Source organism: Mustela erminea, chromosome 4 (assembly GCF_009829155.1).
Source record: "Mustela erminea isolate mMusErm1 chromosome 4, mMusErm1.Pri, whole genome shotgun sequence".
Taxonomy (NCBI): Eukaryota; Metazoa; Chordata; class Mammalia; order Carnivora; family Mustelidae; genus Mustela; species Mustela erminea.
Window position 1 is genome coordinate 119,192,815 of NC_045617.1, and position 116,525 is coordinate 119,309,339.

At 47.7% G+C, this 116,525-nt stretch overlaps 5 protein-coding genes and 1 pseudogene across 36 annotated transcripts; 2 read left to right on the top strand and 4 right to left on the bottom strand.

Annotated features, from left to right (window-relative positions):
- Window positions 1-21,014: 21,014 nt before the first annotated feature.
- On the bottom strand, window positions 21,015-24,001 carry ZBTB9 (zinc finger and BTB domain containing 9). The gene is made up of 2 exons (XM_032340668.1): window positions 23,699-24,001; window positions 21,015-23,517 (listed from the first exon to the last, which is right to left on the bottom strand). Exon 2 carries the CDS (start codon window positions 23,430-23,432, stop codon window positions 22,014-22,016), a length of 1,419 nt encoding a protein of 472 aa, XP_032196559.1. The 5' UTR covers window positions 23,433-23,517; window positions 23,699-24,001; the 3' UTR covers window positions 21,015-22,013.
- Window positions 24,002-24,867: 866 nt separating this feature from the next.
- On the bottom strand, window positions 24,868-56,968 carry SYNGAP1 (synaptic Ras GTPase activating protein 1). Of its 21 annotated transcripts, none has more exons than XM_032340630.1 (19): window positions 56,797-56,968; window positions 52,891-53,012; window positions 50,668-50,773; window positions 44,414-44,505; window positions 43,858-43,979; window positions 41,901-42,054; window positions 41,584-41,682; window positions 39,492-40,118; window positions 39,198-39,342; window positions 38,824-38,968; window positions 37,079-37,315; window positions 36,739-36,940; window positions 36,354-36,532; window positions 35,639-35,680; window positions 34,168-35,242; window positions 33,599-33,772; window positions 31,749-31,960; window positions 30,520-30,613; window positions 24,868-26,728 (listed from the first exon to the last, which is right to left on the bottom strand). In XM_032340630.1, exons 2-19 carry the CDS (start codon window positions 52,993-52,995, stop codon window positions 26,582-26,584), a joined length of 3,957 nt encoding a protein of 1,318 aa, XP_032196521.1. In that variant the 5' UTR covers window positions 52,996-53,012; window positions 56,797-56,968; the 3' UTR covers window positions 24,868-26,581. The 21 variants fall into 21 exon arrangements, 20 of the variants coding, with proteins under 20 accessions (XP_032196521.1, XP_032196516.1, XP_032196517.1 ...); XM_032340625.1 differs by lacking the exon at window positions 56,797-56,968 and adding an exon at window positions 56,287-56,419; XM_032340626.1 differs by lacking the exon at window positions 56,797-56,968 and adding an exon at window positions 56,287-56,418 and having other exon boundaries at window positions 30,523-30,613.
- Window positions 56,969-58,626: 1,658 nt separating this feature from the next.
- CUTA (cutA divalent cation tolerance homolog) lies at window positions 58,627-60,124 on the top strand. The gene is given in 8 exon segments (XM_032340672.1): window positions 58,627-58,755; window positions 59,017-59,052; window positions 59,054-59,098; window positions 59,100-59,227; window positions 59,392-59,451; window positions 59,563-59,608; window positions 59,737-59,786; window positions 59,897-60,124. Coding segments are annotated over 8 exon segments (534 nt in total). The 5' UTR covers window positions 58,627-58,713; the 3' UTR covers window positions 60,024-60,124.
- A 101-nt stretch (window positions 60,125-60,225) lies between these two features.
- PHF1 (PHD finger protein 1) lies at window positions 60,226-65,724 on the bottom strand. 12 transcript variants are annotated; one of them, XM_032340658.1, is made up of 15 exons: window positions 65,134-65,716; window positions 64,227-64,402; window positions 64,053-64,134; window positions 63,847-63,942; window positions 63,353-63,453; window positions 63,098-63,246; window positions 62,803-62,898; window positions 62,585-62,653; window positions 62,326-62,449; window positions 62,144-62,211; window positions 61,878-61,982; window positions 61,565-61,754; window positions 61,381-61,475; window positions 61,032-61,109; window positions 60,226-60,874 (listed from the first exon to the last, which is right to left on the bottom strand). In XM_032340658.1, exons 2-15 carry the CDS (start codon window positions 64,383-64,385, stop codon window positions 60,586-60,588), a joined length of 1,701 nt encoding a protein of 566 aa, XP_032196549.1. In that variant the 5' UTR covers window positions 64,386-64,402; window positions 65,134-65,716; the 3' UTR covers window positions 60,226-60,585. The 12 variants fall into 12 exon arrangements, with proteins under 12 accessions (XP_032196549.1, XP_032196548.1, XP_032196553.1 ...); XM_032340657.1 differs by having other exon boundaries at window positions 61,032-61,112; window positions 65,134-65,712; XM_032340663.1 differs by having other exon boundaries at window positions 60,834-60,917; window positions 61,032-61,112; window positions 65,134-65,719.
- Window positions 65,725-69,209: 3,485 nt separating this feature from the next.
- Window positions 69,210-79,755, bottom strand: KIFC1 (kinesin family member C1). The gene is made up of 10 exons (XM_032340678.1): window positions 79,653-79,755; window positions 74,718-74,858; window positions 74,531-74,630; window positions 73,510-73,563; window positions 73,345-73,395; window positions 72,741-73,138; window positions 71,300-72,079; window positions 70,358-70,648; window positions 70,183-70,256; window positions 69,210-70,055 (listed from the first exon to the last, which is right to left on the bottom strand). Exons 1-10 carry the CDS (start codon window positions 79,662-79,664, stop codon window positions 69,929-69,931), a joined length of 2,028 nt encoding a protein of 675 aa, XP_032196569.1. The 5' UTR covers window positions 79,665-79,755; the 3' UTR covers window positions 69,210-69,928.
- Window positions 79,756-88,523: 8,768 nt separating this feature from the next.
- LOC116588919 lies at window positions 88,524-89,649 on the top strand (annotated as a pseudogene).
- The last annotated feature ends 26,876 nt before the right edge of the window (window positions 89,650-116,525 follow it).

Below are 116,525 nucleotides of genomic sequence, written 5' to 3' on the forward strand. Positions count from 1 at the left end.
ATCCATGAATAATTTATTTTTATTTTAAAGATTTTATTTATTTATTTGACAGAGAGATCACAAGTATGCAGAGAGGGAGGCAGCGGGGGCAGGGGGAGAGCAGGCTCCCAGCTGAGCAGAGAGCCTGATGCAGGTCTCAGTCCCAAGACCCTGAGACCGTGACCTGAGCCGAAGGCAGAGGCTTAACCCACTGAATCACTCAGGCGTCCCTAATTTCTATTCTCCCAAAGTGGAATCAGTATTTCCCCAGTTGGGCCATGATGAAAAATGATCCAAATTATTGGCCTAGAGACCATGGGAGGTTGGGGGCAAATCTTGAGGATAGCAGCTATCATCTTATAAGGCAACTGCCTCCACATATTTCAAGTTTTTAGTAGTGGAAGTTGTTATCCTCCACAAAAGGGAAATGAGACATTTCCTAAGGTCTAGCAAGTTCAGGGGAATCTGGGACTCAATATCTCCATTTCAGGTACAAGTGTGTCTTTCTCTTCTTATCAGGGCATTGATTCTGATGTAAGAGTTTCCTTTCCTTTTCTTTTCTTTTTTATCTTCCTTTCTTTCTTTCTTTCTTTTGTTTTCTTTTTTTTTTTTTTTTTTTTTAGAGAGAAAGCACATGTAAGCGAGAGGGGACAGCAGGACAGGGAGAGAGAGAAGAATCTCAAGCATGCTACCCACCCAGTGTAGAGACCGAGACAGGGTTTGATGCAGGGCTTGATCTCACAACTTAAGATCATGACCTCAGTTGAAATCAAGAGTTGAACTCTTAACCGACTGAGCCACCCAGGTGTCCCTGATGTAGAAGTTTTAACAGGGCTGTGCGTTAAGTCTTCTATGTAATTCTGCTCTTGTTGCAATCAAGTCCTGTGCTTGGTTCTCAGCTTAATCCTCCCTCTAGTTGCAGGATATGTATGTCTTTCATGATACTGTCATAGGGACATTCTGGCTCTCACACCCTTTGAGTGTGTGGTTAGTTAACATGACCCTGTCATTTTCTACATTCAGCACATCAGTGGCACTTACAAGAACCCAAAAATGAGGGTCTAAAAAAACTTTCAGTAGACATGATAGTCAATAGTGAAATATTGAAAGTTTTCCCTGTAGGATCAGATCTGAAACTAGAATGCTCACTACCACCACATCAATGTAACATTGTATTAGAGGTTCTAACCTTTATAATAAGGCAAGAAAAAAATAAAGATTTGGAAAGAAGAAAACCCTGTTATTATTCACAAATGACATAGGAAATCCAAAAGAATCCAGATAGAAACTATTAGAATTAATAAGTAAATTTAGTGTGATCCCTAAGTATTTAAAAATAATCTGCACTTTTTATAAAAGTAACACTCAGAAAATGAGATATATTTTTTACAGATTTATTTATTTATTATCTTAGAAAAAAAGAGAGAGAGAAAAAGCATGAGCAGGGGGAGGGTCAGAGGGAGAAGAAGAGAATCTCTAGCAGACTCCTTCCTGTGCCCAGAGCCGGACCTGGGGGCTTGATTTCAGGATCCTGAGATCATGATGTGAGCCAAAACCAAACAACCCAAGCACCCCCAAAAACAATTTTAAAAACTCATTTATAAGTACATAAAATAGCCAGAAAAATATATAACAAAAGATGTATAAGATCTCTACAATTAAATGTTCCAAACATCAATAAGAGTGATACAAGTAAAAATGGAGTGGGAACAGGGCAAGCTCTGCTCAGAAACATTAAAAAAAACCTGATCAGAATCAACCTTATAGAACTCTGGAAGGTAGTGAAAAGCTTACAGCAACCAACTGAGTGCTTAACTAGGAGAAAGTCCCCTGTAACAAGGCAAGAGAGCTTTGAGATGTTTTCACTTAGTCTTGCCTACTCCCTGGCATGCTGGCAGTCTCAAAGATGGCATACTGTATTCCCAGTATGTGTACCTCGTACCAGAGGAAACAAAATGCACTTCATCCCCAAGGAATTATGTTTGTCTATTTTGACCTGACTAGAGTTTTTCTGAAGGACTGATGTAAGGGTCCTACCTTTGTTTCCCTATTTCTAAATTCTAGTGTATGTGCTGCCGAAGCGAGCACCCTATTTCTAAATTCTACTAGGGCAGAACAGCTTATGCAGAGAACATTCTTTGAGAATACTGAAAGACAAATGAACAAACCGCTGCCCCCTGGAGCAAATATAGCTGTTGCAGCAAACAGCAGACACCATAAAAAGCTGGGAGGAAAAGCCAGGGAGATTTGGGAAACAGGGGTCTTGAAAAGCTCTCCTGTAAACTGGAGAACCTCAAAATCCACACATTCTGGCTGGTCCTCAGGCTCAGCGCAAGTAGGAAGGGAAGACAAAGAAGGAATTGTTAATGACTTACCCAAGCACTGAAGGAGTTATTGCAAACCAGAGCTAATCTGGAAAGACCTGAAGAGTTATTTTCCTTTCCTTTCTTTAAAAAAAAAAAAAAAAATTCAAGATGTCCAGTTTTCAACAAAAAATTATGAAGCATGCAAGGAAAGAAGAAAGTATGGCCCATTCACAGAGGGAGAAAAGGAAGACGTCAATAAAGAGACAGAAATGATAAAAAGGAACCAAATAGGAATTCCAGAGCTGGAACGTAAAACAACTGAAATGAAAAATCCACTAGAGGTTTCAATAGCTGATTTGAGCAGACAGAGAAAAGAATCAAGAATAGGTCAAATGACATTCTCCAGTCTGAGGGTAGAAAGGAAAAAAATATGAAGAAAAATGAACAGAGCCTAAGAGACCTGTGAGACACCATCAAGCACACTAACATAAGCCCAATGGGAGTCCCAAGAAGTAGAGGAGAGAAAGGGGCAGAAAGAATATTTGAAGAATTAATAGCTGACCCCTCAAATGTGAAAAAAGACAGGACACTACACATCCAAGAAGCTCAAAAATCTTCAAGTAGATAAACTCAAAGAGATCCACATTGAGACACACAATCAAACTGTTGAAAGCCAAAGATAAAGAAAGCAGCAAGAGAGAAGTGGATCATAACGTGCAAGGGATAATCAATAACTATTAATAGCTGACTTTAAATCAGAAACCATGGAGCCAGAGGCAGTGGGATGATGTAATTAAAGAGCTCGAAGGAAAAAAAAAAAAAAACCTGCCACCCACAAATTTTACATCCAGCAAAATGAATCCTTCAAGAATATGGAAGAAATTACGACATTCCCAGATAAAAGTTGATGGAGATCTTTGCTAGTAGATCTGCTCTATAAGAAATGCTAACGGGACCTCTTCAGGCTGAAATGAAAGGACATTAGACAATCTACATGTAAAGTACTGAATCTGGAACCTGAGCCCACACAGTACACAAACATTAACTCAAAACGGACAAAAGACCTAAAACTATAAAACTCTTAAAAAACTTAGGGAGAAGTTTCATTTAGTGATGGTTTCTGAAAAATGATACTGAAGGCACAAGCAACAAAAGACAAAAAATAGAAAAATTGGACCTCATCAAAATTTAAAACTTTTGTGCATCAAAGGACACTATCAAGAGAGTGAAAGGACAACCCATAGAATGGGAGAAAATACTTGCCAAAAAAATATATATCAGGGGCATCTGGGTGGCTCAGTCAGTTAAGTGTCTGCCTTCAGCTCATGTCATGATCCCAAGGTCCTGGGATTAAGTCCTGCATTGGGCTCCCTGCTCCACAGGGAGCCTGCTTCTCCCCATGCCTCTGCCTCTCTCTCTCTCTGTCTCTCATGAATAAATAAATAAAATCTTTAATATATATATATCGTAGAATGGGAGAAAATATTTGCCAAATAAATATGTAAAGGCTCTCCTATCCAAAATATGTAAAGAACTCTTACAACTCAACAACCAAAGACAAACAACCCAACTTAAAAATGGGCAAAGTCTACTGGGTATTTACCACCAAAGATACAGATGTAGTGAAAAGAAGGGCCATCTGTACCCAATGTTCATAGCAGCAATGGCCACAGTCACCAAACTGTGGAAAGAGCCAAGATGCCCTTCAAGAGACGAATGGATAAGGAAGATGTGGTCCATATATACTATGGTGTATTATACCTCCGTCAGAAAGGATGAATACTCAACTTTTGTATCAACATGACAGGACTGGAAGAGATTATGCTGAAGTGAAATAAATCAAGCAGAGAGAGTCAATTATCGTATGGTTTTACTTACATGTGGAGCATAAGGAATAACACGGTGGACACTGGGAGATGGAGAGGAGAAGGGAGTTGGGGGAAATTGGAGGGGGAGTTGAACCATGAGAGACTGTGGACTTGAGGAACTAACTGAGGGTTTTGGAGGGGAGGAGGTGGGATGGGTGAGCCTTGTGGCAGATACTATGGAAGGCACGTATTGCATGGAGCACTGGGTGTGGTGCATAAACAATGAATTCTGGAGCAGTGAAAAGAAATTTTAAAAATAGGGGTGCCTGGGTGGCTCAGTGGGTTAAAGCCTCTGCCTTCGGCTCAGGTCATGATCCCGGGGTCCTGGGATCAGGCCCCGCATCAGGCTCTCTGCTCAGTGGGGAGCCTGCTTCCCCCTCTCTCTGCCTGCCTCTCTGCCTACTTATGATCTCTGTCTGTCAAATAAATAAATAAAATTTAAAAAAAAAAGAAATTTAAAAAATAAATAAAAATTTAAAAAAATAAAAAAGATAAAAATGGGCAAAGTGCTGATGGAAATGTAAAATGGTGCAGTTGTTGTGGAAACAGAAGAGTAGTTCTTCAAGAAGTTAAACATGGAATTACCACAGGATCCAGCAATTCCACTTCTGGGTATACAGTCAAAAGAACTGAAAACAAGGATTGAAACAGATCTTTGTTCACCAGAGTTCCTAGTAAGATTATTCGCAATAGCCAAAAGGCGGAAGCCACCCAAATGTTTATCAATGGATGAATGGATATACAAAATATAACCTATTCATATGATGAAATATTATTCTGACATAAAAATGTCTGAAATGCCAATACATTCTAAAACACGGATGACCCTTGGAAACATCCCAAGTGAGAGAAGCCAGACACAAAAGGCTATATGTTGTACGATTCCATTTATATGAAATATTTAGACCAGGCAAATTCATAGAAAGCAGATTGCAGGAAATGTGTGGACGAGAGAATGGAGAGTAACTGCTTAATGGGTATAAGGTTTTTGCTTGGGGTGATGAAAAAGTTCTGGAACTAAATGGGAAGAAATCAGAGAGGGAGACAAACCATGAGAGACTCAACTCTAGGAAACAAATTGAGGGTTACTGGAGGGGAGGTGGGTGGGGGTGTGGGGTAACTGGGGGATGGGCATTAAGGAGGGCACGCTCTTGATGGAATGAGCACTGGCTGTTTGTTATACACAACTGATGAGTTACTGAACTCTACATCCGAAACTAATGATATACTATATGTTGACTAATTGAATTCAAATTAAAAAAATTTTTTTTAAGATTTTATTTATTTATTTGACAGAGAGAGAGAGAGATCACAAGTAGGCAGAGAGGCAGGCAAAGAGAAAGGAAGGGTAGCAGGCTCCCTGCTGAGCAGAGAGCCCGATTCGGGGCTCGATCCCAGGACCCTGGGATCATGACCTGAGCCGAAGGCAGAGGCTTTAACCCACTGAGCCACCCAGGTGCCCCTCAAATAAAAAATTTTTAAAAAACAATTTAAAAAAAAGTTCTGAAACTAGATAATGGAGATGGTTCCCCAGCATCTTAGATGTACTTCAACACAACATTGCTTTTAAATACTTAAAATGTGAAGTATTATATTATGGGTAATTTTTTCAATTTTGTTTATTTAATAGGTAGTAATAGCCTCAAAAATCTTTTATCAGATGTTTGATCACCTTATAAAACTTTTGGTCTTTGAGCTTGAATGCGGAGCTTTACTCCATCAATGATACAATTTTCTTATAGTGCATTCTGAAGTTCTTCTGAAGAAAATAGAATCCAATCCATACTCCTGTGAAATCCCGTCTGTTTGTCAAATCCATGCCTCTGTGAAATCCAGTGCACTTTTGTACATGGGCAAACTATGCAAAATGCTCTCTCCGCTAACTCGAGGCTAGGGACTTTTCCTGACAAAAGCCACAGGGGGCGAGTCCTTGTCTGCAGCATCCGTAACGCCCCTCGCTGCCAAAGCTACCATCTTTATTGTGTGTATTTTACAACAGTGAAAATTATTGTAGAAACTATTAAAGACTTAATAAATGTAGATTATATAATATTCACACAGTGGAAGTTTCGATATTGTAAAGATATCAGTTCTTCCTAAATTGATCAATAGATTCAATGTAATCGCAGGCAAAACCCCAGCAGGTTTATTTCGTGGAAAATGTCAAATTGATTCTGAAATGTATCTGGAATTGCAAAGGGCAAAGCATAGCAAATACAATCTTGAAGTAAAATAACAAAGTCGGAGATCCTACACCAATAGATATCAAGATGGTGTGACGATACAATAATCTGGAAGACAGGGTGTTGGGGCAAGGATGCACAGTCTAATGTTATGCATTTTCTGTATCCATTTCCCACATTAGAAAATTGAAAGTGACTCTGGGGCACCTGTGTGGCTCAGTGGGTTAAGCCTCTGCCTTCGGCTCAGGTCATGATCTCAGGGTCCTGGGATCGAGCTCCACGTTGGGCTCTCTGCTGGGCAGGAAGCCTGCTTATCCCCGCCCCTTTGCCTGCCTCTGCCTACTTGTGATCTCTGCCTGTCAAATAAATAAATAAAATCTTAAAAAAAAAAAAAAAGAAAATGAAAGTGACTCAAGTGGAAAAACTGTGAAGAAAGCAGGTGAACTTGAGACACTAGAGAGGGGCACCTGGCTGGCTCAGTCAGGGGATCGTGGGACTCTTGATCTCAGGGTTGTGAGTTTGAGCCCCATGTTGGATGTAGAAATTGCTTAAAAAATAAAATCCTCAAAAAATTAAATTTAAGAAAAAGGGACTAGAGAAACATGTATATTGGAAATGATAAAGTGTGTTAAGAGATGAAAGCATAAAAAGATATATGCATGTATGCACGTGCTTCCATTTCCTATGAATACCCTATTTCTCCTGTGAGAGAAAATACAGACAAATGATTTAAATGTTGTTCATTCTGGAGAGCTTTACCATGCTCCTTCCAAAGAATACACTGCACTGGAGGGAATAATGCTAGAAGGAACTAAGTTGGAGGACAAGCAGTGTTAAGGACTGAAGTGAGCCCGCCCCACAACTTCTTAAGTTGACGCCCTTGCATAAAGAAAGACCATGTGAGGAAACCAGTGAGAATGGTGGCAGACTGCCAGCCGAGGAGAGAGGCCTCAGGAAAAACCAAACCTCCCGGCATTTTGATCTTGAATTTCAAGTCTCCAGAACTGTGAGAAAAGAAATACCTATCATTTAAGCCATACAGCCTGTGGTATTTTGAAATGCCAGCCCTAGCAGACTAATATTCGACAACGAATCATTAAAGGAAATTTTACTTATTTGTTTTTTGAAGTTTTAATTTATTTAAGTAATTTATTAAGTAATTCCTACACCCAGCATGGCGCTTGAACTCACAACCCCAAGGTCAAGAGTCATATGTTCTTGCAGCTGAGCTGGGCAGGCACCACTAAAGGAAATTTTAGATCATGGAAACAGAATGATCACTGTTGCTTATAAGAGATCATGATCACAACAAGAGTAGAAAAATCGCCTTCAAAAGTGCAATTTCTGGGGCGCCTGGGTGGCTCAGTGGGTTAAGCCGCTGCCTTCGGCTCAGGTCATGATCTCAGGGTCCTGGGATCGAGTCCCGCATCGGGTTCTCTGCTCCGCGGGGAGCCTGCTTCCTCCTCTCTCTCTCTCTGCCTGCCTCTCTGCCTACTTGTGATCTCTCTGTGTCAAATGAATAAATAAAATCTTTTAAAAAAAAAAAAGTGCAATTTCTGGGGCACCTGAGTGACTCCATCACTTAAGCAGCCAACTCTTGATTTTGGCTAGGGTCATGATCTCAGCATTGTGAGATCCAGCCCCACATCAGGCTCCGCTCTCAGGGTGGGGTTGGTTGATATTCTCTCTCAGGTCTGGTTGGTATTCTCGCTCTCCTTCTCCCTCTGCCCCTCCCCCTCACCTCCCTTTTTCCCCTCTAAAAGAAATAAATATATATTTTTTAAAAATACAATATCCAGCACAGCCTAGGGTGGTCAAACCCAAAGCACAAACACAAGCAAATGGAATGTAACACTTGTCCATTTTTAGTTTCTTGTCATGCTTTGTCAATACTTTCTGAAGACAATTCACAACCATTCACTTCTGAGACTTGTTGCCAAAGAAAGCTGATTACCCACCAGCTTCTTGGATCCGGACGTGGATGAAACTTAGACATTTACTGTTCCACTCCTTCTCAAGCTCATTCTTGTTCACCTTCATCCACCACTAAATGGCATCAGGGACTACAACCTCCATATCTCCCTTCTCACTCATCTCCAGCCTCACTCAGGAGACACTGCAATTTCAGGAACCACATTTTAAAACCTGTCTTATTTATTTCACTATTGCTGAGTGTTATTTGCCTCCATTATGCGTCTTTAACGTATCATTTCACTGTTCATTTACATTACAGTACGCAATTGCTGAAGTTAAGAGGAAAACACTCCTATCTGATGTTACTGCACAAATAAACTCATTAATGAGTTAATTAAGTGTTCAACAATTAAGTAACTGGTTTTAAAGGCTTTACATTAAGCAGAAAAACCTGGTTAATTGTTATATATTTTTTCTAGACTGTTTCAAGCACTGAGGGAAATTGATTGGGGTTTTTAGACATGCTGGAAATACATTATTATTTGTTTTCATTTAAAATAATGACATAAGGAGAGGGAAAAATAAAACAAGATGAAATCAGAGAGGGAAACTTTTTTTTTTAAGATTTTATTTATTTATTTGACACAGAGAGAGAGATCATAAGTAGGCAGAGAGGCAGGCAGAGAGAGGGGGAAGCAGGCTCCCTGCTAAGCAGAGAGCCCAATGCGGGGCCGATCCCAGGACCCCAGGATCATGACCTGAGCCGAAGGCAGAGGCCCAGCCCACTGAGCCACCCAGGTGCCCCTAGAGAGGGAGACTCTTAACCATAGGAAACCAACCAACAGTTGCTGGAGGGAAGGGGAGAGGGGAGTGGGTAACCAGGTGATGGGCATTAAGGAGGGCACGGGATGTAATGAGCACTGGGTATTATTACAATTGATGAATCACTGAACTCTACTTCTGAAACTAATAATACACTATATGTTAATTAATTGAATTTAATAAAATAAAATAATGACATACAAAAATAGAATAACGACTTATAGACTCCTACTACCTAAAAATTCACTTTCTAACATGTTTTTAAGAATGGATTCCTAAAAGTCCTGAGGGATGCCTGAACTAGGATAAAAGGTACTAGGAAGAATAAAATCATACAGTTTATCATATTGTTGTATAGTTAATGCTGCATCCCATTAGAAGACACCTATGATTAACCATGAGTGATGCTGAGATTGAACCCCTAGATTAGGGTGGCGACATGATCCCCTGATTTACAGTTAATGCTTTCCCTCTTGAAACTAGAAAGTAATCTGCATGGTGTTCCTTTGACTCTATATGCATGTTTAGAGTAACCAATCATCTATTGTTGGTTCTTTTTTTCATCTATTGGTTTTAACACCAATTGATAATCCTTACCTGAGTCACTAGTTTTGTTGGAGCTTGTGAAATTATGCTTTTTCTAATTCTTTTATTTCTTTTACATTACTTAGCATTTTGTGAAGGTTTTGTTCATTATCTCGAACTATTCAGTTATCCTAAAATAAATTTTTACTGAAAGAGCAAAATAAATGCTTTCTATTTTCCCTCTAATTATGCCAATTTTCAAAGTAAGTAGTTGTTTTAATAGTTGCCTTAAATGGTAAAAGTGAGACTTCTGGACTATTCTCATTTTGGGTATCATTACAAAACAATGAATTTTCATCGATTCAGTGTGTTCAATACAATTACTCTTTTAGTTGCTCAGAGTGTTGTAACTTTGTTCAGCGGGAACACCTTCATATGGGCTCCTGGGTTCTTTTGATATGACATTTTCTTCTACAGCTTGGTTTCTCCTTCCTTCCTTCCTTCCTTCCTCCTTCCTCCCTCCCTCCCTTTCTTCTCTCTTTCTTTCTTTCTTTCTCTTTCTTTCTTTCTTTCTTTCTTTCTTTCTTTCTTTCTTTCTTTCTTTCTTTCTTTCTTTTGTTCATTCTTTCATCTCTAGCAGGCTCTATGCCCAGCATGAAGCCCAACATGGGACTTGAACTCACGACCCTGATATCAAGACCTGAGCTGAGATCGAGTTGGACACTTGGCCAACTGAGCCACCCAGACACCCCACTTGTATAGCTTTCTTGTTTTTAACATAAAAACATGTCCCAGGCGCACCTTGAAACATGCCTGCTTTAGACCTGGAACCAACAGTTTCTTAAAGAAACCATAATTTGCTTTGGTTTTTTGTTCATTTCTTTCGTTTTCCATTGTTACTCTTTAGAAATTTTTTAAATGGAAGAATAGTTACATATACTATAGTATTCGTTTTAAGTGTACAACAAAGCGATTCAATATTTATATACATTAAGAAATGGTCACCATAATAAGTCCATTACCATCTGTCACCAAAGTTGCTACAATATTATTTATTATATTCCCTGTGCTGTGCAGGCCATTCTTTGTTTTAATGGGGAATGGTATTAGAGATCACAACAAAGGCACTAGGGTTGCTCATTGATTCTAACCCATTTCCATGGACAGAACTAGAAAAACACATATTTGAAAACTCATGAATTCATATTGATTTTTCATTTTTCACATTATTATGTTTTTACTTAGTTTCTTTGGTGACATAGTATGTATTCTCTTATACTAAAAGTTTATTATTTACATTATTATATAATTAATATAATTACTTATACTTTAACCTATTTATAAGAAAAAACTATATTTTCAAAATTCCATTACTAATAATACCACAAACAAAAGAACTTCTGAAAGAAGTTTAAAATTTAAGAGAATTTAATATTTAAGGATTTAAAGTTTAAACTGTAGAGAGTGGCGCCTGGTGGGCTCAGTTGGTAGAGCATGTGACTCTTAATCTCAGCGTTGTAGGTTCAAGCCCCATGTTGGGCACAGAGCCTACTTTAAAAAAAAAAACAAAACATTAAAATATTTAAAAATAAATAAAAGTTTAAAATTATAGCTGGAGGTTTTTTGTTTTTGTTTTTGTTTTTGGTCCCTTTAAGGTCGTAGTCTTCAGAATTCTTTCTGTGATGATGCTGCCAAGGTGATATGGTTCAATTTATTTATTCTCAAATTAAAAGAATTTTTAAAATTTTTTTCTTTTCTTTGTCAGAGAGAGAGAGCACAAGCAGGGGGTGGGGGAATGGCAGGCAGAGGAAGAAGCAGGCTCCCTGCTGAGCAAGGAACCCAAGGCTGAACTCAATCCCAGCACCCTGGGATCATCACCTGAGTTGAAAGCAGATGCTCAACCAATTGAGCCACCCAGGTGTCCCAAAAATTTCTTTTATTTTTTTGATTAGGTAGTGGAATTACACAATTCAAAGTACACACAGAGGAATCTTAAAGTACATGTAGTCTTCTTTCTGTCCTTCCCTCAACTTCTTTCCCATTTTTATTGTTTTCTTGTTTATTCTAGTAGTGCTTCTTTTTGCAAATATAAGCAAATGCACTTTTCTTATTTGCTCCCCACCCTCACTGTCTCTCATATAAAACATAGCATATTACGTGTAACTGTTCTGCACTTTGCTTTTTTTTCCCACTTAACAAAATATACTTTCTACATCAATGCATAGAGCAACCAGTGATTTTAAGAGTCAAGCAGAATGTTTTATTAACTTGGACCAGCACACAAACCAGAATGTATTTATAATATAAAATTTCTGGGGGCGCCGAGGTGGCTCAGTCAGTTGGGTGTCCGACTCTTGGTTTTGGCTCAGGTCATGATCTCAGGGTGGTGGGATCAAGTCCCACATGGGACTCCAAGCTCAACACGGAGTCTGTTTGAGATTCTTTCCATTCCACCCTCTCGCTCCCCCTCTGCTCCTTACCCTGCTCATGCTCTCTCTCTCAAATAAATTAATAAATAAAATTTTTTTAAAAGTCTTTATAAAATTTCTGATCAGATACCCTTAAAGTGTATAGCTATTCCCAAACTTATTTCTCAATCTTTAAAAAAAAAAAACTGGCAATATATACACAAATTATAATTTAATTTATACAATTATCTAGAGCTCATATATGTGTATATTTAATGTTTTTATTCAATCCATAACTATAGATAAATTTATCTACCCATAAATCACTGATGCCATCAAAACACAAGGGCCCTTTTTTTTAACCTTAACCACAATACCCTTATCACAACCAAAAACTTTAAGAGTGACTCCTAATATCATCAAATGTCCAGTCAGTTGTTGAGTCCCCACTTGTCTCCTAGGGGCCATAATTGTTTTTTAAACCTTTTTAAAAAACTATGATCCAGATAAGGTCTGGGCACTGTGGTTAATATGTGTTTTATTTATTTATTTGTTGGTTGGTTGGTTGGTTGGTTTATTTGAGAGAAAGAGCCTGAGTGGGGTGAGGAGGGTTAGAGAGAGGGGGAGAGAAGGAACACAAGCAGACTCGCTGCTGAGTGTGGAGCAGATGCGGGCCTCCATCTCACGTCCCTGAGATCACGACCCAAGCGAAAATCAAGAGTTGGCTCTTGATCTTGTGGCTGCGAGTTCAAGCCCCCTGTTGGGTGTCGAGATTACTAAAAAAAATAGATAAATAAACTTTAAAAAAAGATCTTTCAAACTACAGGTTTCCCTCTTTCCCCTTTGTCCCTTTACAATTATTTTGGTGAAGAAAGTGGGGTGTGTTTGTTCCTCAGAATTTCTTGCAGTCTCAATTTTGCTGATCACTTCACTGTTATGTGGTTTAACATGTTTCCCTGCCCTCTGCATTTTCTGTGAATTGGTAGTTATATTTTGAGGTCTGATCACATTCAAGTTTAATATTTGGGGCCAGACTGATTCGTAGGTGGTGGTGGTATTTTCCATAAGAAGCACATATGGTTCAGTTGTTTCTTTTTTGTGGTGTTTGCAGCCACTGATGCCCAATGCCTACATCCATTAGTTTATTCATAGCTCATTTATTTGTTTGTTCGTTTTATTGTGGTAAAATATATGTAACATAAAGTTTGCCATTTAAACCATTTTCAATTGTACAGCTCAGAAGGGATAAGTATGTTCACACTGTTGCACAACCATCATCACCATCCATCTGCAGAACCTTTATCATCTTCCCAAATTGAAACTCGGTACCCATGAAATAATAACTTTCCATTTCCCCTCTCCTCTCAGCCCCGGCCACCGCCATTCTACTTCCTGTCTCTATGTACGTGGCTGTTCTAAATCCCTCATGTAAATGGAAATAAACAATATTTTTCCTTTTGTGACTGGCTTATTTCACTTAGCATAATGTCTTCAAGATTCACCCATGTTTTGTAATGCATCAGGATCTCTCAACTTTTTTTTTTAATTTATTTTTTTTAATAAACATATAATGTATTTTTATCCCCAGGGGTACAGGTCTGTGAATTGCCAGGTTTACACATTTCACAGCACTCATCATAGCACATACCCTCCCCAATGTCCATATCCCCACCACCCTCTCCCATCCCCCCTCCTCCCAGCAACCCTCAGTCTGTTTTTTGAGATTGAGTCTTTTATGGTTTGTCTCCCACCCAATCCCACCTTCTCTCATTTTTTCTTTTCCCACCCCTCAACCCCCCCACATTGCATCACCACTTCATATCAGGGGATCTCCCAACTTTTTAAGGCTAACTAAAATTCCAATGTATGTAAATATCATGTTTTGTTTATTCATTCATCCATGGGTGGACACTTGCTGCAGACATGGTGATGTTTCCTAATGAATTCAATCTAAAATTACAAGGCAGGGGCGCCTGGGTGGCTCAGCATTAAGTGTCTGCCTTTGGCTCAGGTCATGATACCAGGGTCCTGGGATCGAGCCCTGCATCGTGCTTCCTGCTCAGTGGTAAGCCTGCTTCTCCCTCTCCCACTCCCCTTGCTTGTGTTCCCTCTCTCACTGTGTCTCTCTGTGTCAAACAAACAAAATCTTTAAAATAAAATAAAATTACAAGCAAAGCAGTGCCAATATACGAAACATATACTGCAGCAAAATCATCAAAGTTGTTGAATCGCAGGCAATGTCAAGCTGCTGTATATACTTCTTGTGCTATCAAAAGTTAAAACAAAAAGCAAGATCCCCATTCCCACATGGATTTGCAGCACACATATTTTCTGAGCTCGAACTACAGTTCCAGCAGTGTTTTTCAAACCTCGGTACAAGTGCAAAGAAAATTTCTGTATTTCATTTAATTGTGCAATTGAGGAGTTTCCACTTAACCTTCATTTGGATGTGATTAATCTACAAAGTAATGACATGATAAAAGGCAAATCTCAAGGGAAGAATATAAAAGAATTCTATAAATGCCTTTCAGGTGATGAATACGCTCAATTAAAATTACATGGTATTGGATTAATAACAGTATTTGGCAGTACTATCTGTATGAAGACATTTTCAAAGACAAAATACAAGAAGTCCCATCACAGATCAGCATTAACAAATAAACATTTGCAATTGATTTCGATGACAGGGAACACTAACTTTGTACCTCAATTAAGCAGATGTATATTATAAAAAAATTGTACTCAATCATTATACTTTGAGTTTTGTCAATAAAGAATTGTGGAAATTTGTTTTAATTTTTATACACTTATATAATATCTTTGATTTTGCTTCCTGACATGCAAAGCCTAAAATTACTATCTGATTTTTATAGCATAAGTTTGCTAACCCTTGGTGTAGAAAAACACTGGACAAGTACAGCCAGCTGCTTCTAGCCATTCAAATAAAATCCTTGATCCACTCCTAAGTTCTACTCCTGTCTTCCACTCAGTAAATGGCCTCTTATTCAGTTACTCAAGCCAAAACTCTAGCGGTCTTGCTTGATTTTTTACTTTCCCACAATCCCTGTATTAATTTGTTAGAATGTCCTCTGTCAGTCTTACCTCCAAATATAATAGCTTTAATCCATCTACTTCTCTCCATATCTGCTGCTTTTATCCACCTCTTGGTTGCCCTACTGATGTAGTCTAATTGGTCTCCCCATTTCCACTCTTGCCCCCTAATGACCCATATTCCCTCTGTAGCTAGAGGAATCTCTTTGAAATGTTAAAAGATCATTGCTCCCCTACTTTAAACTCTTACTGCCTTCCCATTGCATTTTGAAAGAAATCCAAATGCTTTAACAGGATCTGAAAGGCTCTATATAATCCAGCCCCAGCCCACCTCTCCAATCACATCTGTAATGGACTGAAAGTTTGTGTTCCCCCAAAATTCATACATTTGAAATCCTAACCCTGACTGTGAAAGTATTAGGAGGGGTGGCTTTGGGGAGGTGATTAAGTCATGAAGGTAGAGCCCCATGAATAGGATTAGTGCCCTTCTAGAGACCCAAAGAGCTTCCCTTCTCTTTCTACCATGTGAGGACACGGTAAGAAGATGACCATCTAGGAACCAGGAAGCAGATCCTCATGACACTCAATCTGTCGGCGCTTATTCTTGGACCTCCCAGTCTCCAGAACCGTGAGAAATAAATTTTTGTTGTTTATAAGCCACCTAGGCTATGGTATGGTTATAGCAGCCCCAATAGACAAAGACATTATCTCATTCCCAAGTCTGCTGGCTTTCTTGTCACACATACCAGTCTTAATTTCTTTCTTGGCCTTTGCATCTACTAAACACTGTACCAGAATCATCTCTGCTTCCCTACTTTGCATGTCTGGGTCTTCTCCTTTGGACACTAAATCGATGTGTACAGTGTGCCTTCCTTTTCTGTTATGCTCCACATTATGATCTGGTTTATTTTCTTTACAGGACTGGAATGTAATCTTACAAAGGCAAGCCTTGTCCAGCATGCCTAAACAGCACCCACATGTGATGGGTTATAGGGGATAGCTGGCACATACGTATGGGAATGCCAAGGAAGTTTCATGATGCAGTGAAGTAAAAGCTACTCGGACTACTAGGGCACATAGTAGAGGTCCTACCTTGGCCTAATGATCAACTTTCTAAAAGAAGTGATGCTTCAGCTGGTATCTGAAGAGAGTAGGAATTAGCCCACTGAAGACTATTTCTATGTAGGTAACCATCGAGGCACAGAGATTAGCACGAGGGGCAAAAAATGCAGAGGCCCAAGGGAGACATGAGCAGCAAGAGTGAAGTAATTGGGAGCAGATCTTTGGACTTCATCCAAGAGCAGGAGGGAACAAATGAAAGGTTTTGGAGAGCTAGTGAAACAGTACTTTATGCTTTAGAAAGATGCCCATAGTGTGCGGAGACAGAGAGGGAAGCAAGACGGAAGATTGCAGTGGCAGTAGCGGGAGCCAAAGAATGCATCAGTTTGAAATATTTAGGAGCTAGGATTGGTAGGACAGGTATGGGAGGTGAGATACGTGCCCAAGAACGCTCCCAGCTTCCAGTCTTAGGCATTTGGGTGGATGGTGGGACTTTTACTAAATCTGGAAACAATGGAAGCAGCTGGCTGGAGACGGGTACAGTATTTTAGACATATTGAGCTTGAAATGTCTATGAAGCACCTACATAGCTGGTGTATACAGCCATCTCTTAACGTGCCAATCCTGCTCTTCTCAACAGTGCTGGGTACAAAGCAGACTCTACTGGGGTTTTTTTTTTGTTGTTGTTGTAAGTAGTTCCAGTCCAAGCATGGAGCCCAATGTGGGGTTTGAACTCACAACCCTGAGATCAAGACCTGAGCTGAGATCGAGAGTCAGACCCTTCAGCGACTGAGCCACTAAGATGCCCCAGCAGGCTCTATTGTTGAAGGGAGGAAAGAAGGAGGAAATCTAAGTGGGTCTGGGGTAGGGGTTGTCAGGAAAACTGGAGATATAAAATTAAGGGTCATCAGTATTTAAATGGTTTAACTTAGAAAAGTGGATAAAAGGGATGCCTGGGTGGCTCAGTTGGTTGGACGACTGCCTTCGGCTCAGGTCATGATCCTGGAGTCCCAGGATCGAGTCCCGCATCAGGCTCCCAGCTCCATGGGGAGTCTGCTTCTCTCTCTGACCTTCTCCTTGTTCATGCTCTCTCTCACTGTCTCTCTCTCAAGTAAATAAATAAAATCTTTAAAAAAAAAGAAAAAGAAAAAGTGGATAAAAATCACCGAGGAGTGTATAAAGTTAGAAAAGGATGAAAAGAGCCCTGAAGAACTCTAGCATTTATGAGAAAGGTAGTAACATTTCCCCTTTAGTTGAAAATATTTTTCCGTTTATATATGTGCCCTCTGTGAGAACACTGATCCCAGTAAAGGTGTGGGGAACTAACAGTTCCACTCATAGTAACAGTTAACATTTATCGAGTTTACTGAGGGCAAGGCACCATTCTAAGCATTTCACATGTACTAACTCTTACAGACCCATGAGCGTAAGTGTGAACAAGGAACTCCAGACAGAGAGTGAAGGTGCTGGACGGAGGGGATAATTAAAAAAGCAAGTGCTCTGGGAAGGGAGCTAGCCTTGGTAGAAGGAGTGACATCTCTTCCACTATAAGGAGGAAAGGACAGAGGCAGAGAGGTACACTTTTTATTTTTTATTAAAGATTTTATTTATTTATTTGACAGACAGAGATCACAAGTAGGCAGAGAGGCAGGCAGAGAGAGAGGAGGAAGCAGGCTCCCCGCTGAGCAGAGAGCCCGATGCGGGGCTCAATCCCAGCACCCTGGGATCATGACCTGAGCTGAAGGCAGAGGCTTAACCCACTGAGCCACCCAGGCGCCCCGAGAGGTACACTTTTAAATTTGTTTAAATCTTTTTAAAAACTGGTTGCTTGGAGTTTATTTTCCACTTTGTGCAAGGCATTATGTTTACAGGTGTCAAGAAGGCTTGTGTGTGGTTTGGATAATAAAGAGTGGGTTTCTCTCAACTTTCTTTTTGGTGTTTCGCTGTTTTGTTATAAAAGAACCCAACTGCTTCTGCTCACTGTTGCCTGCCTAGTCTATGGGGAGGGGTGGGGCTCTGATGAGCCTAGCACCTCCTGAAGTCTGGTAGCTGGTGATGGCCACTCAAAGCTGGGGCTGGGGCTGGCTTTGACAGACTGGCCACCAGGCTGCTTCCAGAGCTACGTCACAAATGATTGTGCTGCTGGAGGCCTGGAAGATTCCTAGCAATCTGAGGACTCCAGCACTATAGCCAGGGGTGGTAGAATGGATTTCCCAAAAGAGAAGTTTCCCCACCAGTGACTCGGGTTGGCTCTGGGGAGACTGGAGTGGTTGGGGATGGTTACCCCAAGATACTCTGCACTTCAGCAGAAGCTGTTACTGGAAGTGGAACCTAGGTGGCGTGGGTAATAGTGTGGGTTGTCATAAGCAAGCCATTGGAGGGCATGGCTGCCATACTGTTGTTTTTGGGCTAGTGGGAACACCTGCACAGCCCCTCACAAGCCTGGGTATACCAAATCCTAGGTCACAGAGCCCATTTGTTGAGGAGACTACAAAAGGCTGTTCCATGACTGAGATGGGGCACCAGGTGTAAATCCAGGTCTTTCATAAAGGAACCTGTTTTCTGTTTAATTCCTAGTAACTTCAAAACAAAACCAAAACTCTGACGTGTTATTTTAATTGGCTTACAGTAGAAATTACAAAGCACTATGGGGATTAAGGAAAGGCAAGAAGTAATTCTGCCTTAAATTCAGAGGGCAGAGGGGGAGGTTGGGCAGGTTCACCATTTCTTGAGCATCTATTAAGTGCCAGATATATCTGAGGCTTTAAGGATCCCAATATGGGCAACATGTGAAGATTGGGTGGGCCTCTCTGTTCTTGTGGGATGGCTAGCACCATTTTCTACCCTTCTATCACAGGACTTTAGGCCTTCCCCTTAAGGATTACATGCCTATTTTATTGCCCTGGTGGAATATACCAGGGTGCTCTGGCCAGAGGACAGACCTGGGACAGAGGGAGAGGGAAAGAATCTCAAGCAGACTCTGTGCTGAGCCCCATGTGGGACTTGATCTCACGACCCTGAGATCATGATCCGAGCCAAAACCAAGAGTCGGAATCTCAAATGACTGAGCCACCCAGGTGCTCCTCTCTCCTGGGAAATTTTATCTTAAGTAACACAAGAAATAGGAATGACTAGATCATCATCACAAAACATATGACCAGAAAAGATTCCCCAGGAGTTCCTGCTCCCTGGACCCCAAGAGCTTACCCTTACCAAGGTCTTAACCTTCCAAAGGCTGGTCCTTTACCCCTTCCTTTCATTTAAGGAGCATACTTCCATATAAAGGAAGTATATAAGCATACTTCCCCACATACTTCCATAGATTCCTGCTTTGATAAGGTTAGTCAGAGCCAGCTTCCCTTGCTTGTAACCAAAGGATCCTGCTCAATGACAGATAGGCTCACCTCACTTTATCATGCTTCCCTTTAATGCACTTTGCAGATATTGCAGGGGGTTTTTTGTTCTTTTTTTTTTTTTTCTTTTTAACAAACTAAAGGCTTATAACACGTCTCTTGAAGGTCTGCAACGGAAGGTCTGGAGCAAGTCTACTGGCACCATTTTTCCAACAATATTTCTCACTTTGTGTCAGTGTATTACATTTTGGAAATCTTTCAATTTTTCAAACTTTCTCATTATTAATATATTTGTTATGGTGATCTGTGATAACTACTTGTTGAGAGCTCAGATGATCGTATTTTTTAGCAATAAAGTATTTTTTTAAGATAGATTTTTTTTTTAAGTAGGCTCTATGCCGTGTGGCGACCAATGGAGAGCTTGAACTAATAACCCTGAGATCAAGACCAAAGCTGAGATCAAGAATCCAATGCTTAACTGACTGAACCACCTAGGTGTCTTGTGGTATATATATTTTCTTTATGCCTATAATGCTACTGCAGACTTAATAGGCTATTATAAAAACCTAACTTCTATATGCCCTGAGAAACTAAACAATTCATTTGACTAGCTCTGTTGCAGTGGACTGGGCCTGTAGTATCTCTGAGCTATGTCTGTAGTCACCCATGGAACGTGTGCCAAAAGAATGGCAGGTGGGTGTGATTTGGTAGTCCTGACCCCTTTCCCAATGTGTTTATAGTCCTTACCACGGGGATGGTACCATGGCATGGCTCTTTAGAGAGGCTGACAGATCACAGCTAGAATTCACCTTCATAGCCATAAAGTCACATTTTCAGCCTCTTCTGGGTGCCATACCTAACAACTTTTAACGAACATGCTTTGGGGAAAGCTATGAATCCCCGCCCTAGTTATGACTTCGACTCACGTCCACCCACATTCACCCACCCACATTGTTGCCATGCTCTGGTACACAGAGATCTTTGTGAAACCTTTGCTGACTTATAAGGGCTTCTCTTGGCTTTCTTTATACCACTACAGTAGCCTGTACTAACGGACTTACCATACCACATTGTCATTATTTGTCTAGCTTTGGTAGTGACTGTGAACTTTTTGAGGTCAGAGTATAACAGGGTCTAGCATAGTGCATCGCACTTAACGTTTATAGAACAAACCAAACAACAAGTAAACATACACAAAACATAAAGCCAGGGAAGACTATAGGTAAAGATCATGTGAACCAACTCCTTTAAAAAACAAAAAGAGAAGCAATTTAGAGATCCAGATCACCCCACAAAAAAAACCCAAAAACCAGTTCATACTCTGAAAGACAAGGTAACTTACCTGAGATCATTCAGTGGCAGGTCAGGGCCTAGAATCTGGCCCACTGACATCCAGGACAGTGTTCTCTGCACCAATGTGAAACCATCCCATTCTTCCCCCCAAATCATAACCCTGATGCATAAGGAACATATCCAAGTCTTTGCAACTCTGTTTTCAGGCTCTCTCTCCCACGTAAATTACTCAATCCAGTCTATTGCCAGCTTAGGTTTCAGGGCAAAGTTTATTTAAAGAAATTAAGTAACCTGTGACAATCTCCCCATTCCAATATCTACTTTTCTATCTCTCAACAAAGGGCCCATCATGTGTGAGTGGGATGGAAAGAGGGTGTGGTCCTACTGTACAGTTACTCTTCAGCCTTCTGTATGTGCTGTTCCAATCTCGGACAACAGCCACTTGTTCAATAGTGGTGCTACCCTGAGAGCATTTTAGGTCAGTGGCCATCTCCTGAGTTCATTGGTCACACTCCAATCACTGTAATCAATATAAGGGGGATCAGTGGTAGACAAAGGTAAAAAAGAGGCACAGGCTGTTGAAGGAATATCCTCTATTAAAAAGAGGGTTCTAAGAATGACACATGGAATGCTTAATTTGTTAAAGTGCTCAACTACAACATTAAAAACAGAAGTGTTGGGAAGGTGCAGAGCAAGTTATGATCGGAGAAGCCTCTGGAAAGAGCGAACAAAAGAAAGTACTCTTTCTTTTTAAGAGTACTTAAAAAGAACTCTGCCTACATTATTTCAGCAATGACAAGGGAGAGGAGAGCATAGAGCTTATTAGTTTTCGAATTCTTAGACCTTGGAATCAAACATCCCTACAAGGGAGACCAGCTCCTCTATCACCACATGGAGACCAAAATGAAACATTTATCATTACATCTTTTTGCTCTAACTCTTCTCTCACCAAACAAACTTCTAACCTGAAGGTTTCCTCCATAATAACGTCAATTATGGGCAAGTGATCAATTTATGTATGCCCTGTAAACTACCTTCCAATGGGGTCGTTAGTAAAAACCTGGAGATGAGAAATAGGACTTCCCAAATCTGCCACGTTGACACCCACACTTAAGAACAAGATATCCAGAATGTACCTATTTTCTTGGCATGATTACAAGATCCAGGAGAGGGGTGCAACGGTTGTGAGGGGAAAGTATCCAACAGCAGCAGTGGCTCGCTTATCCTAGAAATTAGTGTACAGCCTCAGCAGTCAGTTGTAAGTCCAGTGAGCAGTGGCCCAACCCTGGCCCTTGCATAGGTCCCGATGGCGAAGGAAACAGGCATGGACTCGGAACCGACGGCCACAATGGGGGCAAGCATGCAGGGCTCCAGCATGGGTCTTCATATGCTCTGTCAGATGATGCTTCAGCTTGAAGCGCTTATTGCAGATGCCACAGCCAAAGGGCCGAAGGCTGAAGGTCAGCATGATGTGCCGATCACGCTTTGGCTTCACAGCAAACCGCTTCCCACACAAGCAACCAAAGCGTTTTCCATCGGCAGGGGGTGTACCTCCTAACTTGACAGGCCCGTGCACAGCCTGCCCTGCACCCCCAGGTCCCCCACCCCCTGACAGGATTTCATTACCATGAAGATCCACTGGTTTCCAGGATGGACCTCCTCCTCCTCCATATGTCGCCCCTGCTCCTGAGGGCAGCAAGAACCCTAGCTGTCCATTCCCTTCAGTGTCCCCTCCAGGAAACACTTTGGTCTCCTCCTTTGTTCCTCCAGACTGAGTTCCACCTCCTGATACCTCTTCTTTAGGCTCAGAGGGTTCCTGCTTAATGTAGAAGACTTTGGGGGACAGTGCAGTGTGAGGGGCAGGGGGCTCAAGTGGTGCACTCTCACCCTCTGAAACCCTGCGGGGAGTAGTGGATATGGGCAATGGGTGGGATCCATGAGGACAAGGGAAAGCCCCTGATACTCTCTGAGGCTGAGGTGTCTGAGAGGGCGCTGTGGACCCCTGGTCCTCCTCCTCCTCATCTTCTTCTTCCTCCTCTTCCTCCTCCTCTTCTTCAACTTGAATCTGTAACACGTCTCCCAGTTCACTCCCCTCCCCTAAAACAGGGCTCTCAGTAGAGGTGGAAGACTGCATGGGGGTCTGGAAAGGGGAAGAGCGAATGCACCAGCCTCCTGGAGAGGATGTGGTGGAAAGAAGTGTGTGGTAAGAGGGCGCCCCTCGGGTTGAAATTCCACCACCTGAGGTTTCAAGTTCTCTAAGAATCTCTGAGCACTGATCAACTACTTGCCACATCTGGAGACCACTGGCCACAAGGAGGTGGGCAGGGAGAGCATCCAGTGGCAGACGGAGGCGTCCTGAATAAATGAGCTGCAGCAGCCCCTCGAAGGCATCGGCTTCAATGACGCTAGGCAGAGTGAGACGCGGCGCATCCCCCAGAAGAAGTTTGTCATGGAAGTAAGGAGAGGCAGCGGCCAGCACTGCTTTGTGAGCCCTAAGTTCCCGACCCTGCACCAAGAGGGACACATCACAGAACTTTCCCTCTAGCCTGTGGCGGTTCAGGGCTTCCAATAGCACTGAGCTATGCTGCGGGAACTCGATCTGGATGGTCCGTGGGGCCGGGCTGCAGGTCGGGGAGGGGGGTACAGGGGGCATAGGCGTCGCGGTATCCATATGGCCGCTTCAGAAAGAGCGAGATCCCCGAGGACCAGATACAAGAGACGAAGAGCTGGGGGCGGACCCCCTCGTGGGATGAAGGCTGTGGAGGAAAGAGATGGGGTCACAGAAGCTCTGGGTAAGGACAACTACGTCTCCTCACACAACACCCGCCTCCCCAACCCAACAGGCGGAAACTTTTCAGTCAGTGGTAGTTTCTGCACATCAGTCCCGCGCACTCCCCCACCAAGAAAAGAAAAACGAAACAACCACAAAAGACCAACCGGTGTTTCACTTCCTGGGCCTGTGGAGGAAGATAAGGAGGTCCTTCAAGCCACGCGCCTGACCTCGCCGGCCCCTGACCACTAGCGCCCGCCGCTACACTCCTCACGGTGCCCAGAGGTGCACTTCTCTCCCAGGAAGCCGCGGCCGCCAGGAGAGCGTGAGCGCCGGCCGGGAAGCCCTTCCCGCCGCCACGCCCCCGCCGGTACACACGCGGGACAGGGTCGTAGCGCGTCCGCGGTCACTGTTCAGTACGGGGCCGGAAGCCGCCGCCTTCCCACCGGACGCCAACGCCAGGTATGGTGGGCGTTGCCAGAGCCGCAGCCAATCGGAAGGCAGTGGCCTACAAGCCTCGTGTTGATTGGTTGCGCGGGCGAGAAGGCGGTGAAGAAGGAGGTCTTTGGCCCCCGAGCTGAGGCGGATGGGGAGGCAGCGCCTGCGGGAGGACCGCGGGCCAGTCCTCGGGACACCGTAGCCCGGAAGGAGGGGGCGACTCCTAAACCCCGCGGGTGATTAAATTTAGCGCCTGTCCCCAGCTAGGTGCTGAGAAGGAGAGATTAAGTGGGCATCCATTGTGTGGGCCGCCATGTCCCACGTCACCTCGTATCCTTCCCCATCCCTGCAAGATAGGTATTGCCGCACTCAGTTTCCTCGGGGGAAACAGAGGCTGGCAAGTAACGGGCCTAGGATTAGAACTCAAGATTTGCTAAGGAACCAAGTTCTTTTCCCCATTCCCTGAGGGAGCATTTTAACTAGCAATTAAATAAACCTTATTTCTAGGTCATTACTAAACATGTATGTATATGTGTGTACATATATACTTGGAATTTTTCTTAATCAGATAATGTTCCTTGGCCTCTTTATTCATTCGAGATAAGGTGAGAGCTAGATTGGGTAAGCTTGGCCAGTGCACAACCACCTGCTCAAAAACAGAATAAATCTGATAAATCGCTGGGTCCGGAGAATTATATTCTGGAGGAGGCTTTAGCATCGTGCAGGGATATGGTTTCTCCCAGGCTGTCAGCTTTCTGTCAAAAAGCAGGACCCTGCTAATCCTTCTGGAGGTCCTAGCTTAGGAAAGTCAGCACAGCGATAAAAGAACAATCTCCGTTTATTAAACATGATTTTTCTGTTTCACCACACACTCCAGAAAAAAAGGAAATGGGGCTGGGAGTGGAGAAAAAGGGATAGTTGGGGGTGGGGCGGACAGAGAAGGCTGGGAGTGGGGTGGGATAGGGTGGGGAGGGAGAACGAGAAAACAAAATAAAACAGGTAGGAAGAGCATCTCCCTACCCTTAGGGTGGTTGAGGGGGAGGGAAGCATGGGGGGTAGGGGGCCAGGAAGCTCTGTACAGAGGGGTTGCCCCCAGCCCACACACACACACCCCCAATATGTACAGTACAAACCCCAGATAATTACAACAGCCAAAGAGAGGAGGAAAGGGGGTCCAGGGGTAGGGTCTGAGGTTGGGAAAGCAAGGAAAGGGCACAGGGATAAAATTTCACATATTTACAACTTTTATATAAGTATAAATTTGGCCCCGGCTGGGTGTATATGTGTAAGGGGATGGGACTGAAGGGGAACTGTCCATACAAAAGAAAGAAGGGTGAAGTCTGGAAAGAGTCTCAATACCAAACGCAAGAAGGGATGAGGGGGCAAGGCTGGGTAGGGGGCAGCAGTCAGGGAAGAGGGGGTACCAAGGAGAGGCTTCTCCCCTCCCATGACCTACCCACCCTAAACCCCATCCATCCTACCTCCCCTATCCCGCCAGAGAGCTATGTACAGAGAAACACCGAAAAATTGTGGAGCTGGCGGGAGGGAGGGCGGTGGAGGGAGATTGGGGAGGGGGGAGGATGAGAGGGAAGCCCAGCCCTGTCCTACCTCCCCCGGGGGGACAGAGTCATGGAAGGGGGGCCCCCAACACCCCTCCTCCAACACAGGTCCCCCCACCCTGGGGGAGAGAGACATGGCTTTTCCTAGAGTAAGTTCCCCCCTCCCCCTGGGAGTAGAGACCAAGAAGAGAGAGGGGAGGGGCAAGGGGGGCTGTGTGTGTCAGGGTAGGGCAGATCAACTAATCTGTCCTCCCTAACATACACACCCTCCTAGACCCTAACCCCTCACCCAACCTCAATTCCACCCCACCCAACACACTGGGGGAGGGGGGGGCATAAGCCCCCTCACCCCGCTCTGGGACCAGCCAAGAGCAGATCAGGTGTGGGAGGAAGGGGAGATAACTCCCATTCCCCCCTTGCCGCCCCCTCCCTGCCCCGGTGGCCCCTCCACCCCATCTGGGTTCTGGGTGGGGAGGGAGTAAATTTAAGAGTAGTAGGAGGAGAAGGAGTTTGTGCGTGCTGAGCCCCCCCAGACGCTCCTGAGAAATCAAGGGGTAATAGGGCCCCCTCACCCGGGGTCCCCTCCCCATAACAAGGGGGACAGGGGAGGCCAAAATGGGGCGGTGGAGGGGAGTTAGATTGTCAGCTCTGGTTACTGCTAAAAAATCACCCTGAAGTTGAAAGTTTGGAGGTGCCACACCCCCAGGGTGGGGGCGAGGGTCTGTCCCCCAGTGCTCAGGGGAACGATGAGGCAGAGGATGGGGATAGCACCCCGGAGTGAAGGGGTCTGTGTGGGGTAGGTGGTGTCCTGGGGCAAGGATCCCTGGGGGTCACAGGGGGCAGCACCCCAACAGGAAGGAAAAGTGGACAGCTAAGGGTCCGCACTCTTCCCCCCTAGAAATGGTGCGGTGGGGGTGGGGGATTGGTGCCCCCCAAGGAGGCATTCAGGGAGGCATTCCCGCTGTCCCTCGGCGACATCCAGTCCTGGTGGTGGGTGCTGTTCCAGGGCAGGGTGCATGGGGAGGGAGAAGAAGGTCTGTGATGCTGGGTGGGCTAGTGGTCTGCGGTGTTTCGGAACTCGCCGTTCTCGGTGATCTGCAGCCGGGGTGGGGGGGGCGGTGCTGGGGGGGCCAGGCCGTTCCAAGGTGGGGCCAGCGTCACACGCGGGTTTGTTGGACCCAAGGGGGGAAGCTGCCTCTCCTGCAAGACACCAAAGAGGAGAGCGCGGACTTATTGAGACGCTTCGCGGGGGCCTGGGTGCCAGCCCCCTTAGCCATGCCCCCCTCCATGACCAGCCCACTCCATAAATCATGTCCCCCTCCCTGCCCCCAGGACAACCCCTCCCACCCCCATCTTCCTATTCTGTTTCTCACCTGAAGTAGAAGGTACATCTTCTGGGATCAGGGAGAAGAGAATCTCACCCCCTGACTCCTAACGGGCCTTCAACCCAGGGAGTCATACCAGGAAACCAGTTCAAAAGAAATGAGTTCCTATCTTACCCCCAACCTAACCCCTTGTATCTTCCCCTACCCAGCCTCCCTCCTCCTCTTGGAACCCCCTCCCAGTCCACCCCCAATCCAAGGTAGGAACTTTGTGTTGAGGGAACAAGGGGAGGCAGTACAGCAAAACCTCATTAATCCGAACCCCCGTGGATTTGGAGTTTTTTCATAATTGGAACAAAAACTGGGCTTGAATTTTCCTTCAGCTCTGAAGAAAGGGTGTGCTAAGCAAATCAATGGTGGGAACGTGTCTGTAGGAGGGTACCAGCCAACAGACTTTTGAATCCTATCTATTCATGAACGCATGCTCCCTGAGGACCTCGAGTGGAAAAGCCTTGTTCATTGAGTCCTACTTAAGTGTGTTTTGAAGACGTGCATTTCATTAAATAGACACCGCCACTCAATTCTGTCACTTGTTCAGAGTGGTCATCTTCTTGAATGTAACATTCCAAATCAGAGAGAGGTTTAACTGTTGGAGGGGGGGCAAGGGTTTCAGGGAAGTGATGGGGGATGGTAAAAACCTTGTGGGAGGGCTGCCTCTCTCTTGTGCTAGGAGCGTCTACAGAGGCACAGCATGGCCCCATCTCTGTGTCCTCAGGAAGCAGAACTGCTTCATTCTTTTCCACCCCCATGTTCCTTTCAATCCCTCTCCCTGGGATCCCAGTTAGAAGGAGAGGGGTACCAGACCCTACTCCCCACCCCAAACCAGCTAGCTCCTGCCTCCTGCCCTTAGCTCTGGCTTCTGTTCCTCTGCTGGGAGAGAAGCAAGCTTTCTATACTACACTTCCAGTCACTCACTTGGCTTTTTAAAATACAGGCACAAAATTAACTTTTAAGCCAATGGCTGCATTGCGGAGGGACCAAAACCTTAAAGTGATTTAGAAAGGGTCCTATTTGTTTCCTGGGCCACGGGGCATTTAGGCCTGTTACATGTAACCATATCTCTGTAGGATACAAAAACATCCCAAATAGAAGCTCCCGAGTCAGGTCTCCCTTCCAAATCAAAGAGCTCACCTCTTCGAAGGTCACCAAAACCCCAGCCTTGAGCAAAACCTCCCCTTTATCTTACTGAGCACCTCGCACATTTTCCCAAAGTCAGCGAGAGAGGAAGTTACTTATGGTAGGGGATCCTGAGTATGGTGGGAGAGCAGGGGAAGGGAACCTCAAATCCCCTCCTCTCTGCCTGTCTGGCAGCAGAGCACAGGCATGCCCCCTAACACCCCCATGGACCCAAATTTAGAAAGTAGATAAATGAGGGTGCCGTTATTCATTTTACAAAAGAATTCACTGCAGGAGTCCTTTAAATGGTGCAGTCCCCTGGTGCCTTCTAGCATCTGTTTACAGATCACTAACGACTTTGGCAGAGAGGCTGGGCAGGCAGAGAGTTAAAATTACAGTGTGAAGAGCCATTGCCCACTGCAGATCAATCCCACAGAAAAGAGAGCATCTCAGAAATGATGTCAATGGCTGACAGGTTCCCATTTACTGGTTTTTAGGTAGGACTGTGCGTCCGGCAAGGCCACTGGGTGGCGGGAGAGGGGGAGTAAGCTCTGACAAGAAGAATAGAGATTATTTAACATGCTGTTCCTGGCATCTCTGCCTGGGAATCCACATGGCTACTGAGCCCATGATCTTATCTAGGAAGACGGCTCACCCCACTTCCAACTCCCACGCCACATAGGCCAGTCTGCATCCTAACATCTGTCAAGGCTCCTTTTTTGTTCCTTCTTGTTCCACTCACCCTGCCTAGTGTCCTGACATCCCAACAGCATTCTTTCCAGTGCCCCTTCCCAAAGTCTTCCTGAGGTAGCCTACCCATTTCTAATTCCCACCAGTGGGGCCCAGCAGGAGCTGCAGATGCCTTCTACCTCACAGATGTAAGGGAGGAGGAAGAGAGGCACAGGGGAGGGGTGGAGAACCAAGGTTAGGGAGGGAAGAGGAAACCCCCACCTACCTGCCGCAGTCAGCTCGTCCCTCTAGCCAGGGTCCCCCAACCCGTCATCAATTCCACCCCTTAACAAACCCCACCCCTAACGTCCCAACTCCCAAGGACGCTCTGGTGAAATGGGGGGTGACAGACATACACTGGAGAGGCAGAGGAAGAGGACTGAGAGGAGGCTGGGCGGTGGGTTCTGTCCAAGGAGATGAGGGGATGTGCTGGGCCTGTCCAGGGTAAAATGCTTGGAGTGGGTAGGGTGTCACTGAACAGTTCGGGGAGCAGCAGGAAGTGCTCTCTTTGGGCAGTGGCTTGGGAGATGGGTCTGTGCAGGACGTGTCAGGAGGGTAGGGTCTGTGGAGGTTCTCGGGTGTGGAGGGCAGCAGTTGGGGAGCGGGGGGAAGAGGCTCCAGAGAGTCAGAGGGAAGTGGGCTTCACGACCAACCTGCAGTGGTCCGGAGTCACCTCCCCCTGTGTCCTCCGCCCGTGGTCAAAGCGGAACCAGGAGAATTACCTGATGAGGAGCTGCAGGGGGAGAGAGTGGGGTCACGGGGTCAGGAGCCTTGGCGGTCGTGGTGGGGAAGCCTGGTGGTCAGAGCAGAGGAAGGAGGAGCGTGGGTGGGAAAGTGAGCAGAATTGGGGAGAGCGAGGGGTAAGGGTGCACAAGGGAGGTCCTAAAAGCTGGCTGAGAGGGCACCTGGGTGGCTCAGTGGGTTAAGCAACTGCCTTCGGCTCAGGTCATGATCCTGGAGTCCTGGGATTGAATCCTGCATCGGGCTTCCTGCTTGGCAGGGAGTCTGCTTCTCCCTCTGACCTTTCTCCTCTCATTCTCTCTCAAGTTAAGTAAATAAATAAAATCTTTTAACAAAATAAATAAATAAAAGCTGGCTGAGAAGAGAGGGAGGGCAGCAGGGAGCTGGAGAGCTGGACAGGTATGAGGACCAGAGGGAGAGACAGGCCAAAGGCCTTCACTGGATTTAAATACTGAGGAAAGAAGGGCTTATGGGGTGGGAGGGGCTTCAAGAGCTAAAGAGTCAGAACAGGAAACTATTTCAGAGCTGCCCCGGGACACAGGAAAATTGGGGAGCCAAGAGAACCGAGGGCACCATTCAGAGCCTGAGAAGCTAGAACTCATACTCTATTCCAGCAAACTACAGCCTCTAGCCCTTCGGCCCAAGAAGAGCTCAGAGGAAGCTGAATTCCCTGATGTGAGCAGGAGCAGGCACAGACGGGGCAGGGGTGCTGGGAACTGGGTGGACTCTGGGGGCAGAGAGACTGAGGTTCTGGTGAATGTTCGGAGACCCAGACAGGAGTGGGAAAGATGGGGCAGGAAGGCACAGGGGTGGGGCTGACACTGCCAGGAGTGACAAAGGCACAGACGATGGGATGAAGATGGGGTTGTTGGTGGGGGGTGCTGCCAGAAGCAGCCAGTGGACAAACGGAGGACAGTGGGAGACAGATGGTGATGGGGCTGGGTGGCTGGTGCAGTGAGTGCACGAAGGACAGTGGGATGGATGGGGATGGGACACGGAGAAGATAAATGACATTGTAATTTCCACCTGAGCGTCGAGCAGCCTCTTCTTGGGTTCGGGCAGCGGCTCAGGCATGGCGGGGTGGTCCCGGCGCAGCTCCTCCTCCACCAGCATCAGCCTGAAGGGACGGGCTTCAGTGGGGTTAGTGGCGGGCACGGGCCTGGAGCCTGCCGGGGGAACTCCTGATCCTGGGGAACCCCTGTAGCTCTCTGGAAAAGCCTCTGATGTCCTCCTCTGCCCTCAGAATCCTTCCATAGTTACAACCCAAAAGACTCCCTGTATTAACCTTCCTCTCACGCACCCTCACATCTCCCTGCTAAGGACAGCTTTCTGGGCCTCAAAGACCTCCACCACCCAGACACCCCCTGGCCCTCCACCCTCTCATTCAGGACAATGCCCTCCCGCAGCCCCTCTGTGGCTGAAAGCCTGGCTTCTATGTCTCCCATTCCACCTCACTGAACCTAGGACACCTCCAGTGCCTCCCCTGGGATGCCCATAGCCCAAGAGGTGTCTCTACAGTCATCATTTCCCATCACCTCCCTGCCTTTGATGAAGATTCTCAAGGTGATTTCTCACCAAGGATATCCGTTAGAGCAGGGTTTCAAAATAAGTTTCAAGTCAAGCTCTTTCCTTCTAACTAATCTTACTCAAAGCTACCTTCAGAGTGGGTCAAAATGGGATTGGCTATAGTTAGAGTGGGGCCTGGGATCCCATCCACTTCTCAGGATAGCTGACCCCCTGGCTGAGACACTGTCTTTGGAGGCCAGGGCTTGACAGAGCAGTTGAAAATGTGCACATGCTAAAAGAAGGGCCATTCATTTTCTAATGGAACATCTTTTCAGGGTGAGAGAAGGTTTACCCAGGATAGGGATGGCTAGGGGCTACTCTGGCTAGGGATCTCCTCATGGGTTCGGGGAGAATGTCATAGGCTTGATTGAGAATAACCAGTGGGGAGTCTTGGCCTAGGCTGGGGCCAGACACACAGTGATGGGACAATAACAGGCACATTTTTTTAGGGGTTCAGAAGTTACTCTGTCAGGGGAGAAATCAGGATTTGGCACAGGGACATTTATGCACTAACTAGAGGTTTCTCCCCACTTGGTGATTGGTGAGTGAGTGGCAACCTCTGGGAGCAGGGTCATGGGCTTTCCTCCTGGTGTCCTGAGTTTGGGACTGGAGGCTGGAGAGGGAGCTCACTGGCTCTCTTCAGCCTCAGGCTCTCCCTTGCTACCCCTCCCCAGGCCGCCCCTCACCTGCCAATGATGCTCTTGATCTGCGAATCCTTCTCCACCTGTTGCTGCCTTAGCCTCTTCTCACTCTGCTCCAGTCGGGCCTGATACTGCATCAAGATTTTGCTGGTCTGCTCTTCCTGGGACAGCAGCCTCCGCTCATACTCTTCTAGCTTCCGGTTGGACATGTGTAGCCGTTCCTTCAGTGAGTGGATCTCTTCCTCATACTCCTTCACCTGCCCGCCGGGCACAAGACCCCGCACTGTGAGGGGTGCCTCACCCCGACCCCACCACCCAGTCTCTGTCCTTGCCTTCCATGCAGCCACTGCATGGTGAGGGACATCCCAGCGGCCTTCTCCAGTCCTTCCCCTGCCTGCTGATCATACCAGACATGGGGGCTTTTGAGAAGGCCCTTCCATGGAGCAAACTAAGTGTTCTTTAAAATGGACCAAGGTCATATGGTCCCATACCCTGAGAAATACATACCCGCCCTCACATGTAAATCTGGACATATGAGGACCCACACAAGAACCTAGACAGACTCAAGGACACACCTTGAGTGACCATACCCAGAAATTAAAGATTAAGGTGACTGCTCAATCTAACCAGAGCAGGGGGAGGGGGATATCCAGGAAGACAAGACAAGACAAGACAAGGAGAGGCTATGTGGGATGACGGATCTGGACTTCAGACAAGTCCAGGCTAAGAATCTAGGACTGCGTCTCTGTTGATAATGATCCTGGAATTCTGGGGCTAGAAGGGCATAGGAGAGCCATTTTATCTGCCCTATTGGCTCTAGAGTCTGTAGCTGTGTGTGCTACTCAATACAGCAGCCATTAGCTATGTGTGGCTCTTTAAAATGCAAGTAAAACTAAACATTTGGTTCCTCAATAGCATCAGCCACATATGGCCAGTGGTTACCATACTGGATGGTGCAGATCACTGAACATTTCTCATTACTGCAGAAAATTCTACTGGATGGTCCCAGTCTGGAGCCTTCCTCACCAAAAATATCTCATCTGAGCCATAGAACAGAAAATATGATTTGAAAGAGTATTTGCTCATTTCTCCAAAGAGGATACATACGTAATCAACCCCATTCTAGACGTAAAGGAGAGATGTTATTTATGACCTCAGGTGGCTACCTTATTAAGGCTTAATTCTCTTCTGGAACTTGCTATGCCAAATCCATCTAGATCAGTCCCAAACATTTTCCTATGCTCAAAGACCACAACTCTCGAGAAACTTCTCTCTGCTCCCCCAAACTGGGGTCCTACAGTCTTTACATCAACCTAATCCTACAGCCACCCTCTTCTTCAGAGTCCTTGGACCAACAGCTTCCCCAAGGAACTTTCTGCTAAGTTATCTGTGTGGGGCCCTGGAGCTCTTGTTGTCTTTTGCTCTGGGCCACCATCAGCTGAGAGTCTGGTCTCTGCACAAATGGGCCAATAAGTACCACTTCCCAACACCGACCCTCTGTCACCTGGTTAAGGTGGGTAAGGTGGACATCATCTGTAGTACACCTATAACCTATCTGTCCCTGCCCAGTTCAGCGGCTCACACTGCTGGTAGAGCAGCCCTCCCTTCCCTGGGTAGTTTCAGAATCCAGGGTTTATGTTCTCCCTGGGGAGGAACACAGAAATAAGCTTTAACATAGACCATTTCTCCACCAACATATAAGCCATATGCCTATAAGCCACAAAATACAGCTGGACGTTGGCTTTCCGACAGACTGTGTATGCCCAGCCTCCCCAAGAGGCTTGAAAGCTTCTCAGGAAAGGGGGATCAGATCTTTTGTCTCTTCTTCCCCCTGTAACTACTTGACCCCCGGTGCTTCCCCTGTGCGTACTGGGAAGGTCAGGGGCCCAGCGTACCCTATCCAGTCGGCTCTCATCCATCGACTTGGAGTACTCCTTCAGCTTGTACTCTTCTCGCTCGATGTGGGCACTCTCGATGTCAGCGGACAGGTGAGGCATGTTGGAGACCCAGGCCACTGTCCGCTCGGAGGCTGGCATGGTGGGGTTCAGCGTGGATGGCGCCTGAGAATGCTGGGACAGGGCGAGGTGGGGGTGGAGAGGAAAGGTGGGAGAAGGCAGGGTGTATTTAGGGGAGAGTGCTGCCAAAGGAGATGACCATCCCAGTCTTGCTCCCCTGCTCTTGTGCCAATGCCCTTGTGAATGCTATTTAATTATTTATCATGTCTCCCCTCTGGAGACATGAGCTCCATGAGGGCATGGCTTGGGTGGCGTTCACTGTCAAAGCCATGGTGCCCAGAACAAGACATGGCACATAGCAGGAGCTTTATATACAGCTAATGAATGAAAGAAGGTGAGAACAGTGTGACTTCAGACCCCAGACCATTCTGCCCCCCAACTTCTCCAACCCATTTCCTCCTTCCCTTCCTGTCCCTCCCCCATCTGGCCTTCCTCCCACCCCCACGTACCTGCTTCGTGATGGAGGGCTTGAGCCCCCCACCCCCTCCGCCACCGCTGCCCCCGCTGCCCCCAATGCTGCCCTCTTTGCTGAGGCTCTGTTGCCGTGGACGGGCAGGGCCGTAACTCGGCTCCGGTGACTGCAACAGATTCCCACTGGATGGCCGGGGTTTCTGGGCCGCGCTGACTGTCAACTGCTGAGACTTGCCCCTCTGCAATGGAGGTGGCTGGCCCCCGCCACCCCCGCCACTGCCCCCACCGCCACTCCCACCTCCAGGCCCTGAGGGGGCAGGCCTCTGGGGACCAATGGTGATCTGGGGAGGGGACAGCATGTGCTGCAGGTTGTCCTGGAGTGAGAGCTGCCGACGGGTGAAGTCAGTGCCAGAGGGTCCAAACTCATCACTGTAGCTGTGGCTGTGAAGGATGGAAGCGGCAGGGGGCTTGGGGACCCCTGAGGAGAGGTCCTCACTCTTGCTATAGCCATGGAACGGGGCAAAGGTGTCCCCAGGGGGCTCTCCACCTCGGTGGTGGTGATGGTGGTGATGGTGGTGGTGGGAGGAAGGTGGGCCGTGACCACCACCCCCTCCGTGGCCCCCTGGGGGGCCTGGCCCATCAGCAGCCATGTGGAAGAGAGGGTTCTGGAAGGAGAGGGGGATGCGCAGTTGCTGGGCAGGGACACCATCCGTGGTAACACCCATCTGGCTGAGGCGCATGCCAGCTGCGGTAATGGACGAGCCGCTCCCCTGGGAGAGGCGTCCCGCGGGTGCAGGCCGCAGCCCCAAGGCCGCAGTCAGGGAAGCCTGGCTCGAGTGCAGCAGGTCCCCAACGGCTGCCAGGTTGGACACACTGCTGCTGTTGAGGCGGCCACCGGGCCCGTCGCCCTGCAAATCCAGCATGGAGACACTCTTGTTGACGCTCAGCATCTTCTGCTCTGGCTCTGTGATGTCCGAGCTGCTTGTGCAGTATGCTGGCGAAGAGCGGGCCAGGGGTGGACGGCTTACATAGAACAGGTCTTTACCCCCACCGGGGGGTGGTGGGGGCGGCTTTTCCTTGGTTGGGGAGGGGAGGCGAGCCATGTCCATAGAGCTGCGGGAAGGGAAAGGGGCATACGAGCAAGAGGTGAGGCCGTGGCCACTGGCAACTGAGCCTGCTGTGGGGTGGTACAGGCCTTGGGGTGAGAAGCGGGACCTGCAGGGAAGGGCGGGGAGCTGGAGGTGGCAGCTCTGGAGAGGGCCGGCAGGGAGCATGGGAGGGGATACATGGGAAAAAGGAAAGGAAAAGACCCCTCCAGGAAGGGAGTGAGGCCTAGAGGAGGGGAGATGGGGGCACCAAGAGGAGGGATGAGGGGCAAGTCCGGGCAGATATGGAGGAGATGAGGGTGCATGGAGGAGAAGAGGAGAGGAGGAAGGTGAAGGCCACTGGAGTGGGAGGGGGGAGCAGAGAGGAGAGGAGAGGGGGACGGGGGAGGGGAGAGCCCCTCACCTGTTGAGGCCGCGAGCCATGAAGGACTGAAGGTCGATGGAGCTGGAGAGAGATGGGAAGAGGGGCGAGCACAGACAGAGAGAAGGAGAGAGGTGGGCAGAAGGCGTGGACGCATGGAAGGAGAGGTGGGAATGGTGGAATGGGTATGGCATCATGGAGGGAGACCGGGGCGGAGGGACAAGCAGGGCGGTCAGCAGAATAAGCAGCAGCCGAGGCCGCCGCGTTGAAATGGATGCTGGGGCTCAGGAGGCCCTGCTAGGATCCCCACGTTACTTCCCAGCGCTGGGTGGTAACTGAGGTCCGCTAGGTTCTGGCGGGGACCAGGGTGGTACTTATTTACCGACCGGGCCAGAGACGGTTCAGTGTTTGGGTGCTACACGGCTGATCCAGCATGTGTGGCTGAACCTCTGCTCTGGGGCAGGCATGGGCCGGCAGAGGGGCTAGGCAAAGCAGAGCTTGTGGCAGGAAGCCCCAGGCTTCCAATAGGCTGGAGCCAGAGGAGCCCCCTCACTCTTCCTGGGGCTCAGAGTTGCCTGCTCCCTCTGCCCTTAAAGGGCTCTCAGCCTAACCCATCTCCTTACCATTTTCTCTGAGAGCCTGCCTCTTTTTCCTTTCTTTCAAGCCCGAGAAAGATGCACAGGGGCCCAGTGAGATGTCCCCCGAGCAGAGAAGTCAGGGCCCCCACGGCACAGGCATGGGGGTCCTCGGTGCTCACCTGTTGAGGTCCCGCATCATGTAGCCCTGCATCTCGGCCGATGGGCCCCGAAGCACCACAGGCTGAGGCCGGGGCCGCTCACTCTGACGGCTCGGCTGCCTTTGGATGTTGGGGTTCCTCAGAGCTGTGCTGATGTCGTTGAGGAGCCGGGGCAGTGGGCCCAGCTTCAGGAGGGCTTCCTGGAAGGGTGAGGCTGTTACCTGAGTGCCCAGTTCTAAGAGGGCCCCAGAGGGTGCGGGGAGGTGGGGAAGGGTGTCCGAACTGGGGGAGTGGTAGAGATGGGGTGGGGACTGGGAGGGGAGAAAAATCTGTGCGAGGGGTGGTCTCTCAGGCCACTGGAGCCTCTGGAAACACCTGGGGAGGGGACAGATGGGCATCTGCTGACCTTACTGAGCTGGGGCAGCACCTCCCAGAGCAGAGCATGGAGTGTGGAGAGCTCTCGGCCCAAGTCGATGTAACCCTCAAAGCTACTACTGTTGGTCAGCGTGTCCAGGTTGGAGATCTCATACAGGAACTGCTGCATGGAACCCCACTCCAGCTCCAGAAACTCATTCATGAATCCCAGAAAGTCCTCCTTTGAGGTAAACCTGGCCAAGGTGTCCAGAAGGCAGAGGTCACACACACAGAAGGCCTCACACCCACCCGTCTGAGGGTCTCTGGGGACTCGGGAGACCCTTCCTGGCCACCCCCAGCCCCACCCTACCCCTGCCTGAGGCTTCCCTCACTTGGAAAAGTTGGCCAAGTTTTGGATGACCTTGGCGATGAGGGTTAGGGTTCGTGAGGTCTGCTCATCTGGGTACTCCTGCATGAGCCCAAAGAGACTGGGCGACATAATGGCTGGACAGAGGAAGCGCAAGAAGAGCGAGGCGCTGATCAGCCTGTCAGCGATGTCCTCCCGGCCCCGCTCTGCGCAGCGCAGTCGCCAAGATGCAAACACCTCCTTCAGCTCCCTCGGGAACACGCTGAGGGGAAGGGGTGGGGAGACAGAGAGAGAGAGAGAGAAAGAGAGAGACCGGGACTGAGCCCCAGAGACCCTCAGCTTCCAGGAAACATGCTGAGGGGGGTGCTAGGAGGTGAGGGTGTGGAAACAGAGTCAGGGAGAGACAGGGAGGGAGGGACTGCAGCAGGAAGACGGAAGGCTGCTGGAAGAAGAGGCCTATGGGAGAGGGAACAGACAGATCGGGGAGAAAGAAATGGAGGGGGAGAGAAGGTGAGGGGAGAGAGACATGCGGGAGAGAGACGGAGGGTGTATGAGAGAGACAAGGAGAGGAGTAGAAGAAAAACAGACACCAGGGAGAGACAGAGATGGGAGAGAGATGGAGGGTCACTTGAGGTACAGGGAGCTCGGACCCCCCAACTCTTCTGGATTCCAGGGAAATGGGGATGGAAGTGCCCCTGCGTGATCCCCACTCCCTGCGATGGCTCAGCGCTCACTCCCCCACCTCCCCGTTCCACTTCAGCATCCCATTGACACCTTAAACTCTGACTCGTGTAGTGTAAAACAGAGCTCACCATCGCCCCCACACCTCGGAGCTCCTCCTCCTGACTTCCCTGGGTTCTGTCAATGAGGCCGCAGGTCTCAAACACCAGCCTCATGGCCTCTCAAGTCATCCATGACTCCCCACAGACAAGTTCCCTTCTTCCCAGTCAGTTGACAACTCCAGCTGATCCCTTCCTCAGAGGGGCCTTCACAGCAGGCCCTTTTCTCCCCTCCCTGCCACTATCCTGATCCACATCTCACCCCAAAACAATCACCTCTAGCTAGCCTGCACCATGCTCTCCCTACTTGTCACGCCCTGCACTCTACACCACTTAAGGATTAATCTTCTCGATCGTGATACTTCTTGGCACTAGCACCACTAATGGCATCCCATGACCCACCGGTGAACTCAGTCTCCTTAGCCTGACAGCTGAGGACTTCCAGATTCTAACTCCAACCCCCCTTTCCGGACCTCTCCTCCTTCCACTCTCCACTAGGAGCCACGGGCTCCATGAAACCTGAGCTAACTACCGGCCCCCAAAAGCTCCCGGGCCGCTCACCTTCACTCATGTGCCCGTCCCACAGCCTTCTCCTGCAATGTCTCCTTTGCCCACCATATCCATGTATCAGAACCCAACCCAGTCTTCAAAGCCCAGCCCAGGGACACCTCCTCCATGAAGCCTTCCTTGCTTGTTCCCATCAAAGCTCTGCCTTCTCTGACCTTACGTTTCCTGGGGGAAGCCTCACTTGACACTTCACACCTACTACAACTGTTCTGTGGCCTTCCGTACATCTACTCCATCCCTACTCATTCCCGGTGATGCCCTCTCAGGGCAGGGCCAAGCCTCAATCCTGTCTGCCTGCCTCACAGCCCCCAGCACACTGCTCTGCCCATACCCAGTACTCAGTCCTCTTTGCGGATGGACAGATGGATGAACAGATGAACACACGACCCCGGCCCCGGCCCCCACCCAGCGTTCCCAGTCTCACCAGTGGGAGTTGACCACCTTGCACAGGGCCAACTCACAGCACATCCGCAGGTTGGCCTGGTGCTCGGCCAGGCTAGACGCTGTGCATTTGATGGGGTCCACCTCGCAGTTCTCCTCGGACTCATACAGAGCACGGATGAACTCCCCTGGGGTGGGGGCACAACACAGGGTGGTCACACTTGCCAAGGGCAGGGATGGGGGCTGCCTGGGTTGGGGAATTGTGGAATCCCATGGCTGGAGGCCAGAGGCCAGGGACTCGAGGCTGGGAAGCATCAAGCTGAGGAAGTGTGACCTCGGGTCTGGAGTAGCCAGGTTTAGGGTTGGGATGGACATCTGTTAAGTTTGGGAGGAGGGAGACCAGAGGGTGGGCCATACCAATGGCATCCTTGAGGTATTTCTGACCAATCAGTCTCATGTACTCTTCTATGGCTTTAGTGGCGAGCGTGTTCTCGCGGAATATGAGGTGCTCCCGTTCCATGAACCGGTCCACCTCAGACATGGCCATGTCTGAAAGGAAGTCCTGAGGCCCGGGAAAATCCAAGGGTCGGCCTCTGTCCAACCCAAGCTCATTCCGAAGACAAAGTGCCCTATCCTTACTATCCATCCCAACCCCGCCCCCCAGCAAGTGCCCACTGCTGAGTCACCTGTTCCTGAGGGCACAGTGCTCACCTTGGCCTTGCCCGTACTCTGCAGAATGTGAACCAGTGCACTGGCCACCTCCTCCTTGCCCTTGACATTCAGGGCGGGCTCCAGCACCGCACACAGCATCCGGTAATGGTTGGTGACGTACTCTGCAAACTCCTTATAGAGCTCCATGGGCAGGATACTCATGGTCTGGTAACGCGCCTTCAGCCGCACAGCTGGGCAGCCTCCTTTGCCCTTGCCCCCGGAGCCACTCCCAGAGCCCCCACCCCCTCCTGAGCCCCCCATGCCCCCAGAGCCCCCGCTGCCCGTCGGCAGGGTGACGGGGTACCACTGCTCTGTGAAGTGGCGCCCAGCAAGGGTGGCCACAGGCACAGTCACCAGGCCGACATAGCCCGCTTTGTCCTTCTTGCGCTTTTTGTCTGAGTCACGGTACAGATGGAGCCGCAGGGCGCGGACAGCCGGCAGGTTGTTGAACTCAAAGTGCTCGCCCCAGAAGACAGTGTCCCCTGAGGCCGAGCGGGGCTTGGAGGTGGTGCGCGCATACAGCATGTCGTCCAGGCACAGCTCGCAGTAGTACCGCTTTTTGGGGGGCAGCTCCCGAGCCTCTATGATCCACAGCTTCAACACATTGTCCACCCGGCGGCTGTTGTCCTAGGGGAGTAGGGTGGGCCCAGCGGATAACAGAGAAGGGAGAGAAAGACAGAGACACCAAAAGGGGAGAGGCAGTGAGAAAACGCGACAGGATCTCTAAGACGGCAGTCAGAAGGCTAAGAAGATGTGTGTACTGGGTTGAATAGTGTACTCCCCTCAAAATTCGTGTCCACTTGGAACCTATGAATGTGGCCTTCACTGGGGAACTGTTGATCTACTCATATCAAGATGTATCCACTCTGGATTAGTGTGGGCCCTAAATCCAATGGCTCATTTCTGTATGCAGGGGGGGATTTAGAGACCTAAACTGAAGTCACACAGAGGCAGAAATTGGACAGATGCAGCTACAAGTCAAAGAGCTATCAAGACGCTAGAAAGAAAAAATGAGAAAAACAAAAAGAGGCAGGGAAGGGTTCTTCCTAGAGCTTCAGAGGGACCAGGGTTTTGCCAGCACCTTCTTTTTGGACTTTTGGTCTTCTAAACTTTGGAAAAATAAAGTTCTTTCATTTTAAGTGACCTAATTTGCAGTAATTTGTTACTGCAGCCCTGGACAACTAGTACAGCAAGGGGCTCCTACATCAGACAACAGAATCAGCCTAGGGAAAAGTTTCAAAAGCTCAAAGAATAAACCAAAAAAAAATAAGGTGGAATTTGAAGGGGTGAACTGCGGAGTCCCCCCAAAACAATCAGAGATTGACTACAAAAACACACAAAAAAGTGAGTTGAATAAATACGAGATGGGCGAGGCTACGTGCAGAGTCATTGCGAAAGGGCCCGGGGATGCATAGGACCACAAGGTCTTGGTCAAGCTCAGGGGAGGCTGCCGTGTGAACAGAACTTGGTGTTCCGATTCTGCATGGGTCAGACTGCACCCAGCCTCTTGGGTCTAATTATGGACAATGAAAAACAAGGGATTTCCCCAGAGGAGGGCTGCCAGGACTGTGAGCTCACTGGAGCCTGGGATCTGAGAAGAGCTGATGGAACTGGGAGCATTTCTCCTGGGAGATAGAAGCTTTGGGAAGAACCCAGACTTGTAGAATCTCTGAGCCAAAAGGACTTTAGAGATCATCTAATTGTCATATAAACCCTATTCCCACCAGCTTTATGGAGAGGAAACTAAGGTCTAGAGGCTTGGCTAACTGACAACTCTATGAGTCTCCCAGAGATGTGGCAAGCAGGGGCTAGGTGTCCAGCTGTCAGGGTACTGGCAGGCACTGCTTGCCTCCAGGAAAGATGGATCAACGCTGTAAGTCTATGACTTCTATGGTAATAGACCCTGAGGCAGAAAGAATGGCAAAAGAAACGGGGACTCAGAGAAACGTGGGGTCACCTCCTGCTCATCCAGGTCCCCTCTTCCCCAAGCCCCACTTCCCTTTAGCTCACCTTGCCCTCTAGGCCCCCAGCTTCCCCTGTGGTTTGACCTTTGCCTTGCGCATGGTGTCTGTATCTCCTTTACTCCCAATACCTTGTTGGGTTTCACTGCCCGTTGTAGATTCTCGATCCATTTGTCCCTTTCGGCCGCGGAACGACACGCAAAACATTTTGTTCCTGAAGACGTTGTTACCTAAAGAGGGGTGGGGGGTTGAGATGGGGCTCCAGAGGGGAGGTGACTCCTAAGCACCCAAGACCCCATCACCATGTCTTCCTCCCTTACCTACCCTCCTCTCTTCCAGCCCCAGAAGTTTCTGTTTCCTTACCATCCCCACCTGTGCCACTTTCTCCAGGCCTCTGTGCCCTCACCCTCCATCACTCCTGCCCTCTCCAGCCCCCTAGACTCAGTACCTCAAAACAGAACTCCTGGCCCAGGATGGAGCTATGCACTGGCTTGATAATGGAATCTTCATCCAGGTTGAGCTCCAAGGCCTCAGCTGCACTGCTAGGGCTCAGCAAGGACTCATGAGAGTGTGACTCCTTGAAGCTCTGCATCAGCCGGGCCCTGGCAGGGAAGGGTCAGACCACAAGATTAGGGCCTCACTCTTCTGACACACCCAGGGGCCAGCTCTAGGATGGAGACCTATCCTAGGTGAAAGAGCCTCCTGAACCCCCTTCCCATATGGACAGGGACAGAAAGAAAGCTGGCCTATCCTTGGGGAAGGACATGAGCAAAGTGAGAGAAGCCAGGACCCTTTAAGAATCCCCTACCCCCCCCCCCAATTCACACCTAAGAGGTTGTGAGGACTGGGGACACCTGGAAATATTTCAACCCAGAAATAGACCATGGTAGGGGGGAAAAAGAAAAGAGAGAGAGAGAGAGAACAGGTGGGCCTGGGGCACTTCCCGGTGGGACTTCAAGCTGAAACCAGAGCCTCAATATAAGGGGGGAAAAGTGGAAGTAAAGAACCAGAAGTACAAAGAAGATATTTGTTTGGGCCTGGCACACAGCTAATACCTAAGAAACGTGTAATGATTCGAAGAATGAATGAATGCAAGAAGAGGACAAGTTTTAGCAGAATCAGGAAAAAGAGGCAAGGTAAATCACAAGAAATAGGAGAAAGCTGTGGGCAGGGAAGTGCGAAGGAAAAGCTAGAAAATGGGGCCTGGGAAAGAGGGGGAGGTAGGGCAGGAGGGAGCAGGTGGAGGCAAAGCCACGTGCAGAAGGAGAGAGGATGGGAGAATGGCGAGGAGCAGCCGGAAAGAGGGGCGTGGGAACAGAGATGGGGGGACAAGCAGGGACTGCACCAGACAGCAGAAGGTAAAGGGGGCTGAGGGAATGGATGCCGGGCCACACAATATAGAGGGATAAGATAGTGAGCGGCTGGGAGATGGCTAGGGGAGGAAGAGTGGAGAGCAGGAGGAAAGCGGGAGGGGGAGCTCGGGTGTGGGAGCCTCCATGAAGCTATTTATAGCAGCCCCGTCATCTTGGGCTCCTTTGCCGTCAGCGCGACGCTCCCCCGGCCCCCCGCCCCCGCGGCCAGGAATACCATGCCCTCACCACCCCCCCCCAGGCCCAAATCCAGCTCTGGTGACATGAGAGGGGGGCAGGGGACGGTGTGACTCACCTATCCCAACCTCCCTACCTGCCCAATCCTGGGGGCGGCCAGACATGGGGGAAAAGGAAGGACAGGGTTCTCCCTAGGGAGTGATTGGGTGAGGGGAAACCCAAAGAGGGACCCCAAGAAGCAGACAACAGAAGCAAATATCAGATCTCCTGCAACCCCAGCCTCAGAGACAGTACCGTCAGAAATTCTCTGAGGGCTTCTTCCTTGCACTTCAATCCATGATTAACCCTAAGCTTCCCCTCCCTGTTTTGTCCACCTGTGTAGTTGTGCCAGCCTCCCCTTCCCTTGTCCATTGGTATCTGCCAGCCCCACTCCAAGCAGCTGTCATGCCCTCACACCCTTCTCCCTAGGTCACATTGCTCCCTCTCCTACCAACCCACTGTCCCCTTCCCTGGATTCCTTCATTGTTCTTTCCAGGCTCCACTACTCCTTCTCTGTCCTATACAGCTCCTTCAATCCTGGGCTGGAGCCCATCCTTCTGTTGGCCACATCCTTCTGTTGGCCACATCCCTCCTTGGCCTCACCTTCATTCCCCTTCCTGCCTCTCTGCTTGTCCTCTGCCTTACCCCCTGCCCCTCTCTTGCTGCTGCCTCTTCTTCATTCTGTCCCCTGGCCCAAAGCCTCCCTCAGCCAATCCAGGGCCTTCACTCTCTGTACCCAGACAAGCCCCTTCCCTCCAATCTCATCCAAAGACCCCCTGTCTTGGGTCCAACTCACCCCACTCACCCCAGCCCCTGTACCTGTCATGGTCAGCACTTCGGAAGCGAGGCAGGATCTGGCGAAAGCTGCTGGTCCGGTCAAGTTTGGGTTGTGACTTCGTGCGTTTGATGGAGCTTTTTAACCTCCGGCTCAGGAAGCCTTGCTGGGGTGGGTTGTAAATGGGGATATGGGTGGGTTGGGGCAGGGTCAGTTCTACCTACTCACCCCTCACCTGGGAAAGAGTCCCTGGATGAAAGTGGGATGGGAGAAAAGGGAAGCCTCTAGAGGTGAGGAAATGGAGATAGGAACCCTGCTACCAATTTGTCTTCCTTTGCTCCCAACGGGTGCAAGCACTCACACACACATTCACACACACACACACACACACACACACACACACACACCCCAGCTTGGAGAAGGTGGGAGGGCTGGTCTGAGAAACAGGGGGACAGAGCCAAGGAGGGGGAAACCAAAGAGGTGGGGAGAGGCAAGTGCTCTCTCTCTCTCCTGCCCCCTTTCTCAGAATGCTGGGACTCCAGCTGGGGCTGGAGGGGAGGGGGCCCAGCTGAGCCACATCTGGCAGGCGCCTTCACTCACCGAGGGCCGGAAGGGCGCAGCGGGGGCGGCCTCCATGCTGTACTGCTTCCCCCCTGGGACGCTCTTCCTCCTCGAGCGACCCAAGTGGTATTCTGGAGATGGGAAAAGAGCCAGAAGAGAGGTTGGGAGGGGTCGTTGTTAGCCCAGGTGTCCACTTCTGACCCCAGCCCATTCGCCCACCTCCCTCTGCCCCTCAGCTCCAGCCTCACCTACCCCCCGGAAAGCAGCAGGAAGAGCAGCGGCGGCTGAGAGGCTGGCGGCGGGAAGGAGGGGGTAAAGAACCCGAGCCGGAGCCCCCCGAGGGGGACGGGGTGGGAGGCCTTAGGCCCATGACTGGGACTGGCAGTCAGCAGAAGGGCATGGCTGAGAGGGTCAGTAAAACCCCAGTGGTAGAAGGACACCAAAGATCCACGGAAGCTAGGTCCTTGATGCCCACCCCCCCAGGAAGGGGCTAGCTGGGGGGGGAAGTTGGGTTAAAGGTCATTGCCCATAGGCAGGCTTTCCTCTCCCCTCAGCTGGACACATCTTTCACCTGCTCCCCTCTCCTGTAACCCCTGTCTGTCTGAAGAGCCAGGGCTGCCTCCCATGACCCCCTCCCTGGTCTGGAGGGGGAAGTCTTAGAAGAGACCTGTGAGGAGTGGCAGGGGAAGAAGCCTGGGGACAGAAAATCCAAGGAAGGGGCAGAGGGGGGGGGAGGGGAGAAGGGGCCCGTTCCACGTGCACTGCAGTGGCTGGGACTCAGAAAGGAAGGAGGGGGTAGAGGAAAGAGAAGAATGCAGGAGAGTGGGGGAGTGGGCAGGGAGCGGGGAGGATGAGCAGTGAAGGTTCAGGGGACTCCCAAGTGAGGGTAGGGAGAGGAGGAGGAGGGGGGGAGAATGCGGATGAAGGCCGGATGGCCAAGAGTCTAGAGGGTTGGCAGCTCAAGGAGGGAAGCTGAGGCTCTGCTGCCTGGGAATTGAGAGGGGCAAAGGGGCTAGAGGAGAATGAAAGTGGGGGGATGCCAAGCTCCGGCTCCAGCTCCAGAATGGCTGCCCAGGCCTGGGCTCCCCCTTCAGCCCCACAGTCACCACTGCAGCCAATGGGGGGGCAGGTGCTGCATCAGGGGCGGGGCTACCATCTCCACGGCAACAAGAAGCTACAGACTGGGAGGGGGGGACCGGAAGAGCTGCCTGTTAACTCTCTAGGTTCCGGAACAAGGGAGGACCACAGCTATATTTTCACTGTCTGCTTCCAGAATTGCAAATCGCCAGCAACTTGCCCTAGAATCAGTCCCCAGCTTCCCTTTGCTTCTAAAACCCAGGTGTTAGAAGGTCTGGCTACAAAAATGTGGGCTCCATGACACAGGAACCCTAGCCAGACCCTTGGGAACAGTGTGTAGAGCACAGAAACATACACTGAACTGTGGGGGTACGTGTATATAACCACAGTACAAAAAATAGGGATCTAGGTGCTTATGAGACATACAGACAACTGTGAGCACGGGCGTGCCACAGATCCACATTCTGAGACCTTGAGGCCCACATACCCCACGGTATACATGCTTAGACATATGTGAACACTGCAACAGGAGAGTACACATTTTGACCCAGACACCCACATGAGAGCTGCTGGTGTGGACATGTGGCCCCAGTCCCTTGGGCAATCATGTGGGCAGCACATTACAGAAATGGACAGTTAACCCTGACACACACACACACACACACACACACACACACACAGGAAGTTGGTTTAAGCTCTAAGATACATGCCTGAATATACTGTGGACCCAATCACAGCAAGGTATCCTGGTACCCCGAAAGCACAAACATCATTCATTCACATGAGAAGTATGACCACATCCACTTCATCTCAGGACAACCCCTTCTTCTCCCCCAGTCCTTGATTGACTCCGACGCAAGCATCCATGATTGCTCTCCAAGGAGGAGAAAATGAGGAGCAAATGCATCAATTACCCATCTAGGACACATTCAACAATACATCTAAGGGGTCAGGATATTTTTTTCTTAGTCTCTCCATTTCTTCGGTATGGCTGCCTCACTCCCATTCCAAAGAAACCAACCTCAGCCGCTACTTCCATATGCAAGCTCCTCTAATAAAGAAAGGCACAAAGACTAACTTTAAATCGACTAGAATTTTGCTTTGGAGCTACAGAATTAACAGAAAGAGAACAATTTGCGAACTGGCTTCCTTGGCTCTTGGAAGTAATATAACCTTACACGTTACCAGGAACTAAGACCCATGAACTCACACGTAAGTCACAGGTACGTGGAGGCCACAAACACAAATGCTTACAAAGACTTTCACTGCCACAAAAAAGGAAAACATGTAGAAAAAAAGAAAGTGACAGAAACACAGGACATTCTGTTATGAATGCTGCATACAGTGACATGTACAGAAAACATGGCACATACGCGTGTACACACACAGAGCAAACCTGGTCAGTGCACCCTGCAATCCTGGGTCTCCAAGTCCCATCCCTACACGATGTATACACGCATGCACACACATAACAGCCACCTACACATACCCGTAACACAGGCATTGTGCACACACCCACACATGTACACACCCTGTGTACACACACAATCGCACTCTCACACACACACAGCAAGGGCTTGGACTCCCGCCTCTTCAATCTCTCTAATCTTGCCATCACCCACAGAATCTCCCCCTGCCCTTCAGCCTTTCTTCCCTGTCATACCCAGCTGGCAGCTCTCGAGGAGAGCCAAGGAGGGAGGCTGCCAGAGCAGAATGAGGAACAGAGTTGGACAGAGCAGAGAAATGAGGGGCAAAACTCTGTACTGGGGACAGGAAGCTCTACTGACAGTCCCTGCAGTGACAGGCCCCCCACCATGAGCCAGGCTCCACGCCTGAGGGGCCATCCCTCATCCAACTAAGCCTGATCCTACAGCCTACATGAACCAGTGGCCTCTCTCATCTTGCCCCTTACTTCTCTCCAACAGCTTTACTCACAGGCCTCTCTGCTCTCCCCACTCCTCCTCCCCAGCTTCCAGATCCTTTCTCCCTCCATCCCCATCCAGTTCCCCATCTTAAGCTCTCTTATCCTCTTTTTTCCTCAATCTGGCTCAAGCATCTCCCACATTCCCCTTCTCCAGCTATCCCTTTTCTCCAGGCGAAACCTCCCTCATTCCTCTTCACCTCCTTTCTCCCCACTTTTCCACTTTCTCTCCACTCCTTTCCTTTTCACCTTTTCTGTCCCCACTCCCAGACAGAGCAGGGGCTCACACCTGCCCACCCCAAAGGTGTTTCACATATAGTAGGGTTCCAAGAAGCTCACTTACGCACTCCCTTCCCCCACTTGCACACCACCCACATCCAGACACGCCCTGGACACCCGTGCTGGGATTGACACAGATACCCAGGCCAATGATGGAACACATGCAAAGACACACACCTGCCACCAGGGCAGAGAAAATCTTGCTCATGCTGCCACACATCCCTAGACACAAGAGACTGCCTGGAGGTGAGCTCCAGCCAGGGACATGCAAGCTCAGGGTCAGAGGTGACATGTACCAGTATGGCCAGTGGCCGGCCCAGCAGCCTCCTAGGCTGGAACCGGACAGAGGCACGATGAGAGAGGACAGGCTTGCACACGGCTGGGTGCACATGTGTGCATGAGGAACTGGGCCCCGGGTACACATGGCATCGACACACGGGGGGCAGGAGCATGGACACGAACACATACACGGACACACGGGCTGCTGTCTCCACCAAGGGGCTCCGAGACCACCCCACACCGGCCTCCCCCGCGAGCTCGCGACCCTGGCCCCCCAGAGGCCGGTCCCCGACCCCCCACCTCCGCTGCCCCCCTCCAGTTACCATAACTCCCCCCACTCGGAAGATGCAGCGAGAACATGCGGAGGGAGCAGCTGCCGCCGCCGCCGCCGCCGCCGCCGCGGCTTCCCCACCCCCTTCCCCGCGCCCACGCACACGCGCGCCCCCGCCCCCACGCGCGCTCTTCGTCCGCCCGGCCCCGCCCTTACCTCGCACCGCCCCCTGGGGGGGTCGGGGGTGTCCCCGGTGGGGGAGGGGCCCCGCCCCTGCGCGGGGGAGGGGCGGGGTGCGGCGGGAGAGGGGGCGGCGCGGCCCGGCTCGCGCCGCCCGGCGCGTTGGGGGCGGCGGCGGGGCCCGGGACGGCCGGCCGCGCGGTGACGGCCGCGGGAACGGCTCCCTCCGCCGCCGCTCCCGCCGCTGCCGCCGTTGCCCGGGCCCCGCCGCCGTTGCTAGGCGACCGCTGCTGCCGTGGCCGCCTCTGTCACGAGCCCCGTCGCCCGGAGACAGCGCGAGAGAGACGGGGGAGGGGGGCAAGGGGACCCCCAAAACCAACCGGGCTTCCCACCATCCCCTCCCGAGCAGGACCCCCCACCAAAACCGCGGAGGAAGCGAGGGGCGGCGGCTCCACCCAGCAAAGGAGGAGCCCTGGATTCCAATGCCCCTCAAAGGTCCGGCGACCTCTCCTGGGCTCCAGCGTCCACAGCTTCAGCACATACCTTCGCGGACCCAGGCCCCCAAGCCCCTAAAGATCCCTGTGTCCCTGCCTATCCTCTATGCCCTTTACAGATTCCATGTCCCCCTGAAAACCCCAGAGGTTCACCAGCTATCATCAACTCTTCACTAGACCTTCCCCCCAACTAGATATACTCCAGGACCCTCTTCTAACCCCTACTGAACCCTCAACACGACGACCTCCACATATCATCCCCAACTCCAAACAAACACGGATGCCCTCACCCAAAATACACCGGAGACTCACACCAGAGACCCCAGACCCCAAGGGACTCAGGACAAGGAGAAACATGGGGATTATGTGGGCAGAGATATCAACCACCCGACATATGATAAACATGCTCCATGAGCATGTGACCATTCTGGCCTAGACACACAGGTATGCACATGTGCACACACACAAATCTTTCCCAGACATGAACATGACACACACACACACACACGCACACACAGATGTGACAGACATCACACACATTCTCTGTACACACCATCACCACCACCTGGCTTTGCCTCATAGAAATGTGCTCTCCACACCCCCCTACCCCATGGTCAGAGGTTTCCATGACTACGACACACATCCCTACCCACCCACCTACCAACCCAGGGTCCCAGAGCTGGCCCCCAAGGCCAGTGAGACCTGCGCCTATCAGAAGAGGGCTATATATAGGGAGCTAAGGGATGGAGACAGGACACTGGATCTCTTTGAGGAAGAGAAACCGGGAGCCTGGATCCCTAAGGGAAGGGGCTGCTGGTGGAAGAATGGGTCACCAGGGGTTGGGGGGATGGAGGAACTGGATCCCTAGTCCTGGAAGGGAAATGCAGTGGTAGGGGGCAGTGATAAGGGGTTTCTAGGGGCTGAGGGTGTCTCTCTGCACCTTGGCTGCAGATCTCTGTTCTCTGCCTTCATCTCCCCTCACTGTTCCCATGGAAACCTTTTAAGCGAACTTCTCAGGAAGACAAAAATCTTTTTTTAAATGACTAAAGAGGGGGGTGGAGGGGGGGGCAGAAAGAGGGAGGGAGGGGAAGAGACAGATGGAGAGAGGGAGAGAGTTGGAGACAGACTGAGCAGATAGCTCTACAGACAGACAGAAAGGAGATGATGGGGGTCTGATGAAGTTCCACCGGGAGCAGAGGGGAGCGACAGAGGAATCAAGAGGGATGGAGAAAATAAGAGAAATCGGGAGAGAAAAGAGAAAGGGGGTGACATTACTGCAGAAAATAGAAGCAGTTGAAGAGAAAAGGGGGGCAATAAAAGAGGGAGGGCCCACAGGCCAGAAGGTCTGGAAAAGGAAACAGGAGCGTGGGGGGTGGGGCAGTGGTCTGGGGGCGGGCAGGAACTAGGTCGTTCTCTCCACGATCCCAGACCAAGGGCTGGGAGGGGCAGGGGCAGGAGCGCTCGGACAGGAAGCTAAAGATCTAAGGAGACTATTTTTACAAGCACCAGGAAAACAGGCAAACTTCGCTGCTGGAGAGCAAAAAGAGAGCGAAACACAGCAAAGACCACTGGGGCCTCTCACCCACAGCCCCAGTCCCGCTCCAGATCCCAGAGGAGGGCGCCTTCTCCTTCCAGGCTCCCACTCGCAGGATGAGAGACCGTGTCTCCTCCTCCTCCCACCCCCTGACAGCTCCCTCATTTCCCCGACTCCCCCCCTCCCCTGCAGTCCCGTCCACCTTCAGCCCTCTCCCCGTCACTGTCCGGCGCACGAGAGCCTGCTCGGCCGCCGTACCATGCTCGCCGTGGGGCCGCCCCTCCACCGGCACGGAGACCGTGCGTCTCAGCAGTTTGTTGCGACTGGACTCGCTCCGCCGGTCCCGGATCAGAAGGGGGTGTATCTAGGGGATGCGGGGGTGTGTCAGACCTCACCGGCCCAGGCCGTCCCTCCTCTTTCCCTCCCCCACCACGGAAGGATGAACCTCCCTCTCCACTGGGCCTGCCCACCTTCGGCCCCTGCTCCTGCACGCTCTTTAAGCATCTCGGGATGAGTCGGTTTCTCTTTCCCCTCTCTCTCCAAGTCTCTCTCCCTCCTTTCTCTCCCGTCCCATCCTCCTCTTTCCTCCCTTCATTTCTTTTGAAACACCCTCCGGGAAATTCTCCCAAACCCGACTCAGCTCTTCCCGCAACCCCGCAGGAGTCTGCTACTCTGGTAATCCCTTTTCCCCTTGACCTTCAGTTCCTCCATTCTCCCCGCTTTCCTCCCAACCTCCCACCTCCCTCACCACCTTCCCTCCCTCCGTGCCTGTCACGGGGGGTAGCAGAAGCTGCATTTATAATCAGGATCTACAGCTTGTCTCCCTCCCACGGCCCGGCTTTCGGCCAGACTGGGACCCAACCTCCCCGCCCCGCTCAAAGGGCCTGGTCACCTTCCCCCACCCTTCATCTCCTTCCCTTGGCCCCTGCTCAACCTTTCACTAGCCTCCTTCTCTTGATACATTCCCTCTTCCTGAGCCTCATCCCCAGCTCCAATCCTCCAATCTTCTCCACCCCTACAAGAACCACCCCACCTTGCTAGTCCCTAGCTCCAGGTCCACAATCCACCTACTTCCAGCCCCCTGTGGCCCTACACACTGCTCATCTATACATCCCCTCCCACACCCTTCCCACTCCAGACTCTAGCCACTCAGTTGCCCCTCAGCTTGCTGGCCACCTCCCCTGGACTTTTGCCCAGCTCTGTCATTCCTTTGTTATCCCACCCTCTCAATCCTCACCACAGTCCCCACTCTTATTGGTTCCAGTTCCCCTCACTGATCCTACAGACCCCAACCTAATCAAGACTGGCGGCCACTAGTAAATCACTCAAATGGCCAATGCCTAAAACTTGGACTCCCAAACCACCTTTTCCTTTAAAGTCATCATATCCTCCCCTAGACACCTGGACTTCACCCTGTGACCTGGAAGCTCTAGCCAGCTTCTCCACACTCTCCCTTGACCCTCAGGTCCCTCCAGACCCTGGTTAACCCCAACCAGTTCTACCCCTGCCTCACACACACCCTCCCAACAGTGTCAGGAACACCTCTCACCACCTCACTGGTCTCCAAGGCTACCTATCACTCTCTAACGCTGGTCTCCCAAATCCCCCCCACTCGCTAAAGCATACCTCTGGGCCTCTATCTTTCATATCTGTATCGTTTCTTCTGATGGGTCCTCCACTGCTGACCCCGTGCCCAGTTAGAACCCATACTTTCTTGGCTCTAATGGCCCTACTTGGTCCCCACTTCCCACACACTGGCTAGTCCCTGTCCCTCTCCCACTCCTACTGCTTTAGAAAATGTCCCCTACTCTCAGTTCCCCTGATTCCCCAGGCATCTCCTTCCTTATATCTTTTCCTGGTTGATGTTCTTGGTGAAAGCTCTCCTGGTCTCTCCAAACCCTGACCTTGGGCACCTTCCCAGTCTTCATCACCATCCACACCAAGATCCACTGACTTCTGTCATCTCTCCTAGGACCTTCTGGCCCTTTCCTGGTCCCGGTTTCCCTCAGTTCCCACTCACGAAAGGGGCAGGCCTGGGAGTGATGAGTGATGGGTCTTGCTGGCATGGGGGAAGAACAGGAGAGGGTTCCCGAGGACCACTTGGGAGGTGATCCCTCCAAAGCAATGCCCATTTCCTGCCACCCCTTCTCCAAGCCCTTCAGCTTCCCTTTCCCATCCTAACCTATCAGACAATATGGGCAGGGCCACAACAGGAGGCACCGCCAAGTCTTCAGAACCACATCTCCTCCCAACACTATGGGCCCAGAAAGATCCCCCAGCGAAGGTGACAGAATGTTTACCCTTTTGCACACCCCAACCGAAACCTCAATGGCCACCCTCCTCAGACCACTTGCAAATGTTTCTCTCTCCTTTGCCTTCTCTGTACCTCTCACCCCTTCACTAATGAGGATTTTCCTCATCTTTCTTTCCACATTCTCCCATGCTACCCAGAAGTCTCCCCAACCTTCCCACTCTGCTCACCTCGTCCTCATCCAGCATGAGAAGCTGGTTCCCCGAGATGATGCAGAACCGTGGGTTCCAACCAGGACGATCATATGGGGAATGAACGTATTGGGTTCGGTGCATAGGGGGTCCCCGTACATCTGGGGGGGACAGAGACACACAGAAATGGTAAGGGAGGTTCTATGCACTTAGGAGACAGAGGCCCAAAATGGCAAGAAGAGAGTCCACAAAGTAAGAGAATAAGACCCCACCCACCTTGGAGATCACAGATGGGGGTGAGGCACATGGTAACTTATTTAAGGGAACAGAAGACAAGCCTATATATCTGGGAGGAGAGAGGGGAGGGGAAATCACATCACATGGGGGCTCTGTAGACTGCAGGAAAAAAATATAGAGGGGCGGTTCAGGGAGGGGAATTATATCATGACAGAAAGGGTACATACACATTGAGAGGCAGAGAAAGGTGGTGGTGCTCTCCACACCCAAAAAATGAAAAGATGGAGGGTGCAGCAGAACTGGCAGAAGAGAAGCACATAGAATGGTGGTGGCAGGGGGCCTGGGAAGAGGGAGGGCACCCAAAAAACCACAGAAGACAAGGACTTGGAGGGAAGGTGGCTCCCCCAGCTATAAGACAGTGAGAGGAGAAAGCTACACAGCTGTGGGAAAGAAGAATGGCGCCAGGGGTATAGGAACATTTGGGCATGAAATTCTGAAAGCTAAACATCTGGAAAAGAGAAGATGTGAGGGAGCTTACCAGTTCACAAAGTCTGGGACAGGAGAGGGCCTCTCCTCCTGCCTCTCCTCTATTCTCAGCTCCCTCCTCCTCTAGCCCAGCCCCGCTCAACTCTGGGAAAATTCTGGTTCTTCTGGTGGTAGGGGGAGGATAGGTCTTGCCAACATCTGGTTTTGGGAGGGGCTAGAGAGTGAGGAGGCAGGAAACATGCCTTCGTTCGAATGAACAGAGATTGAATTGATCTCTTTTCCCACTCCATGCCCAGAGATCAAAGATTCCATAACGACCCCTTACTTCTCCTAGTCTCCAAGGACAGGATGGAAGCCAACTCCACCGGTGAGGAAACTCTCCAAGGTACAGTGAGGAGCTTGAGGAAGAAATGGGGAAAGGAAGAATGGAAAATCCAGGCCTGGGACAGAGAGGGGGCCTCCAAAATTTCAAGCTGGGGGTGGGGAACAAACAGTAGACTAAGCATTGCCCATACTCAGAGATGCCCCAGGGGCATCTTACCCAACTAAGCTGTTCTTTCCCTCACCCTTATCTCTGCACACTGTCTCTCCTTTAAATCCCAATGCCATATACCATCAAAGGGACACAGGGAAGAGGCACTATGGAAGTAAGAAAGAAATCAAATTGGAGACCTCAAAGTGAGAGAAAATAGGTTTAAGGTATCACCGTGAGAAAGACTTTAGAGGAAGAAAAATCAAATTCTGTCACCTTTACAAGATAATTCATCATGGGTATCATGAAGGAAAAGAACTGGTCATTAAGCTCCATTCTAACTGATTACCTGAGTAGAAAAGTTTTTGAAAAATCTAGCCCATTTCTATGAATGTGTTCTTCAAATTTACCCAACCTGCAGATCAGAGTCAGAGATGAACCCCTAGAATACATTTATTTAGAAATCCCAATACTTTGAGACTTTCACTATCTCAAAGCTATCTCAGAGAGTCTATCCGAAACCCTCTAGATACAGAGATCACCAGTCCCCCCTAGGCTCTGAGGCTGCACACGCTGCAGGCAAAGCACTCAGGCTCTGAGGACTCCCGGAGGAGAAAGCCGTTGATCCATATGATCTTTCTGGGAGGGGCTGGTTCAGCCTGTGGCCACAGGGTGGCAGGTTAGAGGTCAGGGGACACCTTCCTCCTGGGAGCAGGGAAGGCCCCAGGGAACTCAGCTTAGAAGCAACTCTGGAACCCCCCCCCCATACACACACACACTGTCTAGACTTAAGTAAGGATGATTCCGGGAGCAGATGCAAGAGACAGACTAACACAGCTGAGAAAAGGGAAAAATTTACTAGGATAAGAAGTCCCACAGGGCTCAGATGAGGTCTTCTAGGTCCTGTTCCAACCATCAAAACCTGCATCTTTGCACCCAAGTCTCCAACACCCCAGGAAGTAGAGGAGATGAGAAAAGAGGACTGGGTGGTAAAGAGCTGAGGTATTAGGGGAAAGTGGGTAGGCAGAGACTTGCAGCGACAAGGCAGGGAATGGGGTAGGGACAGAGGATGGGCTAGGGGACAAATCATAGGGACGGATCAAGAGAAAAGAAGGGAGAAAGAAGAGTAAATCCCTAGGGACAAGGAAATATACCAGAAGAGCCCAAGTGGACACGGGGCAGAAGAAATGAGGTATACCTAACAGGGGTACTAGGACAAGGGGGTCATGAAGGACAGGTGAAGAAGTGGTAGAGATATACGGGAGCTACCAGACAGAAGAGAGGGAGAGAGAATGGACCAGAGAAAGGACTGATACAAGAGAAGGACAGAAGGGGGACTCATATAAGGAACGGACACCATATGGGGGAAAGATATAGGTGATGGACACCAGAGGAGGGAGGGGGAATGGTAATAGGGATTGGAGGTGGGGAGGGGGTAACAAGTGGTGAAGTGAAGGGGGCAGATAGGACCCCAGGGGTTCCATTTCACTGGTCAAAAGCCTTAAGGAGGGTCAGAGTCTGGGGTAGGGTCCTAACCTGCCCTCTACTTCCATCACTCAATCTTACTTCTGTTGCCCCCTCCCCCCTCAATAAACACACACATAATTTTGGCCCTCCCCCTGCCCTGGTCTCTCCTCCCCCAGCCCATTCCCTCTCTCCTCTCTTCCCTCCATCTGGACCCTCCATCCCCCCACCCCCCACTGCCTCCCTCTCTCTCCATCTGGCCCCTTCTTCTCTCCCTCCATCCTCCTCTCTTTTTCAACCCCCTACCATTCTCTGGGCCCCTTCACCGTATTCTACCCCCATCTTCTTTGCTTCTCCTTTCACCCCTATGTTTTCATTTCCCTCTCCTAGCCCCTTTCCTAAGACTGTCCGTCTATTTCCTTAATATTTTCCTCATCTCTCAGCTCCCACCTCCAAATTATTTCTGCAGCTCTTCCCCCAAACCTTTCCCTCTATCATCCCACCCCTTCTGGCAATCTCTTCCCCTTCATCATTTTGCCCTCCGCCCCCTTCTAAGCCTGTTTCCTGGCCCCTCCGGCCCCTATCTACCCCTATCCTCTGGCCTCCAATCCCTCCTTCCCCATTGCTCCCATCCCTGCCTTCCCGGTCCTCCTCTCTCTCCCTCCATTTCAGCTGCTCCCCTCCCTGGCCCTGGCTCTGCTCCCCCCCCCCCGCCCCCTGCCCCTCCCCTCTTGCCCCCCCCCAACTGGCCCCTCCCCCTCCCCTCCCCACCGTACCTCTGAAGGGGGCATAGGACATCGCGGGGATGCTCCCCCGATGGATGGAGGCGCGAGACCTGCTCATCAGGCCTGGGGGGGAGGGGGCGGGGGGGGGGACGGGGGAGAAAGAGAAGAGAGAAAGAGGGGGAGAGAGAGGGGAGAAGGAGGAGGAGGTGGAGGAGGAGGAGGAGGAGAGAGGAGGAGAGAGGAGCGGAGAGGAGCGGAGAGGAGGAGAGAGGAGGAGGAGGAGGAGAATAGGAGCCAACGGCAGCAGCGGCAGCGGGAGGAGAGAGAGAGAGAGAGAGAGAGAGAGAGGGGGGGCGGGGAGCGAGCGACAGAAGAGAGAGCAGGAGGAGGAGGAGAGAGAGACTCTGCACCCCCCCACCCCTACACAGTGAGAATCAGGGAAAGAGACCCCTGCCTCAAAAACACACCAGAATGAGAGAGAGTGCAGTTCTGAAAATGTAGACCTCAGATGCTGAGACAGAGAGACCCCAGACCCACAGGGAAAGATGCCTTGCTACCCACCTCCGGGGGGCAGGGTGTTAATCTGAGGCACAAACTCAAAATCTCGAGAAAAGAGACCCCAATCTCAAGAAAAAAAAAAAAATCCCAGATCCCCTATTGAGAGAAGGGTCAGAGGTCAAAATATGAGTGTCCAGTTTCAAAACGGTTCTCCACAGCTACAGAAACCTTGGACTCCAGAATCAGGTGGTGGTTTTCAGGAACAAGATCAAACACCTAGAGTCAAAGAAAAAGGTGAGATCCAGATTCAGAAAAAAACCCAGACCTAGAATTAGCTCTTAGAGGATTAAGATCCAGAGAGAGATACCAGACCCCAGATTCATATCTCAGAGAAGAGAAACTGCAGATTCAGAGACTGATAACTCAAGAGATAAACTCCAGACCTGGGGGCTGAGCGTGGGGTGAAGGGAGAGAGAGAGGGACAGACACTCATGCAGCTCAGAGATACAGAATGCAGAGACCCCGAACTCATGAAGAAGAGTCTGAAAGACCGCAGAGAGTGATCGAGTCCAGAAACAGATATTCCCCAAACAAAAAGGAAACTTAGTCCCGAGAAAGATCCACTGCAAATACTGAAAGGCCCTACAGAGATCTAGCTCAAAAACAAACCCAAACCCAAAGACAGATAGATCTCAGGAGACCCCATCCCCGGAGACACAGGTATGAGAGAACTCTTATAAAGGCCCAGCTACACCCACCAGCAGACTGGAGACCCCCAAACATTGAAAGGACGGGGAATACTGGGAGGGGAGTGGCAAGAGCCTTTTCTCTGCTGCCTCCTCCCACCTTTCTCTCCTCTCATTGGCCCCTCTCTCCATTTTTTGGTCACTGGATGTGCTTGGGCCCCAGGGAAGTTATGTAGGACAGGTCCCGGCTCCTAGGGGGATGGGTTAAGGGAAGGAGACCCAAGATTTCAGAGGTATACCACTCCTAGAGAATTAAATAGGAGAGGGGTAAGGACAAAAGGACCATCACTACTTCCTGGAGTCCTCCATATCCCCAACCTGAAGCCCTCTTTCTCCCCTTCTCACCCCCCACCCATTCACCAGTCTGTCTCAACCTTTGGGGGTTTCAGTTAAGAAGGCTGAATTGCCCTCAGCCCCATTTTCATCACCCTCTATCCCATCTGCAGGGCTCATTCTGTCCTTTTAAAATGCATCTTTCCCAACTAGCCATCGTGTCGCCGTGCCCATCCCTGCCTAACCATTATCCTATCCCCTGTACAGGGACAGCTGGTTTCTCAGATTATGGTTCATTACCCAACCTAGGCATATGTTACTCCTAACCAAAGAGGCAGGGGGCGCTCTCTTCACCCCTTGAGGTTCAATCTTCTCAGACCCTGCCACTCCTTAAGGCCTCAGAAACAGTTTAAGGGCTGTAACTTGGCACATTCTGGGGTTTAAGGATTATCTCCCCACTCCACAACCTGACGCATCGAGTCGGCGGGGTCTCCAGCCCCCCTTTCTAGCGCCAGCTCTCTCATCACGTGGCCTGCGGGACTGGCCTGCGATTGGCCTCTTCGCGCAGCCCATTGAGGGACAGCCGCCTGAGAGAGACCCGCTCCCTCACGTGACAGTGGAACGCCACTGCGGCTCTCCTCAGCCTGCCATTGGCCGTTTCCGCTTTACACGGAAACGAGCGCGCCATTTCCGTGCACGACTGCAGAACCGGCCCTCGATTGGCCAAATTCCCTTTTGCTCCTCCCCCGAAGGGAGGTGGGGCAAGGTGGGCCACGTGTGGGCCAGGATTGGCTGGCTCTGGAAGTTCGGGCGGGCTTCTACTGTCACGTGGTGTGCCCTGTTTTCTTATCACGTGGGTGCGACCCAGGTAAGAAGAGGCCGCTCTTCCTGGGCTTGGGGTCCCTTCGCGGCGTTACGTGCGGTTGTTGATATTCAACCCTCCTCAACCAGCATAGGCTGCATGAGGGGGGGGCGGGCTCCCGCAATCCTGCTCGGCGGAGGGGTGAGTGACCGGCCCCGTCCCTTCCGGTCCTCGAAGCCTCGACCACCACCCTCACCCCAAATCTTAGAGGTTGGCTCCTGAGGAGGGAGTGGAGGCCGAGTCTGCCTTAATTTCTCAAGTTTCTCTCCCCAGCTTCAGGGACCTTTTCTTTCGGGGTGCAGAAGAGGGAAGGCAGAGCCTGTGTATCCAAGTCAAGGGTTCCCGAGATGCAATTTCCTCGGATATTTGTGGGGTGACACCCTGTTCATTTCGTGCTCCCAGGCCGCTCTGCTCCTGTCGCTTCTTTGGATGCCGGCGCCTGCTGCCTGTGGCCTCCCGCCTTCTCTTGCTCCCCCGAGCTCTGTTTGTCCATGGCTTCAGGCAGCCCCCCGTCCCAGCCCCCGCCCGCCTCGAGCTCCGGCTATGTTCCCGGCTCGGTCTCTGCAGCCTTTGTCACCTGCCCCAACGAGAAGGTCGCCAAGGAGATCGCCAGGTGGGGACCTCGGTGTGGAGCGAGGAAGGAGCGAGTTGCGGGTGGGAGAGAAGAGTGCAGCAGCTTCCTGCCTGACCTCAGGCTTTGGAACCGTGCTTCTGGGCTGCCAGTGCAAAAATCCGGGTCGTGGGGCGTTCTGACTGGGGCTCTCTCTTCTCCTTCAGGGCTGTGGTGGAGAAGCGCCTGGCAGCCTGCGTTAACCTCATCCCTCAGATTACATCCATGTGAGTCCTTATAGGAGTTGGGGGGTTAGCCTAACTCTAGGGGCTGATTGGCAGTGCTTTTCCTTGAGGGCAATCTTTGCTCCCTCAACACTCTTTCCCTGACCTTTTCAGCTATGAGTGGAAAGGAAAGATTGAGGAGGACAATGAGGTGCTGATGGTGAGGAACATTTCCCCATCCAGTGAAAACTGGATTCCCTGACCCTGACCCCGACCCCATTCCCTCACCTGAGATCCTGAAATCAGCCCCATTCCTTGATTCAGTCGTGTTTGTATTTTGCCTCACAGATGATTAAAACCCAAAGTTCCTTGGTTCCCGCTTTGACAGATTTTGTTCGGTGAGAACTTGGACGTGGGTAGTGGTGAGGGTGGCACTTGCTGGGCAGTCTCGGGGGTGGGCTCCTTTAGGTAGATCTTTGAGTGATCCCTGCCCCCCATGTTTTCACAGTTCTGTGCACCCTTACGAAGTGGCTGAGGTGATTGCATTGCCTGTGGAGCAGGGAAACTCCCCATACCTGCACTGGGTACGCCAGGTTACAGAGTCTGTTTCAGACTCCAGCACAGTCCTACCATGAGAAACCCTGTTTATGCCATTGTTTTCCTTGTATACTTCATGCCCTTTAACTTCCAGGAGATGACTGGGCCCCTAATAAATCCTGTCTTTGGTTTTCTCTGCCTTTTGCCTTTTTCCTTTTTCCTTGTCAGGTGTGTGAATTTGGTTGGGAAGACTAAAAGTGCGCTAGTCGCTGTGTTCTCATCTTCCAGAATGACCCAGGGGCTGCTAGATCTGTTTATTTACCTTTATTTCAATCATACAGAGTCCGGGATCCTTATCATCCCCCCTCCCTCCTCAGTCTCCATCCCCAGGGGTTAAATAATTTTAAAAAATATTTAAAAAGCTGTAACAAAATAACATCAAAGGAAATGGGAAGAGGGATGGGGGAAGGGTCAGGAATCGGGAAGGGAGTAGAGAAGAGAGAGCCTCTTCCCCAAACTCCCACCTGGATTCCAGCCTGGGCAGTAGGGAGAACTACCCCCCGCACCTCCCCAGGTACATCCCAGCTGTAGGTGAGGTCAGAGGTCAGGGTATGAAAGTGCCGGTGTGTGTGAATGGGGAGGTAGGCAGAGGCAGGTTGTTTAGAAGATGCCCCCACCTCCCCACTCAACCAGGTACTGCACAGAACCATCAGGCCGTACTCTCCGAGCAAGGACCCGGACAGGGTCCCCTCGGGACAGGTAGCCAACCCCACCTCGGACTCCTCCCCCAGTCCCAGGAGACAAACTACGGCACAGGGGAGAAGGGGGTGCTGAGCGTCTAGGAAGACCTGGGGAGGGGACTGGGACTGAGGACGATGAGGCAGTCATCGAGTGGGGGGCACTTTTAGGGATGTCTGTGGGGAAACCAATGTGAAGTTCCAGGGGTGACCTAGGGAGAGAAGGCAGTTGTGAGTCCGATGCAGATAAGGACTAAAATGGAGCTCACGTTTGGATCAGAGGCACAAAGAAATCGGGTTAGAGACTGAGGAACTAAGAGCACAGACATGAAGAAGAGGGGTGGCACAGGTAAAGGGGAAGAATCTCACCTGTCTGGGGGTTCACCATCCCCAGAGGTCCCTGCGGTGCTGGCAGAGGGGTGGAAGGAAGCGAACATCCGGATGGGACTGCTGGGGTTGGGGAGGGGAAAGTCAGGACCTGAAGCAGGGGAAGAGGACCCTCTCCCACTGAGAAGAGCAGAGCTCAAACAGCCCCAAGGCATCCCCAGCCCCAGAATATTAGGGATCAGACATTGGTTCTGAAAGTCTCTAGGATAAGAAGTGAGTAGCCAAGGGGGAGATGGAAAATAATTCTGGGTAAGAAAGTCCAGAGGATGTAGAAAATTGGAAGAGAGATTCTAGGGGTACGTAACTGGTTGGAGGGTGAAGGAACACTGACCTGGGCAGGCAGCGGGCATCTGTGGGCCGGAAGTTGTAGCCGCTGCTGCCCTGGTAACTCTGGTTAGGGCTGGGGGGTGGTGGAGACACTGAGGCCTAAAAGAAGGAGCAGAGCACTAAGAGATAACCCTTGATTCCTTCCCACACCACCATTTGGCTTCATGGGGATCCCCCTGCCCCTGTACCTGCAGTGCCCTCTGCAGACGAGCCCGCTCCCTTTGCTCCTGGGGCTCGGGCTGATTGCGCACTGCTGAGGGTGGCCCCAGCTCCTCCATTTTCCCCTTCTGCCTCCTCCTCAGGGGCTCTGGCTCCGGCCTCCGGCGCTTCCCCAGGGGACGTGAGACCCCTCCCCCAGGGCCCTGCCCTGAAGGGAAGCTGTAAGAGGCCTCCTTATCCCCCCAGCCCCCTCCCGGACACCCCAAAGACCTCCCCATCTCCATAGGTATGCCTCCCCCATTAATACCCTGAGGATTTCCCCATCCACCCTGGACCAGTGACCTGGTGGGGGCTCCATCTTCAGTAGCAGGCTCCACAGGGGGAGGGATCCGAGCATGGAGACCAAACAAGCATTTCCTCTTCTTAATCTCCCTCCCTGAAATGAAACTGGGGTGAGGAGAGAAATGATACAGGGTCAGTGCAGTAATAAAGGGCCCCTCTATGCCATTACTCAGTGCTTTTCAAAAATGATCTTCCGGGGGAGCTGCAGCCCCTCTCCTCCCAGGCCTCTGTATCTGTCTCTCTTTCTGAGCCCCCCTCCAACTCACCGGTCCTTGTGGCTGTTGAGAGCAGAGAGGAGTTTGGAAGAACGTTCTCCCTTGGGAGTGTCTGAGAGCTGGGGAAGGGGGGCGCAAAAGGGGTCAGGGGAGCAGTGGTCCCTCTCCCTTCCCCCCCTTTTTTTATACTTCTGTGTTCCCCCCTCACCCCCCAAAGTTTCACCACCCCTTACCTCCCCGAGGAGCAAACTGTCCCAATTCTCAGAAGTGAAGGGAAGGATCTCACGGTCAAAATCAAAGTATTTTTTCTTACAGCAAACGCTGAGGTGATAGAGGACAAGATGGGCCACATCCACCCTGAAGAAATATTAAGTTGTCAGGGTTGTGGCAGCACTGCAAAAGCCTAGAGGGTCCCGAGGTGGGAGGCTGGGGCACACCGGGTGACCTCCTAGGGCTGCTGAGAGGACCTATGCTGAGGTCATGTCAGCTCACCAGCGAAGCTGTAGCCGCCTGACCTTCTCAGGGCCCCCCCGACACACACAGCATTCGAACTCATAGAACCTGGAAGTGGGCGAGAGGGAAGGAGAGAACACACCTTATGCCAGGAGACCATACCGGGCTATGGAGGACTCACAAGGACGGGGTGCGCAGGGGAGTCAAGCTTCAGAGGCTGGGGAGAAAATGGAGCAGAGGCCGCGCTCCTGGCTCACCTGTCCCCGTAGAGGAGGGGCTTGCTCAGACACTGGGTGCAGGCCTCGTGGAACCACTGCAGGCAGCTCCGGCACTGCAGCATCTTCAGGTTCCACCTGAGGGGTGGCACAGGCCTCGTGACTTCCAGACACTGCCCCCACCTGAGGCACCCCATGCCCTCTGCACCACCTCCTTCTGTCCTCTTCAGCATTCCCCTCATCCTGTTCTTCCTCCTTCGTTCCCTGGGCTTCCCCTACCCGCACTGCCATCCCTCCTTCCCTAAAGCCCCGCTGCCCCCCATCCATCATTACTCACTCCCCGGGGCCACCACAGTAACAGTAGCTCTGCTGCCGGTTGCTCAGATGTCCAGCGTCCCAGTCTAGCCCCTTTAGTCCGTATGGCAGTGACAGCTTCATGCCCAGCATGGCCCGCGCATAGGGGCCCTTCTTCAGTGCACCCCCCCTCTGCAGACAGGAAACGGACAGCCTGCCTCAGAGGGGTGCAGGGGGGGTGCACGGAAAGGCTTGGGAGAGGCTGTGGATGGGAGGCTCCCACAGGAAAGTGACTTACCTTGGTGGCAATGGCGAAGACGCACTGGCGGCAGACCCAAGATGTGCCCTCTCCTTCTCCAGGAGCCGGGGCCCTTGGAACGTGGCAGTCCTGGTGATAAGCTGAATAACAATAATATTGATGGTGCTAGCAACTGGGACAGGAGGGGTCTCAGCCACCTCATTTCATCCTTGACCATGATCTGGTTGTAGTGGGTGAATTACCCTTATTTTACAGGTTAGGGGACAGACTCCTAAGGGTTTGGGGAGGTCTTATGGTTAGAAAAGGGTGTATCTAAACCACCCTCTGTCTATAAACCTCACACCTCCCCATTCCATGGCTGTTTCCCCCTGTGCTGGAAGGGAGTGAGGTTATAGAGTTGAGACTGGCCCAGAGCAAGTGGCTTGGGGACTCAGCCAGGACAGGTAGCATAAGGACCAGTGGTGGAGGGAAGACTTGAGAGGCAGCCTGGAAGGCTCAGCAAGCTGGACCATTCAGGTGTCCTGCCCTCTCACCGTGGCGACACTTCTCACAGCTGACCAGCCGGTTCCCAGGGCCCACAGTCTCAGAGCGACAGACACAGCAGAGAAGTTCCTCCCCGGGGAGGGCAGCTGTGAGGGAACAGAGTGTTGTGGGGCCTATCCTTAAGCCCCCTTTCCATCCCCCACGCCAGGTTTCTGCTTTTCATGGCATGCACAGGCTTGGGACTCGAGGGTCTCACCGGGGCTAATGTCTTTCCATAGAACCAGAAACTGGGAATCATCCTCAAACTGGACCAGACACACCTCCCGAGCACTGTCCACCTGGAATGGATGAGCACAGGGGACGACGCAGGAATCAGAACTCCATAAGGAGAATGGGGGAAAGATAATAGGTCAGAGATCAAATCCCTTACCTTCTTGATGGTCCCCAAGTATAGCAGCCCATCCGTCCACCTGGCCAGCACATCTTGACCCTCCCAAAGACGAGGCCTGGGGCCTGAGGTGGGAGCAGGGGAGGCTGGGTCCCAAAGTGGGGGGGCACCAGAGCGGCTCAGCCGGGGGGGCTGTGCCATTGCATCCTGGGGGGGGCCTAGCCAGAAGTGGGATGGGAGAAGGTTATGAATGTTGAGCAACTCCCCATTTTTCTTTGCCTCAAGGATTCAAGTAACCATGGTTCCAGTCTCCACATCTGAGACACCTTGATAGGAAACCACACAGCACCCCTCCCAAGCTTCTTGACTCCAGCTTTTCCAACTCTGATGACTGGCTCTCCTCTCCCTAACACCCCCCACCACATCCCCCAACCTAGTTCTCTATAGTTTCCCAGCTTCCAGAGCTCCCCTGGGGTACTATATCCTGGCCTTGAGGTTTTGGAGAAATGATGGTTGCAGAAGCAAAGGTTACCATTCAGCTTCAACTGTCACCTTCTCCAGTTTGGAGGTATCATAATTGGGGTGCTCTGCTACCCAGAGATGCGTTTTGGAAGCTTTTCTGGAAATGTTTTCCAGAATAGAAACGGCTGTCTCCCTGGGCCCGCGTGTCTCATTCAGAACAATCATCCTGACGCCAGGTTATGTCAGGTCACCCTCAAATACGGGGCTCCCTGCCCCCGGGTTAGATAACTTCCCTGAGTGCCCCGGGAGGGGGGCGTGTCCCAGTCCCGGTCTCTACTCCCCATGACGGCGAGTCCGAGAGGGGACTTGAGTCGGCCCAGCGCGAACAGATGCCTTGGCGGCGAGGCTCTCCCGCCCGCGCCCTGCGCGCCGACCCCCGGCTCCCTGCACCCCCCCACCCCACGGGCGCCTCCCGCCGCCTCCTTACCAGTGACAGCTGGGGCCGCCGGGAGCCGGGCAGAGGCAGACGCGGGAGACCGAGGCGAACCCCCCGCGCGGGGAGGGCACGTCTGGGCGTCGGAGGGCGGGCAGGCAAGGGCCGGGGGGTCCCCAGGCCCAGCCCCTCCGTCCCGGCAGCTCTGGGGCGTATGACGCAGCAGCCAAAGCAGCGGCAGCGGCAGGAGGAGGCGGCGGGGGGAAGGAGGGGAGTGGAGGGGAGGGACAAACCGGCTCGGGGGGAGGGTGGTGGGAGGGGAGGACTTGGGGGAAGGAGGAGCCGGTGGGGGGGGCGGGCACCACCTCACCCCACCTCCCTCACCTCCAAAGGGCCTGGAGGGCGCCGAGTGAGTGGTGGCCTCTCCGTGTATGGGGCGGGTGGGAAGTCAAGGCCCAGAGGGAGAGGGAATCCCCGCAGCCCCTTCCTCGGAGGGAGACCCGCCCTCGGGGCAGGAGGGAATCCCCCCCCTTCCCGGCAGCCGGCCTCCAGCCTGGCCCCCGCCCCATGCCACATCCGTTAACTGCCCCCCCAACCTCCATGGTCACTCCAAGTCCCGCCCCCCGACCCCAGTTCACGACCCCGCCCTCCATTCACCCTTCCCTCGCCCCCGCCCCGCCCCGCCCTCCTCCCTCGAGTGCCCCGCCCTCCTCCCGCCTTTGCCCCCGGCCCCGCCCTCCCCATGGCAAGTGCCCCCCCACACCACGGCCGCGCTTCTGCGCACGCGTGACCCCTCCCGCGCGCGGCACCTGGGAAGATTGAGCCCCTCCTTTATGGGGCGGTGGCCGTTAGCGGTTGGAGCGAGCGAGTCAGCGGGCGTGCATCCCGCCCAGCGCTTCCAGAGCGGGTGCACCGGCCGGGAGAGCTAGCAGCGAGGCGGTAACGCCGCCGAGAGCCAGCCAATGGGCAGCGGGCGGGCTGGCCCCGGCGGTTCGAACGGGAAGGCAGGGAAAGGGCGGGAGGAAGAGCCGGCAGTTTGTGGGAGGGCGCGCCGGCCCCGCCCCTGGGCTCGGGTTCCCACCCTCCCACACCCACGAGAGAAGCGCTCCCGAGTGGGGCTGGGTGGCCTGCGGCACATCTCCTTGAGGAAGACAACTGGGGGGCGGGGGTGGTATGGGAGGCTTGGGCGAGATTCCAGGAGATGGCCTCATAGGGAGAAAAGGTGAAGCCCTTGCTCTGCAAAAAACAAATACTTGGCAGAGTAGATCCATAGTTTCCATTTTTACAGATATGGGCCATCGCTAATAAAACCTTTATTTAAAGAAAAAAAACAACAACAAAAAACTGTTCTTTATTTGATAGACCCAGGTCACACAGAGCCCCTCCCCCCCAACAAAGCATCCCTCAGCCGTCCCACCCCACCCCGAAACACACATGTAGGATCTGGATCTGTCTTCATTTCCTGTTGGCCTGGGCCGTACCAATAACACACTGGTTCACCTGCGGGCAGAGGGTTTAGACAGGATAAAAACGTTTTCTGAATAACCAAAATAACGGTTTTCTCCAAGATTGTCTCCCACTCCCAATATTGGGGCTGCCCTCAGAAAATACTGAAACAAGGGCTCTAAAGGCAGGTTCAGGCTGGTCTCAGGTAAGGTTAGGTCTATGCCCACTAACCACACCAGGTCTGGAGGAGGTGAAGAGGCCTGCAGGAGGTGAAGAGGCCTGCTTGAGAAGGGATAGAAGTCACACACAGGAGCAGAGAGAGATGGAGTATCCATTTTCAGAATACCGTAGCCCAGAGACCCCAGGCTCTCCCACCACTTACCGGTGAATAAGTTAGACAAAACATGAATAACACTCATTTAAGAACTAAGTCTCCTTGGAATATAAATGATCCCAAGTCTAGGCAGGATATGTACAAGATCAATCTAGAAAAAAGAGTACTGGGGAATGAATACCCAACTTTTGTAGCAACATGGACGGGACTGGAAGAGATTATGCTGAGTGAAATAAATCAAGCAGAGAGAGTCAATTATATGGTTTCACTTATTTGTGGAGCATAACAAATAGCATGGAGGACAAGGGGAGATGGAGAGGAGAAGGGAGTTGAGGGAAATTGGAAGGGGAAGTGAGCCATGAGAGACTATAGACTCTGAAAAACAGGGACGCCTGGGTGGCTCAGTTGGTTAAGCAGCTGCCTTCGGCTCAGGTCACGATCCCAGCATCCTGGGATCGAGTCCCACATCGGGCTCCTTGCTCAGCAGGGAGCCTGCTTCTCCCCCTGCCTCTGCCTGCCATTCTGTCTGCCTGTGCTTGCTCTCTCCCCCTCTCTCTCTCTGATAAATAAATAAAAAATCTTAAAAAAAAAAAAAAAAAGACTCTGAAAAACAATCAGGGTTTTGAAGGGGCGGGGGGTGGGAGGTTGGGGGAACTAGGTGGTGGGTATTAGAGAGGGCACGGATTGCATGGAGTACTGGGTGTGGTGCAAAAACAATGAATACTGTTACGCTGAAAAGAAATTTAAAAAAAAAAAAAAAAAAAGACTACTGAGTCCTGTCTAAAGGACACAGGAGCCAACCAAAAAGAGCTCCCACTGGCCAAAGATGGGGCAATTTGAGCATCAGAAAGAATAATGACTACAAAGGATATATATCAAATCCATAACATCTGTAAAGTAACACCCCCCAGATAAAAACTCACTTGGTCACCTTGGGAAGCTGCCAAGATACCAACTTCTAAGACTGAAAATTGATAAACAATCTAGTATTTACCTTGCCTTTCCTATACAGACTGGATTTCAGAGTAACCAAATACACGGCAAGGGAAAGTTCTTTATAAAAGAGACAAGACTAATAAATGTAAAGTTAGAGAAAATTAAGCTCCCTAATGAAATAATACATGTAGGTGTGATCATTGTTCTATAAAATCACTAAGTGAAATCACTAACTCAATAGGGAGTTTTCAAATGGTAACAAGCTGGTAACACCCAAATCCCGTGATTTGATTTTTATTTCATTAAATGTAAAACAATTGGATATTAGGTGCCTCCTGATGCAATAGAAAGTATACGGTACTAAGTTTTCTTCTCAAGAAATATAAGCCTGATTCTAATCTGATCAAGCCCCTAAATCGACTAGATAACAAAAAGTTTGGAAGAAGGAGGAAGCAACCAGCCAAAATCCAGAATATGGTATATTCTACAGGATAAATGACCCTATTTCTTCAACAAATAAATACCATAAAAGAGGTGAGATTATTACGGATTAAAAGAAATGTAAGAGACATTTCGACAAGATGAATGGGTGCCCCTTGCTTTGAGCCGGATTGGGACAAGCCTAATATATTCAAGACATTTCTGAGACAATCAGGAGAAATTTAATAACGCAATAACTTTAGGATACTAAAGAGTTTATGCTGTTGGCTGTTAATGATGTGGATATAATTGAACTTGCAAGATAGCCAGGGGAATCCTGATGAAAACAGAAGCCCAGGGCAAGGTACCAAGGGAACAGACTACTTCCTTGGCAGCAACAGATGCTCACTGCGGGGAAGTGCAGGTACAGCAGAAGGGCACACCTGACCAGAGATGCTGAATAAAGCCAGAACCCACCAAAGGGCTATACCCTCAAGAAAGGAGTAGTCAGAGGGAAAAATTATCCTCCAGAGACAGAGAGTAAAGAAACTGTAGTGGCAGAAGCATTAGTCTCCTAGAGAATTCAGGGCATACCTTCCCTCCACTTAATGTTTAAGTGGGTTTTAGAGCCTGACTTCATACTACTTGGAATGCTCTGAAAAACATCTAAGTCTCTCTCTTTCTCTCTTTTTTAAGATTTTATTTATTTATTTGACAGCGAGAGAGAGAAAGCACAAGTAGAGGGAGAGGCAAGCACAGCTGATGGAGAGGGAGAAGTAGACTCCCCGAGGAACAGGGAGCCCAGTGCAGGGTTCAATCCCAGGACCCTGGGATCATGACCCGAGCCAAAGGCAGACACTTAAGCAACTGAGCCACCCATGTGCCCCTCTCTCTTTTTTTGAGAGAGAGACTGTGTGCATGCACAGGGCAGGGGGGCAGAGGGAGAGGGACAGAATCTTAAGTGGGCTCCATGCAACATGGGGCTTGACCTCACAACACTGAGATCATGACCTGAATTGAAATTGAGAGATGGACACTGAACTGACTGAGCCACCCAGGAACCTGCAACTAAGTCTCTTCTGATCCAGCGATCCCACTGCTAAGAAGCTTTCCTACTTAGATGGAACTACACAAATACAAAATGACGTGTATGGACAAGGTTAGTTAACTTGGTCTTGTTTATAATAGAAAAAAGGGTGGAAACAATCCAAGTGTCCAGTAGAGGGAACTGGTGGATAAACTTTGGTGCAGCCACAGAGTGCAGTCCCAGGTTGACATAAAAATAATGGACGATCTCTGTGTGCTGGTGGGGAGTAATCTCAGGGCTGTCTTGTTAAGCAGAACATAGTACAGAACAACATACATATATGAAAAGAGAGAGAGACGGCTTCCGTATAAGGAGGAGGGAATAAGCACATGCATATTGTTTCTATTTGCAAGAAGAAACACCGAAAAAAAAGTAAAATGTTAAATGTTAAAAACGACTACCTCTACCAGGACTGGTGGGGGGAATGGGATGCACAGGGGTAGTGGTAAAACTTCATTTTTGACCTCTTTAACTACCTATTTTTAAAAATTAAAAAACCTCAAGACCCAATAGCTAAAAATGGATCCAGAGAGGTGGCGCCCCAGATGCCTGGCAATCCTTTCCAGATGAATGTGCCCTTGGCCTGAAGGGCTGAATGGGCTCCTAAAGGGTCAGAATGAAGACATCTACAACCACCCAGGTGTCCTAACGGTGCCTGGGCTTGGTGGTAACTGCACCTTGGAGGCAAAGCGTAGGGAGTTGAGGGACTCAGAGACGTTCTCTTCTAGGGGGGAAATGTTCACGAACATGAGCCTGTGGAGAGAGGAGAGGGGGCCAAACCCCAGCATCAGTGGCTGGGTGGACACTGTTGCCTCTTTCCCGCCCCTGACCCCAGCCTCGCAGTCTCCACCCAACTGCTCTGTCTGTCCCTTTCACTCACATCTTAGCACTGCCACCCAGAGAGTTCTGCAGCAGGTAGGTGAGCTTGCTGTTCCGGTAAGGAACGTGGGACTCCTAGAGGGTTGAGGGAGACAGGTGATTAGGATAGGACAGGGTTAGGCATGAGCAGTCTCAATTTACCCCAGGTCCTACCGGCCCCCCATCCCCATTCCCACCTTGTTACTCAAGGCCATGATGACCAGCCCCAGGGTGGATAGGCTGCTGTTAATGGCTTGTGTTTCCCGAAGGCGTTCCCGTTCCCCAGGGCCAAGGGCTAAGCCAGGGTCTAACCGCTCACTCCCAGCCAGGTCCACAAGGCTGAGGGGAGCCGCACACTGCAGGCCTCGTCCAGCATGCTCCCCAGAGATCTGTAGCTGGAACACACTGTGACTACGTGATGATCGCTCGTTTTGGGACGTGCGGGCCACTGCCCGGTTCTGGCGGGCCAGCTGGAGCAGGGCCTCCACCTGGGGATGGGAGCAGCAAGGGGCAAAAGCAAGCAGGGGGTCAGCATACAGCTATGTTGGTAGCAATGAACCAGAGTCAGCGCCTGCCCTCTTGAAGATTTCTTTCTAGCCAGTGAAGAGACAGAATGACGCAGTATAACGTACCGCTATGGCTAAGAGTACTGAGGAGGGAGACAGAACAGTAAGGAGTGTGAAGGTAAGGTGAGGGTTGCAATTTTCGACAGGATGGCCAGGGACAGCTTCAGTGCCTTAAACTCTGAAGGCAGTGAGGGGGGCAAGCCATTGGAGGAGAGGAACATTCAGGCAAAGGCCCCAACAGGAGACTGTTGATGAGATGGCTGGGGAACAGCCAGGAGGCCAGCATGGCTAGAGTGAGCTGAGCAAGAGTAGCAGCAGGAAATGGGACCTGAGAGGCAGCTGGCAGGGGCCAGGAAGCCCTCGGCAGGTGCGTCACTCCACCCCCTTGTTCCCTAAGGCAGACAGATCGACCTTACAGCCCACTGGCCAGAACTGATGTGTCGACCCACCTACAAGACCTACTCTTCCCCCACCCTTCCACTCTCTCCTGTCCCCTCCCCATTCCACCTGCATCCTGGGCCACCCTGAACACACCTCCCCACTTCTCCAGTCCCAGTGCCCTTTGGGGCTTACCTCTTTCTCACAGGAGACAGGAACATATCGGGCATTGGTGACAGTAAGTTCCTCACTCCCTGGCCCTGCCCGGCGAATCTCACACTCACTGCCCTGGCCCTTCCGGGTCCCCGTGGCCAGCAGGTCTCGGACAGTCTCATTGTAGATCTCTACGTAGCTTGCCACAAAGCTGTAGGTCCAGCCCTGGCCGCCCAGCTCCTGGGCCACGGAGAAAAGGTGCCGCAGGGCCCGAGGGATCAGGCCCTCCACCTGGGGGTCTCCCCCAGGCCCGCCCTCCATGGTGAAGGTCTTGCCACTGCCTGTCTGGCCGTAGGCAAAGATGCATACTGGGTAGCCATCCAGGGCTGACTGGACAAGCATGGCGATCTCCTCAAACACTTGGTCCTGCCCGCTCCCGGGTGGAAAAACCCGGTCAAAGGAGAAGTCGTGGCGGGTGGTGGGGGCTGGCGTCCCACTCAGGGTCCCACGACGCTCGTCAGACCGGGAGACGCTGAGGCGGGTTGGAGGATCCGAGGACCCACCGGGGCCAGAGGGAAACAGGAGGAAGCCCGGGGATGGGGTGGGCTCCCCCGGAAGGACAGGGCGCACCCGGCAGAACACACGGATATTGCCTTTGAGTTCCTGCAGCTGGTTGTGCAGTCGCCGGCGCTCCATCTCTAGCCCATGGAGACGTTCTCCTTGTGCCACCAGTAAGGTCGCCTGGGTGGCAGCCTCCTGTCGCAGAGATGCCACCTCCGCTTGGCTGCCCGACAGAGCCATTTCCGACGCCTGCAGCCTCCTCTGTCCAGAACGGAATGGACACAGAGGGTGAGACATAGCGAAGCATAAGGATAAGTAATGATGAGGCGGGGGGTGGAGCCAGGGTGGTCCCTGTCCCCAAGGACTTCACAGTCTGCTAGGGAAAGAGGTAAGAAAAGTAGGAATCATGGTACCAGATTAGGGAGTGTTACGGGATCCCCAAAAGGGTCACAGTGACGATGGTAGTTAAGCTGATGCCTAAGAGTATCAGAATAAACCAAAGAAAAGACAGAGAACAGGAAGAATTTTCCACAAAGAGGGACGTGCACTCGCACATCCTGAAGAGAAGATTGAATCATTTGAGAAACTGCAAGTAATTCCATCTATTTGGTGTTCACCAAGTAGGCAAACAGACATGAGAAGAGGAAGAGAAAACACTGTGGGGGTTTCTGATCAGCAAACAAAGAGACAGAGGAGGAGATGAAGGACTAGGGGAGACACAGATGGGGAGGGGGCTTGCTATGAAAACAGTCAGGGTAGGGAGAAGTGGGGCTGAAGGCAAAATATAGTCAGAGAAGTGGGCAGGGGTGGACAAGGACAGAGGAATACTGCTGGAAAGAGGTGGCCAGGGACTCCAAGCCCAAAGTGACTTCAGGGTAACCCAGAAAGGAGAGTTGGCGTTTGGTGAGAAGGTGGCCCTTACCTCCTGCTCCTCCAGCCGGGCAGCCAGTCCCCTTCGCTCCTCCTGTAATCCCACTTGTTCTTTCTGGAGCTCTTGCACCAAGCCCTGCTGTGTGCCCAGCTGCTCTTCCAGCTCCAGGACACGGGCCCTGAGGTTCCCCAGCTCCTGCTGGCCCTGCTCAGCCTGGGCTTGCACCCTGGCCAACTCCCCTTCCAGTGTCCTGCACTCTGCCCCCAGGACCCTGGCCTGTTGCTGGGCCTCCTTGAGCTGGTCCTGCAGTTGCTGGTTCTCCTGGTTCAGTGTCTGAGTCCTCTCCCGGCAGCACTTCAGCTCGGCATTTAGGTCACATAACTGACCCTTTAAGTCCCAGGCTGGACGTTTGGTGGGTTTCTTCCCTCCCAGCGTGGGAGGGGCAGCTGCTAAGATGGGCACAGAAAGGAAAAAGGTCAGGGAGGCCGTGGCTTTCCATCTCTCCTCCCTCCCAGCCTTTAAGGCCTCCACACCTGCTGCAACACCTTCTTTGCCCTCCAGACAGGTAAGGACCCAAATGAATTTTTTTGGGTGCTCACCACCTCCTCTCTTCCCTATCCCAGCTTCTCACCCAGTGGTTATGCTTAGCACCTACCTCCAGGCTTCTGGGCAGGAACGGCAGGGTCTGGTTTCTGTTTCTTCAACACTAGAGAATCGGGGAGTTAACTTAAGGAATCACAGCACACTGTCCTTCTCCTTCCATATCCTCCCTTTACATATACCCAGATCTCCCTCAGCCCCAGCTCTGAAGAACTATTACCTGTGCCTATAGCTGTGGAACAGCGGGGTCCTGTCTTCTTGGGAACTTTGGGGAGCTATTGGGAAATGGGAGAGGACAAAGTAGACAATCAGTCTCAGGGGGACATGAACTCTGGCTGGGCCAGGTGCAGAGAATGTTGCTTTTTTTCGGGAGGATTAGAAATAAGATAACTTCCCTCTTCCCTGAAGACTGGCCAGCTTCTGAAGATATCTTTCCCAGGGCAGATATTACTCGAGGACACGGAGAAAGGGGCAACCTGAGTGGCTCAGTCAGTTAAGCATCTGCCTTCAGCTCAGGTCATATTCCCAGGGTCCTAGGCTCCAGCCCCACATGGAGCTCTACATCGGGCTACCAGCTCAGAGGGAAACCTGCTTCTCTCTCTCCCTTTGCCCTTCCGGCCCCCCACTGCTGCTCACTCTTCTCTCACTCACACTCTCTGTCTCTCTCTCTCAAATACATAAACAAAAATCTTAAAAAAAAAAAAAAAAAAAGGACACCAAGATAAGCAAAAAGAGCAGGGGGCAGAGCCATGTGTCAAGTGCATTACCATTATATATATTAAAAAAATATTGGAGAACATGTCCAGATTTGCTTGAACGCCCACACAACGCCCTGGAAGGGATAGAACATTCCGCAGAATGCTCCTGGGGAGGGGAACTGAGTGGCTGGGGGACAAGGGTAGGAGGGAGACTTTCCACTGTGTAATGACTGTACTTTTGAATTTGGAGGTAGGGGGTGTTGCAGAAGGAGAGGGAGAGAGAATCCCAAGGAGGCTCCACACCATAGTAAAGCCTGATTTGGGGTTCCATCTCATGATCCTAAGATCATGACTTGAGGCAAAATCAAGAGTCAGATGCTTAACCCACTGAGCTACCCAGGTACGCCTTGTGTCTTTGGAATTTTGAAACAAGTGAGACCTATGACCTATTCAAAATAAGCTAAAATTGGAAGACAAGAAATAAGAGATCTGAAGAGCACTGGACTTCTATGCCCTTGGTTTCTGCCAACTGCTAGAACCCACCTGTGGTCTGGTTTTGTGTCTGTGGCCTCACAGTGAGGGCTGGTGGTCTGGGGTGTGACGTGGCGATTTTGGTCACTGTGTCCAGTCCTCGTGTCCTTTTCTGGAGACAGACAAGAATGGGGTCCATTTACTCTCCCTGATTGGGTTAGACACACACACACACAAAGCTTTTCCACACCCAGCTCACCTTCTCTGGCTCCAAGGCATCCTCCATCCGGTCAGGTCCCCTCTTAAACCTGGTTCCCGGGAGAGGCAGGCGAGAAGGAGCCTTGACCAGGGGCCTCTTCAGCTCTACGTTCCCCCTCACTTCCAACAAGGGGGACCTCTGCTGAGAAAAGAGAGACTCTTCAGACACACCCTAGAGTCCAAATGTCCCAAGAACTCCCTTCTTTGGTCCCCTAGCCTAATTCTCAACCACCAACAAGCACTGACTAAGGACCTCTTGTGCACAAACCGAGGCCAACAGATCATGTGCCAGTGAAAAGGCACAGAGAGAAGCAGGACATAATGCAAAAGTGGGAGAAAGCTCTAAGGAAAAAGTTGGACAGATGCTGGACTTCAGCTAACTTTAAGGGTAGTACTTATTTTTTTAAAAAATATTTATTTGACAGAGAGTGCATGTACATGAGAGAGGGAGAGTGGCAGACAGAGGGAGTGGGGGAAGCAGGCTCCCCGCTGAGGAAGGAGCCTAATACCAGGCTCAATCCCAGAACCCTGGGATCATAACAAAGGCAGACACTTAACTGACTGAGCCACTCAGGCACCCCAAGTGTAGTACTTAAACAAGCACAGAGATGGGGTGCCTGGGTGGCTCAGTCATTGAATGTCTGCCTTTAGCTCGGGTCATGATCCCAGGGTCCTGGGATTGAGTCCCGCCTTGGGCCCCCAGCTCAGCAGGAAGCCTGCTTCTCCCTCTCCCACTCCCCCTGCTTGTGTTTCCTCTCTCGCTGTATCTGTCAAATAAATAAATAAAAACCTTAAATAAATACATAAACAAGCACAGAGAAATGGACACTTTTTTCATATGGCAAAACCTCAAACACACACATGATATGGCTGGGAAACCAACAGGCTCTTTCAGCTGCAATGGAGAATCATAACTAAGAGAGAGCGGATGACCCATAAGGCTAAAGACTAGATGGGAGGAGCAAGTAATATTTTACTTTTTTTTTTTTTTTAATTATTTTTAGAGAGGGAGAGAGAGAGAGTTTACACAGGTTCTACACCCAGCCCGAGCCCCATGTGGGGCTCAATCTCATGACCCTGAGATCATGACCTAAGCTGAAATCAAGAGTCTGATGCTCAACCGACTGAGCCACCCAGGCGCCTCAAGTGGGTAACATTTTAGAATTTGTTTTAAATGCTTCCTCTGGGGGCGCCTGGGTGGCTCAGTGGTTTGGGCTGCTGCCTACGGCTCGGGTCATGATCTCAGGGTCCTGGGATCGAGCCCCGCATCGGGCTCTCTGCTCCGCAGGAAGCCTGCTTCCCTCTCTCTCTCTCTGCCTGCCTCTATGCCTACTTGTGATTTCTGTCTGTCAAATAAATAAATAAAATCTTTAAAAAATAAATAAATAAATAAATAAAAATAAATGCTTCTCTGTATCAACTTAATCCATACAGCAGCCCACTGAGGAGGAGCTATTATTAGCCTCATTTTGCAGATGAGGGAAGGAAAGCACTGAGAGGTAGAATAGCTTGTCTAAGGTCATCAGTGAGTAAAAGGCAGAGCCACAGTTAGAATCCAGACAGTCTGGTTCTGGAGGCCATGTGTTTAACTGCTGGACTATATTGACCCATAGGACTTTGATGCCAGGCTAAGGGGGAGTTTAGGCTTTAGTCTCGTTTATGTGGAAAACCAGGTAACAGTTTTTGATCAGGCACAGGAAAAATATACAAAAGAGCCTACTTATAAAAAATAATGAGTTGTAAGTAAGTTGACTTACATAGAGAAGACTAAGGAGCAGCATGACCCAGTATGGAGATCACCAAAGTGGAGGTGTGTGTCGGGGGTGGGGGAGGACAGTGGAAAAGACAGACCCTCTCCTACACCTCAATTTGGTGCCTGGAGATTATGTCCATTTCATGGCTACTCCTGTCTAGGGTGAACAACCATTCTAGATTGCACAGAACTAACGGGTTTCTGAGGACACAGAACTTCTCAGTGCTAAAACCATCTCTGATCCCACCATCAGGACAGCACTATGTAGATTGTTCAACTTCTGATCTTCACTATAGTTAACTTTTAATTCCAAGGCCAGTGTCTGGCTTACTTCATTCATTCAATATTTACTTAGTGCCCTGTTATGTGCCAGAAAATGATCTGGGTTGGGGAGTAATAGATGTGATCCCTGCCTCCAAAATACTCATGAAAAAATGGGGAAGAGAAGCATTTAAAGAGATTATTAAAACTTTACTGACAGCTACCATAAAAAGTGCCCGAAGGAGGGGTTGAGCACGTAGTTCAGAGGGGAGAGTGACAGAAAATACTTCTAAAAGGTCTTTTAAGGCAAAACCTTGAAGATGAGAAAGAGTTAGCCAAGGAGCTTGGGCCAAGGAAGAGCATCCCAGGCAGAAAGCAAGGAGGGATGCATGCAAGGAACGTCAAGTTGTTCGGTTTAGCTGACACATGGAATATGCATGGGAAGTGGGGAGATGAAGGGAAGGGATTGTGGGAGTCAGCATGCCATGAAGAGTCTAGCGTTTACTGAAGGCAAGAGGGACCCTGATGATTTTTTCAGAATAGTAAGACTAGATTTATACCAAAATAGCAACATAAGGAATGAATGGAAGTAGATGAGGGGTATGACAGGCAGAAAGAATGTATCATTCCTTTCTTCCTTCATCCAACAAGGATTTGTTGCACTAAGATTTGTTGCAAGACTGCTCTGTACCAGACACTGTTCTAGAAGCTGGGGTGAGAGTAATGAACAAAATCCCTGCTCTCCCAGAAGTAAATTTATAGAGTATTCTTTCCAAACTAGAGTACCAGAAAATTAAGCTCTTCAAAAAATGATCCACTTTCTCAATTCTCCCAAAGATGTATACACCTCTTGCCATTCTAGAAGCTAAGAGAGAAGTTAATTCATTAGATATAAAAGATGCATAGAGCTTAATTTTCATGGAACTCAGCCGAAAGGGGCTGTTTTAGGAGCTTGAGGGCTAAGTAAAAATCCATTTGAGAGAGGGCTGGATTACTGGAAACCAAGTATTGATCTAACTAGGAGCTGGCCTGGTGAGGTGGTGAGGAGAGGTAGAGGGCAGGCAGTGAGGGAGATGGAGGAGTCCAGGCTGATTCCAATGATGCCTGCCACATTTCCAACAACCAAGAGAACAGGAGGAAGGGTTGGTTTTTCTTTTTTAAAAAAATTTATTTGGGGCTCCTAGTTGGCTCAGTCAGTTGAGCATCTGCCTTCGGCTGGGGTCACAATCCCGGAGTCTTGGGATCGAGCCCCACATTGGGCTCCTCCCTCCTCAACGGAAGCCTGCTTTTCTCTCTCTCCCTTTGCTGCTCTCTCCTACTTGTGTGCTGTCAAATAAGTAAATAAAATCTTTAAAAAAAAAATTACTGGAGAGACAGAGAGTGCACTTGAGTAGGGGGAGGGGCAGAGGAAGAAAATCTTCAAGCAGACTCCCCACTGAGTGCAGAGCCCTACATGGGGTTTGATCTTATGACCCATGAGATCATGACCTGAGCCGAAACGAAGAGTGGGTCATTTAATGGATCGAGCCACCTAGGCGCCCCTATTCTTGTTTCCTAATTAAACTTTTCATTTAAAACTCATTGCAGATTCACATGAAGTTGTAAGAAACAACATGAAGAGATTCCAGATACCATGAGATATACTCAAGAATGTTTACAGTGCATCCCTATAGAGAAAACTCTGGAACAATTTGATGCCCTGGTGTTTTAAATTTTAGTTTATTGGTTTATTGTCTTTCCTTACATTAGATTGTGAGCATAAGAACATATCTGTTTTGTTCACAACTATATAACTAGTATAATGTCTGCTATATGGCATGACTCAATATGTTTTTAAAGAAATGAAACTAGAGTCCACCAGTGGGGGAACACTTAAACTGTGATATAGTCAGACCACAGGCTTCTATGCAAATAAAAAGGGAGGGGGGAAAAAAAGGAGGTGACATTATTTTTCCTGCTGCCTGCAGAAATATGCACCAAGAATAGAGTTATTTATGACACATTTCCCATCTCCCCACAGAATGGCAGCTTCTCATAGAATGGCATCTAGAGAGATAGATAACAGGGATTAGTCTTGTTTATGGTTGCATCCCAAGTATCTACAACTGTGCCTGGCACACAGTAGGTGCTCAGTAAACATGAGAAGGCTTCCATTATTTTACATGTTACAATCATACTGCTCTGCTCTTCAGCTGTCAGAATACAAAGAACATCTCTTCAGGTTGAAACTTGTTTTGGGTAAATCTGAGAGTAAATAATAAACAGAGAATCCAGACAGGAGCCTTTTTCTGGCACCAAAAGTCAATACACTCTCGCTGTCACACATCTCTCTCCACTGGGGAGGGGAGGCTGCAGATGGTTGTGGGGCGCAGTAGGTCGCTGATAAGAGAAGAAACTAAGTCAAACCAGTCTCAGGGGGCAGAGATCTCTGTAAAACCTGGAGAAGGAGAGAGAATGAGGAGTCCTTCCGTTCAGATTATCCCAATCCCTCTATCCCTTCCAGCACTCCAAAGCGACAGCAAGGAGAGGGGACTGGAAAGATCCTCAGCGGGGATTTGGCCTCAGGTACCATTTCCCCAGCGGCAGACGGAATCTCAGATCTCTCCCTTCTCAATCACACACTGCAATCGTGGGTAGGAACCGAGAAGTAGGTAGGAGCCAGGCAGGCCTGAGAATCCGAAATGGGAAATCCTAGAGACATGAAAGTGTGGAAGGGTGTATGGGGCTCCCTGAAATGAGGGGAGGACAGGCTGTCATGCATTCCTACTTCCTGGGGCTGCTTCCCGCCCTCTCCGTCCGTCCTATCCACTGTGCGGGGACGCACGGACTTTCGCCCTCCAAACAGGCAGGACCAAGCCGGGCCGGGAGCCGAGGAGGCTCGTCAGCATCGCGGGCAGGAGACCCAACGCGGCTTCTACTCACCTGTGGCTCCATGTCCAGTTCCGTGCCACACGCTCCAGGAGAGCACAATGGAAGAGGACACGGCGCCGGGGCTCCTGGCACCCGTGTTCTCTCACCTGCTCGCGACACAAAGCACGCGCGCTCCGGACTCCGGGGGCTATCCCGATGCCACACCCGCCACTTTTGAATTCCAACCGCCGCCACCCTTCTCACCTCCCTCCGCACGCAAGGGCCAATCGTCGCCGTCGCCACAGCCGAGGGCCAATCGCAGCGCCCTCCGCCTCCCGAGGCCACACCCGCCCAGGCGGGCTCCTTCTCCTTCCTGCTTCGCGGGCGTCGGGGCGACAAGCTGGTTAGTCACACTTCCGGCTCCGCTTCCACCTCCATCACCCTCCCCTCTTGTAGCAGTAGTCGCGCTGCACTTCCGCTCGGCTCCGAGCTGCCGCGCCTTGCGTCAAAAAAGTGCCTGGAACGCGCCGCACGAACGTAGCTGGTGTGGGGGCCGGAGCGCTAGAGGAAAGGAATCACGCGTGCGCAAACGGGGACGCGGTTCGGGGGCGGGACGCGACGAGCCCCGCCTAGCGACTGCATCCGGGAGCGCGCTTGTTACTCTCCACTGGTTCGTCGTGATTGCGGTTGGTGGTGCGGAGCGTTTCCGCGGGTTTAAACTCCTGGGAAAGCTCCCAGAAAGCGAGAGCAGGAGCCCTCCCGCGAATGTGAGAGTGGCCGCAGCTGCTCCTTCCCCAGTCATTTTGGCATTTTTTTTTTCACCAAACTTAGGGAGCTTAGTTACAGCCTGGTGCTCCTGGAAGCCCGGCAGTTGGGATTCGAGGCTCAGAGGAGTTTTCTCCGCAGTCCCCCCTCATCACCCTACCTACTAGGTACCTGGGCTCTGATACTGGTGCTGGGGAGCTGACTTCGGGCCTTCGGAGCCTCGAACCCACCGATGGCATACGGCTTATATTTATGGAATATTTGATGTTTTTCAGGCTGTGTGCACGTGCATTATCTCTTAATAACTGCTAAATTCACTGAGCTCTTACTATGTGTCGAGAGTTCTGCATCTTTATTTCTGCAGGCTGGACGAAGGAGGAAGGATTAGAAAGGTTTAGAAAGTAACAAGCACAAGGTCACACTGCTGCCTGGGAGTGGATCTAGGTTCCATTAGCTTCAGAATCCAAGCTGTAGGTTACCTCACACTACCTCTGACAATCTTAGTGTCAAAGACACCAAACCCTTACCTGTGAGTAATTTGCAGGGAGGTTCTACTGCATTTGGTCATCGGAGTTTCCAACCAACCTGCAGATGAGATGGGATTTTATGGATGAGACTAAAAGGCAGGGGGGAATCTGTCTTGGTGCATTTTTGGAGATTGACAGAACTGGAATTTAAGCCACATATCTTCTACTCCAGTGCTTGGATTGAAACCTGCTTGTGGAAGGAGCAGACTGTGGGGAGACACAGTGTCTGAGAACCAGGTGGTCATCCCCCAACCTTTGATAGATTGGGAAACCTACAAAAAGTTGGAGCTTGAAAATAAGAGAGAGAGAGAGAGAAGAGGATGTGAGGGAGGAAACAAGAAGGACCAACAACTGGGATGGGCGAAGAGGGAGAACTGAGAAGAAATACAGCAAAAGGACATTTCTCAGAGTTATAATGAAATATTAGGACTAGGAGAAATATGGACCCATTAGTACATTAAAGGGAAAACAGTTTACTCATGTCAATTGATGCATTAAAAACTACTCAAAATACTCAACATCTGCTGATGATAAAGAACATCTCATAAACTGATAAAGGACATCCTCAAAAATCCTACAGCACACATCATAATAATGGTGGAATGTTGAAAGCATTTCTCTTAATATGAGAAACAAGCCAAGACTGCTTGCTCTCAATAACCCTAGTCAATGCAAGGAGTTTAGCCAGCCCAACAAACAGCAGCAACAAATATATAAGCATTGGAAAACAAGAATATCAGTATTTGTGGATGATATAATTGTGTGGGTAGCAACCCGAAAAGAAAATCGAGATAAAGTTGGTAAGTGAATTTAGCAAGGTTGCTGAGTATAAAATCAAAATAGCAAAAAAATCAGTATACGAAATCTATTGCATTTCTAGCATCAGCAACCATCAGCAAGTGTAACTTTTAAAAAATATTTGCCATTTGGGGCGCCTGGGTGGCTCAGTGGGTTAAAGCCTCTGCCTTCAACTCAGGTGATGATCTCAGGGTCCTGGGATTTAGCCCCATATCTGGCTGGCTCTCTGCTCAGCAAGGAGCCTACTTCCTCCTCTCTCTCTCTCTGCCTGTCTCTCTGCCTACTTGTGATCTGTCTGTCAAATAGATAAAATCTTAAAAATATATATTTGCCATTTGAGGGGCACCTGGGTGGCTCAGTCAGTTAAGGGTGTGACTCTTGATTTCAGCTCAGGTCATGATCTCAGGGTTGTGAGGACTAGCCCTGCATTCAATGGGGAGTCTTTTTGAAAGCTCTCTCCCTCTCTGCCCCACTCCCCACACACATGCCTTCTTTCTCTATCAAACAAACAAATAAATATTTAAAAATAACTTGCCATTTGGTAGCATGAACATATATATATATGAAGTCAAGGTGTACACTTGATCTGTGCACTTTGTTATGTTGTGATAAACATTTTAATAAAAATATACCATTTGCCATAGCAACAAAAATATAAAGTACTTGAGAATAAATTTAACAATAGGTATGCAGGCCTTTATGGATAAAATGATAAGCTTTATTGAACGATATTGACAGAAATCTAAATTAATAGAAAGCCATACTATATCCTTACAGAGAAAGACTTGACACTGTAAACATGTCAGTTCTCTCCACCACCTTGGTGTTGGGCCAAAGGGGACAATGAGAGTTCTCCATGCCTAGTCCTGGTAGAGTCTCACCCATGTGCTCATGGCAGCAGCAGGCTGAGTGGGACCGCCCGCCCTTGGTGTTCCTTCACTCCTCAGATTTTCTCCTGCAAGCTGAAGAGGATTTTTTAGCTTGGAAATCACATTCCTGAAACCTTCATCCCTTCCTCCTCCTGCTTCTCTCTCTGGCTTGTCTGGCAGGTTCCTTCTTTCTTGCACAGCCCTTTGTAAACCTCTCCACAGACTTCAAGGTGTACAGTAAAGTTATCTGGATTTTCTGAAGATGTCCACCCTTTACCCCCCATCCTACGCCAGCAAATTCTCATGTTCACTCTCCTGGAAGGTGTATTACTTAGGCCTTAACCCTTGCAGGTATTCTGCCTCTGTTACTGTCGCCCACAGCATTGGTTGTCACTACCTTGATCCTCAGACCCCTTGGTCTCAGAGTAGGGTGACAACTGGACGATTCCGTGACTATGCACTGATTTGTACACTTTAAAGGTGAATTTCATTTCTTAAAGCTATTATGAAAAGCTTTAATCAGTCCTTCAGTTTTCAAGTACAATTCATTCAACATTTCTGAAGTGCCCACTCTTGGCATGTACTGTGCTAGGCTTTGATGACGACAAACATAATCTTTTTCTTCTCAGAGCTTCCAGTTTGGGAGTGAAGGGATAACAGACAATAAAATATTACTATATGGTAAAAGGAAGACAAGTGCTGTCAGGTCACCCTTCTCAGAAATGAGGACCTGAGGAGAGATTTCCAGAGGAAGAGCTCCTCTCGGCTATGAGCAGCGAGATAAGTAAGCGAGTGGAAAGAGCAGCTTCCATCCTGACGGAAGTGGAGATGTGACAGGCCAGGAACTGAGGTCCCAAAGGATAGGTCTAGTTCTGTGGGTCTGAGGGGACCCAGCCAGAGGTGGTTGATTACCCCTAACATTGTTCTCCCTTTATCCCAGGGTGTTATTTTGTAGTATATCCAAGGCATGGATAGCTACCAATCCTATGAGGGGAAACCCACTCATTTCCATGGGAAGTCATGGGGAAGAGTTGGTTTTGTGGCTTATTCTGGAGAGGAAGACCTCCAGTTTTTCCCCGAGAATTCCAGCACTGCGGTGACTGTATAGGAAAGGGTGCCGAGGAGCTCTCCAGGGGCCCTTACACACTCACCTCCCGAAAACACAGAGGAGGAGGAGCCCTATTCTAGATCACTTGCCCCAAATCGACAAATGATAATTACGGGTCTTTCTTCAGGCACCGAGATTTGAGTAGCCCATGGTAGAAGAATGTAACTATCATTAGGTCTGAGGTGCACTATCTGCCTTTTGTCCTCCAGGGAAAGAAGTATTTGGAGTGGGAGAAAAAAACCCATATTGTCTGGGTTGAGCAGGAAGTGAAGACCAGGCAATTCAAAGTGTGCCAGGGCAGGGGGAACATTTTTACATTTGAACCATACAAATACCTTACACAATAAGATAACGAAAAGAAAATAAGAAAAATGAAATATGTTTCCTTGTCAAATTGGTACCCCCAATACCTTAGTGCTAGGAACTTCTTTCCTAGAAGTTTAGGAAACTCAAAAGCATCAATGCCTCATAAAGTAACGTTCCAATTTAAGAATTTAAGGAAATAATCAGAAATGTGTACAAAAACTTAGAAAAGTAAAGTGCTGCAAACAACCAAAATTTCTACCAGTGGATGATTATTATTTTTTAAATTTTTAAAATTTAATTTTAGGGTGCCTGGGTGGCTCAGTGCGTTAAGCCTCTGCCTTCAGCTCAGGTCATGATCCCAGAGTCCTAGGATCAAGTCCCACATCTGGCTCTCTGCTCAGCAGGGAACCTGCTCCCTCATTGCCCACCCCCCCCCCCCCCGTCTCTCTGCCTACTTGTGATCTCTCTGTCAAATAAATAAAATCTTTATAAATAAATAAATTTTAATTTTATTTCATTTTTAAAGATTTTATTTATCAGAGAGGAAGAGAGAGAAAGAGCTCACACAAGGAGAGTGGCAGGCAGAGAGAGATGCGGGCTTCCTGCCGAGCAAGGAGCCCGATGTGACACTCGGTCCCAGGACCCTGGGATTATGACCTGAGCTGAAGTCAGACACTTAATCGACAGAGCCACCCAGGCATCCCCCCTTTTTTTTTTTTTAATTTTAAATATGCTCCATACCCAATGTGGGGCTTGAAGTCGCAAACCTGAGATCGAGAGTTGCATGCTCTACCGAGCCAGCCAGGCGTCCCTTCCTCAGGTGATGATTATTAAATAGAAGATGACAAAACTATATGACCTGATGCAAATTTAGTTTACATATAATTCTAATACCATGTATATATTACATACAGTACACGTATTGGGGCAGTGCATCTTCTGTGTCCTGTTACCAGTGATTCAGCCTGGAGCCCAAACTGACATAGCCCCGCCCTCAGGGAACTTAGAGCCAATTAAAGAGATGGACCCTTTTTTTTTTTTAAGATTTTATTTATTTATTTGACAGAGAGATCACAAGCAGGCAGAGAGGCAGTCGGGGGTGGGGGCGGGGAAGCAGGCTCCCCACTGAGCAGAGAGCCAGATGCAGGCTCTATCCCTGAGATCATGAAATCGGCAAGGTCCCAGGACCCTGAGATCATGACCTGAGCTGAGGGCAGAGACTTAACCCCCTGAGCCACCCAGGCGTCCCTAAAGAGATGGACCTTAAACACAGGGCCATATCATTAGAAGACTCCACAGTAACAGGCATAAAAATAAATTATAAGTTTTAAAAGACCGTAATTCAACTTTAGTTCAAATCAGTTACAAGTGACAGTGATGTCTAATGGAAAGTGTTACAAGAAGAGAACTTCAGTGACCTGAGATCTTTCAGTGTAGCTTGGGTACACGTACAAGCAAAGCTATAGGTATAGACAGTAGGAGTCAAGGTGGACTCCAGATTACAACAGACCAACATCTGGCCAAGGGGAAGAAGCTTTTTCAAAATCAGTTTTAGGTAGGCTCTGTCTCTAGCCAAAGAGTAACTGCTATTTCATTTTTTTTTTTTTTGTTTCCATTTCATTTTAAAAAGTGGGATAAATGTGGAATTTAAGAAACAAAACAGAGACTCATAGGGGAAGGGAGGGGAAAATAAAATAAGATGAAATCAGTGAGGGAGACAAACTGAGGAAACAAACAGAGTTGCTGGAGGAGCAGTGGATGAGGGCAATGGGGTAACTGGGGGATGGGCACTGGGTATTAAACACAACCGAGGGGTGCCTGGGTGGCTCAGTGGGTTAAAGCCTCTGCCTTTGGCTCAGGTCATGAGATCGAGCCCCGCATCAGGCTCTTTGCTTGACAAGAAGCCTGCTTCCTCCTCTCTCTCTGCCTGCCTCTCTGCCTACTTGTGATCTCTCTCTCTCTGTCAAATAAATAAATAAAATCTTTAAAAAACAAGTAAACACAACTGAATAACAACACTACTTCTGAAACTAATGATATATTGTATGTTAATTGAATTTAAATAAATTGAATTTAAATTAAATTGAATTAAATAGTAAATTAATAGTAAATAAAATAAATAAAATAAAATAAAATAGTAAATAAATAAATAAAAGTGAGATAAAATCAGGTAGCCTCTGTGATAGGCTGCTTTTACCTCCAGAAATTATAACCTAAAATTTAAGGCTTTTTTCATTATAGAAAATTGCATTTGTCAGACCATTTGTTATAGCAAATTGTGTTTGTTCACTTCAAATTAAAATTATATTTTGTTATATTTGCACATCAACCTTATATTGATAGCTCCGTCTGAGACCTTGCCGATTTCATTATAATCATATCTACATATTATCTTGCCAAGTTAAATTTCAAATCTACAGTTTCCCTCCTTGTGAGTTATTCAAGTTAAAAAAAAAAAAGGTATTATAGCACAGTTGCTTTCAAAAAACATATCACTGCAGGGCTCATGGGTGGAATGGGTTAAGCATCTGCCTTGGGCTCTGGTCATGATCCCAGGATCCTGAGATCGAGTCCCACATCAGACTCCCTGCTCAGTGGGCAGCCTGCTTCTCCCTCTCCCTGCTCTCTCACACTCACTCTCTCTCAAATAAATAAATTAAATTAAAAACACATCACTGCTTCTGGATTCTCCACAAAGGAGAGCATTTAGGATGCAAAGTACATGAAGAAGTCTATCCGCTGGTATATACACTACATTCAAAATTGTGTTTGGAGAAAAGAGGATGCGTAAGAAAAAGAGTAGGGAAAAATAATCAAAAAGCAAAACTTTTCACTATTTTCAAATGTCATGTGACATGGTTATGATACCTAGTTTCCCTGAGATGGAGGATTAAATCTCACTCTGCCCCATCTCACCTCACCCCATCTCAACATCCCTTGAGATGTTTTTGAGGACACAAAGATTGGATGGGGAACATTGGAAAATTCCTCTTGGCATTGTTCTACCCAAAGACTAATAGAGATTTTTAGTCCATGTGGTAATTATTTCCCCAGTGACTTTCCAGTTCTCAGAGAGATAAGAGAGCTCCTGACATTAACTACAACAGACGACTGGATGCTCTTTTGCCATCTCTTCTTCTCCCTGCTCTTCCAGACTATCCAAACACAGATAATCACACAGATTCGGATAGCAGGGGAAGCAAGATGGGGGATGAGAACGCCCACGTGACACTGGACGTGAGGGCACTTTCAAAGGCCAGGAACCATCTAGGCTCCATCTCAAACTGCTACAAGAATGTTCTTTTCCACCATGTGTCCAGGTCACAAAATTCCACTACTACTTGCTCACTGAATGAATGTCCTACAGAGTTTCTTATAAATTTTCATATCCAGACTGGGAAATAACTGGTCATGAAAGTAGGGTAGAGATTGGGCTAGAAGAAGGAAATGTGTCTTTCTATATTTTAGTATCATTTCTTTAATGGGAAATGAAAGGTGTTAAGTAAAAAGGGGGTGAATGTATATGATTCCTGTCTTGAGAGCGAAAGAGTAAGGTCAATTATCCCTCTGAAAAGCAATGTCAAAAATCCAGGGAAGGGCGCCTGGGTGGCTCAGTGGGTTAAGCCGCTGCCTTCGGCTCAGGTCATGATCTCAGGGTCCTGGGATCGAGTCCCGCATCAGGCTCTCTGCTCAGCGAGGAGCCTGCTTCCCCCTCTCTCTGCCTGCCTCTCTGCCTACTTCTGATCTCTCTCTGTCAAATAAATAAATAAAATCTTAAAAAAAAAATCCAGGGAAAACACATGCTTTAAAACAGATCTAAGAAACCATCTTCCCTTCTTTGGTCAGTGCTCCTCAGAAAAAAAAATTAGTCATAAAAGGGAAAAAAAAAGTGTTACTACACTTAATAATGTCTTGCTTCATTTTTTTTTAAAGATTTTATTTATTTATTTGACAGAGAGAGATCACAAGTAGGCAGAGAGAGAGGAAGGGGGAAGCAGGCTCCCTGCTGAGCAGAGAGCCCGATGGGGGACTCGATCCCAGGACCCTGAGATCATGACCTGAGCCGAAGGCAGCGGCTTAACCCACTGAGCCACTCAGGCGCCTGCTTCATTTTTTTTTTTATATTTTATTTATTTGACAGAGAGAAATCACAACTAGGCAGAGAGGCAGGCAGAGAGAGAAGGAAGCAGGCTCCCCGCTGAGCAGAGAGCCAGATGCGGGGCTCGGTCCCAGGACCCTGAGATCATGACCTGAGCTGAAGGCAGAGGCTTCAACCCACTGAGCCACCCAGGCGCCCCTCTTGCTTCATTTTTATGCAGGATGCAAATTCAGTGTAAGAAGCACTCTCATCAGGGGCGCCCTGGTGGCTCAGTGGGTTAAAGCCTCTGCCTTCAGCTCAGGTTATGATCCCAGGATCCTGGGACCGAGCCCCGCATCTGGCTCTCTGCTCATCGGGGAGCCTGCTTCCTCCATCTCTCTCTGCCTGCCTTTCTGTCTACTTGTGATCTCTGTCTGTCAAATAAATAAATAAAATCATAAAAAAAAAAAAAAAAAAGCGCACTCTGATCAGTAGCTTCTTCTTCAGAAAGGCAGCAGTTAGTGGCCTCCCTGCCCCTGGAATTTGAAATGTATTACCTGGTCAACTTGGGCCTGGGTGATGCCAAAAACAACATCCAAGGGGCCAGAAGTTGGAAAACAACACACTTAAGTGTATGTAGAAGCTTATACCTCAGTCCTGACAGTAGGGAAGAAAGCCCTGGAAGAGTCTTATGAAAAAAAATTGATTCTTGCTCATAAAGAAGAAGTGGAACAAGAAGCAGATAATATTCTGAAGGATGCCGATATCAATGGTGTTGCCTTCCTTGTGATTGATGACCCATTTGGGGCTACAACATACAGGGATCTTATTCTGAGAGCAACGAAACTGGGAATCTCTTATGGAGTTATTCAAAATGGTTCCATAATAAATGCTATAGGCTGCTGTGGCTTACAGTTGTGTAAATTTGGAGAGATAGTTTCTGTTGGTTTTTTGGGCACTCAGAGACCAGAAAGCTTCTTTGACAAAGTGAAGAAAGGACAGAACAGCCCGCACACCCTGTCCCAGATATAGAAGTAAAGGAGCAGTCTTCGGAAAATCTCATCGAAGGAAGTAAGACCTCTAAACCTTCTTGGTATGTGAATGAAAACCAAGCAGCGCAGCAACTTCTGGAGATTGTTCGGAATCAAAGAATATGAGGAGAAGAATCAGTAGTTACCAAGGAGACGTGTGTTAGCTTAGCCAGGACCAGAAAATTGCAGCCAGCACTTGCAGCAAATGCATGCTATGGACTTGGGAGGACCATCAGATGCCTTAATTATCACAGGAAACAACATGCATCTGCTAGAGATGGAGATGGCTCAGGCAGTTTTCCATTCTAGCAAAATAGCTCAGAATCCGGAAGCCTTGATGGACTTTACATCCTAAACAATACATTCTGTATCGTTAGATAATTAATTTCAGTCCTATATGCCTCTACACGTGTTCATACAACAAACTGAACAGTTCTTTCGACTTATCTAATAAATGTAAAATAAGAGACCAAGAAGATAGCTGTTGACTCAGCAATTAAAACACAAAAAAGAAGTCTTTGTTGGGGGCCAGCTGTGGCACAGAGCCAGGGGCACAGCTGTGCTCATGACTCAAAGTGCTGGGCACACAGCAGAGACAGGACAGACACAGTCCCTGCCTTTTTGTTGGTTTTAAGATTTTATTTATTTATTAGAGAGACAGTGTGTGTGTGTGTGGGGGGTGAGCATGAGCAGGGGGAAGGGCAGAGGGAGAGGAGAGCCCAACTTGGGGCTTGATCCCAGGACCCCCGGATCATGACCGGAGCTGAAGGCAGACACTTAACTGACTGAGCCACCCTGGCACGCTAGTCCCTGCCCTTTTGGAAATTCTCCCCCACTGAGGAGTGCGGTAGATGAGCAGGTAGAGAGGCAACGACCAGAACTTAGAGATCACAGATGTGACATCCTCAGCACAACAGGTACAGTAGTGAGCATTCTCTTCCCTCGGGAGGCCAGAATCTGGAAAGCAGTAAGTGCAACGTAAAAATGCATTCACTTTGAGATTTCTATTTAGCTCTTTGAAGTTGTCCGAATCTAATTAGTGAGCCCTTTGTTAATTAAAAAAAAGGCTTCCGTTCTTCAAAGAAAAATTCATATCTGGTCTTCTATTTTCTTTTTTAAGACTTACTTTCAAGGTGCCTGTGTGGCTCAGTGGGTTAAGCCTCTGCCTTCGGCTCAGGTCATGATCTCAGGGTCCTGGGACTGAGGCCTGCATTGGGCTCTCTGCTCAGCAAGGAGCCTGCTTCTCCTCTCTGTCTCTGCCTGCCTCTCTGCCTACTTGTGTCCTCTCTCTCTGCCAAATAAATAAATAAAATCTTTTTTTAAAAATAAAGAAATAAACTTGAAGTTTAAAAAAAAAAAAAAAAGGACATTACTTTCAAGTAATCTTTACACCCAACCTGGGGCTTGAACTCACAACCCCGACATCAAGTGGCGCTAGCTCTACTAACTGAGCCAGTCAGGTGCCCATTATATTTTCTTTATAAAGGAGACCTCTCTTTCTTTTAAAGTTTTATTTATTTATTTGTTTATTTACTTGAGAGAAAGAGACAGCACACACAAACGGGGTGAGGGGCAGAGGGAGAAGCTCCCGGGCAGGGAGCCCAGCATGGGGCTTGAAATGGAACTCCAGAATCATGACCCGAACTGAAGGCAGACACTTAACTGAGCCACCCAGACACCCCTAAAGACGGCCTTAAAGAGGTGCCTGGCTGGCTCAGTTGGTAGATTAAGTGACTCTTGATCTTGGGATTGTGAATTCAAGCCCCAGGTTGGGTGTAGAGACTACTTAAAAATAAAACCTTAAAAAAAGAGAAGGCCTTACATATGTTTTTCTGTCGCCATGGCTTAAATGGTCCAGTGTGCTGCTCATGATGTCCACATGGCCAGATTCCTCCAGGGCAAATCCAGCTACAAAGCTTCCTTAAATTCCTCAAACCTGCGGGGTGCCTAGGTTACTCAGTCAAGTCTCTGCCTTTGGCTCAGGTCATGATCTCAGAGTCCTGGGGTGAGTGAGCCCCATGTCAGGCTCCCTGCTCGGCGGGGAGTCCACTTCTCCCTCTCCCCCACCATCCTGCTTCTGCTCTCTCTCTCTCTCCATCTCGTGCTCTCTCTCTTTCTCTCAAATAAATAAAGAAAATCTTAAAAAGAAAAGAGGGTCCCTGTTGCCCCATAGAGTCACCAACATTTGTTATTAGCGGACTCATCTTTGCTGATTTGATGGATGTAAAATGTTATCTCATTGTTATTTTAATTGACAGTTTTTGTTTCTTCTTTGAGTTATCTTTCATACTATTTTCACTTTTTCTGTTGGGTTTATTGTCTTTCTCATATTGATTTGAGGAAGTTCTCCATAAATTCTTGATAGTAATTCTTCTTGGCTATATGCCTATGTATGATGTCTTCTATAATGTGCGTTTTATTACTACTTTAATTTTTGAAATAGCAGTATATTCACATGTATTTCAAAAGGCACACAAAGATAACCAGGGTTCTTTCAAAAATTAAGTACAGAATTACCATATGACTGACCGAACTCTAGCCATGTTCCTCTAAACCCTTTCCATCTAGCCCTATAAAGACTTAATTACCACAGCATTGTTTCTAATAGTTCAATACCACATCCCTAGGATGGATGACCCTTGTCCCACTTAAAGTGCCTGCCTGAGAAAACTCGAGGCTGCCAAAGAACTTACTGTTTGTTCCAATCAACACCTCAAGGTATGCCCCTGTCTCCCAGCCTCTGTAGGAGTGTGACAGCCTAACCTGGATAAGCACCAGTTAATAAACCTAAATGGATGTCACACGATCAACCACTCCGCTTCCTGCTTTTTGTAATTCTTCACTTTACAAAGTCAGCTACTCACCCCTCCTTCCTGTTCCCTCATTCTCCCTTATAAATGCCCAGTTACCTCTGTCCAAATCAGAGTTGAGTTTCATTCATGCTGGCCTCTTTTCCTTACTGCAACAGTATCCTACTACCGACTAGAAACTGTCCTTACCCCTTTAAGCAGGGTCGTTTTGTGCATGAACCAGCAATTTTACCTGAGAAATAAAAGCATACGTCCACACAGAAAATTGTACAAGAATGTTTGTAGCGGCACTATTTACAATAGTCAAAAGGTAGAAACAACCCAAGTGTCCATCAACTGATGAATGGATAAACAAATTATGATATATACATAGAATGGAATAGTAAGGATTCAGCCATATAAAGGAATGTAGTACTGAAACAGGCTACTTTTTTTTTTTTTGATACACGCTACTTTGATGAACCCCCAAAACATTATGTTAAATGTAAGAAGCTAGACACAAAAGATCACATATAGTGTGATTCCCTTTTTTTTTTTTTATTTCCTTATCTTAGAGAGAGAGAGCATGAGCAGGGGTGGGGGGTGAGCAGAGGGAGAGAAAGAAGGGAAGCAGACTCCCAGTGAGCAAGGAGTCCAATGCCAGGCGATCTCAAGACCCTGAGATAATGACCTGAGCCAAAACCAAGAGTGGAAGGCTTAATGGACTGAGCCAACAAGATGCCCTGTGTGGTTCCTTTTTTTTTTTTTTAAGATTTTATGTATTTATTTGGCGGGGGGCACACATGAGCAGGGAGAGAGGCAGAGGGAGAGAGACAAGCAGACACCCTGCCCTGATCATGACCCTGAGATCACGACCTGAGCCAAAGTCAGACGCTCAACCAATTGAGCCACCCAGGCACCCATGTGTGATTCTTTTTCATAAGATATATGCAGTCTATAGGCAAATAGGCAAATCCATAGATATAGAAAGCAGATTAGAGGTTACTAGGGGATGAAGTCAGGGGGAAAATGGAGTGTTCACTTAATGAATGTGGAGCGGTTTAATGGGGTGATGAAAAAGTTTTGGAAACTAGAGAAAGAAGCAGGATTTCTGCTGAGCAGAGAGCCCAGTTCAGGGCTTGATCCCAGGACTCTGGGATCATAACCTGAGCAGGAGGCAGATGCCTAATGACTAAACCACCCAGGCACCCCTGGAACTTGATCTTAAATAGGTGCTAAGTGAATATAGAAAATTATTTCTCTCTCACAGAGTCTAGTGTTCAAGCGTATTTTGTCTTGCTGAAAAATCCCATTTTGAATTTCAATGCATATTGGCTCTTTCCTTTTTTAAGAAGCAAGGAGGGGTAGAAGGAGAGGGAAGAATCTGGAGCAGATTCCACAGTGAGCACAGATCCCATGCAGGGTTCAATCCCATGACCATGAGATCATGACTTGGGCTGAGACCAAGAGTTGGACACGTAACCAACTGAGCCATCCAGGCTCCCCTCTTTTCTTTTCTTTAAATTTTTTTTTTTTTTTTTTAATCTCAGAGGGATAGAGAAAGCAAGGGAGAGGCAGAGTGTGCCTCTGTGCTCTGATGAGTACAGTGCTCAAGACTGGTGGAGCTTGATCCCAAAACCCTGAGACCAGGACCTGAGCTGAAATCAGGAGCTGAATGCTCAAGCGACTGAGCCACACAGGTGCCCCTCTTTTCCTCTCTCAGCAATCTGAACCTCCTCACAAGCATATTGATGCCCTAACCAAGTAAGGAGGAGGTCATTTCCTTGCTAAGGGCAAAGAGAAAAACACATTAATAGTTTCTAAGGATCTAAGCCAATGGTTAAACTTATTCCAACTCCCTGCTCTACTTGACTTCCCTACTCTGAAGTCCAGTGAAGTTTTGTCCACTTCTTTGAGTGCGGACATGGACACATGTGTCAGTGTGGGTGTATGCATGTGTATATACATATGTGTGACAATGTTGAGTAAAATCAGTCCTCCAATTATTTGCCTTTTTAAGATTTTATTTATTTATTTCAGAGAGACAGAGAGGGCAAGAGAGAGAGCACATAAGTAGGGAGGACAGGCAGAAGGAGAGGTAGAAGCAGACTACACCCTGAGCAGGGAGCCCAATGTGGGGTTTGACCCTAAGACCCTGGGATCATGACCTGATCCAAAGGCATCTGCTTAATAGACTGAGCCACCCAGGCACCCCGCCAATTATTCTTTCAAAACATTTTTCTTATGCCGCAAGTCTGGCTTTTAAAACCCCAACGCAAAAAAATTGACATATTTATAATTGGTGTTAACTATTATCATTCTTTTCTTGAGATAAAACCAGAACCCTTGTTCTCTGTGAAGAGAATAAGGACAGGGGTTACAGGAGAGATAGGATAATTGGTTACTATTTTGAAGATCTTTTATCTCTACCATCCATGTCAATGGCAATAGAGAGAAGAGAAGGCAGTAATGGTGACCCAACCAAACTGTCACTGGGCTGTCTAGCCCTCTGGCTCCTCTTTCAGCTTCCTTGAGCCCATAATCCTGGCACCAATAACCTTTGAACGCAGCAAAATGAAGTCAAGGTATTTTTGAGTCTTAACCATATGCCCAGCAGTATTTATGTACTTTCATACAAATTACCTCATTTTATTCTCAAAGCAATCCTTCAAGGTAGGTATTAGCATTTTCACTTTTTAACGATGAAGGAACACAGACTGAAAGAGGTTGAATAACTTCTCCAAAGCTTCACAGCTAGAACATGAAAGAGGTGGGATTCAAACCCTATCCTCTGTGATTTCTAACCTCATCATCCTTTCCTTAGATTAAGGTACCTCTTGAGACAATGTGTCAGCATCACATGGGGAGGATTCTATAAAGATGAGTATGTCCTTTCTTGTAGGAGTTTATTTTTAAAACAAGTATGAAAGTGAGTTTGCTTAACCTGGCTTTAAACTAAAAAAAATCACAAGTGGAGAGTAAGGCCCTAGCTCCCTTGCCACATATTAGAGGGAACTCATACTAGGACAGGTCAAAATGCCACTCAATCTGGCGGTAATGTTTGGGACATTTCCCACTCTTGTGAGGCTTTTGAAGCCTAACAGTAAGTAAAGAAAACAAATGCCTAAGTTCATATTTTTAGAGATTTTTAAAAATTCTAGAATCCATATTTTCTTCCAGACCAGTCTGTTTTTATCTGCCCTGCATGTTTAGTCCTTTTTGAACATGGTCTAAATGTCATCAGACATTCTTGGTGGGTAGAGGAAGTGCCTCAAACATCAAGAACCCAGAGTTCTTCTGGTTCAGTTGGTTATCTGTTGATACACAACAAACTACACCAAAACTTGGTATCTGAAAATAGTAATTATTTTATCGTTTCTCACAATGCAGTGGGTCAGGAATTCCAGCAGGCCATAGCTTGCTTCTGATTCATGGGTGTCTGCTGGGACTGGAATGTACACAAGGGCTTCATCATTCACATGTCTTGAGCCTCAGCTTGGAGGGCTCAAGTGGCCAGGGGATGACAGCAATTGCTCAACTGGGGTCATATATCTGAGGCCTCAATTCTCATCACCGCTGGCTTCCTCAGTTCCTTATTGTGAAATCTCAGGGCCCCTCCCTCTCCATTTGACCTTTCCACACAGTCACTCCAACACAGTAGACAGACTTCTTACCTAGAGATTCTAAGTTCCCAAGAGAGGAAAAATGGAACCTACTAGGGTCCCTTTAGGCTTAGGCTCAGAACTGAGTCTTAGTCATGTCCAGTGTACCCTACTGGTTACATTGTGACAGGGCCGGCACCGATTCAAAGAGAGGGAATTACTCAATGTTGTAAATACTGGGAGGCATCCCCTAGGGGTCACAATGCAGCAGACCACCATAGGTCTCAACCTGCTTCAACCAGTCTGGCAGAAAGTTCCCTCCCTTGGTGTTTTTAGATGAGCCCACAAGAGGCCTTATGTGTGTTTGCAAACATCAGCTATAGCCACCATGAAGTATCTGCCATGTTCCTCCTCTCTCATTCTGGTTCAGTCCTCATAGTTTTCAGAGCTGCTAAGGAAGCTTTGCTGTTACTACAACTGATACCCTACATGCCATCAACCGATCCTCAGAACACCACATCAATGCTGGGGTTTGTGACAAACTGGGACAATGAGTCCTACAGTAGTAGAACTTGTATCTGGCATCCCTGATGTCTCTCAGGAAACAGCTTCTTCCGCTGATGAACTGGGGCCTACAAACCACTGGCGCTCACACTTGTGCTGGGGCTTGGGGTGATGGTGAGCAGACTCACATTATCACTTTCTCTTTCTTAGATACAAAGCAAAAGGTCAATCAGTGCTCTCAAGCTTCTAAAGCAATGAAGGCAGAAAGTAGAAGGAGAGACACCTTCACCAGCCAGACAAGATGCTCTGCTATTCACCTAACTTGGTGACAATCTGAGAAGCTACTGAAGTGGAATTCTCCAGTCAGCTGGAGGTAAAATGTCACAAATGTCCGTAATTTTAAAATATAGGTTATAAAAGGACACAGAAGGAATTCAGCTAAAGAATTCTTTTTAATGCTCAAAATCACACAGCAAAGAGAATAGAAAAGGAGACAATAGCAACAACATGTTGGAAACTGGAAAGCTGAAAAGCGAGTGGTAACCAATTTAGCAGGCCCAAGAGAACTGAGGAAAGAAGAGCAGCAACCAAATTTACATCACAGAAGCTGCTGAAGGAATCAGTGACACAGCCACCTAAGGAGGTGAATACGCGGCCAAAAGCAGAATGTCTAGTTGGAAGTCCACTTAAGAGGCAGCTGAACCCCAAATACCTCTCCTCTGAGAACAGGTACGGGACTTCCTCTCCCAAACTAGTAGAAGTCTGAGGATTTATATCCTAGAAGTTACCAAGTAGAGGGTCTCTAGACTGGAGGACACAGACAGCAAGGGTGTCATCCTAAAATAGAAGGAGGTGAAAGTTTAGAGTTTTCCACTGAAAGTTGGGACTCACAGTCTTTTCCCCCCACTTAGATCACTTAGAACTCTGGCAGTCACACTAGAACCTTTCACACAGGAGATACTCTTTTTGTCCTTTTGACAAGGGCAAAAGAAAAGATCTAAAAATGCAGATGGGTGTATCTAAGTGATAGCCCAGCTAGATCACTACCCCACCCATATCCCCTGGGCAGTCGCACTTCAGTGTACTCGTGCTGACTTCAGCTGTCAGCCTCTGAGTCTCTTTGCCTGTGGTCTCTCTCCAAAGCCAGGGAAAGCTATTCTGCTTAGGTATATGGCAGGCCAGAAGTGTTAGGGAATTAATAACCTCCCCACTGAGAGTGATTCTCAACCAATGACTATCAGGATTTGTTGTATTAATACCCGGTTTCCCTTCCCCTTGCTTGCAATACTGAGGTGTGTGTTTTACACCATTTTCTCAGAATTTCTCCATAGTATTAAGCCTTAGTCATTCTCAGTTATTGTTAGCATTATGGCTGCCTTCTCTTTCCCGTTTTACTTCCGTGCTCTCCTACCTATGTTTCCACTGAGTAGTTCCATTACAGTACATGTCTCAGGATCTCTTTTGAGAGAACCCAAACTAAGACAATCACAACAAAACTGAAAATTCCCATGCAAATTGAGTGGAACTTCTAATCAGCCTTGTAGTGCCCCCTTCTAAATATAAACAGTCAAGGATGACCAGAAATTTAAGAAAAAAAAATCTGTCTTGAAATATGGAGATCAAACAGAACAAAAATAAAATAACTTGGAGAAAACAGAGACTAAAATGGGAGAAGAAAACATACCAAAAATCTATTATTAATATCCTCAAGAGAATTAAGAAATTAGAGTCATGAAATAAGAAGACTATAAAAAAATAGCATTCAGAAAACAAAACAAAACTCCCGAAAATTTAAAAAAAAAAAGTGACAGCAGATATGAAAAACATAATATGGAAGATGGACAAAAAAGAAGATAAAAAAAGAAAAAGAAGATATGAGAGATAAAGTCAGAGATATCCCCTAGGAAGTAGAATAAAAAGAAAACAATATAAAAAATGAGAGGAAAAAAAAATTCAGGCAGTCCAAGAGGTCCAATACATGATTTGGGGAATTGTATAAAGACAGAATAGAGGGCCACCTGGGTGGCTCAGTGGGTTAAAGCCTCTGCCTTCAGCTCAGGTCATGATCCCAGGGTACTAGGATCGAGCCCCGCATTGGACTCTCTGCTTATCGGGGAGCCTGCTTCCCCCTCTCTCTCTGCCTGCCTCTCTGCATACTTGTGATCTCTGTCTGTCAAATAAATAAATAAAATTTTTAAAAAAAGAGAACATTTGGAAGGATATCATCAAAGAAATAATTTAAGAAAATCTCCCAGAACTGATGGACATGAGTTTATAAAGTGAAGGTGCCCCGCATATTGAAGAAAATATTCCAGTTCCAGAGCAATATCATTTTAAAATTTCACTAGTGAGGACAAAGGGGAGATCCTAAAAACTTCTAGAGAAGATAAAACAGGTTTTATATAAAGGATCAAGTGCCAGAATGTTGTCCACTGGAAGCTAAAACACAGTGAAGCAATCCCCTCAAAGTTCTTCTTTATTTTTTTAAAAAAGATTTTATTTATTTATTTGAGAGAGAGAAAGAGAGAGAGCATGAGCAGGGTGAGGGGCAGAGGGAGAGCCAGACTCCCTGCTGAGCAGGGACCTCCCGATGCAATGTGGAGCTCAATCCCTGGACTCTGGGATCATGACCTGAGCCGAAGGCAAATGCTTAACAAACTGAGCCACCCAGGAGCCCCGGTGCCTTCAAATTTCTGAGGAACATTTTTTTTTTTCCAGTCTAGTGTCCCAAATACATTTTTCAGACATGGGAAATCTCAAAGCATTTACTTCCCATGCACCTTTTTTTCAGAAACTTTTAGAGGATGTGTTCTACTACAACAAAGAGATAAATAAAAAAGAAGACCTGATATGTATGAAACAGGAGATCTATCAAAGAGAGGAGGGAAAGAATTCCTAGGAAGACAGTGAAGGGAAACCCCAAGGACTGGAGGGCGGCCAGTACACTTTGGAGGGGTCGGAGGTTTCAAGAGGGAGTTTCATTCAGAAGAGTGATAGACTACATAATGTGTTTGAAGAAATTGAGAAGAAATATGCATCAGGGGATATCTGGGCATTGAATTCATGGTAAGAACATAGAAATAAATACCCAAAAGGGTAATTATTAGGTCAAGGGAAAATGAGAGGTTACACAGTAACATTTGTGCAGTCATAATAGATAAATAATGAATATTCATCTGATCAAAATGAACTATGTTGGACTGATGATGGGAATGAGAAGTGGGCAGATAAGGCCAGGGATGGGGTAGTATTGTTTTCCATAACAAGCCCTGTAGAAGTATTTAAACTGTGTGCATGAATAACTTTGATAATAAAATCATAAAATTAACGCCCAAATAAACAGATAAATAAAATAAAGACTAAGAACCCTAGGAATGCAGGTGAAAGTAGAAATCAATGGTCTGTTGTTTTTTGTTAAGAGGCTTTTATAAAATTTATTTGACTTTTGTTTTCCAGTCTCTTCACTGAAAAATTTTTATTGAAGTATAACATGCATGCCCTAAGTGTACATATCATAAATATACAACTTGATATTTTTTCACAAAGTGAACATAGTCCTGCAACTACCCTCAAGAGAAAGAAACAGAATATTTCAGAATATTACCTTATGGGATGGCCACATATACTCCTTCCAATCACTACCTACAAGGACAATCCTTTCCTGATTCTAATATAGAGATTAATGTTGACCATTTTGCATTTTACATAAATGGAGTCACACAGTAAATCATCTTTGTGTCTGATTTCTCTCATTCAACATTATTTCAATGAGATTCATCCATGTTATTGTGCGCCACTGTAGTTCATTCTCATTCCTATAATGTCCCATTGTGATAATAAACTGCAATTTATCCATTCTACTATTAATGTCATCTGTATAGTTTCCAGTATGGAGCTACTATGAGTAGTGCTACCATGAACATTTTAGTAAATGTTTTTGGTAGACATTATACATGTATTTTGTTGGCCATTTGTATCTAAGAGTGGAATTGTTTAGCCACAGAAGATACATATGTATATCCATATTCAATTTGGATGCTGCCAGAAATTTTCCAAAGGAGTTGTACCAACTTTACATTTACACCAGTGGTGTATGAGAGCTCTAGTTGCTCCACATCCTTGCCAACTCTTGTTATTGTTAATCTTTTTTATTTTAGCCCTTCTGGGGATATGTAGTGGGATTGCACTGTGGTTTAATTAGAATTTCTCTGATGATTAATGAAGTTAAGTACTTTTTCCTAAATTCATTGGCCATTGAATATCAGTTTCATGAAATGTCCCTCCAGGTTTTTTGCTCACTTTTCTATTGTGTTTTTTGTCTTTTTCCTATTGATTTGTAGAAATTCTTATATCTATTTTCATATTGGTCTTTTGTTGTCTATATGTATTGGGAATATTTTCTCTCACTCTATCAGCTACCTATTTTACTTTTGAACTGTGTTGCACAAATGAAAGCAAGACGCAAATTATATGCTCTCTACTAGAAACACATAAAATATAGAGCAATTTTTAGCTAAAAATAAAAGGATACAAAAAGGTATACTATGCAAACACTAATCAAAAGAAAGCAGAAGGGCTATATTCATACCAGACAAATCAGACTTCCCAATAAGGAATATTTCCAGGGATAAATATGGACCCAACCATAACGGAATCAATTCATGAAGACATAACAGTCCTAGAGGGTCGTGCATTGAACACAGCTTCAAAATATATACAGTAAAACTTCTAAAAGTGAAAGGCATAATAGATAAATCCATAGTTATAGTTGGAGACTTCAACATATTCCTGTCTCAGTAATTGATAAGACAACTAAACAGAAAATCAGCACAGATATAAAGGCCTGAACACATTATCAATAAATTTGATCTAAGTGACATTTAGGGAACATTCCACTCAACAACAGAAAAACAACATTCTTTTCAAGAATACATGGAACACTTATCAAGACAGATTGCATTCTGGGCCATAAAAAAAAGCCTCACCAAATTTAAACTAATTGAAATCATAAAAGTATGTTCTCTTATTACAACCAAATTAAATTAGAAATCAATAACAGAATGACATTCGTAAAATCTCCCAAATATTTGCAAATTAAACAACACACTTCTTCAAAAAGCCATGGGTCAAAGAAAAAGTCACAAGGGAAATCAGAGAATATTTTGAAGTGAATAAAAATGAAACACAAAATTATCAAAATTTGTGGATACCACTAAAGCAATGCTTAAATGGAAGTTTAAACATTAAACTAGAAAACAAGAAAAATTTCAAATCAGTAATCTAATCTTCCACCTTAAGAAACCAGAAATTTTTTAAAAAGAGCAAATTAGGGGCGCCTGGGTGGCTCAGTGGGTTAAAGCCTCTGCCTTCAGCTCAGGTCATGATCTCAGGGTCCTGGAATCAAGCCCCACATCAGGCTCTCTGCTCCGCAGGGAGCCTGCTTCCTCCTCTCTCTCTCTGCCTGCCTCTCTGCCTACTTGTCATCTCTGTCTGTCAAATAAATAAATAAAATCTTAAAAAAAAAAAAGAGCAAATTAAATCCAAAGCGAAGGAGGAAGGACATAAGAAAGGGCAGAAATCAATAAAATTGAGAACAAAAGAACTGTAGAGAAAGAACAATGAAACCTGAAGCAGGTTTTTCAAAAAGATCATTAACATTAATAAACATCTAGACAGACTCATTGAGAAAAACCATTTTTTAAAAAAAAACCCTTAGTGGCAGAAATCAGTGCTTGCCAGTAGCAACATGTTGTGGTGAGGAAATTGACTACAAAATAGCAGGATGGGGCACCTGGGTGGCTCAGTGGATTAAAGCCTCTGCCTTTGGCTCAGGTCATGATCTCAGGGTCTTCGGATTGAGTCCCGCATCAGGCTCTCCACTCCTCTCTCTCTTTCTGCCTGCCTCTCTGCCTTCTTGTGATATCTGTCAAATAAATAAAATCTTTTTTGAAAATAGCAGGAAGGAATTTTGAGGGGCATGAAAATGTTCTGTAGCTTGATTGTGGTGATGTAAGTGATTGCATAAATTTATCAAAACACATAGAACCTACAAAGAGTGAATTTTACTGTATGTAAATGATATCTCAGTGAATCTGATGTTAAATACCAGAGTCCATTTGAGCATTTTAGGTAAAAGGAGAGTTTCATGATACTTTTGTTTTAGATGTGACTGTTCTGATTTGCAGATAAAAATGTGTGCGTGTGGGTGTTTGTTTGTAGTTCTGTTTTTAGCCCATATATTGTGGTTAACAAAGAAAGCAAGAATTGCCCTAGAACATGCCAAGGTCTTCTTCTCTGCCTTGGGACTTTCCCTACTTAGCCACTTCTTCCGCTTGAAATGCTAAGACTGGTTCATTCTCCTTCTTGAAGTCAGCTTTGGGAGCCCTTTCACGGTCACTCTGTCAAGTAACTAAATGTCTTTCCACGCTATATCTCTAATTCTCTCTCACACTGTGTCTTTCGCTCATAACACTTACTACGAGCTGTAACTTTTACTTCTGAACAATACATTGAGTCTGTGGACTTGCAGATTGTAATCGAGTAATAGCTGTCTCCTCTTCTCCCAGTGCCCATTGGAACCTGCCTTGCTGGGCTGGTTCTTCCACTGCTCCTGCACCATACTCAGGAAGGCCGCAGATCACATCTGCTCAACCTCTGGTATAAAAAGTCCTCCAAGCTTCACTTTCAATTAAGTTTCTTCTCTTGGCCAGCTAGGACTGGCTTGACATGGAAAGCTACAGTGGGAACCAGGCACGGTGTGGTTGTCTTTTCCTGCATTTCTTTCTAGGATCCCTCCCCACCCAAGCAGGTGCAAGGAGGTGAGGGGAGACCAGAAGCGGTTTGGGTTTCCTCTTGCAGAGGCAGATGTTCATACTGACTCTTACTCTTGTGGGATGTTTGTGGGTCTATATACCCCCCAGTTGCTGGTTATCTCTCACTTACACTCTCTATCCCAAACCTTGAATTTGTCTGGTGTTTATTTTTACACCCACACTGGGCTCCCTGCTCATTGAGAAGTCTGCTTCTCCCTTTTCCTCTGCCACTCCCTCTGCTTGTGCGCTCGCTCTCTATGTCAAATAAATAAATAAATAATCTTTAAAAGGATATTAAGCATAAAAAAGTAAGGCAGAGAAAGAGAATGGTACACTATCATTTATGTATTCTTAAAGAATATGTATGAATACAGGCTTGTATATGAAGACATGCCATCTCTGGTAGATCCAGGTTTGGAGACCCCTGAAACTTGTACAATTCTGGTGGCCCTTTTTAAGAAAGTTTAAAAAAAATACAAAAAATACAAATCAAAATTGGGTTCAGGGCCCGGGAAGGGTCCTGAGCAAGTAAGGAAGGAAGCCTGATGCCAAAGCATCACTGGTTTCACAGTAAATTAATTGCCTTATGTGGAAAGAGACAGGAGAAACTAGTACAAAGGTTTGGCTCTTGGGAGGTGAACTAGGTGGTGGAGGGACAGGGGAAAACAAGAGATGCACCTTTATCCTTTTGGATCTATTTAACAGGAAGGATTCTTTTGTTAATTCATTGATTGCTGAATCAGTATAATACCTAAACAGGCAGAACAAGTAGGAGAGTAATTTCTCAAGAGAAAGATGCACTCCTTTCTTTAGAGACGTCATTTTCAGGAGAAAAAAAGAGGATAAATACTTTTTGTTTGTTGTTTGAACTAAGTATAATAAGAACACCTGTTACTTTTTATTTTTTAATTAATTTATTTTTAAAAGGTCTTATTTTTAAGTAATCTCTACACCCCATGTGGGACTTGAACCCATAACTGCAAGATCAAGAGTGGCATGCCCCACCGACTGAGCCAGTCAGGAGCCCCTCAACTGTTACTTTTCAAATGCCAATAGCTTCTTGCCATCATAAAAGTAAAATTAGGATCTTAAAATTAGTCTTCAGTTTTTATTTCTCATATTCTGTTGATCTTACAGCTCTTTGTTGATTTTTTCATAGCATCCTGTTCTTTCATATATATATATATATATATATATGCATGCTATCTTATCTATGAGGAAGTTTATCACAGTTTTTGTGACTTTTTCTCTTTGTCTCTTTTCCTTTATGTTCTTTTTTACTTTTATTTTGATTTGTTGCCCTTGTCCAGAGTCTTCCTCAAAATCTGGTGATCTTAACTGAACACTCACATTTAAGGTAAAGCTACCAAGCTGGTAGATCACTCTGCTATCCTGGTGGGAACTAGTAGCCTTTACTCTAGGAGAATCCAGATTTTTTTAAAAATTTGAATAACCCTCAAATATCAAAATCTGTAGCTATTTTTTCTTGACGTTAGTTTTCTTAGAGAATCAGACTAACATGGGGTGAAAGGAGATTGTACCTTTCTGGGAAGCAGCTGAGGAAAGGGAACTGAAGGATTCAGTGCTTGAGATATGGACTTTACTAAAGGCCCCTGTGCTTGGCATGGGGCCTCATCTCTGCTCTCAGCTGGGCCTCGTGTCCCAAGGCCAGAATCTGTGTGGTTTGGCTTTCTCCAATCTTCCCCTGAAATAATGTCCTGGCCTAGGAGGTTGCCTGCTTACCAACTGTGGGGAGAACTAAGTGTTTCTTCAAAAACTTTTAATCCATCTTCCCGCTGTATCCTGCTTTCAAAGGGAGTGGTGGTGGTGGGGGGGGTATCTGTTCCTTTATCTTCTCTCTCTAAGTTCTGCCTGAGGAATCAGCTTGTGTCTTGTGACTCACAGCTACTGCTCTTACCCCATGGTTTTGCTTTCCTAGGTTGGCAAAGTCAGTTAACACTCTTCTCTCGGCTCTATCAGCTTTCCAATTCCTAACAGGTTGACTTCTCCTGTTTGATTAGTCTCTTCTCCTTGTCCTCTTTTCCTTATAAGCTTGTGACTTTTTTTTCCCCCCCTTTACTTCAGGGAGGTTGGGGGCATGAGGAGAGATAAACTTGAATGTCCAATTCTCAAGATTTAACCAAAAGAGCTTAAAATTGCCTTTGTATTCAAAGAAATGAAGCTGGAATTTGTCTTTGGATCCAAAGGTATATCTTGATATACTTTGTTTTGGGGGGGACTACTTTTGCAAACCTTTTATTTAGCACTGGTTCATTCACTAATCCATTAAAAAATATTCCCAAGCATCTTGTATACTGCACAGCCCGGGCAAGACAGGGTTCGTTCCTGCCCTCGTAGAGCTTAGATTCCAGTTTTGAGAAAGGAAAGACACAGATAAAGAAGAGAAAACCAACCAATAAATATTATAAAGTATAATAAATATTATAATTACAACAAATGAAAAACAACAGTAAAGAAAACCCTATGATCCTCCTCCTTTTCACATCCCAGTAAGAGTTGGTAGTATTGACTGCTTCCATATCCCATCTCCCACTCATTTCCCACGACCTACTCCAGTTGGGCTTCTCCGTCTTACTCTCTTTAAATTCCGCCAATGACTTCCATACAACCAAATCCAATGGACTTTGCAGACCTCCTTGTATTTGGTTTCCAGCAGCAGATGGCAAATTGGCTTCCACTTTCTTGGGAAAATCCTTTGGCCTATATGACCCAACACTTTCCTGATATCCCTTTCACCTCTCTGATTGCCTTTGATCACATTTCCTTCTCTATCTTGACATTAAATATTGGAGCTGTCCAAAGCTTGGTCTTGGACTCTCTTCTCACTTTACAATCCTAGGAGATCTCATTCTTTTTTTTTTTTTTTTTAAGGATTTTATTTATTTGAGAGAGAGAGAGAATGAGCAGTGTAGAGGGGCAGAGGGAGAAAGAGAGAGAAAGAGAAGCAGACTCCCCACTGAGCAGGAAGCCCAATGCAGGGTTTGATCCCAGGACCCAGAGACGTGAGCCAAAGGCAGATGCTTAACCGATTGAGCCACCCAGGCACCCCAGGAGATCTCATCCTTAAGAACTGGAAACTTTAGGGACACCTGGGTGGCTTAGCCAGTAGAGCATGCAACTCTTGATCTCAGGATCATGATTTTGAGCCCACATTGAAGGCAGAGTTTAGTTAAAAACAAGCAAGAAAGCAAACAAACAAACAAACAACAAAACAACTGGAAATTCTGGCACTTGCTTTCCTGCCTGGCCTCCACCAATAATCCTGTTGTTACTTTTACATATGGTCTGGCCTACATATGACCTTTGCTACTTTATCCTTTCCCAGCATTGTTGTGAAAGCTCCAGCTCTGCCACCTCTGCCGCTGTCCTCATGGGGCTGGACATATCCATGGGAAATGACAACCACACAGCCATGCTGGCTGATCTCTCTTTTAATTTATCATAAGCCTCAAGTAGACTCAGTGCTGGCTAACAATCATATTGCACTTCCCTACTCCAGTGCCCTTTACCCTAGAATGTTTGAAACCCAAGGAGTACACAAAGACCTTACAAGTGGTCCGAGGGCACGACCAGTTATGGAAGTACCCATTTTTGCATTCTCTATTGCTGTATGCCCTTTTCCCTAAAACTGGTTTGCCTGAGAGCTGTTCTGCAGATTCTCTCTTCCCTCCTCCTCTTTTACCATTGCCTACATGCCATTCTCTCAAGGTGAGGAAATGTGAAAACATCTGGGTTGTCAAACAAAAGTGCAATTTGGAATATTTGGAATATTGTTTTTGAAAGAAAATGACTTTAATGATTGAGCAATGACTCCTTTAGTGAGTCAGGTGGTTTCCAATTCTTTGCTTTCAACACAATTAAAAGAGAATATAATGGAGTTGTCAGCCTGAATATCATTAAAAATACTTTTAATGATGGCCCATTATGTGATTTTTGACATATAATTCAGAAGGAGTTCAAAGAAGTGAGTGTTATTGCTATAATAAAAGTATTTCCGTTCCCTTTTACTTATAATTTACTTATTATAAGGACTTTTAGCCCTTACATTGATGAAAAAGAAAAAATAGAAAAGGAATTGATAATTAATGCTCCTCATTCCAGCAACATGATTCAATGATACATGAACTAGTTGAAAATTCATTAACAGATGCATTTTGGATACCATTTTATATTAATATTTAATAATTATCAAATTTTATAACGGACATGTGATTTTCATCAGTTCGTGCTACTGTTAATGGTTCAATCCAGAAGAAAAATTGAAACACTTAGAATGCTTTGTTTAAATGAAATTAAAAGGAACTAATTTTAAAAAACGGATTTTGTTGCAGAGAAATATAGGGAGATCATTACAAGACTCTCAGATATCACATCCATTAAATTAAGATAAAATTCTATGGTGGAAGTAAATGAAATAGGAATTCAAGGAGAAAAAACAATGTAAAATCTCCAACTGTGGAAAAAGAGTTCATTCACATCTTTTTTGAAAACATGTTTTTAAGTAGGTTCCATGCCCAAAGTAGGACTTGAACTCATGACCCTGAAATCAAGAGCAGTGTGTTCTACCCACTGAGCCAGCTAGGCACCCCTATTCAAATCTCAGCAGGACACCATGCTGGCCACTGTGTAGACTACTTCTTTACCCTTTGTGCCCACATTGAACAAAACTCAGGATACATTTCTGTTCGTGCAGCCAACTGTGAAACCTCAGGGCCCCAGCAAAGATGGCAACCTTGGGGCCAAGCTAACACACCCTCTGGACAAGAATGAAATAAAGAAGGTTAGGCAAGTTTTACAAAAGAAAAGAAATTCAGCAACTGGGTGTTGATTACAGACTCAATGCTGGTCTCTTCCACCAAGCTTTCATAACCTTTAGAAATTGTACCGTGCAGCCTCCTTCCCTGGATGTGGATATTCACATTATTTTGAATGATACTTGCTTCGGTACAGCTCTCATGGATGATTTATTTCTGTTTTTCTTGAGACGTGAGAAACAGATATTTCCTGTGTTGGAATGTAAAGATGATCTAGGTAAGATCAGTGACTTAATAATACCACCTAACCAGGGCTCCTGGGTGGCTCAGTGGGTTAAGCCTCTGCCTTCAGCTTGGGTCGTGATCTCGGGGTCCTGGGACTGACTCCTGCATCGGGCTCTCTGCTCGGCGGGAAGCCTGCTTCCTGCCCCCCTCTCTGCCTGCCTCTCTGCCTACTTGTGATCTCTCTCTCTCTCTCTCTCTCTCTGTTAAATAAATAAATAACATCTTTTTAAAAAAATACCACCTAACCAATACCGAGAAGCCAGAGCCATACAATGGAAGATAATATTCCATTCAAGTCCTACAAATGGTGAAAGACATGAAATCCAGAAATACTTGCCAGCAAAATCTGAAGTATATTGTGGCCCTTTAAAATTACCAGAACACTGGGGTGCCTGGGTGGCTTAGTCAGTTAAGCATCTGACTTTTGATTTTGACTGAGGCCATGACTTTTGATTTTGACTGAGGCCATGATCTCAGGGTCCTAGGAGACTGCTTCACGATTCTCTCCCTCTCCCTCTGCCCCTCCCCTCTCTCCTTGTGCAAGCTCTCACCCTTTTTCTCTAAAATAAATAAATAAATCTTTTAAAAAGTGAATAAAATTACTGGCACGTGAGATCTAGGAAAAGAGTAATACTGCTGTTGGTATATTACCAAATATTTGCTCTCTTTCTTGTTACTTTGGGGAGGGGCTGGGCAGAGAGAAAGTGGGAGGTGGGAAAGGACATATGTTGTAACTTACCATTCATAAAAGTCCATTGTAGGGGTGCCTGCGTGGCTCAGTCATTAAGCATCTGCCTTCGGCTCAGGTCATGATCCCAGTGTCCTGGGATCGAGCCCCATATTGGGCTCCCTGCTCAGAGGGAAAGCTGCTGCTGCTTCTCCAGCTCCCCTGTGCTTGTGTTCCCTCTCTCACTCTCTCTCTCTCTGTCATAAAAAAATAAAATCTTTAAAAATAAATAAATAAATAAATAAAAGTCCATTGTAAAAATGAGTGTCATCCCATCTCTTTTGCCATATTCAATTCATTACAAGCAAGTCATTAGATCTAGTCCACATTTAAAGGCAGGGGATTACACAAAGGCATGAATATCAGGAGGTAGAGATCACTGGGAACTATTTTAGAAGGCTGCCTACTATACACAGCATGACCATAAGCCTAAACATCTGTTATAATTAACACTATTCTGGTCCCAAGGAAATATGTTTCCATACCTCCTAGCCCCTGTCATTGAAACAAAAGTTGATGGTGACCCAATGTTGTGAAGATTTATGGGTTGTGCTGTTGCTGACTCTAAAGATGGACACTTGTTTAAAATGCAGGGAGAATTTAGCAGTGTTAGTAATTAGGTTATAGAAAAGACAAATTAATCAACTTGTCAAATCTCTCTCAGTCAGTATGAAAGCAATGTTTTCTTATATAGTGATGTTTCATTTCCCAGTAGGGCCACAGTTGCGCATGGTGGCTGAAGAACATTTCCCTGTACTAAACAATTTATATTACTCTTAAATTTGTGTGTGTGTGTGTATATATATATATGTAGGTAGGTAGAACAAGTATGACATATGAAGTTACCCTGGCAACTAAACAGACAGGCAATACTTGAATTACATGTAGTTTTATTTTTTTTATTTTTATTTCATTTTATTTATTTATTTGACAGAGATCACAAGTAGGCAGAGAGGCAGGCAGAGAGAGAGAGAGAGGAGGAAGCAGGCTCCCTGCTAAGCAGAGAGCCCGATGTGGGGCTCCTACCCCTTAAATATTTTTTATAAAAATAAAACTACATACCGGAGCACCTGGGTGGCTCAGTGGGTTAAAGCCTCTGCCTTCAGCTCAGGTCATGATCCCAGGGTCCTGGGATCAAGCCGGGCATTGGGCTCCCTGCTCAGCGGGGAGCCTGCTTCTCTCTCTCTCTCACTCCCCCTGCTTGTATTCCGGGAACTCTCTCGCTCTCTCTCTCTCTGTCAAATAAATAAATATTAAAAAAAATATATTTAAAGGGTACCTGGGTGGCTCCGTCAGTTGAGTGGCTGCCTTTGGCTTGGATCATGATCCCAGTGTCCTGCAACTGAGTCCTGCATCAGGCTCCCTGCTCAGTGGGGAGTCTACTTCTCCCTCCCCCTGCTCTTGTACTCTCACTTTCTCTCTTTCTCCCTCTCAAATAAATAAATAAATAAATACAATCTTTAAAAAATTTTTAAAGATTTAATTACAATTTTTAAATGTTAAATTTTAAAATACCTTCTTTCTATAATAACTTTATTTAGTATGACTTGCATTCTATACTTTATTTTTATTTTTTTTATGATTACTGAAAAGAGACATTTAATCCAGAATGGAGATAACCAAAGAAGGCTTCCTGTAGTTCTTTTTTTTTTTTTTAAAGATTTTATTTATTTATTTGACAGAGAGAGATCACAAGTAGGCAGAGAGGCAGGCAGAGAGAGAGGAGGAAGCAGGCTCCCTGCTGAGCAGAGAGCCTGATGCGGGACTCGATCTCAGGACCCTGAGATCATGACCTGAGCCGAAGGAAGCGGCTTAACCCACTGAGCCACCCAGGCGCCCCTCCTGTAGTTCTTAATCTTTATCCTTTTACCTTTATCTTTTGTACCTTACCCCTTACTGTAAATACATTGGGATCAGCTTAACCGTGAAACTATTTCCACTGATCTGGTTTTTAATTTTTATTTCATTTGTGTCATAGTTTTCTTTCTTTCTTTTTCTCTTTCTTTCTTTCTCCTCTTTCCTTCCAAATTTTTATTTAAATTCTAATTAGTTAGGGGTGCCTAGGTGGCTCAGTTGTTAAGTGTCTACTTTCAGCTCAGGTCATGATCCCAGAGTCCTGGAATGGAGCCGGGCATCAGGATCCCTGCTTGGCAGAAAGTCTGCTTCTTCCTCTCCCACTCCACCTGTCTGTGTCGGCTCTTTCTCTGTGCCTTCCTCTGTCAAATAAATAAATAAAATCTCTTAAAAAATTAAAAAATAAATTCTAGTTAGTTAACATATAGTGTAACATTCGTTTCGGGAGTAGAATTTAGTGATTCACCACTTACATGTAACACCCAGTGCTCATCATAACGAGTGCCCTCCTTAATACCAATCAACCTTGTAGCCCATCCCCCACCTATTTCCCTCCATCAACCCTCAGTTTGTTCTCTATCTTTAAGAGTCTCTTATGGTTTGCTTTCCCCTTTCTCCTTCTCTCTCTTTTTACCCCTTCCCACACATTCATCTGTTTTGTTTCCTAAATTCCACATATGAATGACATCATATGGTGTCCTTCTCTGACATCGTCTTTCTCTGACTGATCTATTTCACTTAGCATAATACACTCTAGCTCCATCCACATTACGGCAACTGGCAAGATCCATTGTTTTTGTTGGCTGAGTAATATTCCATTGTATATATGTACCACATCTTCTTTATCCACTCATCAGTCAATGGACATTTGGGTTTCTCCATAGTTTGGCTATTGTTCATAATGCTGCTATAAATATCAGGAGGCAATACTCCTTAGAATCTGTATTTTCATATCCTTTGGGTAAATATCTAGTAGTGAAATTGCTGGATCCTGAGCAGTTCTATTTTTAACTCTTTGAGGAAGCTCCATACTGTTCTCCAGAGTGGCTGCTCCAGTTTGCATTCCTACTAGCAGTGTAAGAAGGTTCCCCTTTCTCCACATCCTCATCAACATCTGTTGTTTCCTGTGTTGTTAATTTTAGCCATTTCAAGAGGTGTGAGGTGATATTTCATCATGGTTTTTTTTTTTAACTTTTTAAAAATTTGTCTTTTTTTTAAGATTCTATGTATTTATGTATATGACCGAGAGAGACACACAGTGAGAGGAAACACAAGCAGGGGGAGTAGGGGAGGGAGAAGCAGGCTTCCCGCTGATTAGGGAGCCTGAAGCGCAGTTCGACCCCAGGACCCTGGGATCATGACCTGAGCCAAAGGCAGATGCTTAACTGACTGAGACACCCAGGCACCCTTATTTATTTATTTTAAAATTTTTATTTATTTATTCGAGAGAGAGAGTGAGACTGAACAAGAGAGGTCAAGCAGGGTGAGCAGCAGAGGGAGAGGGAGAAGGAGGGAAATCATTACCTGAGCCTAAGGCAGACACTTAACCAACAAAGCCACCCAGGTACCCCTAAAATTCATTTTATAGCACGTATATTTTAGGGGCGCCTGGGTGGCTCAGTTGGCTGAGTGTCCAACTCTTAGTTTCAGCTCAGGTCTTAATCTCAGAGCCATGAGAACAACCCTCCTGTTGGGCTGTGGGCTCAGTGGGGAATCTGCCTGACATTCTCTCTCCAGCTCGCCCTCTGCCCCTCCCCTGATCTGTCTCTAAAATAAATAGATTAAAAATTTTTTAAATAACATATTTTATTAATTGGTGAATAATGCTTATCTTTATTACTCATCCAACCATATCTGCTCCACCAATAGAATACCTAGATACATGTGATAATAATTAAACATAGTCATTTTGATGTTCTTCTAATTGTGGTGCTTCACTCATATTTTTAAAATTTTGTTGTGAGGGTAAATTTGTCAAAGTAAAAGTAAAGACATATTTAACAGTCCATTAACCTGATTAATGGCTTAAAAAAATTTAGACCTATGATATGCAAGCTCAAGCTTCCATCTTTACTCTTCCACTGGGACCCTACAAATGTCTACACCTTCTTTTCTCTCTATGTTGAATTAACCCCTTGGTGCCCAGCTGATTATTACTTCTTAGTTCACTGAAAAACAGAAGCAACAGAAGAGAACAGTCTCCACTTCCCTCTACATCTCCCTACCTACCTACATTTCTGCCCTTAGACTCTGTCTTCCCTCCAGGCACCAAATCTAAGTATCTATCCAAGGCTACCTCCTCTACTTATGGACTACTCTCCAGGCCCTCTCACTCAAGGATACCAGTCCTACCACTCCTAAAATTACCACTTTACCCCCTTGTCTCCTCCCTCTCTACTTAGTCATTCCTATGAGCATATAAAAATACCAGAATATGTCCATTAAAAAAAATCCTTCCTCCTGATCCCACATCTCCTTCTACATTATGCTGCTTTTCTCTCCTTCCCTTTAGGGCAACATTCTTTGAAAGAACTGACTGTGCTCTTGTTCTCCTCTTACTCACCACTCTCTCTTGAACTTTCTCCACTTCTTCCATCAAGGGGTGGATTTATGAGATCTATATCTCCTCCCTATAAATCTGAACAGGTTTGTGACTCTCCTGTAACCAATAAATGCAGTGAAGTCATGCCATAAGATTTCTGAGGCTAGATCTAAAAGGTGATGCACCTTTTGCCCTTTTCACTGCAACACTTGTTTTCAGAGCCACAAGGGCCATGTAAGAATTCTAACTATCCCAAGATTACCACACTGTGAAGAAGGCCAGGCTACTTGGAGAGGACTTGTGTAGGTGTTCTGGCCAAGAGCTCCAGCACAGATTCAGCTGACAGCTAGCATCAGCTGCCAGAAGATGCCTCCAGATGGTTCCACCTCAGCAGCTAAGTCATCCCCAGTCTTCAAATCTTCCCACCTGAGGAACCAGACATCACCAAGCAAAAACAACCTGTCCTTACTGTGTCCTTCCTGAATTCCTGACAGCATTCCACAAGTATAACAAAATGGTTGTTTTATGGTTATGTTAGGCAGCAACAGTGTGTGTGTGTGTGTGTGTGTGTGTGTGTGCGCGCGCGCATGTTCATATATATGTTCATATATTTCCTTGCTTGGTTTGCAGATGGGGCCTACAAACAATGGCATCCCTATAGCAATGAGGATATCTAGCACCCAGATCTTGGTTTCCAAGTGTCACCCTGTTAGAAGAAGCCACAAAAAGACATGGTTGATTCCTAAGCTGAGACAGGAAAAGTACAAATTGAAAGAGAAAGTAAGGAAGCACTTAAATAATGTTAAGGACATTTCAGAAGGACACAGGATCCTGCTTGAAGGGCTATTTTATTTGACAAATTTGGGCTAATTTGTGCATCAAAATAATAATTATAGTAACCTATTATAATTCATTAAGTAAAATAGAAATCCACAGGTCCAGATAATAAATATGATAGTAATGGATTTACAGCTTATTGGGTAAGATAAGATCAATGAGTCCATAGGATATCAATAAATGAATAAACAAGGGAGAACGAAATGCTCTCTTTTATAGCAGATTGTTGACTAAAAGCTGAAGAAGATATGATGGAATTAAAAATCAGTACTTAATAAACATTATCATGGTTGTTATTCCAGTGGGGGTTATCAAATGGATGCTAAGGCAAATAGATAGAGATATGATGATGTAGCAGATACTTAGGAATTACAAAGGGACACATCGTGACTTTATGGAGGAGAAACCTGCCAAACTGGGTTGGTAGTACAGGGGTGAGATGGGTTCACCTCCAGTACTTCCTGATGTCATGCACTGAAAAGTACATAACATCATTTTTCTCTTGCCTGTATGTGGCACTTGGGTTGAAAGACATCTTGCAGAAATGAAAAGCCTGTGCTCCTTATATTTTTAAAGATTTTATTTATTTACTTGAGAGAGAAATATCAGGAGCAGGAGGAGAAGCAGGGGGAGAGGAAGGGGAAAAAATCTCAAGCAGACTCCATGCTGAGCACTGAACCCAATAGGGCACTTGATCTCATGACCCTGATATGACCCTAAGATCATGATCTGGGCCGAAATCAAGAGTCAGATGTTTAGGGGCGCCTGGGTGGCTCAGTGGGTTAAGCCGCTGCCTTCGGCTTGGGTCATGATCTCAGAGTCCTGGGATTGAGCCCCCGCATCGGGCTCTCTGCTCAGCGGGGTCCTGCTTCCTCCTCTCTCTGCCTGCCTCTCTGCCTGCTTGTGATCTCTGTCAAATAAATAAATAAAATCTTTAAAAAAAAAAAAAAAAAAAGAGTCGGATGTTTAACAGACTGAGCCACCCAGGTGCCCCTGAATACTGGATACTTTTTAAAATGTTTTCTGTAAACTTGAAATTATTTAATTTTTTTTTTTAAATCCCATGAATATACATTACACAAGACCTTGGTGCTGAACCTGCCTGTGGAAGGAAAGAAAAAGGTGATTGTATAGCCTTATGGTGAACTTGCCTGGGACATAAGCGAGGGTATCAGAAATTAATACATTAACGTAGCACTTCACAAATTACAAAGAATGAAAACAAACAAAAAAACACTTGTTTCATTTGCCCCTTATAACAATTTTGTGAGGCAAGAGATTTACCAGTTTTATAAACAAAAAACTAAGGCTAAGAAAAAGTCAGATGACTTCCCCAAGGTCACACTCACAGAGAGACAAAAAATAAATTGAGGCATATTAAACATTTTAAGCATTGGAGGAAAAACGGATTTGAATGGGGGCAAATACATTAACGTAGCACTTCACAAATTACAAAGAATGAAAACAAACAAAAAAACACTTGTGTCATTTGCCCCTTATAACAATTTTGTGAGGCAAGAGATTTACCAGTTTTATAAACAAAAAACTAAGGCTAAGAAAAAGTCAGATGACTTCCCCAAGGTCACACTCACAGAGAGACAAAAAATAAATTGAGGCATATTAAACATTTTAAGCATTGGAGGAAAAACGGATTTGAATGGGGGCAGCACCAAACTGGAAGTGCTTAGGCATGCTCTGTAGACAGGAGCCACCCGAAAGACTTACACAGATAAAAGTGCAGAAGCAAAGAAAGTAAATTATTTGGCCAGCTGTAAAAAAAAGTCTAGTTGGCTATGACTGTCCTCAGTTTTCTGATTTCCTAACCTTGAGGAATTTACAGGCTTAGATTTTGATGTGCTAACATAGGCCACCATGCCATTAGCACCACCTCAGTCTAATGGCCTCTTTGTTTAATTAATTTAACACATGTACTCGTTTCGGCAACACATATACTAAACAAAAATTTAACACACCTCCTAATTATGTAATCAGTTTGATCCCATCCAGGTTTTTTGACTTTTAACACAACCCTCTTGTGGCAACAGCAAATAATAACATGAGTTGACTCTAAACAAAATTGTGACATCGTTTGTACCTTACTGGGGGTGAACAAGGTTTTCCTACTAAGGTGGGTAAGAGACCCTAAAGGATCCAGGTATGAAGTCCACTACCGCACAATGGTTACTTGGCGGGCTACCCTATCCCCCACAGCCCCACTTAATCCAGGGAGTCCACTGGTCTCCACATGGGCTTCGATTTCCGTCATGGACCTTCCAACCAGTGCCTGAGGAACAGGGCCAAGAAATGACCTTCAATCTTTGCCCCAGTGACAACCTTCTGGGCGACATTCTCAGCCAACAACTCTTTCTCAGGACCCCTCACTCTCCTTCATTATTGCTCCAATACTTAAGCTCCAATTACACCCTCTGGCCCCGCTGACCAATCATGATCTCTCTCTTTTTCTACACCTCCCCTTGGGCTCCTGCGGTCCAATTATTGATGTCCTCTGGAACGCAAGGGCCGGAAATCCGGAAGAGAGCTGTGTGGGTTTGGGTGGGCCACGCTTAGTGGCCACAGACTTGGGGGAGAAGTAGTCCTGCGCAGCCTCCAGCCCATCTCTGTGCTTCCCCACCCACATGGTTTGGAGAGCCCTTCCCCTAGGCCTTTCTCACCACCCACTGTGAAGCTGGAATGGGCTGACAGCGGCTCACAGTAGCATACGAGCTCTGCTTGCTC

What these genes read in the sequence shown, in the direction of transcription:
- ZBTB9 (XM_032340668.1), bottom strand. Translation starts at nt 23,432, where the DNA reads ATGGATACCGCGACGCCTATGCCCCCTGTACCCCCCTCCCCGACCTGC.
- SYNGAP1 (XM_032340625.1), bottom strand. Translation starts at nt 56,353, where the DNA reads ATGAGCAGGTCTCGCGCCTCCATCCATCGGGGGAGCATCCCCGCGATG. An exon ending in AAGGTGGTCAACTCCCACTG is followed by an intron (nt 37,316 to 38,823) that starts GTGAGACTGGGA and finishes CCTTCCCCTCAG; the next exon opens with CGTGTTCCCGAGGGAGCTGA. An exon ending in ATGAGAGCCGACTGGATAGG is followed by an intron (nt 31,961 to 33,598) that starts GTACGCTGGGCC and finishes CCCGGCGGGCAG; the next exon opens with GTGAAGGAGTATGAGGAAGA.
- PHF1 (XM_032340656.1), bottom strand. Translation starts at nt 64,385, where the DNA reads ATGGCACAGCCCCCCCGGCTGAGCCGCTCTGGTGCCCCCCCACTTTGG. An exon ending in ACAGTTTGCTCCTCGGGGAG is followed by an intron (nt 62,212 to 62,325) that starts GTAAGGGGTGGT and finishes CCCCTTCCCCAG; the next exon opens with CTCTCAGACACTCCCAAGGG. An exon ending in GTCTGCAGAGGGCACTGCAG is followed by an intron (nt 61,476 to 61,564) that starts GTACAGGGGCAG and finishes TCCTTCTTTTAG; the next exon opens with GCCTCAGTGTCTCCACCACC.
- KIFC1 (XM_032340678.1), bottom strand. An exon ending in GACACAAAACCAGACCACAG is followed by an intron (nt 73,564 to 74,530) that starts GTGGGTTCTAGC and finishes TTTCCCAATAGC; the next exon opens with TCCCCAAAGTTCCCAAGAAG. An exon ending in CTGTCTCCTGTGAGAAAGAG is followed by an intron (nt 70,649 to 71,299) that starts GTAAGCCCCAAA and finishes TCCCATCCCCAG; the next exon opens with GTGGAGGCCCTGCTCCAGCT.